General features: G+C 44.1%; 2 protein-coding genes across 4 annotated transcripts; both read left to right on the forward strand.

Annotated features, from left to right (window-relative positions):
• The first annotated feature begins 7560 nt into the window (after positions 1–7560).
• On the forward strand, positions 7561–110303 carry LOC134572981 (keratin, type I cytoskeletal 18-like). Its single transcript, XM_063432332.1, has 9 exons — positions 7561–7646; positions 24654–24987; positions 45550–45632; positions 59297–59453; positions 76188–76352; positions 82067–82192; positions 101702–101919; positions 104305–104339; positions 110031–110303. The coding sequence occupies exons 2-9, from the start codon at positions 24664–24666 to the stop codon at positions 110153–110155; spliced, it is 1233 nt and encodes a 410-aa protein (XP_063288402.1). The 5' UTR covers positions 7561–7646; positions 24654–24663; the 3' UTR covers positions 110156–110303.
• A 1953-nt stretch (positions 110304–112256) lies between these two features.
• Positions 112257–116170, forward strand: ZBTB26 (zinc finger and BTB domain containing 26). Of its 3 annotated transcripts, none has more exons than XM_063432329.1 (2): positions 112257–112476; positions 114711–116170. In XM_063432329.1, the coding sequence occupies exon 2, from the start codon at positions 114777–114779 to the stop codon at positions 116019–116021; it is 1245 nt and encodes a 414-aa protein (XP_063288399.1). In that variant the 5' UTR covers positions 112257–112476; positions 114711–114776; the 3' UTR covers positions 116022–116170. The 3 variants fall into 3 exon arrangements, with proteins under 3 accessions (XP_063288399.1, XP_063288400.1, XP_063288401.1); XM_063432330.1 differs by having other exon boundaries at positions 112257–112449; XM_063432331.1 differs by having other exon boundaries at positions 112264–112343.
• Positions 116171–144179: the final 28009 nt, after the last annotated feature.

The following is a 144179-nucleotide window of genomic DNA, read 5'->3' on the forward strand; positions in this document are numbered from 1 at the left end:
TACAGGTAGATAGATTAAACATAATCCACTAAATTACATAGATACATAGGCTGAAAAGTGTCCATGAAGTTCAGCGTTTCCTACATCTGATTTTAATGTTGATCACAGTTTGAAGTACTTTTGCAACAAATTAGGGGAAAAATCCTTCTTGACCCTAGAATGGCAGTCAGATTCATCCGTGCATCAAGAAACTTAACCCCCAATCCTATTACACATGGGTGTCATTTGGACACTCAATATTTTTTTACTTATTGGATTATTCTACTCATTTAAATTTAGCAGGTCTCTATAATACTGCTAATGTGAAATAAGCAACTTATTCCTTAAACTGTGCACCCAAAAGACTCTGAATATTTTTTTTCGCAAACTGCAAAAGTGATACAAAAGAGATACACAATGTAAAAAACTATTTATTATGGTTTTAAAATCATGCTTAGAAGGTAATAAAAGGACTTAAAATGTCAATAAAAGCCCTCTCCATACCATTGTTAAGAAAAGTGGACACAGTAATCCTTATCCTTCAGGATAACACACTAGCCGCAAACAATCACGTGCAGAACGTGGGTTGTTTTGCGTAAAATTATACTACCTTGAATTTCCCATACAATTAGACCATAACCAGCAACTGCTTTGTTGACAGTTGATTACATTGTTAAACAGATACTTTCTATTGCAGTTTTGTGTTTATCCCTTAAATCCCAGCGCAGCACGGTAGAAAGCTAACATTAAATCACAGTAAAAAGAGCATGGTGTATTGTTGAAGTAGAAAAATAATCTCTGACTGTTGGACGGCGAAGCTAGGAACATGGAGAAAAACTATTGAAAATAACTAAAATAAGACAAATGATTAATTGTAATATACATCTACGCATTGTTCCTAATATAAGTTTTAATCATCTCATTCAGTAGATATAGAGCAAGTATGGCAGTCCATATGTTTGACACCACTGGTATTATAGAGCGTCAGGTGTGTACACAGAAGAGTTTTTGGAAAATATTACCCTTTGAACCTTGCACAGATGGCATATGAAAGCAAAATGTCTACATACATTCCTCTGCTGTGGGAGATCTGGTTACAAAAAAATGGAGAACAAACAAAGGATTTTAGAAGAATGTCATGTTTTGACATATACCTGGGTTTAGACATGTGGCAGGATCTTTAAAAAGGATGGTATTATAAGCGCCGCATATAATGATATAGTGTATACTGTGGATTGTAACTAATTAGTGGATGCAGATACCCCTAAACTTATATGGACAGTGCCCTAGCCTATTAAACCAGCATTTCCCAATTGGTGTTCCAAAATTGGGGTTCCGTAGCGATTTGCCTGTCGGGTGGCCCAAGCATTTAGGGCCACCCAATGGGTATCGCTAAACAGGGGTCCGGTCAGGCGCCACAGTCATCTAAGACCGCGACCGGACTCCTGTAGTATGGGATGCTGGGAGGAAGTGACAGCACTTCCCCTCAGAGAGAGTGTGCCACCTTGAGTGGGAGAGGGAGCAGCGAGGACTGAGCAGCACACCAACTTCAGCCAGCAGCACTGAAGAACCTCCTGCAGAAAAAAAAGTAAGTGAACAGCAAATTTAAACATATGTGTGTGTATGTTACTATGTGTGTGTGTGTGTGTACCTGTGTCAGTGTGTGTATCTGCCAACATGTGTGAATCTGTGTGTGTATGTGCCAGTTTTTGTATCTGTGTGTCAAGGTGTATGTGTCAATATGTGTGTCTGTGTGTGTATGTGCTAGTGTGTATCTGTGTGTCAGTGTAGCTGTCAGTGTGTGTATGTGTGTATGCGTCAGTGTATCTTTCAGTGTGTGTATGTGCCAATGTGTGTATCATTTGTGCCAGTGTGTGTATCTGTCAGTATGTGTATATCTGTGTGCCACTATGTGCCAGTGTGTGTATCTGTATGTCAGATACATACATACATACATACATACAGGGCCGGCACCACCATAAGGCGGCACAGGCGGGCGCACCAGCTCCTCGGGCGCAAGATTTCAGTGGCCGGCAGGAGGGAAGCTCTCCCTCCTGCCAGGCCACCATCCCAACCCCCGGCGTGGCTTTGCTGTGATCAGACGCGGCGAGGGAGCTCTAACCTCACTGCTCTGCTCCCTCGCACGCTGTCTGCTGATGCAGCGGGAGCCGGAATATGACGTCATATTCCAGCTCCCGCGGCATCAGCAGACAGCGCGCGAGGGAGCAGAGCGGTGAGATTAGAGCTCCCTCGCCGCGTCTGATCACAGCACTGCCGCACGCCGCCCAGCAGCCCCACTGGACCCCAGGGAATGACTCCTCATCCACACCAGCTCTCCAGGTAGGGAGGCTGGGTGGAAAATGTTTATTTATTAAAATAATTAGTGAGTGTATGTGATGTGTATGTGTGTGAGTGTCTGTGTGAGTGCATGTGTCTGTGAGTGAGTGAGTAAGTGAGTGTGTGTGTGTGTGAGTGAGTGAGTAAGTGAGTGTGTGTGTGTGTGTGTCTGTGAGTGAGTGAGTGTGTGTGTGAGTGTCTGTGACTGAGTGTGTGTGTGAGTGTCTGTGTGTCTGTGAGTGAGAGTGTGTGTGAGTGTCTGTGTGTCTGTGAGTGAGTGTAAGTGTCTGTGTGTCTGTGAGTGAGTGTGTGTGTGAGTGTCTGTGTGTCTGTGAGTGAGTGTGTGTGTGAGTGTCTGTGTGTCTGTGAGTGAGTGTGTATGTGAGTGTCTGTCTGTGAGTGAGTGTGTGTGTGTGTGAGTGTCTGTGTGTGAGTGAGTGTGTGAGTGTCTGTGAGTGTGTGTGTGAGTGAGTGTCTGTGTGTCTGTGAGTGAGTGTGTGAGTGTCTGTGTGTCTGTGAATGAGTAAGTGTGTGTGAGTGTCTGTGTGTATGTGAGTGAGTGTGTGTGTGTGTGTGTGTGTGTGTGTGTCTGTGTGTCTCTGAGTGACTGAGTGTGTATGTGTGTCTGTGAGTGAGTGAGTGTGTATGTGTGTCTCTGTGTGAGTGAGTGTCTGTGTGTCTGTGAGTGACTGTCTGTGAGTGAATGTGAGTGAGTGTATGTGTGTGAGTGTGTGTCTGTGAGTGATTGTATGAGTGTTGCATGTGAGTGTATGAGTGTGTCAGTGTATGTGTGTGTCTGTCAGTGTGTGTTTGTGAGTGTCTGTTAAATCATTGAGAGTATCTTTGTCATTGAGTCTGTGTGTGACTATCAGTGTGTCTGTCAATGAGTGCCAATCAGTGTATGTGTGTGTCAATGAATGAGTGTGTGTCAGATCAGTGAGTCTGTGTGTTTGTCATTGAGTGTATGTGACTGTCAGAAGAACACTAAGGGATAGGGAAGGGAGGGGACCAATAATGGACGGTGAGAGGGGCTGGTTAAGAGGCACATAGGTGAAGATGTTATTTTGGGGGTGGGGGGGCGGAAAAATACATCTTCGCCTATGTACCCAAAAATCCTTGCACCGGCCCTGCATACATACACACACACACACAAATAGACACAAATTGACACACAGATACAGAGGCGAAACTAGAAACCACTGGGCCACGGTGCAAAAATTTCCCTGAGGCCCCCCATGTGTCTCATTCCCCCCGGTCTCCACGTTTCTCATTCTTCCCCTTAGCCTCTCCATGCGTTTCATTCCCCCCCCCCTTGCCTTTCCCCATGTCTCATTCCTCCCCAGCTTCTCCACGTGTCTCATTCTTCCCAAGTCCCTCCACATGTCTCATTATTCCACCCAGTCTCACCACGTGTCTCACCCCACACATGTCTCATCCCCCCACATGTGTTGCATTCTTCCTTCTTAGCCCCCTTATGAGTATCTCCAACACCCCAGCCCCTCCTTGTGTTTCTCTCCCCCCTCCCTTGATTAATTCTCTCCCCCCTCCCCTCCACGATTCTCTCTCCCATCCTCTGCCCCTCCATGATTCTCTCCCCAGCCCCTTCATCATGCTTTCCCCCCTCCCCAGCCTCTCCATCATGCTCTTCACCCTCCCCTGCCCCTCCATCATGCTCTCCTCCCTACCCAGCCTCTTCATGATGCTCGCCCCTTCATCATGCTTTTACCCCCGCTTCCCCTCCCCCGCCCTCGGCACGCACGGTTCCCAGTCTGCCAGGAAGTGCTCTTTCAGTGAGCACTTCCTGTCAGACTGTGCACCCGGCCACCGGCTGGAGGGGAGCACTGTGCTGTGTGCTCCCCTCCTGCCGGTCTCCAGGTGACCATGGGCCCCGGGCCAGTTGCGCTGTGCACCGGCCCTGAAGTGATGTGGGTGGCCCACGGTTGCAGGGGTCGACAGTGTGGACGGGCCTCCTAAAGTGACAGGCCCGGTCGCAGTTGCAACCCCTGCGACCGTGGTAGTTCCGCCACTGAACACATACACAATGGCACACACAGAGATGTGTGTGACAGTACATGTACAGACATCCCAGCAATCAAACACCAACACAACACACTCCTGCAAACACAAACATGACATAAACACCCTTGAATTCTAACTCCAAAATTATATTGAAACACTCAAACACCAATACTACACACAAATGTACATGCACATTTAAAATCCAACACTACATCCAAATACACACCTGCACGCAAATGCTAACATTCCATACAAACACATCCTTGTATTAAAACAATAAAATTACATACAAACACCAACTCTACATACAAAAACACACCTGCTCCTAAATACTGCAATCTGTTTATTAATGTGTATATACAGTAGAAAATTTAAAAAATAGCAAAATTTGCTAATTGAAAGGTTACGCAACTGTGCGAAATAGGTTTGATACACTATGTCAAAGGGTTCCACGGGAAAAAATAATTGGGAACCACTGCTTTAAACCAAAGTACCTCCTACAGGTGACATAAAATCAAGCTGTAATAATGCTGTGCTCATACGAACATTTTGACATAAGAGTACAATATGAGTTTGGACAATTACCATAAGAAAGCTGCTACTCATTTCCTCATGCAAGATAATTAAATAAACATGGGTACAGATAAAGCCTAAACATGTAATATGGGACAATAATGCCAATGTGCCAGTTATGTATTATATTGTTTACCCAACAAATCTAGTGCCAAAGAGTATCTGTTCTCCGGCTTCAAACTGCTATGGAGAGCAACACACATACACGTATACAGATGATTACAACATCTTTATGAAACACTCATACTGACTGTGTTGGAAATTCACTGAAATTCCAACCCAGTCGAAAGATATACTGAGAAAAGTAGGAACTACTAATATTTTTCCTATGCCTGCCACTTCTAGACACTGGGTGTCATCTAGAAGTGTCAACCTCCCAGTCGTCACCAGGGATGGATGCAGAGATATTGACTCTATCTATGGCGGATCCTGGGGGGGTGTCGCAAGATACTGATGACCTCCTTGCTGTACTCCTGGGGGGGTCTCACAAGATCCTCCATACATCTTAATGCTGTACTCTCTCACATGTGTGAGAAGAGGAACCAGTGGAAGAATATGGCAGTGCCCACGAAGTACAGGTTCACATAAGCAAATCTCACCATTACCTTCCCCCCTGGTCACCAGACCACCAGCAGCAAATTATGCAAAGTTCCCAGGCGCTTTAAATAAATAAATATATTATAACTTTTTTGATCCTGAAAGTCGACTGATTGCTGTTTTGTTGTTGAGGAGAAACAACTCCCTCTTTTAAGCTAAAATATGAAATTGCTTCACAGACCCCTTCTTTGGTATGAGTTCAAATGTAGTTTTAAATGCCAAGTATTTTTTTTTTAATTATCCTACAATGTTTACTTATTCATAATAGCACACTGACATTAAACATGACTTAAAAAGTTAGAGTTAGAGAGGTTAGGCTAAGATTAGGGGTGGCTTAGAGTTAGGGGTGTATGTATGGTTGAGGCCCTAGTGGTGTTTAGGGTTGGGGTACACAGGGTTAAGAGTACCTGCCGTCAAAATGTAGTAATTCCTATAATTCTCAGCAATGACACCCGAAAACTCCCACAGCCATAAACACTTCTTATCCCTGAGTACCAGCAATCCTGTGCACCCTTAACCTGATGCATGGGATACACTTCATTATAGAACCTGGTAAAGCAGGATACCTCACACTGCACTGATGGTTGTCATTCTAGAATGCAAATTAGATATTTTAAACACAGCATTATAGCATATCATAATGGTGCTTGACTTTTAATAAAACATTACTTAATTTTCAACATTTTTAAAATGCATTTTTTTTTCTTCTGCAGCAGAAATTAGTTAATGTTGCCTGGTCGAATTTTGGCAGATAAAAAAAAATGGAAAGGCCATTCTGGCAGTCAAAGCCAGTGGTGTATTCTGGTTTTGTGCTGCCCTAGGCATGACAAAACTCAGGCACCTCCCCATCCAAATTTCTCTTCCTGACAGACACACGCCCTCCCTGATGCATGCACTGACACATTGTTTAACCAACACACTTTCACTGAAACACACACATTCACAGTTACACACAATCACATTCACCGACACACATACACACTAACTAACATATGCACACTCACCAACAAGACACACATGCACACTCACTGACAGATGCACAATCACTGATGAAAATGCATACACACTCACTGACATGGAATGGGGGGCACTAAGAGAAAGGTAAGGGGGGGAGAGAAACACTAATGGACATGGAGGGGAGGAGAGAGGAACACTAAGGGACATGGAGGGGAGAGTGGCACACAGGGAGGCATGACTGAGGAGAACGATACACAGAGGGGCATGAGAAGGGAGAAAGACACATAGATGGGCCTGGGGGTGAGAAAGTTCACAGATAGACTGGGGGTGGAAATACAAAGGAGCTGGAGAAGATGAAAAAGAGACACAGAGGTGCTGGGGGGAGATAGACGCGTCGTGGTAAAAGAGAAATACAAAGAAGCTGGTATGAGTAAAAGACACAAAGGGGCTGGGGGGAGTAAGACACCCAAAGGGGAGAAATAAAATACACTAAAGGGGGTAAGACATTTTAAAAAAGGGGATAAGAAACAAAAGGCGGGTTAAGAGGGGTGTGGATCTTGGGTGAGTTCCCATACTTTTTTCCCCAGGACTTGACCCCTGATTATAAACATAATACGGGACTAAATTCCCACTTTTTACTTGGAGCTAGATGCCTTTAGGTTTTATTTCCTATATACAGTGATTTTTTTCTAAATCGGAAATTGAATTGCAAAGTTTTGGTCAGAAATTTGCATGGGGAAAAAAACAAAATCCCACTTTTTTTCCAATAGCACATTTTAGATTTTCCTTGGGTTTAAATGTATCACTGTTTAGTGAATACTCCTCCTCTATAATGTAAGTTTCACGGGTGGATGAGCAATCAAAGAAACGTCAAACCTTAGCTGTCACTAGAATATATTACAACAGATTAGAACATTCTCAGAAAAATAACAGTCTTCATCTATTCTCATCCCGACACTCACTCACTAAACAGCATAGGTGTGTCTGCATTTCTAGTTATTCTGTTGCCAAGTTCGGATCTCACCACGAAACCCTTTCACACCACCGGTTACTGCAGTTATGTAAATGACTTCAGAAAGTTCTACGTGGGACTGGGACCTCCCTTCTCCAGGTCTCCTGTGAATATAAAGGGCATCCAGAGAAAGTGTTTCCACAGCAGAGAGGTGACAGTCTGTCAGCATCAGGTATGGTAGCTGTATATCATTTATATAGATGCACCTGTTCTCTTACTGGCAAGAAAAAACAGATGCACAATGAATATGATTTAAACCAATTTGAGGAAAGTTGCATTGTTTTAACACTGTAGCATACAATTTAAATATACTCAGACTTGAAAATGTTGGACACCAATATCGATCTACCCAACATCATACATTGGTTATGAAAAGTAATAGGGCCAAGCTCTTAAACAGATCTAAACTATAATTGCAGCAGTTCCCTACACTGGCCATGTTCTGCCAGTGTAATTATTTTAAACATGTTGCTAAACAGTTTGTCTGGCATGGGAATTGTGCATTGTTGGTGGGGACTTTAGCGTTTTAGAGCTATGCTATGGTGAGCAGAAATATGGCCAGTTTTCTCTGCTGCGGTTCGTTTCAGTGTCTAATTTGCACATTATTTTATTTATATTTATTTGTATTTAATTTACCTCGTGCGTCTGATAATTTGGAAGTAGGGAAAGCAGGCAACTTGGCAAGCTTATTTACATACACCATGATATATTTTTATTGCAGTTCTATTTTATTTGTAGAATGTAGTTCTTCTCAAGCCCTTAAAACTGTTGTATGTGCTTGGATAATGGGGGTAAAGAGACGACTGGCAGCCTAGACCCTAAAGGCAAACTCTATTGATAATCTGCATATTCAGACGTAATGTACTCATTTTCACCACCTCTAGAAAGCTAATATGGGTTGAATAATAGGGGTATAATTAAAGTACTAAACTAGAACACGAGGATATCCACATTCTATCATTTTTCCAGATTTGCCCTGATTTATTTAATTCCCAAATATTTAATAGTATGCATTACTACAATGCAATGGGATCATTAATTTGCTTAAAGGTCTTTTTTTAACTATAAGACTACCTACCTCTACATACATTGGTAGAAAGTTAGAAACACAGCTAGTGAATTTAACATTTCATGATAAATTTAGCTGTTAGTGTTTTCACCACGTTTTCTTTAAGGGAATTCAAGTATATTAAAGTGTGCATGTTTTTTTTTTTAAATGATATAGTTTTCTTTTGATGTCTTCTTATAACTCAGCATTTAGTACAAATATCCCTCCCCACCCCAAAAAAACCCCACAAATACTGTTTATTATCTGTATTAACTATTACTAAATTTCTTAATAATTTTATTAAAGGTTTTATATTTTTACAACAGTATATGCAATACTTTTATAATGAATACATATATGACAAATTGTATATGGAGGTACATACATCAAGTAAATAAAAAGAGTTTAAACAATTGTTTACAGTAACAACAATACAATTGCTTCATTATATCGTTATTTCATGTATAGTTAACAATTAATCTTTTTGAAGTGAAAAGAAAACAAGAAACATTTCTTATGACATCCACCAATACTTTGCAATAGTTAAGTCTCAATTGACGTATATTATGATATATGTATCACATTAAGCCAAATCAAATCAATGAGTTTGCAAATAGAGAAAAAAGAAAGGTGAAAAAAGTAAGTAATAACAATATGACATCATTTTTTTTTCTTTACTAGATTTTCCCACTGGTCCCAAAATCTAAGTGACACATGACATCTGGGATGGGTTTAGGGGAAGATGCACAGGGCTGTCATCAGGTGGTAGAGGCAGAACAGGTGTGCTCATGGGGACCTTTATATTTAGGTCCCATATTGAGAATTATAACAAAGGTTACTCCATTTGTTAGATCTTTGTTAGATCAATTTTTTTTCATTAGAACTACTCAGCCTCCCCTCAACAAGTTGTCCAAATTTGGACAAAATGTTACCAATTTTGGTAGATATTCGTTACATCAGGTTTGATCAACTGTTTTTTTCGTTAGAGCTATCACGCAAGAGGCGGTATTCACTGCTCAACTTTGTGACTACGGCTTAACCGGACATCTGCATTCATACATGTGCCTACATTTTAATTTTTTTAAATCTGGCTGTGGTTGTATGCCTGTGTGTTTGTGTCTGTTTCTCTGTGTGTGTGTGCATCTATGTCTGTCTGTGTGTGTGGGTACATATATGACAGTGTGTGTGTGTCTCTGCCTGGGTGTGTTTTTTGTTTTTTTTAATTCTTTATTTTATGCGAGTGATCGCTTAATGGTAACATGGCATATGAAACATTTCAAAATATGACAGTTAAACATGGTACAATTTCGATTCGTTAGGTCTCATTTTTGTAGTCCACTCTTTTTTAAGTATTAGTAATTGGGATTCTCTATTGTGGGCAGGGTGTGCATGGCAAGCTATGATTATAGAGGCGACTGGCCTTAGATCTCGTAGTGCCTCTTAGGTCTGGTCGTGATATGGCTGTGAAAAATCAGCTTCGCTGAGGCCGTCAGTGTGGTATATGTTTTAGCCTGATAGCCTTCCTTTGTTGTGGGTTCGTGCTCGGTATACAGACGCTAGGGTGGAAGGTCTGAGGAGTGGCTCGCACGAGCATGGTGTGCTTAGCTTAAAATGGTAAAAACAGCAGGCCATCGCTCGTTGTGTAGGGGGGGGGAGTGTGTCGTATTACAGGGCTAGACCGTCAACTTACGGAGCCAGTGTAGAACTTGGGGGGGGGGGATAAGGGGATAAATTCTGCAGTATAGGTGATAGGTAGACTAACGGTCCACCAACATTGTGAACAGTCAACATGGGTGTCTGAAAGTCCTCTCTCAGGTGGGAGAAGAATCCCTCTCGCGTCTCCCCTTTCCTGGAACAAAGGGGGTGATTTCAGCTACTGTCCATGTTGGTCGCTCTGCTTGCGGTGCTTTCTCCGCTGGAATGCCCAGGCGTTGGAGGAAAGAGGGTGCTTCTGTGAGGCATGACAGTGCGTGCATCTTGCCTGCTTTATCCGCTATAATGCGGCGTGGGCCCCATCTGTAGGGGATAGAATGTTCCTGAAGGGCCTGGGTGACTTGCTTGAGGGACCTCCTCCAGGTAAGTGTGTGCCTTGAGAAATCTCGGAAGAAAGTTAGTTGTGCCCCCTCAAACGATACTGTGGTGGAGCCTCTTACCGCCCCCATGATCGCTCCGCGGTCTGAGTCTCGGGTGAGCTTCAGCAGGATGTCTCTGGGTGCTTCTGGAGCAGCGTTGTTGGCCTTATTGAGGCGGAAACAGGAGTCCACCACCACCTGCTTTGCCTGTTTGGGCATGAGCAGCGAGGTGAACAGCCTCCGGCAGTAGTGGGGGAGTTCCGCCCCTGCAATCGACTCCGGGGCCCCCCGGATTCTTATGTTGCGGGCTCTGTCCTCCATGGAGGCTATTTGCGCTTGTTGGTCTGCGCATTGTTTTTGGAGCGCGGCTATAGCTGCGTCAGTGGCTGATTGCGCCAGTTTAGTGCCCTCCATTCCCTCCTCCAGTGCTTGTACCTTATCAGTCAGCTTTGTGACGGCTTCTCTGATCGGGGCCATGTCAGCATTAAACATTGCTTTGATTTCCGCCATTAGTGCTCTGATGTCTGCTTTGGTCGATGGTGCAGACTCTGCTAGCATGGTAGCTGTTTGTGGACCTGAGCGTGGTCGGGAGGAAGGTAGAATATCTGCAGCAGCACTGTCATCATCAGACGACGTTGGTGTGTAGGCCTCAGCCGGCGCCATCTTGGCAGTGTCAGTCCTCGAGGGTGTGCGGAGGAAATCACCAATATCGCGGTTGCCCGAGCCCGGGTGTCAGGCTTACCTTGCTGGGAGTCCAACATGCAGAGATAAAAGCTCACCCTTGCAATTAGACACATGCCGAGGTGGTCAAGGTAGAACTCACCTGGCCTGTGAATCTGTGCACGGGGGCTGTGCAGGTGAATGCTTGTAGTCGCAGTACAGACAAGGAAATCCAGGAGAATAGTCGTAGGTAAGCCAATGGTCAGAGGGTGCCGGAAATCAGGGGATACGAGTAACAAGCCAAGGTCAAAGGATGCCAGAATTCAGGAGATACGAGTCACAAGCCAAGGTCAGGAGAATACTTAGAACGCGGAGTAGCAACTCTCTAACCAGAGTCATTGAACTGACACTGCCCTTAGGGAGGAGCAGTGTCTTATACCTTGATGATTAGTATATCAGGTTCAGCTGGAGAGTGATCAACAGGTCTGAGCCAGGTGAAGTCCAGCCCCTTAGTGCTGCAGGCAATACAAGATAAAACAGGAGTTATCCCAAGTCCTGAAATGGCTCAGAGGTTAAAGAGCAGGTTCAGAACTGCCAAGTTTACAGGTTCAAATCCCTCTTCGGGCAATAAAGGGGCGACCCTGTCTGGCAGTCTGGAGGTCTCGGTGTGAATCCTGACAGTACCCTCCCCTTAAGAACGCACTCTGGGCATGAACAGGTTCCTTTTGGGAACTGTATTCCTCGTCTTCGGACTCCGTATCACTGAGGAAGTCCTTGTAATCAAAGTATCCAGAGCGGAGTCCCTCAGTCGGGGACTTTGGGGTATCAGTGTCGGGTACTGGTGGAGAAAGGTCTGGGCCATTCAGAGACCTGGTACAGGCGGAAATAAACTTAGTCCCACAAACCATATTATCTGAACTATTTCCCATAGGTGAGTTTTCTGGAAGTAGTGATTTCTTGTGGTCTTGAGATCAACTGGCATCAGCAGCCATCGTAGTCTGGGTACTCTTCTGCATCACGGAACGTGGAAATATCCGACAGCACCTTTGACATTTTTTAGGCCGTGTTGCCGGAATAACAGGGTGCAGCTGAATTGTACCCACTTGAAGAGGTTCAGGCCGAGTTGGGCGAATAGGGCAGTGAGAGATAAAGTGCCCTTCTTCACCACAATAAAAACAGAGACAACGCGCCCTCCTTCGATCTCTTTCTCTAGATGGCAGTCTTGTTTTAGAGCGGACGAAGCCTATCTCCATGGGTTCCTCCCTGTCCACTGGAGATTCACAGCTAGCTAGAGGAAAACCAGGGTCACAAGGCGGTTCCTCCATGTCCATTGGAGTTTCATAGCTAGCTTGAGGGAATACAGGGGTACAAGGAGGTTTACTGGAGGAGGGTTTGCGTTGTGCCCTTATGGGGACTTGGTAGGAGTCCTTTTCTTTAGGTAACAGCGATTTGCGGTTAGATGGAGCAGGCTTGGGAGTAGCTTTCCTGGAGGTAGAGCTCTGCGAATCCATTGCGGACATAAATGACTCCCAACTGTCCAAGACAGTGCTTTTCTCCTGTAGCTTCCGGTATGCCCACTCCTTGATCCGTCCGACAAGTAAGTTGATGGCCGAACGGACCTTGACAAAGTCACTGTTGTAAGTTTTAGGCTTGAGAGCAAAAAGAAGTTCACAATCCAGTCTGAATGCTGTGAAGGAGGAACGGGAACCATCAAAGCGGTCAGGCATCACAACAAATGGTTCTGGAAAATCAGGTTCTGGAACTGGGCGTACTGGGCCTTTAAGAGATAAAAGTTCTTGCTGCAGTTCCGAAACAGTCTGGGTCAGGCTGGACACTTGCTGAGCAAGGGAGGTGAGCATTATCTCTGTGGACTCCATAAAGGTCAGTTCAATCTGTCAGGCTTACCTTGCTGGGAGTCCAACATGCAGAGATAAAAGCTCACCCTTGCAATTAGACACAGGCCGAGGTGGTCAAGGTAGAACTCACCTGGCCTGTGAATCTGTGCACGGGGGCTGTGCAGGTGAATGCTTGTAGTCGCAGTACAGACAAGGAAATCCAGGAGAATAGTCGTAGGTAAGCCAATGGTCAGAGGGTGCCGGAAATCAGGGGATACGAGTAACAAGCCAAGGTCAAAGGATGCCAGAATTCAGGAGATACGAGTCACAAGCCAAGGTCAGGAGAATACTTAGAACGCGGAGTAGCAACTCTCTAACCAGAGTCATTGAACTGACACTGCCCTTAGGGAGGAGCAGTGTCTTATACCTTGATGATTAGTATATCAGGTTCAGCTGGAGAGTGATCGACAGGTCTGAGCCAGGTGAAGTCCAGCCCCTTAGTGCTGCAGGCAATACAAGATAAAACAGGAGTTATCCCAAGTCCTGAAATGGCTCAGAGGTTAAAGAGCAGGTTCAGAACTGCCAAGTTTACAGGTTCAAATCCCTCTTCGGGCAATAAAGGGGCGACCCCGTCTGGCAGTCTGGAGGTCTCGGTGTGAATCCTGACACCGGGTCCGCTCGCTGTTTTTTAGCTTTCTTCCCCATGGCTTCAGCAGTTGATCCGGTGCCTTTTGGGGTGGTAGTGTATGGTATGGGACCGCAAATTTCGCCGTTTTACGAGCGCGATGCACGGAGCGATTGCAGTGTGCGTCCGGCTCGTACAGGCGCTGGCTCCGCCCCTCGCCTGGGTGTGTTTTTGACAGTGTATATGCATGTGTGCCTGATCTGTGTCAGTGTGTTTCTTTTTTTTTTTTTTGTAAATCTTTTTATTGAGGTATTATCATGGCATAGAAAATGCGTAGTAAGTAAGCAGTGTGAAACACGCAGGTTTCTGATATTCGACGTAACATGTCATAACATGAGAAATGCAAATCACTGCGGGATTAACAATAAGGAGACTCGCAGGTCTCTTAGTGGGTAAACATAATGTTCGTGCTGTATGGGTACAGTAGGCACTTAAATAGGTGAAATGGGGAAATCACTCGGAACACTAAGCAAAAGGTAATTATAAGGTTTCCCAAGACATGGCTATATGCTAAGGACAGGTGTAGCTAGTGTCGGAGGGTGCCGTTCTCAACTAGTTGTGGGGCATGGGAAAGATACGTAATTATGGAACACCATCGTTTTTGGGCAGGGTGCCAGGGCAGAAGTAAGAAAGGTGGCTCATATGCCTCTATCGGGTTCAGGCGCACAAAACTGTAACTGTGTCGTCAGTCATTCACTCGGACCCATGGATGTTGGGGTTACTATGGGAGTCTTTCACAGTTGGCTATAGGGTCCTCAGGAAGTCACCTGTTCACTTCAGTGTGTGGGTTGGGGCCTAACCACCCTCTGAGACACAATGGTTGGAGGTGTTGCCCCTTCTGTGGCCGTGTGTTCCCAGGGGCCCTTCCCTCATTTTCGGTAACGTAAGTGGTTATGACCTGTATATCGTCGTCCCTCTCGGCATGTCAGTGTGTTTCTGTGTGTGTTTGTGTGTGTGTGTCTGACACTTTGAACATTGTGTATGTCTGGCAGTTTGTTTTGGTGTGCATTCTGGAACTTTGTATAGCAATTAATGTGTGTGTGTGGCAGCGTTTTGGATTTCTTTTAAGGGGCCCCAAGATTCCTGTTTGCAGCTCAGGGAAGATATAGTTACTTGAAACTTCCTCTGCTTGCCATTGATATACTGTTATTGTCCTTTAAAACTCCTGGATAATAAAGCGACAGACACATGCACCAGGGGTTTTGCTGGGTGGCAAAAAGACCAGTGGCTTCAGCCCAAGGGTAGATTATATAGCCAATTTGATGGCATGGGTGTATATGTGTGTACTTTTTAATATTGGTCCCAGCTCAACTTAAAGGACCACTATAGTGCCAGGAAAACAAACTAATTTCCCTGGCACTATAGTATTAATAGGTCCCCCTACCCCCCCCCCCCCCCTCACCCTCATAGCCCCTTTCCCGCAGGGCTCTAGGGAGAGCAAGGGGTTAAATCACTTACCTTTCTCCAGCGCCGGGCTCCCTTGGAGCTGGGGACTCTCTTCCTCCTTCGGACGTCATCGGCTGAATGCGCGTGCACGGCAAGTGCCGTGCGCGCATTCAGTCAGTCCATAGGAAAGCATTCTCAATGCTTTCCTATGGACGCTGGCGTCTTCTTACTGTGAAAATCACAGTAAGAAGCGCCTCTAGCGGCTGTGAATGAGACAGCCACTAGAGGCTGGATTAACCCATATGTAAACATAGCAGTTTCTCTGAAACTGCTATGTTTACAGCTGCAGGGTTAACGCTAGATGGACCTGGCACCAAGACCACTTCATTGAGCTGAAGTGGTCTGGGTGCCTATAGCGGTCCTTTTAAGGAGCATACAATAAAGCATGTATCCTACAGACAGAAATGTGTGTCCATGTAAGAGAATGGCTGGATATGTCTGTCTAGTGTCAGTATATGTTTATGTGCAAAGCCCATGCATAGTCCTCTGTCCAAATGCCATATATCCCTTCCAGAATCCCACAGGCCACATAACCCCATTTTACTTGCTTTATGGTTTGTGGTACAGTAATTCTTACATCACATTACTGTGAGTTTTATGCATGTGGAGCTTTGTGATTCGCTCATACACACCTCTCATTACTGATAGTTTTATTGTTGTGTAGCACTGTGACACACTCATACACACTGTACATTACTGTTCTACTCTGTTGTATTCCACAAAAGCTGGTTTGCAAGAGGTGGCCTCCTTTGGTAATTAAAATTACTGAGCATTTGAACTCCCACATACTTCAGCAATACTCTAAATATAATGGAATTTTTAGACTAATAGCCAAAGTCAGTTTCTGACATTCAATATTATGGTACATGAACATATAATGCTGTGTGTCTTGCACTTGTTTTCTGGTGAGAACCTTGCCCTTAGGAAGTGCAAGATTTATGTTTTACAGCCTCCTAAATTATGCAGTTATTGTGTTTGTTTCGTCTTTTGTTAAGAAAGGTTGCTTTACTGCCATCTGGGTCAGCCGGAAAGCCTCCATATGACCTTTTTAGGGGCATCTCCCAGCCAGAAGATTAATGAGTCTGATGTAAGAGAGATACTGCATCACACTGGTGCCACAGTTGGTTGTACCTCTTCTTCTCTTGGCTGTGTGAAAGCCGCAAGGAACAGCCAAGGAGCTCAGAGTGCTAAATTAACTTTAGTATGCTGAAAAAGCTTTATGTGTGAAATGTGTCCTCTTTGTTTAATTTTGCGCAAAGTGCATATTTCAATAGAAATTGACACATTTGTCAATTAACCTGGTTACAGCCCCTTGGCTTTCAAGCGCACAACAGGTAATGTCACTTGCTGGTTTGGTTAGTTCAATGGAGCTAAATTTAAAAGGCAGCAATTGCTCAGAGCACCTACCTTGCAAAGAGTTCTAATTGAGCTGCTTTGGGAAGTCTGTGATTGCACAGTCACAGAAAGTCTGGGCGGAAAGAAGGGGAGGGCTTGCAAAGGTTGCAGACAATAGGAATGGAAGTTTTGCAAGATAGTTTAAGATAGATACCGAAAATTAACAAATACATAATTAAATCACCTATGTATAGATACAACCCACAATCTCACCCTCAGTGTTAGGCGTGGAAGAATCACTTATCTTATAGTCTTATTATATATATATATATATATATATATATATATATATATCTTATTATTATGGTATAATCCAATCACAAGCCAATCCCAGGGAATAAAGCTGTTGATCTCCAAAGAAAATTTGTACATAGTTTAATTCAATTAAAATAAATACACTCACAGGATTTATGTTTTTTTTGTTTGTTTGTTTTTTATCGGCTCAGAGTGCCTCTACTTAGATATCTGGGGGGCTGCTCCAAAGATCTTTTCCTCCTCTTTTTAGTGGACTCCACATTTTGTATTTATTTAGGAGATCTTTGGATCAACATCTCAGATATCTAAGAGGAGGAACCGTGAGGTGATTTAAAAGAATGCACCTATGAGTGCATTTCCAGCTGTACAGTGTCCTTATTTGTTTTAATTGAATTATGGTCACCATAACAACTGCAGCTTATTGTATATGTTCTGGTGAATAGAATCATTCCCTTCAGGCGTTTTGCAGTAAACAGTCTTTTCAGAAAAAATGCAATGTTTACATTACAGCCTAGTGATAACGTCACTGGCCACTCCTCAGTTGGCTACTACAGGTGCTTCCTGGGGCAGTGCTGCACAGTGTGCAGCACTGCCATTCAGTGTCTCCACCCTCTGCATGGAGACATGGAACTTTCCTCATAGAGATGCATTGATCCAATGAGGAGATGCTCATTAGCCAGGGCTGTGTTTGGCTTGTGCTGGCTCTGCACCTGATCTGCCTCCTTCACAGTCTCAGCAATCCTATGCGAAAAAATTGTGATTGGCTCAGAGAATCACTACTGATGATGTAAGCTAAGCAGTCAGATCAGGGGCAGAGGCAGGCAGCTTACATTATTTAGGGAAGGCAAGGTGGCCAAAGGGGCTAGATGATGGTTTTAACACTATATGGTTAGAAATACGTGTTTGTGTTCCTGACCTATAAAGTGTTCCTTTAATTGAATTGCGTTTTGAACTAATTTTCTTTGCAGATCAACAACTGTATTTCCTTTATAATTAAATGCACATTTAAGGTTTAATATGGGATATATCTACTAAGCAGTGTTTTTTATTTATTTTGTATTTGGGCAAGAGGGCAGTGTCCCTTTAAGGCTGCAATCTCAGGGTCTTGCCTCTCCTTCTCAAGTCCTTATATACTGTAGTGGCAGGCCTGCTTTAACTACTTGACATCTGTCGTTTAACTGTGTAGGAGACAGAGAATAACACTAACTGTCCCCTCTAAAGACCCACTCTGCTTGGGAGTTTTTTTTGCAGCCAGGTCCAGCCTCCAAGCCCCCTCTACAATCATCATTGTAGTTCTTGTGCCGCTCTGTGGAGCTTCAGTAATGAATTGCGATGCCAGCCTCGGAACAGGGGACTCTGGGCTAATACATTACATGAACATTTTGACTCGGGGCTTGTCAGCAGCCCAGTCAGGGCTTTAGCCATGGTTGGTCCCCCTAACTAGCCCCTGGCACGCACACACCCCATCATATTGTTCACATAGGAATGCACCAGATGCAGGCACACCCTCCTTGTCATTTGTTTATGTCTATTTGAACAGTTTCAGGAGTTTTGGGGTCGCTTGCATTGTTTTGATGAAATCAAAAACTGTTTTAGCATTCACTCAGCCACTTGTGCAACAACAAAAAACTTTGCATTGCTCAATTTTTTTAAAATTACTATTAAAAATAGTTTAGAATTATGATATTTTTTCCTCACTAATATAACATGCTGCACAAGTTTATGGTTGTGCATGCACAATGCCATGGCAAAGGCTTCCACATCCAACAGCTGATGGGTAATGACAAGGCAAGAGGAAGTTCATTAAAGTTCTATCATTTGCATTTTTGAGGATTACATAGAACACATATTTTTTGATGTGTCTTAAAGGATCACTGTAGGGTCAGGAACACAAACATGTATTCCTGACCCTATAGTGTTAAAACCACCATCTAGCCCCACTGTGCCCCTCATGCCTCCATAACTATAGTAAAAAATCATACTGTATTCAAGTCAGAAGCTGTAGATCTGCATGCTATTTGCCTAAAAAAAAAAAAAAGCAGTCTGCGGACATCATCAGAAGTGGTAGCCTGATCCAATCACAGTGCTTCCCCATATGATTGGCTGAGACTGACAAAGAGGCAGATCAGAGGCAGAGCCAGCATGATTCAAACACAGCCCTGGCCATTCAGCATCTCCTGTCTCTGAAAAGACAGTGTTTACAGCAAAAAGCTGTACTCACCAGAACTAATTTAATAAGCTGTAGTTGTTCTGGTGACTATAGTGTCCCTTTAAGTATATATTTTTCCCTCGTATTAAAAATAATATATGAGTAGTTTTGTACTCAACACTATACTTGGATGTGCATATTTTGGCAATTCTACTTGGTCCAATACAGGCTATTTTGCTGTACTCATTTCAGTTGAGGTTCAATATATTTACTATCAATCAAATCCCATCAGAATTAACATGTATTGAAGGAATAGAACTGAGACAAAGCAGGTTGTGAATCAGCCTTGAATACAAAAATAATTATATTGACCTCCTGGCTGCATATGCAACCAGATACCTTAAAAATAAGTTCCTCTGAACATATTAATAATTAAGGGGATGGGTTTATGTACCAATATTCCCTCACAACTTGAAGGGTGATGTAAGGGTACAAAATGGGAAATGGGTAGGCATATAAGTGTCCCTTACTCCTTCCCTAAAGCAGAACTCCCTCTTAATAGGATGGCAGTTGGCACTGCACATACTAATGACTACATTTCCTATGATACAAAGCCACCCTAAACCTCCTTGACCTTAGGAGGACCTTTGGAACCACACCAGTTGCCTGCAGTGAGCAAGCATTGTATATACCTCTATGCACTCTGGCTACTTTATCATAGAAATAGTATTCAATTTGCCACCTCAAAGATAGAGAAATTAATCGCCCACATCAAATTTGTTTTGATAAATGTTGATACTTTGCTTACCAAATTCCTACCAAATTACTAATGTAAATTCCGTTGAAATAGTCAAATATGCAAAAGTAAATAGCCAAATGCGATTTTTTTTTCTATCCAATGTCTTACGAAAATTGCATATGCATAGTGAATAGACACCCAAAATGAGAGCTCATGTGGTCACTTTAATATGGTGTACTTTATCAGTTAATTGGTTTACATTACCCTTAGAAACCAATGCAATTTTCAAAAGTAAAAACAATAGTTTTTTACCTGCAGTGTTCCTCTTTCATATGAACCTGCATGTGGCTGAAATTGCCCTGTCAATGTTGACATTATTCCTAAGAGACAGTAAGAGGAGAGTTGATATTTGTAGTTATAGAGTCACTCTAAAGCAAAGCACTTCTGTATTTTCAGTCAGTTTCGTCAGTTACAATCTGTATGGCATTGGTTTGTTGAGATAGCGGGGCCAGTCTACACTCAACACTTACAGGTAATCAATGCTGACTTGATTGTATAGAATATTCATTGGCAGCATGTTTTTTTCCCCCACATCTTTATTTGTCAGAGTAAAACCGTCAAAGAGCAACATTTGACAGAGAATTAACAAGACAGATTCATGAGTGGGTGCTATTCCTCTAGGTCTAGGAGAAGCTAAATAATACATAGTGTGCAGTTTACTCAATTAGCTTTCTGAAATTCCTGATATTATTTTTAAACATTTGCCCCTCTAATTTAAGACTATGTCTTCTTGTTGTGGTAGTTTTTCTTCTTTTAAATATAGTTTCCTCCTTTACTGTGTTGATTCCCTTTATGTATTTAAATGTTTCTATCATATACCCCCATCTCATCTTTCCTCCAAGCTATACATGTTAAGATCCTTTCCTGCAATTAGAGGCCTTTTCCTGCAATCTCCTCTTGTATAATGTGTGTACACTTTGCGCTAGCTAATGAAAGTCTAGATTTTATTCTGTAAAAAAATATTGATTGGCATCAGATTTTCATAAATATTTTAAGTGAAAATTATAGAAAAATGTATTTCTGGAATGCAATAGTTTGATATGCAAACTTAGAATGAAAATTCCACCTTATCACTACTGATTACATCACTGTATCATCATTATACTGTATACACTATGTATGCTGCTTCTCTTATCTTTGAGGGTGTACCATTAATTTAGCAGTCTGCTTATGATTCATTCATCTTAAAGGGAAACTTTAGGCACCAAATTCAATTCACCTTAATGTCAGTGTTTACATTTTGCTTACGCCATACCTTTAATGGCTGTCAGACCAACAGCCAATTAATTGCTTCCTCACTGAAGACCTTTGATTTTCAAAGGTTTCCACCACCCCCAGGTTAGCCCTCGTCCATATTGAGAATTTTAACAAAAGATTATTCCCTTTGTTAGATATTTTTTTTTCTGTTAGATCTACTCTAAAAATATGCAATATTAACAATCATTTTCAGGGAGAGGCTAACCCGTAGCCAGCCGCCCCTCAACAAGAATTTGTACAAAATCTTGTTGATTATGATAGCTCTTCATTAGATCAGATTTGATCAGACAACCTTTTCGTTAGATCTAGTCTCATTACTGAGCTAATGCATATATAATAAGGGGCTGGCCCCCCTCAACTAAAATTTGGACAAAATGTTACCGATGTTGGTAGATATTCGTTACATCAGGTTTGATCAACAGTTTTTTTTCGTTAGGTCTTTCACACAAGAGGCGGAATTCACTGCTGTACTTTGTGGGCGTGACTTCGGCTTAGCTCCCCTCAACTTAAATTTTACATTTTTTTGATTGATTTTGGTAGATATTCGTTACATCAGGTTTGATCAACGTTTTTTTTCATTAGATCTATCACGTAAGAGCCTGTATTTACTGCACGACTTGTGGGCGTGACTACTGGTTAGCCCCTCTCAACTAAAATTTTACATTATTTAAAATTGATTTTGGTAGATATTCATTACATCAGGTTTGATCAACTGTTTTTTTCATTAAGGCTATCACGCAAGAGGCGGTATTCACTGCTTAACTTTGTGGGCGTGACTACGGCTTAGCCGGACATCTGCATTCATACATGTGCCTACATTTTTAATCTGAATCTAACGAATATCTACCAATATCAATAATAAAAAATTCCAATTTCATTTGAGGGTGACTAAACCGTAGTCACACGTACAAAGTTAAGTAGTGAATACCGCCTCTTGCGTGATAGATCTAATGAAAAAAAACTGTTGATCAAACCTGATCCAACGAATATCTACCAAAATCAGTAACATTTTGTCCAAATTTCAGTTGGGAGGGGGCAACGGGTTAGCCCCCTTAACCCCTTAAGGACCAAACTTCTGGAATAAAAGGGAATCATGACGTGTCACACATGTCATGTGTCCTTAAGGGGTTAAAAATTATTGTTAATATTGCATGTTTTAGTATAGATTTAAAAAAAAAATGTTGCTCTAATAAAGATCTAACAAATGGAATAATCTTTTTTAAAAATTCTCAATATTGGGGGGGGGGGGGGGGCTAGCCCGGGGGTGGTTAGGTTTCCACATCACACATAGCATGCTGAATATTTCTAAAGCTTTTCGTAGCATAGATTGATGTATGGTGCACATGCACCCTATGCCCTACAATGCTTCTTCATGAGAACTTCTGATAACTTCTCTGGAGGTTGAGTGGCTGCGCCGTGGAGTCTGTCCTGGCCATGTCATAAAGGTAAGTTTTATACCTTTTTTTCAAATTAGTTTTTTTTAAACAAAGGAGGGGCAGTAACCTATACACAATAAGAAACATTCCAACGTTAAAAATAAAGGTATTTGATAGATACAGTTGCAAGAAAAAGAATATGAACCCTTTGGAATGATATGGATTTCGGCACAAATTGGTCATAAAATGTGATCTGATCATCATGTAAGTCACAACAATAGACAATCACAGTCTGCTTAAACTAATAACACACAAAGAATGAAATGTTGCCATGTTTTTATTGAACACACCATGTAAACATTCACAGTGCAGGTGGAAAAAGTATGTGAACCCCTAGACTAATGACATCTCCAAGAGCTAATTGGAGTGAAATGTCAGCCAACCGGAGTCCAATCAATGAGATGAGATTGGAGGTGTTGGTTACAGCTGCCCTGCCCTATTAAAAACACACACCAGTTCTGGGTTTGCTTGTCACAAGAAGCATTGCCTGATGTGAATGATGCATCACAAAAAAGAGCTCTCAGAAGACCTATGATTAAGAATTGTTGACTTGCATAAACCTGGAAAGGGTTATAAAAGTATCTCCAAAAGCCTTGCTGTTCATCAGTCCACGGTAAGACAAATTGTCTATAAATGGAGAAAGTTCAGCACTGCTGCTACTCTCCCTAGGAGCGGCCGTCCTGTAAAGATGACTGCAAGAGCACAGCGCAGACTGCTCAATGAGGTGAAGAAGAATCCTAGAGTGACAGCTAAAGACTTACAAAAGTCACTGGCAAATGCTAACATCCCTGTTAGCGAATCTACAATACGTAAAACACTAAACAAGAATGGATTTCATGGGAGGATACCACAGAGGAAGCCACTGCTGTCCAAACAAAACATTGCTGCATGTTTACAGTTTACACAAGAGCACCTGGATGTTCCACAGCAGTACTGGCAAAATATTCTGTGGACAGATGAAACCAAAGTTGAGTTGTTTGGAAGAAACACACAACACTATGTGTTGCGAAAAAGAGGCACAGCACACCAACATCAAAACCTCATCCCAACTGTGAAGTATGGTGATGGGGGCATCATGGTTTGGGGCTGCTTTGCTGCGTCAGCGCCTGGACGGATTGCTATCATCGAAGGAAAAATTAATTCCCAAGTTTATCAAGACATTTTGCAGGAGAACTTATGGCCATCTGTCTACCAGCTGAAGCTCAACAGAAGATGGGTGTGGCAACAGGACAATGACCCAAGTAAATCAACAACAGAATGGCTTAAACAGAAGAAAATACGCCTTCTGAAGTGGCCCGTCAGAGTCCTGACCTCAACCCGATTGAGATGCTGTGGTATGACCTCAAGAAAGCGATTCACACCAGACATCCCAAGAATATTGCTGAACTGAAACAGTTCTGTAAAGAGGAATGGTCAAGAATTACTCCTGACCGTTGTGCACATCTGATCTGCAACTACAGGAAACGTTTGGTTGAAGTTATTGCTGCCAAAGGAGGTTCAACCAGTTATTAAATCCAAGGGTTCACTTACTTTTGCCACCAGCACTGTGAATGTTTACATGGTGCGGTCAATAAAAACATGGCAACATTTCATTCTTTGTGTGTTATTAGTTTAAGCAGACTGTGATTGTCTATTGTTGTGACTTAGATGATGATCAGATCACATTTTATGACCAATTTGTGCAGAAATCCATATCATTCCAAAGGATTCACATACTTTTTCTTGCAACTGTAGCTATATATATTTTAAGAAAGAACCACTCCTTTTGTTTTTCTTCTGACACTTTGATTTTCGCCAGTCAAGATTGGTTTGGGAGTAATATTCCATTAATGCCTCTTTTATATTTACCTGGTTTTAAAAAAATGAAAAATAAGATTCACTGTATAATGTATTGCTATTTAGTGCAGACGTTATATCATTTTATGTTACATTTCACTGATTTCAGGTTCCATACTTTACCAATGTTTTATGTTTTCTTACTTCATCTTTGCAATGTTTAATTTTCTTTCTAACTTTTTTACCACTTTATTTCTTAGTTTCTCCTATTATTTTGGTATTTTTTATATGAGAAAGTAAATGAACCATATAGAATTATCTAGGTCATATCCATTTTGGTTTAAACATATTCTTTCTATATTACAGCATTTTCCTTATGGCGTCATTGTATTCTACTCGGGGAGGGCCTTCAAACCTCAGATTCTCTTCATCAAGCCTCTCATATGATGGAAGACCTAGAATTGCAGTTGCAGTTCAAAAATCCAGTGTATTGTCCACAGGTTTAAATGGATCTAGTAATGATAAAGAGTTGATGCAGAATCTAAACTTTCGACTTGCCAACTACTTGGAGAAAGTTTGTGCTCTTGAAAAATCCAATAAGCTTCTAGAGAATAAGATTCGAGAGAAGTTATCAGAGCAGCATGCAGTGAAGAGAGATTACAGCGAGCAGTTCAATGTTATAAGCAGTCTCATGAAACAGGTAAGAAAGGATTATGTGTATATAATGTGTCATAATATTTCCCTACTTAAAAGGATCACTATAGTGTCAGGAAAACAAAGCAGACCTCTCCTCCCCCGCCGACATCAGCGTAGCCGAATGTGCATGTGCATTCAAAGTGTCCATAGGAAAGCATTGCATAGGCACATATGCGCCTCTAGTGGCTGTCCGAAAGACAGCCACTAGAGGCTGGATTAACCCCAAATGTAAACATAGCAGTTTCTCTGAAACTGCTATGTTTGCATCTGAAGGGTTAAAACCTGAGGGACATGGCACCCAGACCCCTTCATTGAGCTGAAGTGGTCTGGGTGACTATAATGTCCCTTTAAGTCACAATTGACTCAACAGTGATCAGTTAACCAGATGAAACAAGAGTTATGATTTAATTGATATGAAAATCCTTTACAGTTCTATTTAAAACAAATTGTCAACTGTTGTTTTTTGTAAAAATATTTTTTTTCATTCAGAATGTTGTTGTGCAATCAGGACCAAACTCAGGAAGTCCCTCTAGTGACTGTCCAAATGATAGCCAATAGAGGTGGCATTATGACGCAGTGTAAACACTGAATTTTCTCACCCTGCAGGAACAGGCTTTATGCCACAGCACAGTGGTTCTGGTAATTTTAGTGTCCATTTAACTTAACTATAAAAAAAAATTCACAGTGGGGAAAAAAAAGGTTAACACACATTATAGCTGATTTATAATGTTTTATGCAACGGTGTACTGACACTGACATCCTTTAAACCCTTAAGGACCAAGTTTCTGGAATAAAAGGGATTCATGACATGTCACACATGTCATGTGTCCTTAAGGGGTTAAGTGGAGTTTCATAAGATATATCTCTGAAAATTTTAAAATACATTAACCCCTTAAGGACCGCGTACTAAGTACGTCCGACAAAAATGGTCCTTAAGGTACGTCCGTGGCAAATATGAGCACTGGAAGCGATCGTGATCGCTTCCAGCCGCTCTAAGGGTATTGCAGCGATGCCTCGTTTTTAAGGCTTCCTACAATACCTTTTCCTGACTGCCGGGCCACTGATCCCCAGAGCGATCACTTCCGGGTTGCCCGGTGTGGCGCCAGGCAGTGTAGCAGAGCATCGGAAGCCATCGGGCAGGCTTCTGATGCTCTGCCTGTGTGCTGAGTGCCTCGAAGGGTAGAGGCACTCTGTGAAGACTTAAACTATTGTTTATTTTGCCTTAAAGGACTAGAACTTTTTTCTCCATTTGATTCCTTGTGCGTTTTCCAGTTTGAAATTATATGAAAACTGTTACAAGTTTTGTGAAGATGCTCTGCAGCAGCTGTAACTTTTAAAAACATGTGCACTGCACGGAACAAAATGAAATAGGTTTATGCTGTGCAGCCAAGAATGCCATAGATGTAATGTGTTTAATAAAAAATAGAGTTGATATATGACCTATTCACAACGGAATGATTTTTGTAAAAAATTATTAAATGTGATACTTATTTGAAACATGGAAAAAGAGCTAACACATAAACCTAGGACAAAATGGTGGTTTCATAAATAGATTGTCGGGACAGAAAAAATATGTATATATTTTCACGCAATTTTTATTTGCCATTTCTTCAGAAATTGAGAGGGCAGAATTAACACACAAAAAAAACCAAAAAAAACTATTAGAGCATATATACATTGTCCGTTAACAAAAAAAAATTTTTTGTCACATACAAAATGTGGGATAAAAAAGAACAAATACACCTCTACTAGGACATCAGTCGGATCCCACACATCATATGGCGTCATTTCATCCCCCCCCCCCATGACCCCCCTAGGTTATGGGCCACACACACACCCACCCGCATCAGCACACACTAAGTCACCCCACAATCCGAACGGACACTCGACCTGCACGGTACACCCACCGAGACCCAAACCGAGATGCGGTTGAACGATGTAATCAAGCCTGACTCAACACGTCCGTTCAGGTCAATGACAGTTAGCATCACTCCAATCATAGTGATACACCCTCATTGACTCACGACCTCTACACACCACAGAGCCACTGACTTAAGGCCAGATGCCCATTGGCTTCAACGGCACTCTAAGCCCCTGACACCATGGCTGACCTGTGGGTCTAATAAACTTGCTGAACAAACCTGACAATATAATAAAAATAGTGTTAATGGCAAGCACTGCATAGAGGAATCTAGCCATGCACAGCATGGAAGGCATGTCACCAATATTCAACTGCTCTCACCTTGTACTTGTATGATGTGCATTGCCTCACTTGTTCACAAAAATTTAATGCAATGCTTGAAACGTGGTTTGCACCTGCCGTTGTAGCAGAGCAAACCTGCATGTTAAACTTAAACACTGACAAAATAAAGAATTTAAAAAAAAAAAAGAACAAATAACCTGCTTATTGTAATTTGTAAGGTACCTGAAAAAAAGTATTGTTAATAAAATCTTCGGCAAGTGACCTGCAATCTGTCATTGCATTGGACCAAATAAATGACTTGTCCCTGGGCACCTCATTACTTCTCTATGCCTAGGATGTGCACTAAACATGCCATATAGTCTTTGGTGTCCATATATTTGTTTCCTTAGAATTTATTTAAAATTTTATTTAAAATCCACAAACTTTAACCCCTAAGGACATACCTAGTACCTCCAAGGCAAACATGAGCGCTGGAAGCTCTAAGGGTATTGCAGCGATGCCTCGATGTCGAGACATCCTACAATACCTCTCCTGACTGCTGGGCCGCCGAGTGGAGTGATCACTTCCGGGTTGCCCCTTTGTGGCGCCCGGCAGTGTAGCAGAGCATCAGAAGCCTTCGGGCAGGCTCCTGATGCTCTGCCTGTGTGCTGAGGGGTCGAGCCACTCAGTGAAGACCTAAATAAAACCAAATATGAAATAAATAAAAAATATAATAAATAAATAAAATAAAATAAATAAAATAAAAGATGCAGAGTCTGTTTCAAGAGGGGGCAGAGAAAGGACACCGTCTTTTACTGTCCTGATTGCCCTGGACAGCCTGGACTCTGAATTGGGGACTGCTTAAAGCGATATCACACACTGGTCTGTTTTAAAAAAATGTTTTACATTTGCCGTTCAAATTGTTTTTTTTTTTTTGGTTACATTTACTGTTCCTGAGTTTGTTTGTTTTTTACTTTTACTGCGCCAGACTATTTTTATGATCAAGTTCAACCTATGCATGGGGGCATGAGTGTACTCATGAGGCCTTGCAGAAAACAACCTGGAGTGTTTTCTTGTAACCAACAACAGGCTCCCCTAAATCACACACAAGTGTGTGTAAAAATTAAAAATTACCACCACACATTTTCTAAAAATGTTTTGGCTAAAACAGTTGCATCAAAGGCATCAAAACACTCCATATACAAACAATACCTTGGGGTGTCAACATTTCAAATACATGCACGTTCATGGCAAGAAAATAAATTGGGATATGTAAAAAGGCCACCAAAAAGAAGATACGCAAAAAAGATATGTCAAATTTGAAAAACACATGTCAGAAGTTTGCACCCCCTAAACAACCCAACAAACCTATGCATAGGTGGTATCACTGTACTCACTGTAGATGTTGTAGATATTGCTGAACACACATTGGGGTGTTCTTTGTCGGTGACACATAACATGAACTGAGAATCCATGCCTAAAGTACTATGTGAGAGAAAAATAGAAAAATTACTACTCAAAAGTTTAAGACTAGGGGTAGAATTAGTGCATGGAAAGTGTTAAAATACCACCATTTGAAATACCCTAGGGCAGTGATGGCGAAACCTTTTGAGCCTAAGTGCCCAAACCGCAACCGCCAAATTTTTTTTTCCTCAAAGTGCCAACATGGCAATTAAACCTGAATACTGAGGTTTAAGTTTAGAAAAAACTACTCGTATAGTTGTCCAAACTAATTAACCTCTTCTGTTTTAAAAGAAGAACACAACAGAGAGTTCAATTATACAAATTTTAAATAATGATATAAATAGATAAAATTAAGCTTATATTTATTAGTACCTCCAACAAATGCAATACACACAGGGCCAGATTAAGAGCACACTGGGCCTGGTGCCGACAATTATGAGGGGCCTAATTACAGAATCTTATCGACCAAAATCACTAAAACAGTCATACCTCTCAAGCGTCATGTATCTGATGGAGATGGTGTTGAAGGGAAACTCAAAGCATGTAGCTATAAGAAAACACATACTCTATGCTAATCTCTTTATCTAATTTATGCTTTCATCTTTCAAGTAAATCCATACCCCCTAACAGCAGTGTCCAGTGAAGCAGGAAGTCAATGGGCGGGGTAAAAGGGTGGGTCACTGACGCAAATCACGTGACCAGAACTGCCAAAAGGGGCGCACATGCCCAAAAAGGGGGCATGTCCAAAGAATTGGAAGGCCAGCCTGGCATCAGTGTCCCTATGTATCACAGTGTCAGTATCCCCATGTTGCTCAGTCCCCTTGTGTCTGTGTCCCTATTTCTCCCAGTGTCCCCATGTCTCAGTGTGTACTAGGGGACACAGAGACATGGACATGGAGACACAGTGAGACATGGGGACACTGGGAGACATAGGGGCACTTGTGGATACAGACATGGGAATATTGGGAGACATGGAGACATGGGGACACAGACACTGGGAGACATGGGGACACAGACATTTGGGGAAACTAAGACACTAGGGACACGGAGAGACATGGGAACACAGACACTGGGAGACTAGGGGACAATGTCATAGGGAAAGACATTGGGACACTTAGACACTAGGGACACTGGCTGGGAGGCATGGGGTCACAGACACTTGGGTACGCAGGGAGACATGGGGGCACTTGTGGACATAGACATTTGGGGACACTGGGAGACATGGGGACACAGACACTGGGAGACATGGGGACACAGACACTAGGGACACTGGCTGGGAGACATAGGGACACTGAGACACTGACTGGGAGACATGGGGACACTAAGAGACATGGGGTCATAGACACTGGGAGACTAGGGGACACTGGGAGCCATGGGGACACTGAGACACTAGGGACACTGGCAGACATGGAGACACTGTGTACCTAGTGTCCCAATGTGTCTCCCTATGACTCACAGCGTCCCCATGTGTCTCAGCATTCCCACGTCTCCCAGTGTCCCCACGTCTCCCAGTGTCCCCATGTCTCCCAGTGTCCCCTAGTGTCCCCTAGTGTTTCAGTGTCCCCATGTCTCCCTGCTGCCTTTCCCCCCATCCTTCACTTACCTGAGCTGTAGTCTGTCTCTGCAGGCTTGGAGCTGCTGTCTGGACTCTCTGTGCTGTATAGCTGCTCTCCCGCGGGTCAGTGAGTAGTGAGAGGCAGGGAGATGCTGTAACTTCCTATCCCTGCCTCTCTCCACACACAGTGACTCCTACTGGCCGGCGCTGGTATTGCAGAGTAATCTCCGTTTATACTGAGGAAAATATTTGCATTTGTATTGCCAGTATTACTGCAATACATATCATGGCCAGGCGGCCTCAAATACCGGCTGTGGCTTAAAATACCAGTCAGATGGCAAACCTAAGAGGTTTTTTTTTTTTTTTTTTAAATGGGCCTATTCCATTGGCCTGGGCCTGGAGCTGCAGCTCCATCAGCCCCTATGTTAATCCGGCCCTGAATACACACACAGAGACTGCTGAACACATTCACACACACAGACTGCTAAATACACACAGACAGACTGCTAAATACACACACACAGACTGCTAAATACACACACAGTCCGCTGAATACACACACACACACACACACACACAGTCCGCTGAATACACACACACACACACAGTCAGCTTAATACACACAGACAGACTGCTGAATACACACACACACAGACTGATGAGTACACACAGACTGCTGAATACATATGTGTTTGTGTGTAAGGGTGTGAAGTGCTGTGTGTGTCAGGGTGTGTGTGATGGGTGCTGTGTGTGTGTGTGTCCGAAGGGTGCTGTGTGTGTGTGTGAGGAGGGGGTAGGGGTGCTGCATGTGTGTGTGGGAGGGGTGGTGTGTGGAGGGAGGTGGAGTGCTGTGTGTGAGGGGGGAGGATGAGTGCTGTGTGTGGGGGGTAGGGGTGCTGTGTGGGGGGTAGGGCTGCTGTGTGTAGGGGGTAGGGCTGCTGTGTGTGGGGGGGGGGGGTAGGGCTGCTGTGTGGGGGGGGTAGGGCTGCTGTGTGGGGGGGTAGTGTTGGGGGGTAGGGCTGCTGTGTGTGGGGGAGAAGGGGTGCTGTGTATGTGGGAGAAGGGGTGCTGTGTATGTGGGAGAGTAGGGGTGCTGTGTATGTGGGGGGTAGAGGTGCTGTGTGTGGCGGGAATGGGTGCAGTGAGGGGTTGGGGGGTAAGGGTGCTTTGTGGGGGTGGTAAAGATACATTAAAAAAAAAAAAGTATATTAAATCTTTATCCTTTAGCCAGCCCTGGTGGTCCGGTAATGGTAAGTATGTGTCTGGGAAGCAGCTCTCCTGTCCAACCGCGCAATGCTGTGTGGAGCGTTGCCATGGGAATGCGCAGCAACGCTCCACACAGATTGCTCGCAGGAGGACAGGGGAGCTGCTTCCTAGATCCCTCCCCCTGCTTCCGGATCCTCCAGACACGGAAGCAGAGTAGGCACCTGCCATTTTGGGCAGGCAGGTGCCTACTCTGCATTGCTGCTGGCAGCCAGTGGCCCCTTCCCCCGGCGACCTATGGCCGCGTGCCCTAGGGTGTCTACTCTTCAAAAATATATGGTTTGATGGGGGTAAATTACATTGTCCGGCTTCGAAAATGTCCCAAAAAGGGCATGGGTGCATGATGACCAGCTGTGAAAATTCCAAGTTGGTCTTTTAGCTCCCAGAGAACCCGATACACCTATACATTGTGGTATCACTGTATTCAGGAGACGTTGCAGATGAAAATAATGGTATCTTTAGAAAGACCATTTCATGGCGAGAAAAACTGTATATAATATGTGTGGGTACAGTAAATGAGTAAGAGGAAAATTACAGCTAAACACAAACACCGCAAAATGTAAAAGCAGCCCTGGTCCTTAACGGTAAGAAAATTGAAAAACGGTCTGGTGAGTAAGGGGTTAAATTACTCTATGTTAAACGTTCTATTTTGAAGGGCACTTTTCCCAAATAATGTTATCAGACAAAAATGTAAATTATATAACTGACTGACTATGAAGGGAGTCACTGTTAAATATTGGTGACATTTCCTGTAAAAATAATAATAGAACAAAGCCCAAGGTCTGGCTGCAAATATTTAACAAAAGTCCTTTCTTTCCAAATTGAAAAGAAATATCAAACCTTGAGTTTCTCAGGTGAGAAAATAAACATGAAATGATATATAGACTTTTTTTTATCTATATTTGCAAAAACATAGGTATATTATTAGAACTTAAATGACATGCTTCTAAAATATCTAAACTGATTGATAGAGCATGCCACATTGAACCAAAGAAGCATTCCATTGTATTTCTACAGCTCGTGTGTGTTTGTGAGTTGTCAAGGAGAAATAAATAGAATTTACTGACCCATTGAATTTCCACTTGGAAAGTAAATGATAAGCCCATTTAATATCTACCCCAATTTTTCATGCTCTGCATGGAGGTAGTGTTAGGGGTTTGTATTAAGGTATGGTAGTGTAGAGGTAAGGTTTAGACATAGTGTAACTGCTAGGGTATTTTAATGATGTGAATGTTAGGTTAGTGTACATCAGGGGTGCCCAAAAGGTATATCCTACAGAAATACAACTCCCGTGATGCTTTGCATGCCTTTAGAATGCTTTTAGAATGACAAAGCATCATGGAAGTTTTTGTTTGAAAACATCTGGGGATATACCTTTTGGGCACCCTTGGTGTATAGGTTATGGTTCATAGATCAGATAAGCTAAAATTGTTTTGGTGACTGTAGTGTTCCTTTAAATGTTAGTGCAGTATGGAGTGTTAGTCTTAGGGTAGTGTAAGGATTAGTGTTAGTGAAGTGTAGCACATGGGTTAAAAGAAGGTCTATACTGTTAGGACAAGGCACACAATAATCTTAGTATTGCCTAAGATTAGTAGAAATGACAGTCCTGAATGGTACCTGTAACTCTGTCTAATTCCAAGCAGAATTTATAAATATATATATATATATATATATATATATATATATATATATATATATATATATATATATATATATATATATATATATATATACACATCTTCCTTTGTCCTTGCACACACACTATAAGTCCTTTAAATGCCAGGTGCAATTATAGCCATTGCCACAAATTATATTGTAAATAGTGAAAGGCTTGCACTCATGGTCTTTTCCTTGTAAAAAGTTTCTTTATTTCATATCCAAGTTAAAAAGCGATCAACGTTTCAGCCAGCAACCGTGGCTTTCATCAGCATCACCTGTATTGATCCTGATGAAAGCCACGGATGCTGGCTGAAACGTTGATCGCTTTTTAACTTGGATATGAAATAAAGAAACTTTTTACAAGGAAAAGACCATGAGTGCAAGCCTTTCACTATTTACAATATATATATATATATATATATATTTGGGAGTCTAGCCAACTCCTTGGTTTTGCACCCCTACCAGTCACAGGTGCCTGATCAGGGCCCTATTTAGCCTTGTACTGCAGAGAGCCGCAGATGGAATTCCCCTCTCCCCCCCCCCCCCCTCTACATTGACGTTGTGGCAGGCTTATGCAATGTATGATCATATAATGTAACTAAACCCCAATTATTTTTGCCTAGATTAGGTGTTTTAAAAAAACAAAAAAACTATTAAAATATGTAAACACTGAAGTTGCTTTTTAGTTGATGAGTGAGTGCGCTGGATCTTGAGTATATTATATATATATATATATATATACAGGACATAGGAAGAGCACTCCAGAGGTCTTATTCAAAGGTGTTTATCTAATGAAAAAATCAATCGACGTTTCGACCATACGGTCTTTATCAAGATATCAAAACAAGTGAAACAGTGACAATATATAGCCAAACCAATAAAAAGCATGATCACTAACCTGAACAAGCTGTGTATCCCCAGGCCATGTGTGAACGCCAGTGTGTGATTATGAGTGAAACCGGAGTGATCCTGTCAGTGACTGATGACGTCACAGGAGTGCGACCGGAAATCATCGTGTGAGTGTATCTAGGTAACCTAGGTTACCAGTCCGTGAATACCCAACTAAACAGATATGTGAAGTGATAATTATAGAAATATGGATCAAGAATTAGATTGCTAATGATGCAGGATATTTCCAACTAGATATATAATGTGTATATATAAATAATCTAATAGCGGAAAGTCAGTAGACGAGGACAGAGGGGCAAGATTTACAGGCACTCGCCCAAGAACCGTGAACAGGAAGATATAACTCCTATCTTCAACCTATCCTCCAAGACCCTCAGTTCCGAACACATCAAGGTCTTATCCAAAGGCCTTACATTTGTTCCAACTCCTAAGTTGGATATGTTTAAGACAGACATTGACCTGTACAAGATGGAACGCACGTTGAATCTACAAACATTTATACAACATCCTTATCCGCAATCTAAGAATCAGCTTCGACTGAAAAGTACATGGGAACCAAAAACGTCCCATCCCTCTATCAAATGCTTTTCTAGTTTGGTCAAGAAAGATACACACCAGATTGTCTCTGAGTCCAAGTCAGGTCCACACAACCTTACTATGAAAGAACATAAGGCACTTGAGGATCTTGCCAATGACATAAATATCACCATCAGACCGGCCGACAAAGGCGGAGCAATCGTGATACAGAACTACGAGTCATACCGTACAGAAATACTGAGACAACTATCGGATACAACCACATACAAGAAAGTTACTTTTGACCCTACTAAAACCATTATACAGAAACTACAAGCACTGGTCAATAGAGGTGTCACGGCTGGCTGGCTCGAAGATCAAACTGCCAATTATCTGATTGATTCACATCCAAAAATTCCTTTATTGTATACTTTACCAAAGGTCCATAAAGATGCGCACAACCCCCCTGGACGTCCTATCGTCTCTGCCAAACGAGGTGTACTGGAACCGTTGGCTAAATTCATCGATCAACATTGTAAAACACCCACACTATCGATACCTACGTGCCTTAAAGACACACAAGATCTCCTTTCACAACTTAAATTGATCACTCTCCCGGAAGGTCCCATTACTCTGGCCACTGTAGATGTGAAAAATCTTTACACGATTATACCTCACCCTGAGGGGGTGGATGCCATGAGACAGATACTCAGTCGATCTGATCTATATAACGGACCCCCCATTGAGTTTCTCTTGGAATGCCTTGAATTTACGTTAAACAACAATTATTTTCGGTTTGAGAAGTTCTTTTATATCCAACAAACGGGGACTGCAATGGGATCAGCCATAGCTCCAAATTACGCTAACAGCTATATGTACTCATATGAACAGAAGCACATTCTGTCGAAATATCAATCCAACCTCATTTTATACCGGAGATATGTGGATGATATCCTTATGCTTTGGGCAGGTCCACCTTCATCTTTTGAAAGAATGATCCAAGAGCTCAATATGATCGACTCTCCGGTGCGCCTCAGCCATTGCTGCAGCAGTGAGAGGATTCAATTCCTAGACGTGGAAATTTATCGTTCCCAACAATCTATCGGCTATACTCTATTTAAGAAAAGCTCAGATCGTAACACGTTCCTACATGCCACAAGTTTCCACCCTGGAGCACTAAAAAGATCACTGCCGATCTCACAGTTCCTTAGAGTCCTCAGGAACAATTCGGATCCTAACAACACTAGAATGCAGATCTCGGCCATGCAACTAGCATTTCTGAAGAGGGGATATTCACACCCAATACTGAAACGCTCCCTGGACAGAGCGATGGAAATCCACAACAAGTCAGATGTACAACCCATGACACCATGCAATAAATCAAGGATAGTTACACTACCTTTGCTATACCACACGGCCAGTGATCAGATGGCCAAATCTATCCGTAAGAGATGGGACTTACTATCTTCTGATCCCACACTACATTCTGCCTTTTCTCATCCACCCCGTATTGCGTTCAAACGTAACCGGACGCTTAGAGATATTCTAGTCCTAAGTGATCGTCCTGAGCAGTATGAAACATTAAAAATCCATAACAAGACAGGATGCTTCAAATGCGCCAATTGCGTGACATGTGGCCACATGCTCACAGGCTCCTCATTTGCCCATCCCCATTCAGGAAAGCGTTACTCCATCAAACATCATATCACTTGCCTTACTACCCACGTAGTCTATCTAATATCTTGTCCATGCGGATTATACTACGTGGGGAAAACTGATCTCACAGTACGGGATAGAATGCGAGGACACCGCTCAGGCATTATGACTGCGTTCAGGGACAGTAAGACAGACAAACCGGTGGCCAAGCACTTTTTAGAGATGAACCATCGGCTACCCACTCTCAAATTCATGGCCATTGATCATATCCCCCCCCTGTCTAGGGGGGGTGATCGTTCTAGGATCCTGTTACAACGGGAGACATACTGGATCAAAACACTGGACACTCTACATCCTAAAGGCCTTAATGAATATGTTTCCTTTAATGCGTTTTTGGACACTCGCTGAGTATGTCTCATGGACCTTTCTGAAGATTTTTGAAAAAGTTTTTTTGAAAAAATTTTTCTTTGGGGATAAATTGCTGAAAGAATTCCTTGAGAAAGAAAATTTCTCCGGCAGTCTGTATATAGTTGTATAGTTCTACAATATTTTTTGTAGTGATCTATTATGATGCTCTGTTCTGTCACTTATGATCCAAATATATCTCCCCATCCTTACCGATATGGAGACAGATCAATTAATTTTTTCGTATACTTATGGCCTAGCATAGTCATTGGACTATGTCTATTGACTCTTTTGTTCTACTCTATTTCGCCAGTTGCCTAGGCTCTATAGCCGAATTTGTTTTATTATCAGGGATATATACCATGCATACATTATGGGATATTATTCCTCACTAGATATAGCTATTTACATTGAGGTCATGATATATTTTATTCATCAGAGCTCTCCACACACTCATTCCTTTCACTTTCACATCATTTCTGGCGTTATGTCCGCTCCCTCACATTCCCCTTTTATTTACACATATACCCTTGTATATATTTCGCTCACTTTGTGGCGTCCTATCAGATTACCTCACCCATTTATTCTCTCTCTGTCATTCATTTATGGCTTGTCACGTTTTTTGTCTTCTTGAGATTCCGATGTCACTTTTTTGTCTTTGGTTACGTCATTTTCTCTTACACACACTACACTCCTCAGCTCTCACTCACCTGTCCATCTACTACCTTCTAGTTGTATCACGCACATCTCAACTCCCAGGCTATACATATTTCTGATCTCTTTTTCTATCCCCCGTTTATTATTTTTATATTATCGTTCTCGCTCTGGAACCTCTTCCGCTATTAGATTATTTATATATACACATTATATATCTAGTTGGAAATATCCTGCATCATTAGCAATCTAATTCTTGATCCATATTTCTATAATTATCACTTCACATATCTGTTTAGTTGGGTATTCACGGACTGGTAACCTAGGTTACCTAGATACACTCACACGATGATTTCCGGTCGCACTCCTGTGACGTCATCAGTCACTGACAGGATCACTCCGGTTTCACTCATAATCACACACTGGCGTTCACACATGGCCTGGGGATACACAGCTTGTTCAGGTTAGTGATCATGCTTTTTATTGGTTTGGCTATATATTGTCACTGTTTCACTTGTTTTGATATCTTGATAAAGACCGTATGGTCGAAACGTCGATTGATTTTTTCATTAGATAAACACCTTTGAATAAGACCTCTGGAGTGCTCTTCCTATGTCCTGTATATATACCTACGCTTTGCAGCACCGAGGCTTTTTTGCAAGTGAATCAACTTTAAGGTAGAGTGCCAGATTTTGAATATTTTTATATATATATATATATATATATATATATATACACACACACACACAGTTTAGATGATGCAATGCTAAGCACTTTTTAACCAACATGAGTTAGAATATTAGAATTTCTCTTAGGAAAGCTATGCTCTAATGAGTTAAGGAAGCTATGGACGTTATGCGTTATCTTTCAGTGTATATAATAAAGGGTGGAGTAGTAAACGTCCTCCCTGGGATGCTTCTGTTTGCTAGAATAGCCAGCTGTCATGTTGTATATTCAGTAGAAATGCTTGCTAACATATGCCTTCTGTCCTATAAAGGAAATCCTATATTTGAACTTAATTGCCATAAATTTAGAGGTATTGTCATATTTTTCAGTCCAGTTTTAAAGGGAAAGTGTCTCTATAATCTAGTGATATTAATAGATAATTGAAGAATGTTTGTTTCAGCAATACTAACAGTAATAACCCATTGATCTGTTCTGCCTGACTAGATTATTGCCACCTAAATGTCAATACTAAAATCCAGTACATTCACCCTTTTCCAGTGCTGAGGTAGTCTTCAATCTAGTCTAGAGCACCGACTGCCTATGGTGAAATCATCATGCTTAGTGATCCCTGTCCAATCCAATGCTTCTCATAGAGAAACGCTGGGAGCACAAGGCACATCAATCACTGTAATTGTCAATTTTCAATTTCTTCTCACAGAGAAAAGTTACATAGTAATCTAGACTACATAAAGTCTATCAAGCTGAACCTTTGTATGCTGTTGGTCGGAAAAAAAAACCCCAACACACCCATTTTGAAGTGAATGCTAATTATGCCACAAAAGGGGAAAAAAGTCATATTGACTCCATCTTGAACTAACAACCTTTTAATAATTATAACCTGTAATATTATAGTTTTCTGTAAAAAAAAAAAAAAAAAAATCACCCAGGCCTTTTTTTATTGTAACTATTTTTTTTAAGTTTTTATTCAGACATATGTCGGGTCATTAGTGGGATACAGAAAAAGAAGGGGTGTGGGGTGGTAATTGGTGGTTCAACATCATTTGTACAGTCAGCCATAAAGTACATCCTTATTGACTTTTACATTTTATCTGTTGTTCGGCTTTATTTAGCACTCTGTGATCTGCTCTTCTCTGTGTTCTGTAAAGTCTGCATTTATCAGGGAGTGTCGTCTGTTACTGTGGGATGTAGAATGTGGAGTGGAGGGGGGGGGGGGGGGTGAGGAATCCAGGATTTAAAAAAAAAAAATCTACAGAATTTGATAAGACAACCTCATTTGGTAGAAAACTCCATCCATGTTTTTATGGTTCCTGTAAAAAAAAACCAAAAAAAAACTTTACTGTGAAAATGCCTTTCTAGCAATCTCGTTGGATAACCACTTGTATGCTGTATATTCCTGCTAACGTACTGACGAGCATCTAGCACTTTGTACTGACACTTTATATATTTGTAATGTGCTATCATATCCCCTCGGAGATGTTTTTTTTTTTCTAACGACAACACATTAAGTTTTTCTAGCCTTTATTCATAGTGTTTTCAGTCTTCCTTATTAATATTGTAGCTCACTGCTGCACTTTTTCTTGTTCTACAATATCTTTATTTAAAACTGGTGCCCAAACTTACACCTTCTTTTGAAGGTGGTGTCTTACCATTGATTTATAAAGAGGCAACATAAAATTTTGATCATGTGAATCAATACCCTTTTTTTATACATGACTGCATCTCACTAGCCTTTGCAATGGCAGATCAGCATTGCACCCTGTTGCCTTGTTTATTTATAATGGTTCCCAAGTTCTTTTCATTTAAAGATATCCCTAACACTACCACATTTAATGTATACATTGCTTATGTGTTCCTTATTCCAAAACGCATGACTTTGCATTGATCTGTATTGAATGTCATCTGCTACTTGCCTGCTCAGTCCCGCAATTTATCCAGATCCCTCTACAGTGTAGTTATGTAATGTTCAGACTGTGATATCTTGCCTAGTTTTGTGTTATCCGCAAACATTGACACATAACTTTCAATGCTCACTTCAAGATCATTTCCGAACAAATTAAAGAGAAGTGAACAGGGCCGGACTGGGGATACACAGCAGCCCTGGAAAAAATCTATGCCAGCCCCATGTCATTGAGCCTTGTGTGTGAGTGTATATATCTATATATATATATATATATATATATATATATATATATATATATATATATATATATATATATATATTAATATATATTATATGTGTATAAATTTGCAACTTTAGCAGGATAGTGGAGTGGAGGGGAATGTTGGTGTGTGAATGCAGATTAGAAGGGGTTGAGTTGCCAGCCAGATGTGAAACGTTATGAGCCACCTCAAATGCTTGTGCACAGTATTTTTTTTTTAAATTACATTTTATTTATTCAAGTATGTACACAACTTCAATTTGTGTGTATGCAGAGGCATATTTGTATTGATAGTTTTATGTGTGTGTGTAAATGCAGGGCCATATTTGTATGTAGTTTGTGTGGATACAGGTGCATATATATGGAGCAGGTCAATGTTTAAATGTAGGGACATGTGTGTGTGTGTGTGTGGAGAGTCTGTGTGTGTGTGAATGCAGGGATGTGTCTGGAGGTTTGATGAGCGTAAAGGTGCAGAAGTGTGTAGTGGGTCAAACTGTTCTTGTGTATGGTGGGCACTGACTGTCTGCGTGAATGAAGTGGTCAATTTGTATCCCTCATTGTCTGTAGTCCATTTCCATCTCCAATAGCTAGTAGCCCATTATTGCCCCATAGTCTGTTTTTTCCCTCCTATTTCCCATAGGTAGAATAAGCCTAATCTTTGCCCTCTGTAGTTAGTAGCCCATTCCCTTCCCCCCATAGTTAATAGCCTATGTTCCTCCTCTTCCCCCATAGATAGTACCCAATCTCTCCCATAGAAGTAACCTACTCACCTCTTCTCCCCAGTATATAGTACTATATTCTCCTCATAGTACTCAATTTTCCTCCTAACCCCATAGATAGTATACATTCTACCCCCCAGTCCACCTCCCCATAGATAGTACCCCAATCCCTCCCCCATAGATATTGCCCCAATCACTCAACTTATAGACAGTGCCCCAATCCCCCTCCTCATAGATAGTGCCCCATTCCCCTCCTCATATATAGTACCCCAAACCATCTCCTCATAGATAGTGCCCGAAACCCTCTCCTCATAGATAGTGCCCGAAACCCTCTCCTCATAGATAGTGTCCCAATCCCACTCCTTATAAGTATTGCCCCAATCCCTCCCCCATAGATAGTGCCCCAGTCCCCCTCCTCATATATAGTACCCCAATCCCTCCCCCATAGATAGTGCCCCAATCACTCAACTTATAGACAGTGCCCCAATCACTCCCCCATAGACAGTGCCCCCAGGGGCGTACCTAGAGTATTTGGCACCCGGGGCGGGTCCTATTTTTGGCACCCCCCCTCAACTTTAAATATAAAAACAACCAAAAAATGTTTTTATGTATTTAGCACTTAGCAGTGTTTGTGTATGCATGTTTTTTTATGGAGTATATGTGAGTGAATGTAGCGGTGTGTTTGTATGCAGTGGCGTACATACCAGGGTCGCAGGGGTCGCGGCTGCGACCGGGCCCGGCCCACCAGGGGGCCCGGCCGCCCCTGCGACCCGGTATGTACGCTCTGGGCCAGCCTCTTCTCCTGGGGGCCCCAGGAGCCGGCCACCTCCGGGCCCCCCGAGGCTGGCCCTGCTTACACCCGCGGCCGGATGGTGCGCGAGGGAGCACTCTCCCCTGAGTGCTTCCTCTTCAGCTCCCTCGCGCACCGCACTGATACCGGAGCCGGAAGATGACGTCATCTTCCGGCGCCGGTATCAGTACGCGGCGCGCGAGGGAGCTGACGAGGAAGCACTCAGGGGAGAGTGCTCCCTCGCGCGCCCGCAGGACCAGCCAGCCCGCCGGGTGACCGGCCCCCCCAGGAGCCCAGCAGCACCACTGGACCCCAGGGAATCCCCTCAGCACTCCAAAAGGTAAGGAGGCTGGGGGGATTAAATAAAAAAAAAACATGTGTAAGTGTAAGTGTGTGTGAGTGTTAGTGTGTGAGTGTGTGTTAGTGTTAGTGTGTGTGAGTGTTAGTGTGTGTGTGTGTTAGTGTGTGTGTGAGTGAGTGTTAGTGTGTGTGTGTGTGTGTGAGTGAGTGTTAGTGTGTGTGTGTGTTAGTGTGTGTGTGAGCGTTAGTGTGTGTGTGTGTGTGTGTGTGTGTGTTAGTGTGAGTGTTTGTGTTAGAGTGTGTGCTAGTGAGTGTCAGTGAGTGTGTTACTGTGTGTGTCTGTTACTGAGTGTGTTTGTGTGTGTGTGTGTGTGTTAGTGAGTCTGTTTGATGTCTGTTAGTGAGTGTGTGTTTGTCAGTGAGAGTGTATGTTTTGTAAGTGAGTGTGTATGTATGTCTGCCGCTGAGTGTGTCTTTGTCAGTAAATGTGTGTGTCTGTTAGCTAGTGTGTATGCATTTGTTCGTGAGAGTGTGTGTGTGTCTTCAGCACTTACCTTTCTCCAGCGCCGGACTCCCATGGCGCTGGGGATCCCTCCGCCTCTCAGCTCCGAATGCGCATGCACGGCAAGAGCCGCGCACGCATTCAAACCGCCCATAGGAAAGCATTACTCAATGCTTTCCTATGGACGTTCAGTGTCTTAAAATGGCGGAAGCGCCTCTAGCGGCTGTCAGTGAGACAGCCACTAGAGGCTGGATTAACCCTCAGTGAAACATAACAGTTTCTCTGAAACTGCTATGCTTTCAGCTGCAGGGTTAAAACTAGAGGGACCTGACACCCAGACCACTTCATTGAGCTGATGTGATCTGGGTGTCTGTAGTGGTCCTTTAAGTGTGTGTGCATCTGCATGCAGTGGCGTACATACCGCGGTCGCAACCCCTGCGACCAGGTGCCCGCCGCCATGTGTTGCTGCCCCGGCCTGCGCAGAGTAAGCGCGAGGGGGGGGGGGGCCCACGGATCAATTTTCGCACCGGGGCCCCATGGGTCATGTGTACGCCACTGTTTGTATGTAGTGTTGGCGTTTGAATGCAAGCATGCATTTGTGTGTTGTGTGGTATTTGAATGCAGTGGTATGGTTATATATAATGGTGGGGTTTGTATGTAGTGTTAACGTTGAAATGCATGAGGGTATTTGTGTGCAGTGTTGGAGAGATTTTTAGATGTCTGCACAAATACACATACAGACATATACACATGCAGATACATATACACACAAACACGGTCACACACAGACACACATGCAGACATCGTGGCGACTCTAGGAACAATATATGTGGGGGGCACATAAGATACCACAGTCAAAGCAGGAGGGGGAGCAGTAAAATTTCTCACTAGGGGATGGGGTAATATGCTGTCATTGGCTGTCTGATGCCACACACACAAACATCATATACATACACACATTTAATAATTACGACCAGTCTTACCTTGCTCTAGAAGGGCTGGAGTAGATCCTCAGTCCCTGGTGGTCAGTGGTTGCTGCTGGGCTCTCTGTGCTCTTTCTGCACAGGTCCATCGCACGCCCTGTAATGATGCCGAGGCTGCGATTACATCATATCCTGGCTGCCGGCTCACTGCAGGGCGAAGACTGTCAGACACAGTCAGATGCACACAGTCCCACACACAGTCACTCACACACAGTTACAGGCAGACAGTCAAACACGCAGGCAATCACAAAGGCACACAGTCACACATACACACACAGATTCACAGACAGTCACACACACAATCACAGGCAGACAGTCACACAAACACACAACACAGTCACAGACAGTCACTCACACACACCCACAATCACAGGCAGACAGTCACACACACACACAGTCACACACAGAGTCACAGGCAGGCAGTCACACAGGCAGACAGTCACACATACACACAACACAATCACAGACAGTCACACACACACACACACACAATCAGAGGCAGACAGTCACACACATACACACACACACAATCATACAGTCACACACACACACAAAGTCAGAGACAGTCACTCACATACACACACACACACCCACAATCACAGGCAGACAGTCACACACACACAGACACACACAGGCAGACAGTCACACACACACAGTCACACAGACAATCACAGGCAGACAATCACAGGCAGTCACACACACACAATCAGAGGCAGACAGTCACACACACACACACACAATCACAGGCAGACAGTCACACACACAGTAACAGGCAGTCACTCAAACCCTCAATCACAGGCAGACAATCACACAGACAAACACAGGCAGACAATCACACACACAGTCACACAGACAATCACAGGCAGACATTCACATGCACAGTCACACAGACAATCGCAGGCAGGCAATCACAGGCAGTCACACACACACAGGCAGACAATCACTCACACAGTCAAAGACAGTCACAATCACAGTTACACACACACACACACACAGTCAAAGACAGTCACAATCACAGTTACACACAGCACACACTCTCTCACTTACAGTAAGCTTGGGCTGGAGGAGGAGTGGATCCAGTCCCTCCTGTGCTGTAGTTGGGGAAGCAGGGACTCCTTCCTGCTTCCCCTCTGTGTGCAGCAGTATGAGGCTGCATTTAGCTCCACCTCCACATCCTGCTTGGCTCCGCCCCCACGGCTGTTCTGGCTCTGCCCCCAAATCTCCGTGCAGATCTCCTGCTCCTGCTGCCAGCCCCTGCGTGTGAGCTGTGTCGGCTGCCCGGCGCCCCTGCTGCTATGGCAACCGTGCAGCCACACAGCTCACTGAACTACAAGCCTGGCCAGCCCTGGTGGCACCCCCCTGCATGATGGCACTAGGGGCGGACCGCCCCCCCCTTAGTACGCCACTGAGTGCCCCAATCCCTCCCCCATAGATAGTGCCCCAATCCCCCCCCATAGATAGTGCCCCAATCCCCCCCATAGATAGTGCCCCAATCCCCCCCATAGATAGTGCCCCAATCCCCCCCTTAGATAGTGCCCCAATCCCCCCCTTAGATAGTGCCCCAATCCCCCCCATAGTGCCCCAATCCCCCCCATAGTGCCCCAATCCCCCCCTTAGATAGTGCCCCAATCTCCCCCCCTTAGTGCCCCAATCCCCCCCTTAGTGCCCCAATCCCCCCCTTAGATAGTGCCCCAATCCCCCCCTTAGATAGTGCCCCAATCCCCCCCCTTAGATAGTGCCCCAATCCCCCCCCCTTAGATAGTGCCCCAATCCCCCCCCCCTTAGATAGTGCCCCAATTCCCCTCCTCATTTCCCTGAGGGGGGGCAGCAGTGTATTAAATAGGCTCCCCCCTAATGCACTCCCCAAATGTAATACACAATAGGTCCCCCAGGCCCCTTTACTCCTACCTGTACTTCAAGTCAGGATGCCGACAGGGCAGCTTAGCTCAATAGTGATGGATGGTCTGCACAGGCATGGGTTTCTTAAACAATAAAAAACAATAAAATACTTTCCAAAAATACAATAAAATACTTGCTAATATGAAAGTTAGTAGTTATGCCACCTATGATTTGTGTAATGTATTTTATAAGAGTGTTCCTCATCAAATTACAGTTATCACAATACATATAGATCTGACTCTTTCACCCCTTTACCTCTTTCAGATTGCAGATAATATCACTGCAAATACCCGACTGCTGCTTGAGATTGATAATGCCAAACTGGCTGCTGATGACTTTCAGGTGAAGTAAGTATCAGCTCGGTAGAGCATGTGTAAGTTATAGCAAATTGTAAATGGAGATCTACAAAGAATCTAAACTTCTGGGGAATTAATAAAACAACTGTAGTAGAAGGCATTGTAAAATGTATTCATTAAGTGTATGTTAGACTTGGAAATTTGTTTCAGGTTGAACTGCAGTTTGGACAGATTTGGTGATCTGTTGAAATTCCGATTTCTGAGCCTCCACACAGAATCTTTAGGGAACTGACTTAAACAAGCCCAGACATGGTCGGTTCTTGATTTAGAATGCCGTCCCTGGCACCAGAAAAAAACGTGAGTGAAATGGAGAAGAGGCAATTTTGGGGGGAATTTGGGTAAAAAAGCAGCTCCGTTTCCCATGATGGACAAGAGTTCTGGTCTGGTCTGTGTCTCCTGTCCAATCAAGAGGTAGCAAAAAAATAAAAAGATGACAGATGGTAAGGTGACAGCCACAGATTGTTTATTATATTTACAGATCAAGTGACTTAGTGTCTCCTCCCCTGCCCCCCCCCCCCCCTCCCCCCACCTAATAACCCCCAAGTAGTGATGTACCGAACTGTTTGCTGGCAAATAGTTCCCGGCAAACATAGCGTGTTCGAGTTCGCCACGGCGGGCGAACACATGCGCGGTTCGATCCGCCCCCTATTCGTCATCATTGAGTAAACTTTGACCCTGTGCCTCACGGTCAGCAGACACATTACAGCAAATTAGCAGCAGACCCTTCCTTCCAGACCCTCCCACCTCCTGTACAGCATTCATTTTAGATTCATTCTGAAGCTGCATTCTTAGATAGAGGAGGGAAAGTGTAGCTGCTGCTCATTTGATAGGGAAATGGATAGCTAGGCTAGGGTATTCAGTGTCCACTACAGTCCTGAAGGACTCATCTGATCTCTTCTCTCTTTTTAGGGCTAGAACATCAGTCTGCTTTTTTTTTTTTATGTGTAATGTAATTGCAGTTGCCTGCCTGCCAGCTTCTGTGTCAGGCTCACAGTGGATACTGTGCCCACTTGCCCAGTGCCACCACTCATATCTGGTGTCACAATAGCTTGCATTTAAAAACATTTTGTTTTTCACTGTAATAGATTGAATAGCAGTTAGTTGTCTGCAAGCGTCTGGGTGTCAGGCCTTCAGCGTGTACTCTGCCAACTTCTGCCAGTCCACTTTGCCACTCATATCTGGTGTCACAATAGCGTGCCTTTAAAAAGAAAAAAAGTTTTTCACTGTAAGCTAATAGCAGTCAGTGTCCTTCAAGCGGGTGTCAGGCCTTCAGCGTGTACTCTGCCAACCTCTGCCAGTGTACTTTGCCACTCATATCTGGTATCACAATAGCGTGCCTTTAAAAAGAAAAAATGTTTTTCACTATAAGCTAATAGCAGTCAGTGTCCTTCAAGCGGGTGTCAGGCCTTCAGCGTGTACTCTGCCAACCTCTGCCAGTCCACTTTGCCACTCATATCTGATGTCACAATAGCGTGCCTTTAAAAAGAAAAAAAGTTTTCACTGTAAGCTAATAGCAGTCAGTGTCCTTCAAGCGGGTGTCAGGCCTTCAGCGTGTACTCTGCTAACCTCTGCCAGTCCACTTTGCCACTCATATCTGGTGTCACAATAGCGTGCCTTTAAAAAGAAAAAAAGTTTTTCACTGTAAGCTAATAGCAGTCAGTGTCCTTCAAGCGGGTGTCAGGCCTTCAGCGTGTACTCTGCCAACCTCTGCCAGTCCACTTTGCCACTCATATCTGGTGTCACAATAGCGTGCCTTTAAAAAGAAAAAAAGTTTTTCACTGTAAGCTAATAGCAGTCAGTGTCCTTCAAGCGGGTGTGTCAGGCTTTCAGCGTGTACTCTGCCAACCTCTGCAAGTGCACATTGCCACTCATATCTGGTGTCACTAAAGCGTGCATTTAAAACTAAAACACTTTTTTCACTGTTATAGATTGAATAGCAGTTACTTGTCTTCAAGCGGGTGTCAGGCCTACAGCGTGTACTCTGCAACCTCTGCCAGTGCACATTGCCACTCATATCTGGTCTCACAGTAGCTTGCACGCATAGTACCACTAATCCCCCAAAAAATTACAGGCACAGGCAGGCCACCCCGCAGGGGTAATGCCCAATTTTCAGAGGCCACGTACCCTGAACTTGAAAAGTTCTGAGGACATAGTTGACTGGCTAACACAGGACACTCAATCTTCTACAGCTTCCGCTCGGAACCTTGACGCACCATCCTCCTCCAGCTTAGCTTCGGGCACCTCTCAAGATACCACCAACACTAGCACCACAGCCGCTTCACTTTATCTGTCAGAGGAGTTATTTACACATCCGTTTGAAGAAATGAGTGATGCGCAACCATTATTGCCAGAGGATGTAGATAACAGGGATATGTCTCAGTCAGGCAGCATTACACACATGGACGTACGGTGTGATGATGATGATGTTGTACCCGCTGCTTCTTTCTTTGCTGAGTTGTCAGATACAAGTGAAGCGGTTGATGATGACGATGCGTCCATGGATGTCACGTGGGTGCCCGCTCGGCAAGAAGAAGAACAGGGCGAAAGTTCAGATGGGGAGACAGAGAGGAGGAGGAGACGAGTTGGAAGCAGGGGGAGGTCGTCGCAAGGAACTAGTGGCACAGTCAGACAGCATGCATCGGCACCCGGGGTCAGCCCGACAGCACGCTAATCAACGCATGCTGTGTCCACCACCAGAATGCCGTCATTGCAGAGCTCAGCAGTGTGGCATTTTTTTTGTGTGTCTGCCTCTGACAACAGCGATGCCATTTGCAACCTGTGCCAAAAGAAACTGAGTCGTGGGAAGTCCAACACCCACCTAGGTACAACTGCTTTGCGTAGGCACATGATCGCACATCACAAACGCCTATGGGATCAACACATGAGTACAAGCAGCACACAAACTCAAAGCCGCCATCCTCCTCCTGGTCCAGCATCTTCAGCCACGTCAACCACTGCTGTCCTCCTTGCCCCCTCTCAACCATCCGCCACTCCGTCTCTCGCCTTGAGCAGTTCCCGCTCATCTGCCCACAGTCAGGTGTCTGTCAAGGACATGTTTGAGCGTAAGAAGCCAATGTCAGAAAGTCACCCCCTTGCCCAGCGTCTGACAGCTGACTTGTCTGAACTATTAGCCCGCCAGCTTTTACCATACAAGCTGGTGGAGTCTGAGGTGTTAAAAACATTTGTGGCTATTGGGATACCGCAGTGGAAGGTACTCGGACGAAATTTCTTTGCACAAAAGGCAATCCCCAACCTGTACTCGATTGTGCAAAAGGAAGTAATGGCATGGAATGGCATGTCACCTACACTGCGCATTGGGTAAACCTGCTGACGGCTGCCAAGCATGGAATACGTGGCTCTGCAGAGGAGTTGGTGACACTGCCTCGACTTGCAGGCAGGCCTGCTGCCACCTCCTCTACTCCTCCTACTCCATCCTCTTCCATAACCTCTTTGGCTGAGTCCTCTTCTGCTGCTGCATCTTGCTCCACATCAATGGCACCCCCCAGCTCCCCAGGTACTATTCCATATCCCGGATACGGCAGTGTCACGCCGTCTTGGGTTTGACTTGCTTGAAAGCAGAGAGTCACACCGGACAAGCACTCCTATCCGCCCTGAACGCACAGGTGGAAAAGTGGCTGACTCCACAGCAACTGGATATTGGCAAAGTGGTTTGTGACAATGGAACAAATTTGTTGGCGGCATTGAAGTTGGGCAAGTTGACACATGTGCCGTGCATGGCACATGTGTGTAATCTGATCGTACAACGCTTTGTGCATAAGTACATAGGCTTACAGGACGTCCTGAAGCAGGCCAGGAAGGTGTGTGGCCATTTCAGGCGTTCCTACACGTCCATGGCGCACTTTGCAGATATCCAGCGGCGAAACAACATGCCAGTGAGGCGCTTGATTTGCGACAGCCCGACATGTTGGAATTCAACACTCCTAATGTTCGACCGCCTGCTCCAACAAGAAAAAGCCGTTAATGAATATTTGTATGACCGGGGTGCTAGGACAGCCTCTGGGGAGCTGGGAATTTTTTTTGACACGTTACTGGACGCTCATGCGCAATGCCTGTAGGCTCATGCGTCCTTTTGAGGAGGTGACAAACCTAGTCAGTCGCACCGAAGGCACCATCAGCGACATCATACCATTTGTTTTCTTCCTGGAGCGTGCCCTGCGAAGAGTGCTGGATCAGGCCGTAGATGAGCGTGAAGAGGAAGAGGAAGAGTTGTGGTCACCATCACCACCAGAAACAGCCTTATCAGCATCGCTTGCTGGACCTGCGGCAACGCTGCAAGAGGATTGTGAGGAAGAGGAGTCAGAGGAGGAATGTGGCTTTGAGGAGGAGGAGGAAGACCAACCACAACAGGCATCCCAGGGTGCTCGTTGTCACCTATCTGGTACCCGTGGTGTTGTACGTGGCTGGGGGGACAACATACCTTTATTGAGTTCACTGAGGAGGAGGAACGGGAAATGAGTAGCTCGGCATCCAACCTTGTGCAAATGGGGTCTTTCATGCTGTTGTGCCTGTTGAGAGACCCTTGTATAAAAAGGCTGAAGGAGAACGACCTGTACTGGGTGTCCACGCTACTAGACCCCCGGTATAAGCAGAAAGTGGCTGAAATGTTACCAAATTACAACAAGTCGGAAAGGATGCAGCATTTGCAAAATAAATTAAAAAGTATGCTTTACAAATCATATAAGGGTGATGTCACAGCACAACGGGAATCTAACAGGGGAAGAGGTGAAAGTCATCCTCCTCCTCCTCCCACGACCACGCCGGCAAGGACAGGACGCTTTAAAGACGTGTTGTTGATGGAGGACATGCGGTGCTTTTTAAGTCCTACGCATCGCCACAGCCCTTCGGGATCCACCCTCAGAGAACGACTCGACCGACAGGTAGCAGACTACCTCGCCTTAACTGCAGATATCGACACTCTGAGGAGTGATGAACCCGCTGACTACTGGGTGTGCAGGCTTGACCTGTGGCCTGAGCTATCCCAATTTGTGATAGAACTTCTGGCCTGCCCCGCTTCAAGTGTCCTGTCAGAAAGGACCTTCAGTGCAGCAGGAGGTATTGTCACCGAGAAGAGAAGTTGCCTAGGTCAAACAAGTCTAGATTACCTCACCTTTATTAAGATGAATGAGGGATGGATCCCGAAGGGACTGACTAAAAAAGGCCTGATGAGATGAGCTGCCTTGGGCTAAATATGGTGACCCTATGTAGGAAGAACAGTCCCTATTCTGCTCTGTATCAGTGTGTATCAGGGTCCCTGAGGACAGGTGTCAATCCATATCTGCCAAGTGACCCTATGTAGGGGGAACAGTCCCTATTCTGCTCTGTGTCAGTGTGTATCAGGGTCCCTGAGGACAGGTGTCAATCCATATCTGCCAAGTGACCCTATGTAGGAGGAACAGTCCCTATTCTGCTCTGTGTCAGTGTGTATCAGGGTCCCTGAGGACAGGTGTCAATCCATATCTGCCAAGTGACCCTATGTAGGGGGAACAGTCCCTATTCTGCTCTGTGTCAGTGTGTATCAGGGATCATTAGGATAGGTGTCAATCCATATCTGCCAAGTGACCCTATGTAAGGGGAACAGTCCCTATTCTGCTCTGTGTCAGTGTGTATCAGGGTCTCTGAGGACAGGTGTCAATCCATATCTGCCAAGTGACCCTATGTAGGAGGAACAGTCCCTATTCTGCTCTGTGTCAGTGTGTATCAGGGTCCCTGAGGACATGTGTCAATCCATATCTGCCAAGTGACCCTATGTAGGGGGAACAGTCCCTATTCTGCTCTGTGTCAGTGTGTATCAGGGTCCCTGAGGACATGTGTCAATCCATATCTGCCAAGTGACCCTATGTAGGGGGAACAGTCCCTATTCTGCTCTGTGTCAGTGTGTATCAGGGATCCTTAGGATAGGTGTGAATCCATATCTGCCAAGTGACCCTATGTAGGAGGAACAGTCCCTATTCTGCTCTGTGTCAGTGTGTATCAGGGTCCCTGAGGACAGGTGTCAATCCATATCTGCCAAGTGACCCTATGTAGGGGGAACAGTCCCTATTCTGCTCTGTGTCAGTGTGTATCAGGGTCCCTGAGGACAGGTGTCAATCCATATCTGCCAAGTGACCCTATGTAGGGGGAACAGTCCCTATTCTGCCCTGTGTCAGTGTGTATCAGGGTCCCTGAGGATAGGTGTCAATCCATATCTGCCAAGTGACCCTATGTAGTGGGAACAGTCCCTATTCTGCTCTGTCAGTGTGTATCAGGGATCCTTAGGATAGGTGTCAATCCATATCTGCCAAGTGACCCTATGTAGGGGGGAACAGTCCCTATTGTGCTCTGTGTCAGTGTGTATCAGGGTCTCTGAGGACAGGTGTCAATCCATATGTCAAGGTGTCAATATGTCATATGTCAGGTATCAATCCATATCCATTGTGATTTAGGAATGTTAGGTGATTTATGCCCTTTATGGATTAAAACCAGACTCTGCATCAACTGTGTAATTTTCCATGGGAGTTTTGCCATGGATCCCCCTCCGGCATGCCACAGTCCAGGTGTTAGTCCCCATGAAACAACTTTTCCATCACTATTGTGGCCAGAAAGAGTCCCTGTGGGTTTTAAAATTCGCCTGCCCATTGAAGTCTATGGCGGTTCGCCCGGTTCGCGAACGTTTGCAGAAGTTCTCGTTTGCCGTTCGCGAACCGAAAATTTTGTGTTCGCGACATCACTACCCCCAAGTGGTTAAAGAAATCTCCAAATGCCTAGCCTACACCCCTTTACCATAAATAATCCCTACCTACCCCCCTCTCCCTAATAATAGTAAGGGGGACCTGTAAAATAAGTCTTCTTTTTTTAAATCTTTATTTTTTCAGCCCCCAAAATCCATAATACGTGACGCAACTCAACCAAAAAAAAAAACCACAAAACAAGAATTAACTGATTCTCAAAACAAAATGAAAAATCAAAAGCATGACCAAATAAAAGTAACTCCATCTTCGCCCCACAAGAGTTCCATGCAGTAAGACAAGCAAAATATGTATAAAGACTTTCCCACGTTTTAAATGTTCATTAGGTCCTGCATTTTTTTCTTAAATCGGTGCTCTATAAATATTGCAAATCAAATATTTTGCATAAGGTTCAGATTGGTAAAGAACTGATTATACAGGTGATACTCGAAAAATTAGAATATCGTGCAAAAGTTCTTATATTTCAGTAATGCAACGTAAAAGGGAAACTAATATATGAGATGCATTACATGCAAAGCAAGATAGTTCAAGCTGTGATTTGTCATAAGTGCGATGATTATGGCTTACAGCTCATGAAAACCCCAAATCCACAATCTCAGGAAATTAGAATATTGTGAAAAGGTGCAATATTGTAGGCTCAGTGTCCCACTCTAATCAGCTAAGTCACACCAGCAAAGGGTTTCTAAACCTTTAAATGGTCTCTCAGTCTGGTTCAGTAGGAATCACAATCATGGGGAAGACTGCTGACCTGACAGTTGTGCAGAAAACCTTCATTGACCCCCTCCATAAGGAGGGAAAGCCTCAAAAGGTAATTGCTAAGGAAGTTGGATGTTCCCAAAGTGTTATATTAAAGCACATTAATAGAAAGTTATGTGGAAGGGAAAAGTGTGGAAGAAAAAGGTGCACAAGCAGCAGGGATGACCGCAGCCTGGAGAGGATTGTCAGGAAAAGGCCATTCAAATGTGTTGGGGACTTTCACAAGGAGTGGACTGAGGCTGGAGTCAGTGCATCAAGAGCCACCACACACAGACTGATCCTGGACATGGGCTTCAGATGTCGTATTCTTCTTGTCAAGCAGCTCCTGAACAACAAACAACATCAGAAGCGTCTTACCTGGGCTAAAGAAAAACAGACCTGGTCTGTTGCTCAGTGGTCCAAACTCTTTTCTGATGAGAGCAACTTTTGCATCTTATCTGGAAACCAAGAACCCAGAGTCTGGAGGAAGAATGGAGAGGCTCACACGGTAAAATGCTTGAAGTCCAGTGTGAAGTTTCCACAGTCTGTGTTGATTTGGGGAGCCATGTCATCTGCTCGTATCGGTCCACTGTGCTTCATTAAGTCCAGGGTCAACGCAGCCATCTACCAGGAGATTTTGGAGAACTTCATGCGTCCTTCCGCAGACAAGCTTTATGGGGATGCTGACTTCATTTTCCAGCAGGACTTGATGTGACGAGACCAATCTCGCCACATTGCATTGGAGGAGCCTGGTCGCCCGCCTGCTGCCTTTGGATTATGGACCGGCAGCTAAAGGGTTAATTTTACTGTGCAGAAGGATTTATTTCTCCCTTTCTGCACAGCCGTTTGGTAGATTCTATCTACCGAACATACAGCTTCTTTTCAGCATCCCCAGAGCCGTGGGAAGCCGGCCGGCGCAGTTAACTGTCCACCCAGAAGCTGGCGTGTGCCCTCCATCTACCTCCCTGAAGCCGCGGTTAACCGCGGCTTAACAAGCGTGTGCCGGCAATTGACCACCCAGTAGCTGTGGTTAACCGCAGCTTAATTGATTGTTACTGGGTGGTCGCGGTTACACCTAGCCGCCACACAATGGCAGTGTTCTGGAGCTCCCCGGGCAGCCAGCGCTTTTCTGCCCGGCTTTCATGCACTGTAAGCGGACAATTTTGCGTGCAGGCACCGCTGAGCCTCCAGCCCCCTGGTTCCTATTCGGGACAGTTCAGCGGACACCTGGAACTTCGGTAGTTTATTTTATGGGAATGTTTTAACCCAGATAGCTATGCCATGGAGCCTGTTCGTTTAATTAAAGACTTTGGCTCCATGGCAATTAAACTGTATTCGTGTGGTCTGAGTGCCATTCACCTAATAATGTGCACTCAGACCTGAGCTATCCGGGGATATGTTAAATGCCTGTGTGTTATATGTAAAATGTAACTTTATGTATTTTATGGTGTTTCACTGTCTTTGTGTCCCCACGTGCATAATGGCGATTTGCCTTTGTCCTGGGAGATAATTGAATTACTTCTCAATTATCTCCAGGGCAGAAGGGAGGAAGCCAGGATGCATTGTGGGGATGTTTTACTGCTGTGTGTCTGTAATTGGTACTTGTCTGTCCGTTGTTACAGTCTTCCATCTGGTCCCCTAGGGGAGTGTCCACCAGGTGGGAGACCTGCATAAATACAGGGGCAGGTAGCCCTCATTAAACAGACCACTGCTTGACCCTCAACACGGAGCCTCATCTCGTTCTTGGGGGGATTCACTGTATGCTGATAGGGACTGATTGCCAGGAGTGTAAGCCGCTTGGGAGCTTTTTCTGTTCGTCTGCTAGCAGCTATTCGTGAGGTTCCAGTTTGGGAGTTTGGAGTGCTACCTTATTCCCTGGTATGCAGTTCGGGAGTTTGGTGCATTCACTTATATCCAATTCGTGAGTTTTGGTGATTCTACAGTAGCTGTGCCTGTCTTTGAAAAAGGGGACCGTGGGATTACTATGCTTGATTGGCCAGCAAATTCGCCTGACCTGAACCCCATAGAGAATCTATGGGGTATTGCCAAGAGAAAGATGAGAGACATGAGACCAAACAATGCAGAAGAGCTGAAGGCCACTATTGAAGCATCCTGGTCTTCCATAACACCTCAGCAGCGCCACAGGCTGATAGCTTCCATGCCACGCCGCATTGAACCATAATCATCGCACTTATGACAAATCACGGCTTGAACTCTCTTGCTTTGCATGTAATGCGTCTATCTCATATATTAGTTTCCCCTTTTATGTTGCATTACTGAAATAAATGTACTTTGCACAATATTCTAATTTTTGTTTACTTGTGCCCTTGAGAAAGGCGATTATTATCGCCGAAACGCGCGTTGGGCTGTTGGTGTGTTTTTTTCATGTTTTGCAGACTATTTCCATGTAGCCTGTTATTACTTAACACGCTACATTTAGGCAGGGATTCTTTTTTTTGCAGGCTGAATCTCTGCTCTCTGTTACATATATTCTATATGGAGCATTACTTCTTACTTTAATTTCATTTACCTATTTCTCTCTGTCCTTTCGATTTACTCATCTTTTGTGATACTTATAGGGCCATTTTAGTTTGAGTGAGTTTATTAGGTAATAGGACTTTGATTTATCTTATAGAAATTGGTTATATAGGAGATCTATGGGTTCTTGTATGTCTATGATTCTATTTATCTGAATTAATCTGGATGTATTTCAGCTATTCTTTTACATATGATAAGTTGATACTTTTGCCACCTATGTTGCTATTTTTTTAGCCACTCTGCTACTTTGAGTGATTTACTTGCATAGTATCAATTTATATCACAACTCAGTGTGTGTTCAATTAAGCTGGAGTATATTCCTCAGTATTCTTCCACATTGATTGGTTAAACAGTCTGGTGTATTTTAGACACTTGGTGTTTATTTTTTAATATTTTACTACCATTAAAACGTATTATTATTTTGTTGTACCTTGTCTGAGATACAGTCTTTTTACAAGGTTTATACATAGTGCTCTATTGGGGGGTACTGGTCTTGATGGGATTTGCTTTCTGTTTAGGAATGCTTCTCCCTCATTTCCTTATTTTTTGTATCTTTTTTAAAGGGCAGTCACTGATGCTACAAACTGGATCTGTGGGAAAGATTTGTTCTTGTCAGGGTGTAAGGGATTATTGGTTGGTCAATTGCCCACTGTCTTTTTCCTTTCATGTGAGGATAAATCCCAAATTTACTCATAATCCCCATTTTTGGTTGATACAAAATGGCAAAAGGACAAATATTACAATCAATCATTATGAAAGTAAATTATCTCATTTACATAATATTCTAATTTTGGCAACTCAGAATTGCATCTGTAAAAATGGCTGATTTTCCATTACACAGGCAATATTATAGCAATTTTACTTGTCAGCACAGTCATAGGCACCATATTTGCTGCTGTATTGCCTTCCCAAACAGCAACAACTTAATTCTGCTCCCCTGAAAAAAAACCTGTTAATATAAAAAAAGAAAACTATAACAAATGACAAAATGGCTATAAGTGCCAGGAATAACTATAGTTCCCTTGCTCCCTTTTTTTTTTTTTTTTTATATTGTCCTTATTGCACATAAAAATAGGTCATGGATACAGAAGAAAAGAAGGGGGAAAGAAAGGAAGTACAAACATATCTACACACTATACTGCAAACAAAAGTATAATCAGATGTGAAATTCTGAACATGTCCCCAGTGTATTTATAGAGTAATTGGAGAGCCCAATTCTGTTACAGATCACTATCTCCATGTGTCTCACAAATTCATTGGTGAAAACAGCATTAAGATAATAAAATGATGTAAATTTACATTAAAAAATACTCTCTCTGCCTTTCTAGCTCGCAAGGAACGTATTGCATTCAGGGCAGGATGGAAGATTTCCAAAGCTCTTGCAAAATGTTGTTGCACTGTTAGTATAATATGCATAATAAAAAAATGTTAACGCTCAAGGCAGCTTTGAAGGGAGATCAAGCAAAATGTAAACTAAGGAAGTGAAGAGAATATAAAATGTTGCCACTTCCCCTATATCCTATAATATTGCAAATATTGCCTCAACACTGGCAAATGTTAACGCAGGTCTACCATATGTAAAGCAGGTTACCCTTCGCACCAAAACAGCTGGGAAGGTGTTGGGAAAAAATGTATATAAGCTGGCTGGGACCATATACTGTTTTTACAAAATATTCCTATGTTGTTCAAAGTGAGCAAAGTTAGCCCTTTCTAGATATTGATTATTTGGGACCATTGTACAGGAGAAAATCTGACATTATGAAATTTGGAGTAAGGTACTAGCATGGAATAGAATTGGTAACATCTGGAGATCGGTTTACAGCCAGGCAACAATTTACCGTTAAGTGCAGGAGTATTACCAATATTACCCTGTTTTTTTAAGTTGCTGAACTAAAGAACAGATTTGAGTAAAGAGAGCTATCCAAAACTCTAAGAATGAGTCATGTTTCATAAAATGGCATAAATGAGAAAGGGGGTATTCAAGCAGGGTTTGGCAACAAAAGTTGGTATGCGGTAAGTAAGAGCAGTTGACAACACTAAGTGCTCCCAAGAAAATATGCATTGCTTATATTTTTCCTATGTTTGAAAAAGTAGTATGGTCTGTGTGGAGGCAAAAAGGAACATTGGCCAGAATTTCTTGGGAATTTCTAAATAAGCCATCTTATGGGGTTTGATCATATTATTCTCTAACTAAAGTCACCCATTGAAGAGAGGAAGAAATATACGTCCATAGCTAAAATAGCAGCATGATAATAGAGGAGTTTGTTAAGGTCCCCCGAAGTGTAGCTATTCGGTCAGACCATGATAAGAACTCTGGTATATACGATGTTCGGTCCGCCCCCTATTCGTCATCATTGAGTAAACTTTGACCCTGTACCTCACAGTCAGCAGACACATTCCAGCCAATCAGCAGCAGACCCTCCTTCCCACCTCCATGACGAATAGGGGGCTGACCGAACATCGCATATGTTCGCCGGCGAACAGTTCCCGGCGAACTGTTCAGGACATAACTACTCTACTGGCATCTTTTGACTGCTTTACAATTTGAATGAAATTCTAACACAGTCAATGGGAGTATTTCATAAAGATTCTATCTTAATTAGCTACTCACATTTTTAGTGAGGTGACAGAGTCTCTCTAAGATAGAGACATACTCTCCTTATTCTGCCTTCCTCCTGCTTTTCCAATTCCTCCCTTTTTATTCAATTCTCCATGTTTTAAACTTCCCTTATTTCCATTTGCATATTTCATCTTCTGTTCCTGTCCAGTCACTTTAGTGACGAGCTCCCTATGTAGTTGTAGTGCAAGTCTATGTCAGGAGGTTTTCTACCTGATATTCCTACCTCCATGACTGTGTGTATCTATGTTGAAAGGGGTGACAGGTCTGTACCACCTCTGCCTGTCACTGAGGTTTGCAGATATAGAAGTAAAAGGAGCACAATGCAGGCATGTCACTTACATAGTTACATAATTACATAGCTGAAAAGAGACTTGCGTCCATCAAGTTCAGCCTTAATCACATATGTTTTTGCTGTTGATTTTGTTGTTGTTTTTGCTGTTGATCCAAAAGAAGGCAAAAAAACCTAGTCTGAAGCGCTACCAATTTTGCAACAAACTAGTAAAAAATTCCTTCTTGACCCCAAAATAGCAGTTAGATGTTTTCTTGGATCAAGCAACTATTACCCCACTAATTAGAAATTATATCCCTGTATGTTATGCTTTTGCAAGTATTTATCCAATTGCAGTTTAAACATCTGTAATGACTCTGACAAAATCACCTCTTCAGGCAGAGAATTCCATATCCTTATTGCTCTTACTGTAAAAAAACCTTTTCTTTGCCTTAGATGAAATCTCCTTTCTTCCAGCCTAAATGTGTGACCTCGTGTCCTATGTATGACCCTGTTTATGAACAAAAGGTTCAACAAAAACAAGAACAGTGGCAGGGAGAATAATAACCAACAAACAAAAATTGATTTTTTACATCAATATAATTTGTTTTAAAATATAATAATTGCCACGGTTTGTAAATAGCATTCTAGCAGGTCATATGTGGCTACTGAGCCATGCACTGAATGAAAATATTAAGAGTTTGACTATTATTTGTACCTTTTGATGGAAATTATTGTTTGGTTTTAGATGGAGTAATGAATGTGCATTACGACAATTTGTGGAGAAAGATATGAATTCACTACAGAAAACAAAAGAAGCTCATGAATCTGCTGTTCTCAGCTTGATACCAGAAGTAGAGAGTCTGCAGAGTGAGCTGAAAGCCTTAAAGAGTGATCACAAGCAGGTACCATTCATATATGACCTTAGTACTGTACTCTTACCAAATAAATGTAAAGCTTCTACTGGGAGAAGACATATTATCTTAAACAATATGAGATATAATAAAAGAAATGCTAGCATACTAACACCTTCCTCTCCAACCCAATCAAGGTTATTCAAGGTTATTTACTATAGTGTGAATTGTTAAGTATTAACCAACCTGAAACAATTCTTCAATTCGGCTGTGTTTTTAGTACACTTATTTTGGCCTCAAATGTTAAATATACTTTCGTAAAAGTGTAATTTTAGTTAAACAACCTTGCTTATATGCACGGCTTAGAACACTAAACTCAATAAAGCTTCTCTCTCACCTCACTAAAATGTGAGTATTGGGTTCCTTTATAAATAATCAAGGTTCTTAAAGGAACACTCTGTGTACTAGAACCACTACAGTGTGATTTAGTAGTTATGGTGCCAGGAGTGATCTGATGCCCTTTCCCAATTTAAGAAATCTGCTCAGTTCTTACCTGGAATCTACTGGGTGCCCCTTCTCTCTGCCGGAAGGTCTCTTCATTGAGCTAAGCCTGGCAGTCAATACTGCCAGGCTTTGCACTCAGGAAAGCAAATAAAAATGTGCCTGCTTAGTGGCTTTCAGCTCTTCTTCTGGCAGATCAGGTGTACAGCTACACCGTACAGGCCCCAGGTAAGAAATCAAACCATTACTAAACAGTATGACTCTTACTAAACTAGTGGGGGTGCCAGTGCACTTCTGGCATCATAAATAATACAGTGCGCTGTAGTGGTCATGGTGGTTGGAGTTATCCTTTAATCAGTTTAAATTTTCTATTGAAGCAACATGTCATACATACCCTAAACAATGTGTAGTGGGATAATATGCATTTTGTTTTTCTAGATGAGAAAACTCTTTGTGAGAAGACTTTTTGTTAAAATTCAAAGTCCAGTGATATTTAGGTATTATGATTTGTAAAACTGTGAATAACCTTGTCTAAATCATGATTCATTAGTATATTATATTATGTGGCCTTCTAGGATAAAGAATGTGGGAATGGTTCTTAATAAAAATTCAGGGTACAAAAGCTTCTTTCACAGGGAACTTACGTGCAAGACAGTGTCAGTACAAATTTATTGGTCAAATCGATCACTTGTAGGCATCTGTTAACAAATTATACTGCTGTAGAATTTCACACTAGCATATAGCACAGTGCTTACATTCTGAGCTATGCATCACTTATTCACCAGCTCTATTCCTATTTGAATTATTGGGTTTCAATTAATGTTTTACTCATATAATCATTTATTCTTCTAGTGATAATGTTTTCAGTCTGTCCTACTGCAATGCAAATCCATCTTGTTGGAAATGCAAATTTTCCACATTTGCTTCCTTGTCAAAATGTAATGTTAACTCAGTTGATTCATTGCTGGCATGTGAAATCCAGCTTTTGAAGTAATAAACCAAATAAATTATCAATGGTCTATGGAGAAGGGATTTTATGTGAAGAACAACCAATTGAACCTATTTATGGAAAATATGGGATACATGGCAAGTCTCTCCCTTTTCTAGTAATGCCGGGGTTTCCTAAATGACTAATATCTGGGAAGATAGAATCTAAAATAACGTGGGATATTATGTAACTGTACGAACAAACCCCTCCTTAACATTCCCCCCGTGTAGGAATGAATGTAGTGAGAAGTATGAATGATGGATTGTATGTATTTAGGTAGATAATGATTTTAAAAATGTTATAAATTGCATTACTGTTATTTATTAACAAGGGAAATGTAACTATGTTTAAAATTAATTTTGTAATGTTCAATAAAGAGTAAAAATAAAACGAAAAATCCAGATTTTGGAATTTTTTAAAAGCTGGCAAGCGAAATTAGCTTAGAATGATTTACATATCAGATAATGGTAATAATGCATGCTCTCGTTTATTATCCCAAAGAGTGCATTGTGAATTTGTATCCTGTAGAGTGATGTAGCATCTGAAAATATGTCTTGATCAGACTTGCCTGCCATTTGTTTCTCTTCTTTGCTATTCATTTATTTGTTTCTATTTCCCTTCTTTTACTTTTTTATTGAGGTTAAAGGAACACTGTAGCATCACGAATACAAACATATATTCCTAATAATATAGTGCTGAAGTGGCTGTTTAAGTGTCCGACCCCTTTCTATGAAGATTAACCCCTTAAGGACACAACTTCAGAAATAAAAGGGAATCATGACGGAATATTTCCGTCATGTGTCCTTAACCCCTTAAGGACACATGACATGTGTGACATGTCATGATTCCCTTTTATTCCAGATGTTTGGTCCTTAAGGGGTTAAGGCAGTGGTTCTCAAACCAGTCCTCAAGATCCACCAACAGTCCAGGTTTTGTTAGTATCTCAATTGGAATATAACAGGGAAATACATAAATCCTGGACTGTTGGTGGGCCATGAGGACTGGTTTGAGAACCACTGCCTTTAGGGGTTAAAGTTGATTTTACCTACATTTTCTCCCACGCTGTTGTGAGACATGGAATTGTTTTCATGGCTGAGATCATCGATCAATCCAGCGCTTTCCCATATAAAAGCATTGGGAGGCTATTGAGCATGCGCTGCAAAATGCTGCGCCAAACAACATCTCCTCATAGAGATGCATTGAATCGATGCATATCCATTGGGAACGTTCAGCGCTGAATGCCAATGCTGCACATAATGCAGCACTGGACTAAGAATCACCTCTAGTGGACTAAAAATTGAGGTTATTGTATGTCTTGATAATTGTAATATAAAATTTTTTGAAGAAATAAAAATATATTAAAAAAAAAAAAGAATCACCTCTAGTGGCCGTCTGAGTGACTTTCAGTAGAAGTGTTACTAGCCAGCAATGTAAACACTACCTTGTCTACAAAAATTCAGTGTTTACAGTTTACAGTGCTAAAACTTCAGAAAAAATTTATAGACACAAGAACCGCTTCATTAAGCTGCAGTGGTTCTGGTGATCATTGTGTCCCTTTATGCTTTTTAAATTTGAAGTTGGCCATAGTTCATATCTTCAAAGTTAACACATCTATCTATAGATTTCTGTACAGAATCTGAATCCTACATTTTCAGTTTCGTATAAATTTCCTGTACCATTTCATGTGCCTTTGAGATATCCATTGACTTGTTTAAGATATTTTGACAAGCTGATGTCGATCTAAATATTTGCAGAAAGATTAAAGCTGTGAGACCATATCACATTCTGGCTTCTGTTTTGCATGTACTTTGAGTTTTTAATGTTCTGGTCAACATACAATCCATACTAAGACACGAAGCAGAAGCAGAATTTTAAAATACAAGACAATTTATTTTGAATTTAGACCACCAGTTAGATGCTCAAGCACTAAATTCCTTCAAAGGCATGGATCTTAAGTTAACTGTTCCAGCTCTTTGCTTGCTAGTATCACAAAGCAATGCGACAATAGCATTTAACAAACTAAAAAAAAAATGTGCTTGAAATGACTATTTTATGGTATAAGTTAGTACAAAATGTAAGTGCAAAACACTAAATCATTTGATCCTGTCATTCTTTTTACAACCACAAAGAGGAATCATTGTTTTTGGACTTGTATTTTCTGCTGCCCCGTCTTTTGAATTAATACTGCATCTTATGGCATTATGCGAACACAATTTTATAACTTCAGTTAGTGAAATAGGTTTTGTCCCATTGATAATTTACAATATTTATTCATATGCAAAAAGCTTTTCATTAATGGAATGGAGACAACACTGACCTTTTGAGATGATTTCCTGGGTTACATGAGTTTGAATTGAAAACATCCCAGCCTTTTTATTGGAGATAATTTCCTCTAAACACTGTCAACTGTGCCTTTTGTTTTAACAGTTCTTTTTAAAAGCATAATAGAAGAACCACTATCTTTTTCCAGTGGATGACAAAGGCAAATTTGGTAAGAAGCAGAATTAGCTCCAAAACATTGTCATACATTTACTATAGTGGGATCTCAAAGTGAAGAAAATTTTTAGGCCAAAGTAGCTAAACTATAAATGACTTAGAAAAAAAATTCCAATTCTACAATTTTGGCCTTAAGTTTGAAATTAATTTAAAGCTATAAAAAACAAAAAACAAAAAGACAACATACATCCACTAAATATCTAAAAAAAAAAAAATAGCATTGTTAGCAACATCCACACTTTCTAAGCTACATTTTGTTACTTGCTACTACAGTGGGACTTGACAAACTTGAGCTGTTGTGAAAGCTCTGGACTTTTTAGTCCGGTTTTTAGTTTTGCTTTGCTTTTTTATCACATTTTTAAATCTTCATTGTGATTAAGCTGTTATGGTGCCTGGAGTAATCCTTTATGCATGTAGCATTTCCCCAATCACTTCAATTGTGATGAACATGCTGCTTCTCTCTCATTTCTATAGTAAAGCAATTTGTTCCATGTGCTAGGCAACCGGGCAATAAAACAGTTTTCAATTAGTTACACTTGTGGCTTGTTTTAAGCTACTTGTGGCTTGTTTTTTTTTTTTTTTATGTGTTATGGCCTTCTTTAGAACTAGAAATGTGATGTTGTGTTCTGGATGTTATATGAAAAAGATAGCTGGCTGATTTTTATTTTTGGACAGAAACAAAACAATTGAATCATGGAGGTATCTCTGCATTCTGTACTCAGGAATATTCATAACTGCTTACTCTTCTTGTAACTCACTTTGTAACAAGTCTGTTCCTTAATATTTAATCAATACATACACTTAGTCTTCTTCATTTAGGTAAAACCAGAATTGAACATTGAGAACTGGCAAATAGCTAAAGTGACTCTATAGTCATCAAAACAACCTTAGCTTAATGAAGCAATTTTGGTGTATAGATCATGCCCAGGGCTGGCGCTACCTGTTAGGCAGACTAGGCAGCCACCTAGGGCGCCCCTTGGGACGGGGCGCCGCCAAGAGCGCCGGCCCCCCTCATGCTACAGCCGCCCGAGCGCTCTGTAGAGAGCCTCAAGCGGCTGCAGCTTTGCACAGGCTGGTGCGTCCATGAGGGCAGCATGAGGAGAGGGGCTGACAGGAGGGAAGCGCTCAGCGCTCAGCGCTCCCTCCTGTCACTCCCTCACTGTAGCGTGGCCGAGCCCTGTATGGTCCGCGGGTACAGGGAGCATCTGTCTCCTGTACCTGGCCGGACTAAAAGGAAGTGCACACAGGGCTCGGCCACGCTACAACAGGGGGAGGGGGATAAATTGAAAGGGAGGGTGGGGGGAATAAATTGACAGGGAGGGGGGGAAATAAATTAACGGGGGGGAATAAATTGACAGGGAGGGGGGGAATAAATTGAAAGGGAGGGGTGGGGGATAAATTGAAAGGGAGGGGGGGATAAATTGACAGGAAGGGGGGGAATAAATTCAAATGGAGGGGGGAAGAAAATGACAGGGGGGAGAAATTGACAGGGTGGGGGAGAAGGGGAGAAGAGAGTGACAACGGGGGAGAAGAGAGTAACCAGGGAGGGGGGAGAAGAGATGGACAAGCAGGGGAGAATAGAGTGACAAGGGAGGGGGGAGAAGAGAGGGACAAGCAGGGGAGAAGAGAGTGACAAGCAGTGGTGTATCCTGGTTTTGTGCTGCCCTAGGCAGGACAAAACTCAGGTGCCCCCCCCAACCTTCCCCCCGCCCCGCATTCTAAATACACACACACACATTCACTGACAGATACGCATACACTAGCTAACAGAAACACACACTCGCTAACAGAAACACACACTCACTAACAGACACACACTAACAGACACACACTCACTCACTAGCAGACACAAACTAGCAGACACACACACTCACTAACATACACACACACTCACAGGCAAACACACACACAGTCAGACACACACACTAACAGACACACACAGTCAGACACACACACACACTCACAGGCAAACACACTAACAGAAACACACTAACAGAAACACACTAACAGACACACACTAACACACACACACACTAACAGACACACACTAACACACACACTAACAGACACACACACTAACACACAGTAACACACACTCACCCACCCACATTAACACATTTTTTTTAAATTTAAACACCCCCCCCAGCCTCCTTACCTTTGGGAATGCTTGGGGGGGGGTCTCTTCCTCCCTGGTGGTCCAGTGGCTGCTGGGCGAGCAGCACTGCCTGGCGGGCAGCTGGCGAGGGAGCACTTCCTCTGAGCTGTCTGCTCAGCTTACTCGCGCACCGCAGAGTGAGGCTGGGAGCTGGAATATGACGTCATATTCCGGCTCAGCCTCCCAGCCTCACTCTGCGCGCACGAGGGAGCTGAGCAGACAGCTCAGGGGAAGTGCTCCCTCGCCGGCCGCACACCAGCGCCGCCCGACCGCCCAGCAGCCCGCCGGCAGCCCAGCATGTCTGTTAGCCGCAAGGCTAAGAAGACATTTGCCTTGGGCATTTGGGGGTGGCTTTTTTTTGCCGCCCCCTTGAAAATGCCGCCCAAGGCAAATGCCTTGTTTGCCTCGCGGCTAATACGCCCCTGGTGACAAGGGAGGGGGGAGAAGAGAGTGACAAGGGAGGGAGAGGGGGGAGAAGAGAGTGACAAGGGAGGGGGGAGAGACTGACATCCATCACACACACGATGCACCCCTTACACACAAAGACAATGCACCTCTTGCACACAGAAAAACACACAATGCATTACACACACACACACAAGCAATGCAACCCTTACACACAATGCATCCCTTACACACACAGAAACACACAATGCATTCCTTACACTTACTCAATGCACCCCTTACACACACTCAATGCACCCCTTATAGACGCACACACTGCATCCCGTACATACACAGAAACACACCTTGCAGACCTTACACATACAAACACAGATTCACACAATGCATTCCTTACACACATATCAGGACATCCCCTACTCCACCCCCTGTGAACAAACTCATTGGTGGAACATGAAGGTGGACCCTGGGACCCAGACCTTGAGCTGTGTAAAGGGCCTAAAGAAATGGAGCTGCTCCCAGAACATTGATTTTTGTGACCACAGACTCCAGAGAGCCTGTTCTACACCAGACCAGTGGAGCCAGACTGCAGCTAGAGCCCATCCTCATCTGGTTGTAAGTAGGCAATCTAGTATATTATTCGTGGCATTATTACCTGATATTAAAGAAATACTATAGTCCCCAGAACCACTTCAGCTTAACCCCTTCAGGACGGAGTCAATAGTGCACATTCTGATCAAAACAAAACGTAAACAAAAACTGGAATTTGCGCTATATGTCTGTTTACCCGTAGTTCCCCTCTTTCAAATTATATGCACCCACACTTATTATATATCATTTTGTTCAGGAGAAACAGGGCTTTAATCTATCATTAACTATTCATATATGGAACATAATTTATTATGAATAAAATTTAAAAAAATGTGAGAAAATTAGATTTTTTTTAAAATGTGCATTTCCGTCTGACATTTTAACTGTGAATGTCATAACACTGTTAGGTTTTACTGCAAAAAAATGCACAGATTTGTAATCAGCAATGTCTCACGAGTACAACAGTACCCCCCATTAACAGGTTTTATGTTGTTTTGGAAAGTTACAGTGTCAAATATAGAACATTCCATTTTCAAATTGAAATTTTCCAGATTAGTAATGTTACCTTTGAGACGGTGTGGTAGCCAGGAATGAGCATTACCCCCATAATGGCATAGCATTTGAAAAAGTAGACAAGCCAAGGTATTGAAAGTGGGGTATGTTTAGTCTTTTTAGTAGCCACTTAGTCACAAACACTGGCCAAAGTTAGCGTTCATATTTGTTTTTGTGTGAAAAAAGCAAAAAAACGAATATTTGGCCAGTGTTTGTGACTAAGTGGCTACTAAGAAAGACTGGACATACCCCACTTGCAATACCTCGGGTTGTCTACTTTTGCAAATGGTATGCCATCATGGGGGTAATTCTCATTCCTGGGCTACCATACGCTCTCAAAGGCAACATAACCAATCTGGCAAATTTCAATGTGAAAAAAATGAAATGCAAGCCTTATATGTGACTCTCTAGCTTTCCAAAACACCATAAAACCTGTACATGGGGGGTACTGTTATTCTCGGGAGACTTCACTAAACACAAATATTAGTGTTTTAAAACAGTAAAACATATTACAACAATAATATAGACCATAAAAGTGCCGTTCGCTTGTAAAAAATGCAAAAAACGTCACTTTTACTTAAAATATCATCGTTGTAATACAATTTACCAGTTTGAAACACTAATATTTGAGTTCAGCGAAGTCTCCCGAGTAAAACAGTACCCCCTATGTACAGGTTTTATGGTGTCTTGGAGAGTTACAGGGTCAAATATAGTGCTTGCGAATTAAATTCTCTGCACTTTCTCCCTGTGTTGTCAGGCATGTCAATCAAATTTTAATTAATCAAATCACATAATTACGTTAAAAGATTATTTAAATATACACGTAGAATTTTAATATATATGCATTTATAGGTATTTAAATTCTACGCGTATACTAATGTAATCTTTTATGTAATTATATGTATTTATCTATATATATATATTTGCGGTTTTTTGTATTTTATATATAAATAGATATATATAGAATGTCATTCTAAGTGTATTTTGTTACCGATATATATATATATATTAATAACAAAATACAGTTAGAATGAAATTACATATGCATATATAATTTATATTACATTTTGTTTCAATATTTTATTTATTTATTTATTTATTATTTTAATTATACGTATTTATATATAATATATATATGTACATCTATTATATATATAATATATATACATATATAATATATATATATATATATGTAACGTCATTCTAAGTGTATTTTAATATTAATATATATACTAATATTAATATTAAAATACACTTTGTATGACGTTACATATATATAATATGTATATATATTATATATATATATAATATATATACATATTATATATATATATATAAATATATTTATTTTATTTTTACACATGTCTAATTTTTTTTTTTACACCTCCTACCAGCAGGGGGACTGTCTGATATTTCAGACAGTCCCCCTGCTGGCAGATCCACAGCCAGCTATAGGAGGCCATGTGATCGCTCTTTGAGAGCGATCACATGGCCCCCGGGGGCCTCATTTGCCGGAAGGGGACTGCCTGGGCTCTCAGGCAGCCCCCCAGAAGAGGATCGCGGCGGAGGTAAGTACACCTCTCTTCTTGGGGGCTTAAGCCGTTACGGCGTACCATGCCGCCGCAACGGCTTTAAAGCCCATTTAATGCGTGACGGCATGGTACGCCATAACGGCGTTAAGGGGCTAATGTAGTGGTTCTGGTGTCTATAGCCTGTCCCTGCAGGCCTTTTAATGTAAAAACGGCGGCACTGCAGCACTGGCGTAAGTTAACATGGCAGATCATATGGGTGGGGCAATGTGATGTCACATGGTGAGGGGGGGGTCGGCAAACTTTACTTTTGCCTAGGGCAGCAAAAATCCTTGCACTGGCTCTGTTCATGCCCCTGCCGTCTCACAGCTCAATTCACTGCCACTTAATTTATTTTCGTCGTGCTTTAACAAGTGGTTTAACAGGCAGAGTTATCGGTACGTCATTATGCATTATAGAGTACAAGTGTTTCACATGAGATAGAAAAATAAAACTGCACTTTTTTTTTTTTGAAAAGGTAGCATACAAGTAGGAACATATTATGTCAGACATTGAGAGGGAAACATGTACATTAGATATCAAGCATATAGGCTGACAATAATTACAACGTGGGAAAACTGTTCGTCACATGCTAAGGGGTTATATTAATGCTGCTTCTGAAGGTTAGTAGCCGCTGGGTACCTTTCAGCTTCTTGAAGCCGGGATTAGAGTGACGTGGGGTATAGCCATTGTGTGTGTGCTAATCCGAAGTGGTGACTATCTATATATGCTTGACAGAAAAGGTTACCAATGCGGGCTTGTTCAATGCCCCTAACCTAGGGGGCTACGGGGGGAAGGTGCTGACGTTCTTTAAGGACTGGGCCCTCGGTCAGACCCTTGTAAGGGTGGTTGTGTAGTCGTTAGGCCTTGGGTTTTTGTGTGTTCCTCCTGTTCCCCTTCCATGTTCATGTAGGGTAAGTGCCTCTGTGTGTGGGTTGAGGGGGGGGGGGAGGGTGTCCTCATAGCAGGAGGGGTATGTAGGCCTAACAAGTGTGAAAACATGAGAAAAACATGTGAAAAGAAAACCTGAAACGTTTACAGCTCGGTCTATGTGAGCCAGTCCAGAGAGTGATCGTCCAAAGTTCTAACCGTGTTTATACGGTGTGGGTAGCTGGGTCCCGCCAATATGGCCCAGTAACAGCTCTCAGTACGGCATCTCACCGGTCTGGTGTCGGTGCGGCTCTGGAGCGCTGCACGACGGGTGTCGCTGTGATCGGGTCCCGGGTGTCTGTAGGTAGTCCAGGGATTATGGGCTTATCAGGCAGTCCCAGGTTCCGGAGGAACGATGTGGCTTCTCCCATGGCTTGCAGGATATGCGTGGTCCCTGCTCGTGTGACTTGAATGCAGTTGTCTGCTCCCCACCGGTATGAAATGCCTGCGGTTCGTAGTTGAGCGGTGACGGGGCTGCAGGATTTTCTCCACAGCAGCGTCGCCTTGGATAGATCCTGGAAGAACAGTAGTGCTGCATTTTCAAAGGTAAGTGGCGTCTTGTCCCTCACAGCTTGCATGATCTGAATCTTTTCCTGGACGTTGCGGCATCTCAGGATGACATCCCGGGTCAGGTTAGGTTTCGTGTGGGTCGTCGAGGGGAGACGGTATACCCCCTCAGGGGTCATTTTGCGGGCTGCTGCTGGAGGCAATATGGTTGCGAGGAGGCGTCTTGTATAGTGGGGCAGTTCTTCTGCGGACACTGTGGTCGGGACTCCCCTGATTTTTATGTTTAGCCGGCGGTGTCGATCCTCCATAATTGCGAGCCTGCCCATCAGGATTCTTTGGGACTGTTGTAGCTGGAGGACCGTGTCTTGCACCGCGTGGATCTTGTTGTGTGCCTCCGTTACCCCCTCCTCCATCTCTCCCACCTTCTCTCTGACCTCTTTGAGTTCGGTTTTTAGTTTTGCTGAGTCCGCCTCTAGTAGCTTATGTATGTTTGCAAGGAGAATTTCCAGGTCGCCCTTAGTGGACGGAGCTGAGTCGTCTGAGGCGTCTGCGTTTGGTATCATTGGTGCCCGTGTGGCTGGCAGCGCTTCTGACTCTCGGCCGCATGGTTCGGTTTCGGCCTCGTTTTGTGGTTCCTCCGAGGGTGCATGGGCCTGGTGTTGTGCCGGTCGTTGGAACAAGGACCCAATATCCCTGGTGTCGGGACCTGCAGTCGGTTTCTGTGACCGTCGGCCCATAGCCGTATCGTGTGCCGGCTCTGCCTCCTCCGGTTGGCCTGCGTAGCTGCTCCTCAGGACTGCCTCAAGGTCCGAGGTGGTCAGCGGGCGGTAGGCCTCAATTCGGCGGCGCCGCTTCTGTAGCTTCTGCGGCTGGAAAAAAGGCATCAGCCGGTTCAGCCCCGCTTGCTTGCTCAGGATCTTTGGGTTACAAGGTCGGATCGGTATTAATTTGGCCGATATCGGGCAGATTAAGGATCACTTAGGGAGAGCTCTGGAATATGGCATCCGTTCAGGTTCGAGTTCAAGCTCCGCCCCAATTCACTGCCACTTAAATCACTTTGTTTATGCAGTCCTAGTCACACCTCCCTGCATGTGACTTACACAGCATTCTTAAACACCTCCTTTAAAGAGAGGTAGAATGTGTACACTTCCTTTATTACACATTCTGTTTAACTTACAATTGTTATCAAGCTCTGCTAATAGCTTGCCAGACCTTACAGAACAGGAGATACAACTTTTAAAGCAAGTAACATCTGATTAAGAATGAAACCATTTTGTTGTCATGCGGGCTGTGTCAGTCACAACCAAAGGAGGTGTAACTAAGGATGCATAAACAGAAATAAAAGTGATTCAAATGACAGTGAATTGAGAAGTGAAACTTCAGAGGCATTATCTATACACAAAAACTGCTTAATTAAGCTGAAGTTGTTTTGGAGACTATGATATCCCTTTAATAACTTTAGTGACCTTTAGGTTAGTTACCTCTAAGGTTTGAAACACATTTAACTCTCATGATCCACTGCAGAGAGAACCTACAGTATTTGCATATCAGACTGATACCAAAAGTTTAGATCCAAAATGCAGTAATTTACTCTGCAAGAAATATACAGATAGACAATCATTTCGAACTTCATTGGGCCTCTTCAGAGAGATATCCCTCTAATCAGAGGAACAAAGGGGTCCACATCTGGATTGTCATTTTAGCTTGTGAAGACGTTAAATAAATGTATACATGTAAAAAAAAAAAAAAAAAGTAACTCAACAGGATTGTCCCTACATGTGAGATGGCAATTTCCTGGAAACCGCCTGCTGTGGTGAAGGATTTTTTCCCATCTCAGCATCTTGGCACCATTCAGTGGCGTACATATAGCCGCCATGTTTTGCGGCCCCGGCCCGTGCAGCAAACCACCGGGGGCCTCACATGAAGGGACCCATCAGATGGCCCATGTTGTTAGGGCCACCTAACAGGACCTACTGTCCCCCCCGGCCCCCACCCCTGAGCGGCGGGTGGGGGCCCTAAATGAAAATCCCCCCCCCATCAAAGGTGACTAGGGGTCCCCAAGCCCCTAGTCACCCACCCCCCCCCCCCACCCAAATAAAAAAGCCCCTACCTACCCCCCTCACCCTAAAAAATAGTGAGGGGGGAATAAAATTACTACCCTGTAAAGTAAAATTCAACTTACTATTCGATGTCTTCTTTTTTCTAAAATCTTCATTTTTCAGCCCCAAAAAAGGCAAAATAAAAAGCCATCATACCCGTCAAACATAAAAATAAAATAAAAAACCCGAGCGCAAAAAAAAAATTAATCCATCTTCACCCATAGAGGGCTCCGCGCAGACTAGGGTATTAAAATATACCCTATTGTTACAATTGTTACTTGAAAGGCATGAGGAATGCCGTTGGGGTACCACATGCTCATTTGTTATACCTGCATGCACTACAAAAATAAATAATAAAAAAAAAAAAAAAAAATGTATGCAGCTTCCAAATGAATCTAAAATGGATGCTGTCCAGGAGGTGGGAGGGTCTGGGAGGGAGGGTCTGCTGCTGATTGGCCTGTGTCTGCTGACTGTGAGGTACAGGGTCAAAGTTTACTCAATGATGACGAATAGGGGGCGGACCGAACATTGCATATGTTCGCTGTCCGCGGCGGACGCGAACACACGATGTTCGCCGGGAACTATTCACCAGCGAACCGTTCAGTACATCTCTATTCATAAAGCATCAACAGATTCTGCAGCACCATGCAATAGCAAAAGTAAAGATAATTATGAGAGCAGGCGTAGTAATTTAATAATTTTCTAAAGTATGTAAAGCCCAAAGGTAATGGTTAGTGTAGCAGACGTCATTAGGGCTGTCCTGAAAGACTGTGGTGAAACTGTGATTCATTTGTTCTTTTTCCCATTGCTATGGTTAACTTATATGTATTATTCGTATGTTAATCGGTATTTTCCATCCGTACTCTATACGAATAGAAACTACCGAACTAATGGACCACCCCAGAGAGAAGTGTGTCACCTATTAAGCGCTCCCATTTCTCTAACCGCAAGTTAATAGGTACTGTGTGGAGGTATCTGGGTGGCCGCCGTTCGGGATATACGAACACGTGGCGGCGGCCATCTTACGCACCAAAATCTCAGCGGTGTTTGGTCGTCGAGTGTCTAGAACTCAAATCGGACACTCGATTACCCGAACACCGCTGAGACCTCCAGAGCTCCATAACTCCCGAACGGGAAGGTTAATCAAACCCCCGTTCGGTAGTTTTAACGTACCGAACGAGGGGATTCGTATTAAGGGAAAGTTAATCGTGGATGGCAGTAATTTCTATGTATTTTATCTCCCGAACGAAGACCGACCGCAGGGCCAAAATGCATGGAACCCTTTTCGGATACCATCTCGTGTGCGGACGGTCAAATTACACCATCCACCTAACTCCCGAACCCCTGGTCCGATCTGGGTGAATTTTGGATATGTTAGTCACCCAGATCAGGGCTACCAGGGGGTACCATTTAGATAACTGTACCAGGCTGTTTTGGGGTACATCCAGAATCGAGGTAAAAGTGTATAAGTTATAAGTGGATTATGTGTCACACTGAGGGGAGGAGATGTATGGGAGATAACTACTGTACTATTGGCTAATGTACCAATTACTGTAAATCCCTCCCTTGCAAGGGAGAACCCTTTTGTGACGGGACCAACCTCGCCACATTGCATTGGAGGAGCCTGGTTGCCCGCCTGCTGCCTTTGGATTATGGACCGGCAGCTAAAGGGTTAATTTTACTGTGCAGAAGGATTTATTTCTCCCTTTCTGCACAGCCGTTCGGTAGATGCTATCTACCGAACAAACAACCTGTTTGCAACCTCCCCAGGGCCGTGGGAAGCCGTTCGGCGCTGTTAATTGGCCACCCAGGAGCTGCTTGTTACTGGGTGGCTGCTGTTACACTTAGCGGCCGCTAGGTGGCGGTGTTCTGGAGCTCCCCGGGCAGCCAGCGCTTTTCTGCCCGGCTTTCATGCACCAAAATCGGACACTTTTACGTGCAGGCACCGCTGAACCTCCAGCCGCTGGTTCTAATTCGTATGGATTTGGTGAATGCATGGAAATTCGGTATTTTGTGTTGGAGGAATGTTTTAACCCAGATAGCAATGCCATGGAGCATATTAGTGCAATTAAAGACTTTGGCTCCATGGCAATTAAACTGTATTTGTGTGGCCTGAGTGCCATTCACCTAATAATGTGCACTCAGACCTGAGCTATCTGGGGAGTTACATGTCTGTGTTTTATGTATAAAATGTGTCTTTATGTATTTTAAAGTGATAGTCTTTGGGCCTCTATAATATGTGATAGTGATAGATTTGGGCCTCTATAATATGCTGTTTTTATTTTTGCATGTTCAAGTCTTTATAATTTTTCCACAAAAACAACAACAAATGTTTTGCAGAATACTGCACCATATACATGTCTCTTAGACATGCCCCCTCATGTCAGAAAGACTTCCTTATCAAATGTATGCACACAGCCTCAGTCCCATCAGCACTGATTGATCGGCTTTTAATTGACAACCTGGTTGCAGACAATCAGAGTAACTATGAGCTCAACAACAGTTCAATGTAGTGGTTATGATGCAAAGAATCTGTAAGACACATTTCTCAGGCTTGTGCTTTCATAGACTCTTTGCACCATAATATCTACAGTGGTCTTTAGTGATTAAGGTGCAAACATCATAAGCAGTATATTACTATCCCTGAAATGCTCCATTTTCCTAGCAGAAGATGATTCAAGGAGTGCATTTCAGAATGGAAAGAGGTATATATGTACGAAAGGTGAGCTAAAACTTAGGAAAAATAAAAATGTATAGGGACAAATGGTTGATCTAAAATATATGCCGTGTCACAAATGTTCTAATTAAAAAGGTTAAACTACAGAATCAGTATGAATGACTCAGTTGCGATAACAAAGGAAAGGTTAAGAAAGCCAAACGTTGAGCAATGTACAAAAAGAAAGTCACTTTGGCCGAATTATGTGTATGTATATCTATATATTTATATATATAAAAGAAGATGAGTGCACTCTGGAGCACAAATAAACATCAACGTTTCAGTCCTCCTGGACTTTTCTCAAGACCTCAGTCCAAGAGCACTGAAACGTTGAAGTTTATTTGTGCTAAATAAAAGCATTTCTACTTTACTACTACTACAGTCTCCAGAGTGCACTCATCTTCTTTCCTATACTGTGGCTGGAGTTGTCTTCATCAAGACCGGGAAGTAGAGTGCTGGGATCGTGGATATATATATATATATATGTATATGTATATATATATATATGTTGTAACGGATCGCCTGGCACCCCGACTGGGTACCTCCGTTAAAGGATGCTCCTAGCGTTTCCTGAGGACTCCAAGCACTCTGGCAGACACCACAATCACCGTATCGGAGAAGCATATGAATCCTCTCAAGCCTCTGAATGCTGTAGACAGTTAAATAGGAACCATACGAATAGGTTTGCACTCCTAGCAGTCAAACTGAAACAGCATGCAATAAATCCTCCCCCAAGAATGAGACGACACTCCAGATTTAATCTCAATCTCCCAGGGCCATAGTCCAAAAGCAGCAGGCGGGCAACCAGGCTTCTCCAGTTCATAGTGGCGAGGTTGGTTTCGCCACATATGTTATTTCCAGATTCAGTCTAAAACTCAATCCTATATTGCATGCCTTATTGTAATCATTCACATACTGTAATGCTTTAGATACACTGTGTGGAACTATATACATGGTCAATTTATGTCAGTGTTTCAAATGCTTATCCTCCATCTAAAAGCCCTCTTATTGTACTGTTCTATGTCTACAATGTTAAAAAAGCAAAGTCACTGTTCTGTTCAGTTGCATTTGTCAAATACAGTAATGCAAAACCTGTAATCATAATCATTAATGTTTCTGTATTTTCTTTCTGCCATCATGAAGTTCTTCTCTTTCCTCCATCAGAATCGATATTTATTATATTGTTACTGACCACAAATGTAAGGAATGATAATTTTTGTACGTTTTAAGATAAGTTTTTCTTCTCCTGCAGAATATGACAGGTATTGTTTGTATCTTAGGAAATTGACGCACTCAAGGAATCACTTGCTAGAGGGAAGGTGGATGTGGAAGTCAATGCTCCCCAGGGACCAGACCTTAACTCAGTCTTGGCTGACATTCGCACACAGTATGAAGACATAATAAGGAAGAATAAGGAGGAAGCAGATGCCCTCTTTCAATCCCAGGTATTATTCATTCTTAAATTTGACTCTAAAGATAAATTATATGGACAGCCCTAGATGCTCACAAATTACATATTGGTTTTAAGAATACAAAGTCTCATTTTATTATGATATATTCTGTGATTATGCTAGGATGTTAATTATTATTTTATTATCTATATAGCGCCATCAGATTCCATATCGCTGTACAATGGGTAATTATTTAGATGGAAACTGTAGCTAAAGCTGAATGTAAAGGGGAGTGGAGACAGCACCCAATCAGGTGTAGTATCCAAAAGAGTGGATATAATTTCAGTTAAGAAATCAAATGGTAATAACTGAGAATAAAGTAGATGCAAAAAAAAAAAAAAAAGTCAGATTAACATTGTAAGGGACCGTTTCACTTACAAGAGGATAAAAATCGTTTAGGCGATAATCCCCTTTTTCATAGACCAGCAGCTACAGCAATCACCAATCTCCCGAATTCCAAACTGTACGAATTCACCAACTCCCGAACTGCAAACACACGAACCCTGGAATCAGCCGAACAGGAAAAGCATACAATCCGCTTACACTCCTGGCAGTCAGCATACAATCCAATTCCCCCAAAGAACGAGACGACACATCGCTTTGAGGGTTAAGCAGGAACTCATTTACTGAGGGCTACCTGCCCAGTATTTATGCAGGTCTCCCACCTGGTGGACACTCCCCTAAGGGACCAAATGGGATAATGAAACAGCAGACAGACATGTATCAGATTAGTACATACAGCCACAATACTTTCCCACAATGCATCCTGGCTTCCTCCTCTCTGTCCTGGAGATAATTAGAGAAGTAATTCAATTATCTCCCAGTACAAAGGCAAAACTCCATTACACACGAGGGGACACAAAGACAGACTATCACTTTAAAATACATAAAGACACATTTTCTACATAAAACACAGACATGTAACATATCCCCAGATAGCTCAGGTCTGAGTGCACATTATTAGGTGAATGGCACTCAGACCACACAAATACAGTTTAATTGCCATGGAGCTAAAGTCTTTACTTATACGAACCGGCTCCATGGCATAGCTATCTGGGTTAAAGCATTCACATAAAACAAACTACCGAATTTACATGCATGCGTTTAATCCATACGAAGTAAAAGTCTCCGGGTTTGGTGCATGAAAGCCGGGCAGAAAAGCGCTGGCTGCCCGGGGAGCTCCAGAACACCGCCACCTAGCGGCCGCTAAGTGTAACAGCGGCCACCCAGTAACAATCAATTAAGCTGCGGTTAACCGCAGCTTCAGGGAGATAAATTGGCAGCACACTCCAGCTTCTGGGTGGCCAATTAACGGCGCCGGCCGGCTTCCCACGGCTCTGGGGAGGTTGCAAACAGGCTGTTTGTTCGGTAGATAGAATCTACCGAACGGCTGTGCAGAAAGGCAGAAATAAATCCTCTGCACAGTGAAATTAACTCTTTAGCTGCCGGTCCATAATCTAAAGGCAGCAGGCGAGCAACCAGGCTTCTCCAGTTCACAGTGGCGAAGTTGGTTTCGCCACAATTCTCCCCTTTACCAATTAGACTAACAGGGTACCTGACCTCCTGCCGGTCAGTGCCCTTGTTAGTCCAGCAGCCCACCCACAAGACAGAAACAGCAGTACAGCCCACCCACAATAAACGGTTACTACACCTGGGTAAGGGAGAATCTTGTCCATGTCCAGGTGCCTCACCACGGCTGTGTGGGGGACTGGTAGGCTGCCTTGGTGGGTTGCTGAGGGGGCAGAGACCAGCGGTACTCTGTCCTGGTGCCAGCACTACAACGGGAGTAGTCTGGTTGGAGCCTGGTTGCTGGAGACTGACTGTCTCCCCTTTAGGTGCATAGCTCGGCTGCCGGAGGGGGAGACCGACTGTCTCCCCTTTGGACACACCGCTCTGTGGCTGGAGGACAGGCCCGACTGTCCCTACCCCTTGTGCTGTAAGTGCAGAGACTACGGTCCCATCTGCACAGTTGTGGGGCTTAACATCTCCCCTTGGTGGGTTAGGCTGCTGCTGGAGAGAGGGTGTAACAAGCTCCTTTCTCTGGATGGTAAACTGCCGCTGGGAAAAGGGGTTAGCAGGCTCCTCTCCCTGGCACTCTCTCTGCTGGTGGAAAGGGGGACCAGCTGTCTCCCCTTTCATTCTCTTGTTCTGCTGCTGGGGGGCGAGACTGACGGTCTCTGTTCCCTGCAGGACACTCAGTCGCTGGGGAGGAAGGACGGTACCTTCAGCTCCCTGGGGTGCACACTGCCGCTGGGGAGGAAGGACGGCACCTTCAGCTCCCTGGGGTGCACCCTGCCGCTGGGGAGGAAGGACGGCACCTTCTGCTCCCTGGGGTACACACTGCCGCTGGGGAGGAAGGACGGCACCTTCTGCTCCCTGGGGTACACACTGCCGCTGGGGAGGAAGGACGGCACCTTCTGCTCCCTGGGGTACACACTGCCGCTGGGGAGGAAGGACGGCACCTTCTGCTCCCTGAGGTACACACTGCCGCTGAGGAGGAAGGACGGCACCTTCTGCTCCCTGGGGTACACACTGCCGCTGGGGAGGACGGACGACACCGTCAGCTCCCTGGGGTACACACTGCCGCTGTGGAGGAAGGACGATACCTTCTGCTCCCTGGGACACACACTGCCGCTGGGGAGGAAGGACGGCACCTTCTGCTCCCTGGGACACACACTGCCGCTGGGGAGGAAGGATGACACCTTCCGCTGGGGGAGGATGGACGACACCATCAGCTCCCTGGGGTACACACTGTCGCTGGGGAGGAAGGACGGCACCTTCTGCTCCCTGGGACTCACACTGCCGCTGGGGAGGAAAGACGGCACCTTCTGCTCCCTGGGGTACACACTGTCGCTGGGGAGGAAGGACGGCAACCCCCCTTGCCCGCTCTGATTCCCACGGCAAGTACTCTCGCACTGCTTTCTTCACAAGCTGCACTATACTCTCCGAGGGGTTGGGTCCGCATAAAGCCAGCACCACGGTGACCTCTCTGTCATACGCCTCTTGAGTGTAGCTGGGTGCCATGCTTGCTCTGCTGAAGTTGGTTCCTTAGTAGATAGGGTCGCTATACGGGTACTAACGTTGCCCTCAGTTTGTAAATCCAGGGGATGGTGTTACCTGTCCTTCTGGTTGTAGGAACGATCCCGCCGCTTGCCACCAATTGTAACGGACCGTTTCACTTACAACAGGATAAAAATCGTTTAGGCGATAATCCCCTTTTTCATAGACCAGCAGCTACAGCAATCACCAATCTCCCGAATTCCAAACTGTACGAATTCACCAACTCCCGAACTGCAAACACACGAACCCTGGAATCAGCCGAACAGGAAAAGCATACAATCCGCTTACACTCCTGGCAGTCAGCATACAATCCAATTCCCCCAAAGAACGAGACGACACATCGCTTTGAGGGTTAAGCAGGAACTCATTTACTGAGGGCTACCTGCCCAGTATTTATGCAGGTCTCCCACCTGGTGGACACTCCCCTAAGGGACCAAATGGGAGACTGAAACAGCAGACAGACATGTATCAGATTAGTACATACAGCCACAATATTTTCGCACAATGCATCCTGGCTTCCTCCTCTCTGTCCTGGAGATAATTAGAGAAGTAATTCAATTATCTCCCAGTACAAAGGCAAAACTCCATTACACACGAGGGGACACAAAGACAGACTATCACTTTAAAATACATAAAGACACATTTTCTGCATAAAACACAGACATGTAACATATCCCCAGATAGCTCAGGTCTGAGTGCACATTATTAGGTGAATGGCACTCAGACCACACGAATACAGTTTAATTGCCATGGAGCTAAAGTCTTTAATTATACGAACAGGCTCCATGGCATAGCTATCTGGGTTAAAGCATTCACATAAAACAAACTACCGAATTTACATGCATTCGTTTAATCCATACGAATTAGAACCAGGGGGTGGAGGTTCAGCGGTGCCTGCACGTAAATGTGTCCGGGTTTGGTGCATGAAAGCTGGGCAGAAAAGCGCTGGCTGCCCGGGGAGCTCCAGAACACCGCCACCTAGCGGCCGCTAAGTGTAACAGCGGCCACCCAGTAACAATCAATTAAGCTGCGGTTAACCGCAGCTTCAGGGAGGTAAATTGGCAGCACACTCCAGCTTCTGGGTGGCCAATTAATGGCGCCGGCCGGCTTCCCACGGCTCTGGGGAGGTTGCAAACAGGCTGTTTGTTCGGTAGATAAAATCTACCGAACGGCTGTGCAGAAAGGCAGAAATAAATCCTCTGCACAGTGAAATTAACTCTTTAGCTGCAGGTCCATAATCTAAAGGCAGCAGGCGAGCAACCAGGCTTCTCCAGTTCACAGTGGCGAAGTTGGTTTCGCCACAAACATGAAATAATTAAGAGTTCTAAGATGAAACCTGGGATCAGTAACCAGAGGAGAAAAAGAGCAAAGAGCAATGAGTATGAGAGAAGAAGCAAAACCGCAGGTGCATGTCAGCAGTGAATGAGATGCTAGCAGATTATTTTTGTTGTTGTGTAGGATAAACTTGTCTACTACAAAGTCCTACAAGTTGTTACCTGTAATACAAAAATTCTGTATGTTGTATCTCATCTGCATCTTGTATGCCTAGTTTGTCCAACTTCACCGAAAAACATGTGTTTAGATCATAGAAGTCAGCATATAAATCTTCTGTTCTGTATGTCAACCCTGAATCCCCCCCCCCCCCACCTTTCCCATTTTAAGGTAATGTTCTCTTGTTCTAACTCTCACTCTCTTGTATTTTGTTGGGCCTGTCTTGATATATTCTTTTGCAGATCTTCCATAATTCTAGTAGCTCTTTTGAGATTTCTCTGGTATAGTTAGGTATTGCATACAGTGGAGACAGCGAGTTATGGCCCCAGTTCCACCTGGATTCCTTGTTTGCCAGCCATGGCAGAGACAGCTTATCTGCAGTGAAATAACAGTTTGTATTTATCGCATTTAAATCTAAAAAAAAAATGTCTTTGCTTGGGAAGATAACTACCTTCATCATCTCTTTCTCTTGCATTCTGAGATAAAAGGTGGTCTTCCATTAGTTTGTCTACTTTTTTCTTCAATTGTTTAACAGCCTCAGTACAGTCCTGTTGTCTTTTCATAACATCTATGTAAACTTGTAGATACATCCACATTGTTTCTCTGTTTTGATACTTTTAACATGATTGTATCAGAATGCTGTGATTGAGCGCATGCACATGGTTATAACCTCGTGAGATGTGGCCTTTCTAGTAAATGTGTAGCAATGGCCCAGTCGCTAGTATTATATTTTGCCTGAAACAAAATAATCTCAATTTGAAGAAATGGCATGACATTGAGTTCTCCGACATTACAGCACAAAGCTAGCAATTTGAACATCACCAAAGTACCCATAAGCTAATGGGAAAACAGAAGCTGTAGAGGGAAACAGTGAAGTGAATTATTTAAAAGGCATAAGTAGTAGGAATTGATATACATATTTGGCTTTATTGGACTTGTATAATACTGCAACCCAGGACAAAGTAGCACATAAACAGGCAAACAAAGACTTTGTTGCTATGAGATGGAAATCTAATTCAATAATAATCACAAATATAAAACTTCTGTTGCCAGAATTCTTATTGTATACATTATAAAGGATTTATTTACAGAAATGGTACTCTTCATTTTGTTGATTAGAGTATTAATGTTTTTTTTTTGTTTGATTTTTTATATAGTATGAGACTGTGAATCTTAAATTGCAAAAGGAAGACCAAGAATCCCAGAAAGCACAAGATGAGTTGCGAGAGAAACGAAGCTTCCTGCAATCTCTACAGTTGGAGTTAGAGACTGCAAACAACCAGGTCAGAAAACATTTGATATCTTTACCTGCACTTAAAGCGGCACTGTCATGGCCGAATCCAGTTTTTTTTTACCCCCCCCCCTGCAGACTCCACTACATCTAATTGTACCCCTAGTCACCCCCAAATGCCCCTAAGCCCCCTCATATTAGCTACTTTTCAATCTTTATTTTGTGCTCGGACCTAGGTCCTGGGCGTCGCCATCTTTGTGTGGGCAGATGAAGTCCCTGTGGGACACGTCATCCCCCCACCCTAGATAGCGCTGTGAAATTCCAGCGCATGCCCAGTTAAACACTTGGGCATTCGCTACGGGAATTTCGTCTATTCATTCATTCGTCAAAAGACGAAGGAATGAATAGAAATTTCAGACGAACAAACTAACACAGAATATCAGTAATCGTTTGTTCGTTCAGTTTATTACAAGGAGGGAGCTACCGGCGTGCAGCTCCTTCCTTGTAAAATGTAAAAATAGAAGCGGCAGGGAGCAGTGCTTTCTGCCACTTCCTAAGTCCCCCCCCATGTCCTTCCTCACCCTATGGTGGTCATTATGACCCCAATATTAACAAAAGGGAGATTGAAATCCCCCGAATGGCCCTACTCACTATGCTGTGAGTAGGGGCATGTCTACTAAATAGTGAGCAGTCTGTGGCTGCTCACTGTTGGAAAAAAAACAAAAACCCTACCTTCCAACAAGTGGCCCCATGGTGGGGCATCGATTAACTAGCGGGGGGACATAGTGTCCCCCCAACTCCCCACCTGTGCCCCGCGAGTGGGGCTATGCAAATAAATGGGGGACATAGGGTCCCCCTTAGCCCCCACCCATAAGCGGCGGGTGGTGGCCCTAAAAGACAATTGGGGGGGAGCCTATTGTCCACCCCAATATGGATATGGGTAGATGCCCAATTATGGGCCAATAACGACAATGCAGCTTTTATAATATGAAAGATTAAGTGTCTTACTTGTGTTCAATCAGGAGAGTTTGGTACAGTTATTCCTATGCAAGTTTTTATGAGTGAAATTACCTCTAACCAGTATGCGGAGAGGTTCAAACAGCCCCATCAAATATGTGACATTGTGAGCAGACCTTGTGGACATCTCCAGCATTGTAATGTACATGCTGGGCACATATGAGCTAATCATTGGATACCATATACCACCTATACAAGATCTTTTCTTAAATGTTCAACATGAGTGGTAGAACATTTATAGTGTTCTCTTTATAGTGTGTTCCTTTCATGGCTCCCAACCAATTTTTGTCTGATATGGGAGTCCCTTTCCCATGCTTGTACACATGTTAGGGCATGAATATCGGTGGGACCTTATAGTAAATTTTAAATTAATGAGAAAGATTTTGAGGCTGGCCTTAGATATACACTTTTTTTTTTCAAAATCATACAGCTGTTGCCCACTCACATCTAAAGATGTTGGTTGGAGGTGAATAGATGCTTATAAGTTGGAAATACAAAAATGTTGCAGTAGCCGGGACAGTTTCCAAAGTAGATAAAGGTACTAAAGTATTATTATGATAAAACTGATATAGATGATGGATGTTTGCCCTTCCCCAGATTTTGAAGTTGATGTCTGGGATTAGTATGGATATAACCTTCAAGGGAGTTCCTAGTGAAACACACATTGACACAATAAATGTCAGGATCTGTCCCATAGAAGTAATGTGGTGGAGGTGGCAGGTAATATGTCTTTAAGGATGGGGCATTGTAACTTTTCCAACCAGGCTAACAATGACTGTTGGATTCCTTCTATCCAGTATTTTGATACTCTAACCCACTACAGTATTTTTGGTTTTATGTGTGCTGAAAGTACGCAGCTCAGATTGGCGGCTTTGTAATATAGTGAAATGTACCTCCATTCTGCATCGGATTGCATAATGTGCAAATGTTTACTCTCAGTCATCTGCCTTGCCAAATAAACCTATTGAGGGAAATTTGCAGGGACTGGAAAAAGAATAAAGGTAACGTGAGGAAGAGATATTGCAGTTTTGGGAGAAGGGTTGCTATATGGCCTGACCACGTTATGAATTTACTTTCCCAGCTTGTGAGGGTTTTTTGGATAGATTTTCCAATTTTGATGTACCGTATTTATCGGCGTATAACACGCACTTTTTTCCCCTGAAAATAGGGGAAAAATCGTGGGTGCGTGTTATACGCCGATATCCCATAATTACTTACCTGTCCTGAAGCGTGGGCCGGCTTCACAGCGCGCACCGCGGTACAGGAACTTTAATTTAAGGTTCCGGTTTCCGGCGGGACTGAAAGGAAGTGTGCACAATAGTGTGCACACTTCCTTTCAGTCCCGCCGGAAACCGGAACCTTAAATTAAAGTTCCTGTTCCGCGGTGCACGGTGTGAAGCCGGCCCACGCTTCAGGACAGGTAAGTAATTATGGGAGGGGAGGAAAGTACACTATGGGATGGGAGGGGAGGGGAGGGGGAGGAAAGTACACTATGGGAGGGGAGGGGGAGGAAAGTACACTATGGGAGGGGAGGGGGAGGAAAGTACACTATGGGAGGGGAGGAGGGGAAGTACACTATGGGAGGGGAGGAGGAGGAAAGTACACTATGGGAGGGGAGGGGGAGGAAAGTACACTATGGGAGGGGAGGGGGAGGAAAGTACACTATGGGAGGGGAGGGGGGAGAATACTATGGGAGGGGAGAGGGGAGAATACTATGGGAGGGGAGGGGGGGAGAATACTATGGGAGGGGAGGGGGGGAGAATACTATGGGAGGGGAGGGGGGGGAGAATACGAGGGGAGGGGGGGGAGAATACTATGGGAGGGGAGGGGGGAGAATACTATATACTATGGGAGGGGAGGGGGGGAGAATACTATGGGAGGGGAGGGGGGAGAATACTATGGGAGGAGGGGGGGAATACTATGGGAGGAGGGGGGAATACTATGGGAGGGGGGAGAATACTATGGAAAGGGGGGAGAATACTATGGAAAGGGGGGACACTATGGGATGAGGGGGGGGAATACTATGGGATGAGGGGGGAAATTTCCTGGAATTTCTTTCTAAAAATGAGGTGCGTGTTATACGCCTGTGCGTGTTATACGCCGATAAATACGGTAATTTAGGTGATAGAGGTTGGAAATTGAGAATGGGTGAGAGACTTCTAGAAAGGCTAGTGAGTCTGATCTTCAGTCATATGCATAGTTGGAGTTTAATAATTATAGTGTATCGTCCTCTATCCTTACCCCCATGGCTTGGGTTTTAGTAAGCTGCAATTTATAATAAAAGCACTTGCTGTACTCATGCAATATATTTTTTTTTAAATTGGCAGAGAATGTTTGGTTGGGTTAGTGTTAATAAGATTTCAATTACAAACAGGTAAAGCTTAAATTTGTGTTTACCCAGGGGTATACCTTTGTTGTGGGAGTACAGCCTAATCATTTCTGTCAAAGGTTCCAGGGATAGGATGTATAATAGCAGTGAAAGGGGGCACCCTTGTCATCCATTTGTGATAGGAAAGGGGTCTGAAAGAAATCCTGCATTGAAAACCCTAGCGCTCGGATTACTATACAATGCTTTAAAAACAGACAGGAAGGTCACTGGGAAATTGAATTTGGTAATGAATGCTTGGAGAAAAGACAATGAAGGCGGTCAAATGCCTTTTTTGAACAATAACAATATACTACTATCTTTTTGTCTTTGCAATGTCTTGACCTAGAGCGCTTCTCCACTAACCTCCAAACTCTCCTTTTACCTATCTCAAACCTCACCTGCCCTAGCTCTGCAATCTCCTTCTACAATTCCACACTCTCCTCTCAACCAGACATCATGGCACCTCCTATAATTAAACGCAGCAAGCGCCCCCAACTGGATACCTCCAAAAATGCTCCAGAACTGCTGAACGCTGCTGGAGAAAGTCTCCACATCTGACTTTCTCCACTATAAATTTATGCTGCGCTCTTACAGCTTGGCTCTTTCCTCTGCAAAAGTAAATTAATTCAATACCCTCAAAACCACACTCTCCCGTGAACCCAAAAGACTATTCCACACTTTTAACTCTCTTCTTCGCCCTGTTGTTCCTCCTCCTCCTCCTCAACCACCACAAACTTTGCAACTCACTTCACTGACAAGATCTCTACAATCAGGGAAGAGATCTCTCATCTCTCTGCTTCCCCTTACAATACTTCCCCCAACCTCCCTCCCTCCACTGTTCTATGTTAATTCGCACCCACTACAGCGCAAGAGGTTTCTGGTCTACTCCGGTTCTCCCGCCCCACCACATGCTCCCTCGATCCTATTCCCTCTTATCTCATCCATACTCTGTCTCAGGGGTCAAGTCCTGGGGAATAAAGTGTGGGAACTCACGCAAGTCCCCCCTCCCCTCCACTCCCCCTCAAAAAATTAACTTGTATGCATATAAAAACGCGTGCACACACACTGACAGGTTCACACATACACACACACTCAGACACACACATACACTCACAGACACACACATACACTCACAGACACACACACACACTCACAGACACACACATACACTCACAGACACACACTCACAGACACACACCCAGATACACACACACACACACACACACACATACAGACAGACATACACTCACAGTCACACACTCACAGACACACACTCACAGATACACACACACAGACACACACACACAGACACACACTCACACAGACACACACACACTCACAGACACACACACACATACACTCACAGACACACACACTCACAGACACACATACAAATTATTCATATTTTTTTACATTTTTTAAAAATGTCCACCCAGACTCCCTACCTGGAGAGCTGGCATGGACCTGTCCCTGGGGTCCAGTGGAGCTTCAGTGCGGCCGGCGCCTGTCTCGCTGTTAGAAGCGGCAAGGGAGCTATGTGTTCTCTGCTCCCTCTTGCTGCGCGTGCTGTCTATTGATGCAGGGAGCTGGAATATGACGTCATGTTCCAGCTCCTGGCATCAGCAAACAGCGCGTGAGGGAACAGAACAGAGAGAACACAGCTCCCTTGCCACGTCTGACAGGGAGACAGGCGCCCGCCAGGGGGGTCCATCAGGTGGCCATAAGGCCACCTCTTGGGCACCCCCATGACAGAGGGAGTACAGGGGGCATTTGGGGCTGCATTTTTTGCTGCCCCCTGAGTGCCTGCTAGACCACAAACGGGAACGGCGTTCCTGCTCTAAATAAAGTGCAGGAACGCCGTTCCCACAGGACTCGAGCCCTGCTCTGTCTCCTTCTCTTGCTTTGCCTATCACGAAAATTCTTAATCTCTCCCTCTGATCTGGCATATTTCCATTACCCTTCAAACATGCAACTGTAACCCCGATTCTAAAAAAGTCCAACCTTGACCCTAACTCCCCGTCCAACTACTGCCCTATCTCGCTACTGCCTTTTGTATCCAAGATCCTTGAAAGACTTGTGTATGTGAAATTAAAAGACTTCCTCGAGTCCAATTCTCTGGTCGACCCACTTCAGCCTGTTTTCCACACTTTTAACTCTGTGGAAACAACTCTGAGCAAAGTATTAAACAATCTACTTGTTGCAAAAAATCTGTCCTCTCTTGATCTCTCCCGTCCTTTTTGACTAGTGTCTCTGACTGCCTCTCTACTATTTCTAACTGGATGGCTGCCCACTTCCTTAAACTCAACTTGTCCAAAACAGAACTTCTGGTCTTTCCTCCTCAAGTGTTGCTACTCCTGTCTCTGTCTCCCTCCATGTTAATGGTGCTACCATCAGCTCCACCACGCAGGCTCGCTGCCTCGGTGTTCTCTTTGACTCCGACCTCTCCTTTACCTCTCATGTCCAGTTGATCACCAAATCATGCCGCTTACATCTCAAAAGCATTGTGCACATCCGCCCCTACTTAACGCCAGATGCGCTTAAGGTGCTGGTCCATGCCACTGTCTTTTCTCGCCTTGAGTACTGAAATCCGCTTCTCAGTGGTCTTACGTGCTCCCAACTTGTCCCATTGTCTATAATGAATGCGGCAGGAAGGCTCATCTTCTTGTTTGCCCGCACCTCCCATTCCTCACCCCTCTGTCAGTCCTTGCATTGGCTTCCCGTAAGATATAGGGCTCAATATAAAATTCTGGTTCTTGCTTTATATAATGATACTCCCATCTATCTATCCTCCCTAATAAACAAGTATGTCCTCCCTAGACCCCTATGCTCTGCCGAAGACCTGTGTCTATCCTCTGATGTACTCCCACTTCTGATGCTCGCATTCAAGATTTCTCTTGGGCTGCACCGTTCCTGTGGAACTCCTTTCTCCGTTAGATGCTCACCCAATCATTAAAATCTCACTTTTTGCATATCAATTAAACTGTAAATGGCTGCAAAAAAAACACACTAAGTCTTCATTGAGTACTATTCTACCAATCCCACATTAATAAACTCAACACATTATTTAACTCGTTCTGCCGATTTGTGCTACAATGTAATTACAGGACCCACCATTGTGACATGCTAAAAGAACTAAACTGGCTGTCGCTGGAATCCAGACGCACCCTTCATCTTTCCAGCCTTGTGTTTAAGAGCTTTTCTGGGAAACTCCCACCCTACCTGAACACAATGCTTTCCCCAGCTGTTCCCACTTCCTATAACCTCCGATCCAGTACCAACATTTTACTTAGTCTACCTCAATACAAAAAGAAAGCAGCCCGATCCTGCTTCTCCTACAGAGCACTGCAATTGTGGAACGACCTCCCGCACAATTTAAAATCTTCCCTAAGCCTAAAGTCCTTTAAGAGATCCCTCTCTACATACCTCAAAATAGAATGCACCTGTCATGGTTGATTATATATTTCCTACCTGTTCTATGTTAAATTTTTTATTTATTGTGTTTTAATATTGTTTTTGTATTTTATTGTACTCTAATTGTAACAATGCAATGATTTGTTGACCCAAGACATACTTGAAAACGAGAAAAATCTCAATGTATCTTTCCTGGTAAAATATTTTATAAATAAATAAATAAATCTACTTCCCTAATACTTCCCTTTCCTTTTGTGTCACGTAACCCCACTCCCTCTAGCATGTAAGCTCATTTAGCAGGGTCCTCAACCCCTCTGTTTCTGTGCGTCAAACTTGTCTGGTTACAATTACTTGTTTGCTAGTCCACCCTGTGTAAAGCGCTACGGAATTTGTTGGCGCTATATAAATATAATAATATATAGTGATCTCACTGCTTTCCTTGTGCTATCGTTACTTTGTCCACCCTTTACAGAGTCTACCTGGTCAGTATGTATGATAGTTGGCAGGGTGCAGATGAACCTATTCACAAAAAGTTAAGCAAAAAGTTCTGTATTTATGAGGGATATTTGTGTAGTTTTGCCTTTTTTTTGTATAGGTCAAATGATGCTGGAATTATGGGTACTGATATACTGAACAGAGCTATATAATATTTAAGTTGAGTTTTTTTGCAAAGTAAATGTGAAATAGTAAATGTCTGCATATATCATGTACATGAGTAGAAATAGTGTATGTGCAGCTAAAAACTTTATTAATAAATGTATTGTTATTATCTGTGTATTTTGATCTACCTATCCAAATAAACTTACAAAAATGTCAAAAAAGATGGAGCCTATGCTACATAAATATGATATCCTACATACAAGCAGTGGCAGTTCAAGGCTTTCTGAGGTCTTAAGTAAATCTTAAATTAGAGGCCTTATAATGTGAATTGTGACATCGTGTGATATGTGTTTTGACATTTTATGGGACATTTTTTGGGCTGTTAGTGATATAGTTGTAATCAAAATTATTTAATCCCCACTAAAAATCAAGTTTATTGCAAAAATTTACAGACGTCCAGCTGTTTGCAAATCAAACAAAAGCAGTGGTTTCCCTGAATTCAACTAAATATGCAACTTATAATTATTTTTCCAGTCTTGAAATTATTCAACACCTTCATGGCAAGCACCTTTAGTATCTAGTAGGGTATCCTTTTGCTGTTATGATATGCTGCAAATAAGATGCATAGCCAGATACCAGCTTCTGGCAGCGTTCCTAAGAAATCTTAGCCCATTCTTCATGAGCAATGACCCCCAGTTCAGTAATATTCTTCAAATCCCTCCAGAGATTTTCTATGGGGTTCAAGTCAGGTGAGTGAGATGGCCACTGTAGAATGTTCCAAGCCTTGGTGGAATTTGAGGTATGCTTGGAATCATTGTCGTGTATGATAGAAAACAGACTACCCAAAGAACCCCCAGGAAAGGGATCAGAAACTACAACCACCACACGATGAAAGAAAAAGAGAAATACATTACACAGAATTTCTCACAAGAAGGGGCTATCCCCAAAGAGAAAGAAAAGGAGATACAGTATAATAATTCTGAATCTCTAAACCAGAATACACCACCTTTTTTAGGGAGATGCCCAAAGACACACTAGGGACTGGATCCAGAACAGGGGATCCAAAGGACCATGGAGACAATATGGAATTGCGACAATTACCAACTATCAACTATAAAAAGAAACCTACCAAGAGAGGAAACAGAGCAGGAAACAGAGTCCAGCAGAAAAAATGCAGGGCTCAACAAATAAACTCTATCTTCAATATTTCTAATTACATCCTATCTCCACAAGAAGAAAAAGTACTGAAATACGGTCTGAAATTTGCACCTACACAACCGTCCAACCCTTTTTTTTTTTTTATTGATGTACAGAAATATGTTCGCAAGCTAACACGCCATAGGTTTTTTAATAAACGCAATCGTACCAAGCCACCAGATAGGAATACACCGTGGGGATACTCCAATGACTTATCCACTAGAGACATAGAAGGTATATGCTTACTAGAGTCCCTACAATCGGAGGAAGAAACATCAGGAGCACCGCACAAAGTCATCCACTCCCAATTTAGACCAACATCTGCATTTTATCCCAGCAATGAACAAGGGGAATATATTAGATTATACACAGATTTGGTACTAAACGATATCAAGGCTCTGTGTGCCAAAAGAAAATATTGTAAGTCTAATTTGACAAGAAAAGAGAAAGAAGCACTAACCAATTTACAGAAGAATGATACCATACAAATAAGGGAGGCGGATAAAGGAGGAGGCATCGTTATACAAAATATAGAAGACTATAAGAAAGAGTCATTTAGACTGCTTGATGACTCCACTACCTACCAGAAACTTAATAAAGATCTGACTCCAGAATTTTAGAGAAGAAACTCCTTACACTTCTCTCAGGAGCAAGAGATAAAGAAATGATCACTCAGGAAGAGTTTAGCTTCCTGTATCAGGAAAACACGGTAACAGCTATTTTTTTTATAAATCTCTTTTTATTGAAGAATAAAGAGTTTTCACATGTTGTACAACACTTAAAATAAGGAGGCAATCAATAACTCGTAGGTTGTAACAATTGGTCTCATGAGATGCGCAGATCTCCAAGATAACAATATAGGATGTAGGTGAGACGCGCAGGTCTCTATGTAACCTGGATAGTAAACAGATAACATGGAAACATGTAAACTTTGTGTATAGATCTAAAGGTCGCGTGGGTCTCTCTTTTGACCAGGCCTATCCAGTTGTATTCTGTGCGGCGTCATCTGTCTGATGCCACGGTCAGAATTTGTTATTCGAGTAGTGTGGGCATGTACTTGTGAGCCTAGCGCTCTGCCCTGCATCGATGTACTTGTCTGTGTTGTGAGGTCGATATGATGTCAGCTACACCTTCGTCTGTGTGCTTTGTATGGTTGTACTTTATATTTTGTTGTTGGTATGGTTTGTCGGTCGATTAGTGTCAATGTAGGTCGCAATTTAGGCGGTATTTGCCTATTAGTCCTGCACATATATCTATGTTTCTGGGGTCGAGCCGTCAGGACGCCCGGAAGGGGGAGGGGGGGGAGTATGCTTTCTCTGTTGATCGCTTATCTGTGGTTATAGTATATGTGTCCGGCGGGATGTGGGGCCTCCGAGGCGGCCACGGTCTAGTGGTGCGCAAGTTTTGCCCTGTCCTGGGGTTAGTTGCCAGTTCTGGAGTGACTCTATGCCCTATTGGGTTCATTTTGATGTGTGTATCTCCTTTGTGAGTGTGCCCCCTCGGCCTCCCCCATCCACCGTTGTGTCTCAGAGGCATTATGCTGTGGTTCCTTCGTCGTCAGTATCCCCCCGTCTCCCCGTGCGTCCGATCTTGGGACAGTTAGCCGTTCTCGATCAATTCCTGTGACCTGAGTATTGGCCTGTGTATTGGGCTTTACTCTCTGTCCCCTGTCCGCTAAGTGTCTGACTGCATTTTGGAAGTTACGTCTGTGTCAGTTGTGTGCGCCTCACGTCTCTCCCCCTCCATTTGCCGGACCGGGGCGCCCCCGCCCCCCTCCCCCGGCAACGTACCCCAAACACGGCCCCCACCGTTCGACATGCTTCTCGCTCTGTCCCATGAGGAGTGCCCTCATGCTCTCCGCCGAGCGGATCTCTTCCACTCCGTCATACCACTGGGTCATCGTGGGGGGTTGTGTCTGCTTCCACATTGCGGGTATAAGTGCCTTGGCCGCATCCAGTAGATGTCTTAATATGGATTTTTTATATCTTGAGATTGGGCACGGTGTTGAATGTAGCAAGTATTGCTCTATGTCCAAGGGGATCGTTTCCCGGAGTATCTCCGTGATTTTTTCACTGACTTGGTTCCAGAATGGCTGTATGTGTGGACAGTCCCACCAGATATGTTTCAGGTTGATTTATTATTAAGTTGACAGTCTTTATAGAATTACAGTCACTTTACTTCTGTCGCTATTTTTTAATGACTCCTTTCATGACATTTCATTTTGTTTCATTTTTATTTATTTTTTGAATTCTTTATTTTTGGTGTGCAGAAATTATTATACATGCATATAATGACATGTCAGCAAGATCATATAAGGCAAGAAAAAGTATGTAATGCAATAAGACATGTTGGAAATGCTGCACATTTATTTATGTATTAATTTTAAAAGAGACAAGAAAAATACAGTGCATCTATAATACAACAGTAAATGAATAAATGAGTAAGCTGAATGCACATTTATGAACTAATATTGAGAGAACCTCCAGGAGGCCCTGCAGGCAAGCCAGTTGTGAGTCCCACATATAAGAAATATGTGTGATGAATTTGAGTGTGATGCTGGAACAATATGCCAGGGATGTAGAGTTTTATAGGTCAGCAATTAATTCAGCCTATGCCCTGCCAGGGCCGCACAGGGCTTCGCCGTGGTTGCTCTGGTGTTGAACCTTGGAGTTCACTTGTGGGTAGGTAAATGGTATAGGAGTCGAGCTGACTTATTCTGCTGTACTGTTTCAAGACCAAGTATGGTGTAGGGTTCGGATTGATCACCCTGTGAAGTCCTGAAGAGTCACAATCTGCCAGTCCTAAGAGAGGTTTCCCACTGTGTCATTGCATCCCTTGGGCCTGCACTTGTGGGGTCTCATCCATCGTCTGCAAGGCCCCAATCTGCAGGCTCTGAGCATCAATTGATTTGTGTGGTGTCTCGGGTCTCAAGCGTGCTTCTTAGCTTGATCTAGAGGCTTCAAAGATTTGGTACAGGTGTTTCAGGACATCACTATGTCCTTTATCGAGATCTGGGGAGCATGCCTCCAGGACACCTCTGTCACTGAAGTTTGCCGTGCGCCCTCAGCACAGGTCAGAAGCCTCCAAGAGGTGGACCAGGATTACCCCCGCCAGTCCAAACACACAGCCCCTGTTAGCTTAGCCGTCTGAAGACTGCAAAAGGACTCTCAGGAGTAACCTCACTTGATGGAGAAGTACCGCAGGGGTAAGTAGCATTGTCGGTGGGGTTTGGTTGCTGGATTATTGCTCGGTTTAGGAGGCCATGAGTCAGAGCCCCCACAAGACACGTCCGACCGGCATGACAGTCAGCCCCCACCACCCTATTTTATTTTCATAACATTGTATCTGTATTCCTCAGTTTGTGAGGTTTGGTTTTAGGTTCCTAAATATTAGTTTTTTTTGAGGGGGGTTACATGTGTTATCTGTTGGCAGTTAAGTGACTTACTGCACCTGTGACCATAATATATTCATTTTGATTCACATTTTATACCTTGATATAAGCTATTTGCCTTTTTTTTAAAAAGGTGATTAGGAAAGGGCAACCCTTGTCAGATGCAGTAGATTATTAAATCCTCCTTGTGAGAAAGTTCTTTGATTAAGACACGTAGAATTGTGCCATATTGGATTATCCTTTTTTATCGCTCTACATCACAGTGGTGCTTTACATTACATTGTGTTGTGAATTTACTTTAATGATTTTATGTAAACCTATGGGATTGAATAAAGAAATGTGAATTTTATTGTACACTTCGTGGACGCCAGTATTTTCAATTATTTGCATATTGAAAGTGACCTGCCTCGCAGACACAGGGGTTGTGAATACTTCATTATTACTGTGATCCTATAAGTTTCCTGCATTCGTACTTTGTTATCTACGTTTAACCATCTGTCATGACCTTGCTCAGGTGCGATAGGAGGCTTTGGCCAGAGTTAACAAAAGAGGCTTTATTTGCAGGTTTTGACATATCAGCAGGTTAACTTATAGAATGAAATAGGGAGAAGGGAAGTGAGAGAAATAAACGTTAAGGCAATATGCCCCATAAAGATAATAAACAGGTTTGCAAATAATAAGAAAGCTAGAGATAACAGTATAGGAAGAATAATAAGACAGGTATAAACAATAAAGGTTTCAGGGTAGAAAAATAACACCTTGTAAATAAGAGTAAGCAGTGATGTCCAGATTGGGGTTATACAGGTTTGTATGGATCAGAAAGGCAGGATAAAGCAGAGTTGTAAGCAATCCAGGTTGGTATGAAGCAGGGTTGGTATAGAGCAGGGTTGGAAATAATCCAGGTTGGCAGGATAAAGCAAAGTTGCAGGCAATCAAGGTTGGTATGAAGCCGGGTTAGAAGTGAATCAGGTTGGAAGCAATAAAGGCTAGTCACAGGTTGCTTCTCAGGAGCCAGGATCTGAAGTCTTTTCAGTATGAACATCAACTTTAATGTAAAGGCCACTTGGTTTGTCAGGTGTGGCCTTTCATAGCATACTTGAATCCTGCTATGTAGGTGTGAGACTGAGGTGGCTAGTGAGGCCACTAGAGGCGAGAAACAGCTACTGGATTTAAAGGAAGAAATAAACTAACATAAAACTTAGTTGTCAGAATAAGATCCTGACACCATCAGAAAGAAGTGTACCGTTTAGGTATCTTATTCTGCTACCTGAGCATGATTAGCTGGCCAGTGCTGAAATACAAGTCACTTTAAATTTGCATTGTTTTGTTATGTTCTGTGTTTGGCTTGTTAGTCACTTCCTAATTCTAAAGAGCAATCAATACATGCACCATAGTACAGTGGGCCCCTTTCTTATTTTGTCTGGTTTCAACTTCACCACACACAAGGCATAAGAAGGCCAATATCATCATCAAGGACAGGGGTAGGCAACCTATGGCACATGTGCCATGCACGGCACTCAAGGTGTCTTTGCATGGCACTCAAGGCTGCTAGAGCCAAATAGGCTCTGGCCTATCAGGAGTCCCAGTGACACTTCAGATATCTGCTAATAAGAAAAGGAGGCGAAGGACAATCCTCAATTTATGCATTGCAGCACATAGGGGAAGTGATCTCAGCTCCTGTCCTTGATCTGTACCTGGTCAACCTGGTCCCCACTGGAACCCAGGGAAGCCACCCACACTGCTAGATATACACAGAAATGCAGAATAACCCTCCCCTCATACAAATAATACGAACAGCCTACACACAAACATACACACAACCCACACAAACTGAACACCACTAACAATCCACATACATGCACACAACCCCACATGCAGTGTCTTACATGCAATACCCTAAACAGCCCCACACATACACACACTACCAAACACACAATGTGACATATCCATCCACACTCACAATTCCACAAGCAGCCCCTAAACACAGCCAACATTCATAGGTATCATACACGATACCACAAACTACTCATGAACATATCCAATATAATAGCTCATAGACGCACAAATACAACGACACAAAGCAACTGCAGTATAAATAAAACAAGCAGAATACGGCAACATACACACCTCAATTAAAAAAAATAGGACCGGCACGCTACGGGACATCACCAGAGGCGGCTCTCTAATTAGGCGGTTTAGGCGGCCGCCTAAGGCCTCGCGCTGGCGGGGGCCTCGCGGCCGCCTAAACCGCCTGTTGGCAGAGTGTGTCAGGTCCTCGGTCAGTGACCGAAGACCTGACACCAGGAGGGGGCCCGGCGGCTTGCCCGGTATGCCGCCGGGTGCGAGGCCCCTCCTGGCTGCCGGCCACCATCGCAGACACTGGTCTGCAGCTCCGCAGTGTGCAGAGCTGCAGACCATGTGACTCGCGAGAATTGGCCAATCAGAGCGTTGCCGCGGGTTACCACGGCAACGCTCTGAAATCTCGCGAGATTACACGGTCTGCAGCTCTGAGGAGCTGCAGTCCGTGAGCAGTGGCCACCGGACCACCAGGGAGCCCACTGGACCACCAGGGAAAGGTAGGCTCTCCCACCCCCAGCTTCACCCCCCACCACCATCACCCCCACCACCCTCAGCCTCACCCCCACTACCACCATCACCCCGACCACCCTCAGCCTCACCCCCACTACCACCATCACCCCCCACCACCATCACCCCCACCACCCTCAGCCTCACCCCCACTACCACCATCACCACCCCCACCACCATAACCCCCACCACCCTCAGCCTCACCCCCCACCACCATCACCCCCCACCACCCTCAGCCTCACTCCCCACCACCATCACCCTCAGCTTCACCCCCCACCACCATCACCCCCACCACCCTCAGCCTCACCCCCACCACCATCACCCCTCCTCAGCCTCACCCCCACCACCATCACCCCTCCTCACCATCACCCCCCACCACCCTCAGCCTCACCCCCCACCACCCTCAGCCTCACCACCACCATCACCCACCATCACCACCCTCAGCCTCACCACCATCACCCCCCCACCACCCTCACCATCACCCCTCCCCACCATCACCCCTCCCCACCATCACCCCTCCCCACCCTCACCCCCACCACCCTCAGCTTCCCCCCACCACCCTCACCACCATCAGCCTCACCCCCCACCACCCTCAGCTTCACCCCCACCACCATCACCCCTCACCATCACCCCTCCCCACCATCACCCCCCACCACCCTCAGCCTCACCCCCACCACCCTCAGCTACACCCACCACCACAGTCACCATCACCCCCCACCACCCTCAGCTTCACCCCCACCACCATCACCCCTCCCCACCCTCAGCCTCACCCCCACCACCCTCAGCCTCACCATCCCCCATAACCCCTCCCCACCCTCAGCCTCACCCCCACCACCCTCAGCCTCACCATCCCCCATAACCCCTCCCCACCTTCAGCCTCACCCCCACCACCCTCACCATTATCCCTTCACCCTCAGCCTCACCCCCACCACCCTCAGCCTCACCATCCCCCATAACCCCCCACCACCCTCAGCATCACCCCTCACCCCCCTCAGCTTCACCCCTTTCAGCATCACCCCTCTCAGCATCACCCCCCTCAGCATCACCCCCTCAGCATCACCCCCCTCAGCATCACCACCCACCACCCTCAGCATCACCACCCTCAGCCTCACCCCCACCACCCTCAGCTACACCCACCACCACAGTCACCATCACCCCCCACCACCCTCAGCTTCACCCCCACCACCATCACCCCTCCCCACCCTCAGCCTCACCCCCACCACCCTCAGCCTCACCATCCCCCATAACCCCTCCCCACCCTCAGCCTCACCCCCACCACCCTCACCATCCCCCATAACCCCTCCCCACCTTCAGCCTCACCCCCACCACCCTCACCATTATCCCTTCACCCTCAGCCTCACCCCCACCACCCTCAGCCTCACCATCCCCCATAACCCCCCACCACCCTCAGCATCACCCCTCACCCCCCTCAGCTTCACCCCTTTCAGCATCACCCCCCTCAGCATCACCCCCTCAGCATCACCCCCCTCAGCATCACCCCTCACCACCCTCAGCATCGCCCCTCACCACCCTCAGCATTAATCCCCACCACCCTCAGCATCACCACCATCAGCATAACCCTCTGTCACCACCCTCAGCCTCCCCCCAATCACCATCACCATCACCCCCTTCTTCTCACATCACCCCCCTCTCACTCTCACATTACCCACTCTCACATCACCCCCCTCTCACTCTCACATTACCCACTCTCACATTACCCTCTCACTCTCACATTACCCCCCCACTCTCACATTACCTCACTCTCACATTACCCCCTCTCACTCTCACATTACCCCCCTCTCACTCTCACATTACCCCCTCTCACTCTCACATTACCCCCTCTCACTCTCACATTACTCCCTCTCACTCTCACATTACCCCCTCTCACTCTCACATTACTCCCTCTCACTCTCACATTACTATCACCCCCCGCTCCCTCTCACATTACCATCACCCCCCGCTCCCTCTCACATTACCATCACCCCCCGCTCCCTCTCACATTACCATCACCCCCCGCTCCCTCTCACATTACCATCAACCCCCTGCTCCCTTTCACCATCACACCCCCCGCTCCCTCTCACCATCACACCCCCCGCTCCCTCTCACCATCACACCCCCCCGCTCCCTCTCACCATCACACCCCCCCGCTCCCTCTCACCATCACACCCCCCGCTCCCTCTCACCATCAGCTACCCCATACACATAGGGTCTCAGACAAAAACGCAAACATGCTCACAGAGACATACATTCGCACACACAAGGATACTCTCTGTCAGACACACTCTCAGGCACATACACAGGTAGACAGTGCATCAATGTGTATATGTGACACTTTTTTGTTAGTGGGGCCCAGGACCGGTGCTAGGATTTTTAGTTACACAGGCGAAGATGCATTTTGGTGCCCCCCACCCTCGTTCAAAATAAGGTTCATACAAACACAGAAATAATCATACAGACATACAGACACAGACAGAGACATACATGCAGGCATATAGACATCATGGCGGCGGGCACCTGGTCGCAGGGATGTGACCCCTGCGACCGCGGTATGTACGCCAGTGCATGCAGATGCACACACAATTAAAGGACCACTACAGACACCCAGATCACATCAGCTCAATGAAGTGGTCTGGGTGTCAGGTCCCTCTAGTTTTAACCCTGCAGCTGAAAACATAGCAGTTTCAGAGAAACTGCTATGTTTCACCGAGGGTTAATCCAGCCTCTAGTGGATGTCTCACTGACAGCCGCTAGAGGAGCTTCCGCTATTCTAAAACACTGAACGTCCATAGGAAAGCATTGAGTAATGCTTTCCTATGGGCGGTTTGAATGCATGCGCGGCAAGAGCATTCGGAGCTGAGAGGCGGAGGGATCCCCAGCGCCAAGGGAGTCCGGCGCTAGAGAAAGGTAAGTGCTGAAGACACACACACACTCTCACGAACAGATGCATACACACCAGCTAACAGACACACACATTTACTGACAGACACACTCAGCGACAGACATACATACACTCTCACTGACAAACACACACTCACTAACAGACATCAAACAGACTCACTAATACACACACAAACACACTCAGTAAGAGACACACAGTAACACACTTACTGACACTCACTAGCAGACACACTCACTGACACTCACTAGCAGACACACTCACTGACACTCACTAGCAGACACACTCACTAGCAGACACACTAGCAGACACACACTGACACTCACTAGCAGACACACTAGCAGACACACACTGACACTCACTAGCAGACACACACTGACACCCACTAGCAGACACACACTGACACTCACTAGCAGACACACACTGACACTCACTAGCAGACACACTCACTGACACTAGCAGACACACTCACTGACACTAGCAGACACACACACTGACACTCACTAGCAGACACACTCACTGACACTCACTAGCAGACACACACACTGACACTCACTAGCAGACACACACACTGACACTCACTAGCAGACACACACACACACTAACACATGTTTTTTTTTTTTTTATTTAATCCCCCAGCCTCCTTACCTTTTTGGAGTGCTGAAGGGATTCCCTGGGGTCCAGTGGTGCTGCTGGGCTCCTGGGCTCCTTGGCTGGCTGGCTCCCTTGGTGGCTGTCTCCCTTGGTCGCTGTCTCCCTTGGTGGCTGGCTGGCTGTCTCCCGGGCTGGCTGTCTCCCGGGCTGGCGGGCTGGCGGGCGGGCGGGCGCGAGGGAGCACTCTCCCATGTGTGCTTCCTCTTCAGCTCCCTCGCGCACCGCGTAGGGATGCCGGCGCCGGAAGATGACGTCATCTTCCGGCTCCGGTATCAGTATGCGGCGCGCGAGGGAGCTGAAGAGGAAGCACACATAGGAGAGTGCTCCCTCGCGCGCCTGCAGAACCGGGCGCTCGGCCACGCTACAAAAGGTCGTCGGTTGGAGGGGAGCGCAGTGCGCTTCCCTCCTTCCGGTCAGCCTGATTTTGCGCCCCCAGGGCTGGTGCGCCCTAAGGCGGCCGCCTGGGCCGCCTTATGGTAGCGCCGGCCCTGGTGGGGCCTCATGTTTGCGTTTCGCCTAAGGCCTCATAAAGTCTAGAGCCGCCTCTGGACATCACAATCCTATTTCAGCACAGTGCTGCTAAAAGGTTGTCTACCCCGATCTAGGATTACGCTATCATTCATAAAAAGAGAGTGCACCTGACAATTAGTTTTGTATTAACCTTCTGAGCTAGACCAGTGTATTATGTAGAATATATGCATTCCATTAGTAATGGAATGCAATATAGTGGGGTAAAACATGTTTGAGGAATATGAGGTTACTAACCAAAGAGCAAGGTAAGCGAACGTATTCACTTTTTTTTTTTTTATTCTTTTTTTTTTGAGTGCATAAGTAGACAAAACAGCTCACTCTGCCATAATAGCATGTGCAAGCATCAACATAGCACATTGATATTACAATGATGGCGTTTGAGCAATGCACATTTTTGTAAATAAATGTAGAAACAGAACAGGAGTTAACATCGGTTGCCTTTTACAGTTAAAGTGACTATCTTAATCTGCGCTAAATCAGCAGCTTTGCTAAATCAGAAGAACCGTGATATAGAGTGTTGAGATTTACTAGTCACAATTTTTTATAGCCACAACCTACCAATCGTTTAGCATTCTTAACCAGCATTATCACAATGACATTAGAACATATTTACGCTTTAGATATTATAGGTAGGATAGTTAGTGCTGGGTAAAGCCTCAGCTCTGCGACTACTGTTGATTGCTTGGAGTATTAAGTAAAACAAGTGGTGTAGTTAACGCTTATATAAGATACTTTCAGGAGCTGGGATATTAGCCAGGGTCCCCTATCTGGGTTGAAGTCATGTAGAAGCTTTCTACCGGGTGTACGTTATATTAGTCAAGTATGTGATAGCAGGTTCAAGGATTGTTAGGCAGTGGTGGTTATGGAACGTATTCACTTTTATGTATGTTATGTCATGTCTTGTTTTCAGATAAATGCTTTAAAAGGAGATCTTGAAAACACGGAGCTCAGATACAGGAACGAGTTGGACAGGCTTCAAGGCAACATTACTCAAGTAGAACAGGAGCTGAAGGAGATATTGAGGACAGTACAGAACAACAAGTTAGAATATGAAGCTCTCCTGAAAATTAAGGAGACTCTGGAAGCTGAAATTGCAGAGTATCGACGTCTCCTAGAAGGGGACTATGAGTAAGTATTCAGTACATATTTCTGTTCTAGTAAATGGCTTGAGAAAACCACAACCTGGCTCTCAGAGTTATTTCACATAAAAATAAAGATACTCATTAATTAGAACACTTTCAAACTGAGAATGTCACAGGTTTCTGTAATATGTAACTCCATCTATCTGTGCACACATACATCACATTCCTGTGCTCTCCTTGGTGTGTGGGATTCTCAAGCAAGGATAATGATGAGTAAAATGTTCTTCACAAACACATCACAGTCTTTGTGTACTGACATAACAGTTTATGGCCAAACTATTCATTTTGAGCGGGTGGACAGTTTCAGGTCATGTTATGACAGTGAATATGGTGGGTGATTAAAATAGATGATATTCTACTAGCATCCATAGTTTAAAGGATTACTCTTTTCTTCTTTTTTTTTTTTTTTTTGTGGAGACAAAGACAACAGAATCAGCAGTTGTATGGATATGTTAGGAACATACATTCCAATTAAGAAAATGTAGATATCAGTGAGACATGCTGAGATGTTTGATGAAAAATAACAATAAAATTGTACAAGGCATGTTTATGATATGTAGTTATTAGACATTAGGGTTCACACAATCTGCAATACTAACTTAGTGACAAAAAACTCATAACTTTTTAGAAATTAAAGAATGTAATAAATAATAAATGGAACAAGTGATTATAATACCACTGCAGCAGATGGTAAGTCAGCATGTAGAGGCAGTACACATATAAAGAAAGCTGGTTTTTAAACAAAACTGGTTATACGACTGTGATAGCCATCTACCCAGACATTAAAGATGCAGTCCATTTCCATATTGGCTGTCAGACAATTCCACGCTAAGGGCTTAGGTGGCCAGTCCACCACCAAAGCCACTCAGGCCTGCCGAGGATCAAAGGGGTACTTGAAAACACTGTGTGCCGTCTCCAAAACATATCTTAATCGATATGCAGGCCAAGGGGTGCCCACGCCCTGCGTGACATTTTGGTAAAGCCTTATATTATAATCTGGCAATGAATGGAAAAAGCTCCATGCAGTCTGCCATTAATTCAGATGTAGGTGATCACGTTGGCCATTGGCTTAGGTAATTGAGTCAATCCTAGATACCTGATTACAGACCCCAAGGTTGGTGGGTTTTTTGGGTGGCTGTAAAGCCTATAATCTTTCACATAGGAAGTTAAAGTTGCTGAGTGAATCTGTGATTTCTAAGGACATGTAGGTTATTGATGCAGACTAAACAGTCATCCTAGGTGACACCTTACAGGTAGAAAAGGGAAATTTGGGGAACACCTGGAACATAAATTTTTAAGTAGTGGTGCTACCATAAAGACCAAAATATATATAAAATTAAGGAACAGTGCACACATTTTCTTTTTTGACATTTTTCAAAGCTACTTAAAATCATCTATCATGGCAAACAAATATGGGGATTCAGTTACATCATATTGTGTTACATCCACAACTACGTCACAGTACTCCAGTATCGATGGGTCCCACACCAACTGCAATGCTTACTGCTTAAACTGCGTCTAGAGATTCGCCAAATTATGATTTCCTGCGGTCACTTCCAAATGGACACCATAGTGGATGGGTGGGGTGTTCAGACCAATAGGAATCTGGTCTGGATTCCAAATCTACACAGAAAAAGGTATAAGCCAATGATTATGCTCCAGAGACAGGGATGACCACCATAGTCAGCAGTAAGTAGGATTGAAGAGCTGGTGTTTTACAGGTGGGCCTGAATAGGCCACAGTCACAGAAGCTTCGGATCTCCCACAGAGGCCCCAAACTTCCAGTTTTTGGGCTCAGTCTCGGCAGCAGCATGCATTTCCACAATTAGCCTCAGTTTCTTGGCACTAGGTGAATATTATATACGCCATTAACAGCGAAAAAGGCAGTAAGATTCAGGAGCTGCTCTTCAATGCGACCAGTCAGCATGGCAGTCAGGCCCTGCCCCAAAGGATTACTCTTTTAAATTCAAAACTATATAAAATACTATACAGAAAAAAATATGCTAATCCAAAGCTTATGATATCTTCCACCCATTGTGACTTATTATTCCTGGTGCCAGTCTAGGGCTCCCACTCGCCCTTAGATCAGTGTTCCCCTATCACTCAGCACACCCCGGGACAGCTCACCTTTCTAGACATTATCAGTCTTTATAGACTACTAAGAAAAAAAAATAGTAACCTGCAATAAAACTAAATTAAAAGACCAAAATTTTAGCTTACTGTCAGTGAAATACGAGTCAGCAGATGATAAACATTTGTCCCAAAATAAGTACAATAAAACACATACTAGTAAGTAATATTATTGTGTAGGAATGTATTAATATATTTATTTGAAAAGTTGTAAATTGATATGAAACCTTTTATCTTACAGAGAGAAAATTATTAAGACTGAACCTGAACCAAAACGTGAGTGACTGTAATTACCTACCTAAAGCTTTTATGCAATAACAGTTCTTTTTAATCCATCTGGCAGGTGAAAAACATTAATAGACTTGAACCAATAGTTTACTTTTCCAAAGGCATCTATGCCTGGATCAGTACTGATCTAACTACAGGTATGTTGATGAGACTAAAACAATTGTGACACATAGATAGCATTTTAAAAGCACAATTTCCACTTTCCCACTCATCTTTGGTGATTGGAAGGTGAGCTCTGGCAAGGTGGCCAAGAAGGTATTTCAATTATAACCAGATTGGCATTTTGTACGTGGCTACCAGATGGGAGGGAATTTAGAAGACACTTTCATATTCTTGGAAACACATGCCAGAACTAATATGTGCATACACACACACACACAGGGCCGGATTAACATAGGGGCTGATGGAGCTGCAGCTCCAGGCCCAGGCCCAGGCCCATGGAATAGGCCCATTGATTTAAAAAAAAAAAAAGAAATTTTTTTTTTACATTTTTTTTTTCCCCCACACACTACTCTTAGGGATTCCACCTGGATTTTATTCTATTGGCACAGCCAGTATTTGAAGCTGCCTGGCTGGTGCCAATAGTGCAGTGATACTGGCAATACAAATGCTGGTATTTTCCTCAGTATACACAAGAGACTGCTATGCAATACCAGCATTGGCCAGTAGGGGTCGCTGTGTGTGGAGACAGGCAGGGATAGGAAGTTCCAGCATATCCCTCCCTGCCTATCTATACTCACTGATCTGCAGGGGTGCAGCTACAGAGAGTCCAGATAGCAACTTCCACCCTGCAGAGACAGCCTACAGCTCAGCGAACTAAGGAATGGGGGGAAAGGCTGCAAGGAGACATACACTGAGGCACTAAGGGACATTGGGAGACATTATGATACAGACACATGGGGACACAGGAATCCATCTATACAGCAGAATCAAACTAAGTAGTTTTTTGGTGATTTTACAGCATTTTCTCTTATGTCACTCCTTGTGATTTACATCATGTGATGTCACCCATACATATTTAATTATGCAAATTAGCAAGGCTGGTATGTGTTTCCAAGAAAGGTGGCAACCCTAACTACTTTTCACATACTCTTACTTAAGTATGGAAACTTAAGAGGGATGTATGGGAACAAAACTTGTGTGAACTGGCTGACAATGAATATGGTTAAAGGGACCCTATAGTCACCAGAACAACTGCAGCTTATGGAATTTGTTCTGGTGAGTAGAATCATTCCCTTCAGGCTTTTTGCTGTAAACACTGTCTTTTCAGAGAAAATGCAGTGTTTACATTACGGCCTAGTGATACCTTCACTGCCCACTCCTCGGATGGCTGTTAGAGATCCTTCCTGGGTCATAGCTGCCTAAAATGCATCCAAACATTCAGTATCTCCTCCCTCTGCATGCAGACACTGAACTTTCCTCATAGAGATTCATTGATTCAATTAATCTCTATGAGGAGATGCTGATTGGCCAGGGCTGCATTTGAATCATGCTGGCTCTGCCCCTGACTTGCCTCTTTGTCAGTCTAAGCCAATCCTATGGGGAAGCACTGTGATTGGATCAGGCCACCAATTCTAATGATGTCAGCAGACTGCTTGTTTTTCTGAGTCTAACAGCATGCAGAGTTACAGCTTCAGGCTTGAATACAGTAAGATTTTGCTATATTTATGGAGGCATGAGGGGCCCAGGGGGGCTAGATGGTGGTGTTAACACTATAGGGTCATGGATTTATGTTTGTGTTCCTGACCCTATAGTGATCCTTTAAGGTAATGCTGACTTTGGTCTCTCTAACACTGTGGCATGTTCCCTTTCTTCTACACTTACTACATACAGCTTTTCTCTGTCCCAGACTATATACCAGGAGCTTCTGCCTGCTAGTAAGAAGGTAAGGAGACAAGTGGACCAGCGAGTGCTAGGGGACAGTCCTTAGAAAGCTTTGAGCGAGCGCATCATTAGATGCATTTATGCCAAGCTCAGGGTGCTGTCTGCATAGTATGCCCTTAGTTGGCCAACTGCATGATAGGCAGGCAGCCTGACATGCATTCATGCCAGGCTGGCCTTCTAATTCTTTGGGCAGACATGTCCTCTTTTCAGAGGCGGCTCTAGACTTTTTGAGGCCTTAGGCGAAAATCAAATATGAGGCCCCCCCCCCCCACGCCACGCGCGCTAAAAAGAAAAAATAAGCAGCCGATATTAAAATTAACTGTATAAATTATATATTTTAAGGCAAACATTAATAAACCTCATAATCTCACTATTCACAAACTTATTTTTGTTATTAAATTATTCTACAAAATACCTATACACAAACATTGGGTTTGTGGCGGACTACTTAGTTATTCTTGTTGATGTCTCCTAAAACTGAAATAAAGTTGAAATAAAGTTCAACAGTGTATTAAAAGAACACTACAGTATCAGGAGCACAAATGTGTATTCCTGACCCTATCGTGTTTAGCTATTTAGCCCCCCCCCCCCCCCCCCCAATGTAGTAAAAACGTACCTAATTTCTAGAGCTGCACAAGTCCGCCAGCGCCGGATCCGCCCAATTGGCTAACATAATCTAAACTGATGATCTCAGTCAATCACAATGCTTTCCCATAGGAAAGCATCGGATTGGCTGAGATCTTCAATTTTGATGTCAGTCAAGGAGTCAATACTATACTATAATACTATACTGTGATTAGAACATATTACATATTATCATAATATTATTGTTAATATTAACATATTAACAATTAATATAGGGACACTCCAGGCACCCAGACCACTTCTGCTCATTGGAGTGGTCTGGGTGCCAACTCCCACTACTCTTAACCCTGCAAGTGTAATTATTATTTTTATAAACTGCAATAATTACCTTGCAGGGTTAGCTCCACCTCTAGTGGCTGTCTACTAGACAGCCACTAGAGGTCACTTCCTCCTTCATAGCACAGATTATCTGTGCTAGAGCGTCGCTGGACATCCTCACGCTGTGTGAGGACCTCCAGCGTCGCTCATTTCCTCATAGGAAAGCATTGAAAATCTTTTTCAATGCTTTCCTATGGGGAGCGCTAATGCCGCGCATGCGCATTAGGTCTCCTCGGCCGGTGGGCGGGATTAGTCTCGCCCACCGGCCGACGGAGACAGTAGGAGGAGCGGCGCGGAGGAGGAGACAGCGACGAGGGACATAGTCACTGCCTCAGGTAAGTGACTGAAGGGGTTTTCACCCCTTCAGTAACCGGGTATTGGGGGGTGGGAGGGAGAGGGTACCTCCAGTGCCAGGAAAACCGATTGTTTTCCTGGCACTGGATTTTTCCTTTAATGATAGTAATTAATATAATAATTAGGATAATATATAATTATAGTAAATAATATAATTATTATATTATTAATAATATTTAATATTGTTAAGTAATATTGTCATGATATACCACCATTATTCTGTGGAAAGATGGGGGGTACAGCTCTCCTGCTTTTTTTCTCTCTTCTGCTCTGCTCTCCTTCCCTTTTCTTTATTTTCCTTTGCTCTCCTTCCCTTCCCCTTTAATTTATTTTCCATTTGTTCTCTTTCCCTTTCCCTTCAATTTATTTTCCATGTGCTCTCCTTCCCCTCCCCTTTCATTTATTTTCTTTTGCTCTCCTTCCCTTCCCCTTTAATTTATTTCCTTTGTCTCTCCTTCCCTTCCCTTCCCCTCCCCTTTAATTTATTTTATTTTGCTCTCCTTTAATTGATTTTACTTAGCTCTCCTTCCCCTCCCCTGTAATTTATTTTCTTTGTCTCTCCTTCCCCTCCCCTTTAATTTATTTTGCTCTCCTTCCCCTCCCCTTTAATTTATTTTATTTTGCTCTCCTTCCCTTCCCCTCCCCTCCCCTTTAATTTATTTTGCTCTCCTTCCCTTCCCCTTTAATTTATTTTCTTTGTCTCTCCTTCCCCTCCCCTTTAATTTATTTCCTTTGTCTCTCCTTCCCCTCCCCTTTAATTTATTTTATTTTGCTCTCCTTTAATTTATTTTACTTTGCTCTCCTTCCCCTCCCCTGTAATTTATTTTCATTGTCTCTCCTTCCCCTCCCCTCCCCTTTAATTTATTTTATTTTGCTCTCCTTCCCTTCCCCTCCCCTTTAATTTATTTTATTTTGCTCTCCTTTAATTGATTTTACTTTGCTCTCCTTCCCCTCCCCTGTAATTTATTTTCTTTGTCTCTCCTTCCCCTCCCCTCCCCTTTAGTTTATTTTCTTTGTCTCTCCTTCCCTTCCCCTTTCATTTATTTTCCTTTGCACTCCTTCCCTTCTCTTTAATGTATTTTCCTTTGCTCTCCTTACCTTTTTCTCTCTTCTCCTCTGCTCTCCTGAGTCCTTCCGTTTTCTCCGTTTTCTCTCTTCTCCTCTGCTCTCTTTTCTTCAGTAGCAGCTACTCTTCTCTCTTCTTCTTGGTACCGCAGGCGGGGGAATGCAGGGAGGGGTTACGTCGTGACGTCGCCGCGTCGTGACATCATCGACATCGCGGATTGGCCGATTACCAGGAAGTGTGCAGGAGGAGGGGAGGGGACTCACTCCTGCACGGGGAAACCCATTTGAGAGGGTTTCATCTTTTAATAGCGCCGGCGCCGCGGCAATCTTAAAGTATTTAATTTTTTTTTTTTTTTTTTACTGGGAAAGAAAGCCCTGAAGCGGCTCTCTAATTACACGGTTTAGGCGGCCGCGAGGCCCCTTCTAGCGCGAGGCCTTAGGCGGCCGCCTAAACCGCCTAATTAGAGAGCCGCCTCTGCCTCTTTTTGGGCATGTTCGCCCCTTTTGGCAGGTTACATGACTTGTGTCAGTGGCACACCCTTTTACCGTGCCCATTGACTTCCTGCTTGACTGGACACTGCTGTTAGGGGTTATGGATTTACTTGAAAGATGAAAACATAAATTAGTGAGAGATTAGCATAGGGTATGTGTTTTCTTATAGCTGCTGTTTTCTTTCTCTCCAGCACCATCTCCATCAGATACATGACGCTTGGGAGTGTTTTACTGTTTTTGGTCAATATGATTCTGTAATTAGGCCCGTCATAATTGTCAGCACCAGGCCCACTGGGCTCTTAATCTGGCCCTGCACACACACACAGCTGTTTTTTTAAGATTGTAATGAACTCGGCTTCATTTCAGCTTGTGCTCTAACAATAAGTGATTTCACATCTCAGGCGCTCCTGTTGGCCTAATGTAGCCCCCAAAAAGGTAGAAACTTCAAGTATTACCAAAAAATAAATGGAAATAATAGACTATTGACAAAGGTGGACGGATTGACATTGGAAGAATTAGGGTCTTTTAACATAGGGAAGGAAAGGATATGTCTGACATAAAGACGTCTATCACTTAGATTTGGTATTAGATAAAGACTTGGGAAAAAAACTGCTAGTGATATGGGTGGATATAGAGAGTTCGTTAAATAGGGAGGAAAAGTTACAGTGAGAAAATTTGATCTGTGAAAATTTCATAATCACACACACTGACTCTCTTCTCAAATATAAACTTACTGTTATTCACACACATACTCACACACACTGACCCTTTACACTCTTGCATTCACATACACACAAATCTACAACATAAATACACCCCTTCATGTACATATACACACTCTCTCTCGCTCTGATCCTCTGCATCTATGAGATTGTTTTAAAATAAATTTTATATATTAAGTATATTTTTTATTTTCCACAGATCCAGATATCCGAACCAAGAAAATTATAAAAATCGTCACACAAACTTTAGTTGATGGGAAGCTTGTGGGTGAATCAAGTGAGGTGGAGGAATTTGAGAATCAAGAGACCATTCCGTCTTTGTAAGAATTATGATGCAAACAACAGGCTCAGCTGATTTCCCATGGGTTTAAATGCCCAGAGGATATGCTACAGCAGTTCATCTGACCTTCTGTTATCTGTAATGAATCAAAACAAAGCTAATGTCTGCATTTAATAAAAACATTCACTCTTAGATTAACTGCATTTTAGAGCTCATAGCTTATTCAACTGTAAAACTGCATACAAGCATGAATTATATTTATAATTTGTCAGAAATATTACTTCCAAATACAAGAAAATAAATAAAAATAAAATAACCAAGACTAAGCAACACAGTGTTTAGTGTCTGTTAATGTGTGAGTTCAGTTATTATTTATTGACTAGGCCTGCTTGGTGAAACTAGTAGCCATGGCAGTTTTTATTCACAATATAAAAGGATTGTAAATGCTTAAACCTACAGAATTAATGGGATGTGAGTTACTAGAGTCTAACCTGTTTGAAACATGATATACAGCCATAACATGGAATAATGAAAGATGCTAAGATTAAATAGGAGAATTCTAATGGTCTCTCCTGTGTCATAAAACACGCATACTCCTTTAACAACTTACCATATTTTTCTGTGTATGAGGCCCCATGTATAAGACAACCCCTATTTTTTGAGCCCAAAATTAAGAAATCCATATTTTAAACATCAAATAGAACAACTTTGATATTTTAGAGATGACTTCTATAGAAAACAACACACTTCTGATTCTCATGCCTCCCCTTGTGCGAAGGTACTCTTTGACGTTAACGGCTCTATAGTGCATGCTGGGAGACTACAGCTCCCACAATGCAGAAGGTGGTGTAAAGGCATGCTGGGACATCACAGTAGTATTCCCTCTGCTCCCTGATCCCCTTAAATATAAATCAGAAAGCAAGACCTGCCAGAGGTGGAGCAAACCTTAATATGGCTGCTCCTTTTATGGTGTGGCATGTCGCTGGAGCTCCGTTGGTGGTAGGTGCTGATGTCTGCTGGAGCTCCCACACATATAGGGACCTCTACCTCCTTGCCACATCATTCAGAAGTGGATCGGCGGAAGGGAGTTCTGTGTCGGCCATGGCACAGTAAAATGCAGCAGGCACCATCTTAACTTGGGCCTGTGCACAAGTGTTTATTTTTAACCCCTGCAGTGACATTCTGTGTATAAGTCGATCCACATTTTAGACTAAAATAAAAAAAAGTCTTATACATGGAAAAATACAGTAAATCCTCTCCACAATAGGACAGACTTAAGTCAGCTGCTGTACTTGAATTTCTTTAAATATTATTGATACTGCAATAACATTCATATATGGAGATATTTATGTACAGTTTCCTGACAATGCCTATTATGCCATACCAAAAGTAAACAAATTTACTTCACCAAAACATTAGCTTATACTTGTAGAGAAATCAAATATATTTAGTGATTTATTTTTAAGTTTCTGACAATACATCTCAGATTTTGTGATTTATTTTCCACAGAACTGTGACTTATTACAAAGAAAATAATGAAATGCAAGCGTTATGCCAAAGTATTTGTTGGTAAATTGATCATTGTTTGCCAGTAACACAGTCACTGTACGTTTGCAAGCCAAATTTGCAAAACATAATAAAATAGCAGAACAGACGCATGTAATTAGAAAATGAGGGCAAAGTATTTAAGCATACACTTAGCTACACATACAAAAAAAAAATGCATAAAATGGTTCCATTACATCATTTGCCCTCAAGCAAGAACACACTAATTCCAAATATATCTAGATTTGAATAACATTAACATTTTAACAAGAGGGTATAAACATTATTGGTTTAAGTTTTATGTCATCATGTCAAATGCACAAACATGATTTACAGGAATTAAAACCTTTTTTAAAAATGGATTGGACTGAACAGGTTAAAGATTTATTTAATGGACTCGCCATGGCTGAAGCTGTGTGGATTGAACTTGTTGTCTACAAATGTCATTATAAACTTCCTGCTTATAAAGGAATACATTAAAATGCTTAATTTATTATAAACATTGCAAAGACACAACAGCTCTCTTTCAACCCAATACTTGATCAGAAAGCTCTTGTGTTTAACACTGTGAAAGTCACTGAGCTTGTGTGTGACGTAATTTCCGGGGCGACGGCGATTTGTGTAAGGAAAACTTAGAGCTGAGCCGCGTGGGAAATGAGCCACCGGAGGAGAAAAGAAGGGACACCGGTACAGGATGGAGGGAGAGCTGGGACAATGAAACAGATCCCACTGGTTTTTGTTGACGCTTGCTTGCTATGGCCGTTCTTCGATAGGCGAACCGGAAGAGAGGGAGGTGTTTATCTCTGGAGATGTGATCTGGGTAATAGGAGGGCAGTGTATCAGCCAGGATAGTATAATAATAATAATAATAATAATAATAATAATAATACTAGTGGTGTGGAGTGTCCTAATAGCTATTCTATGACATTTCACTTGCTCAGAATATAACGTATAGGATGACTGATACAGTAACTATGGCAACAATTAGCAGCTTGCCGTTCTGTTATTGTTTACTTAGAATGGATAGCAGTCTAATAACAGAAGTAATGTTTCTGTGCAGGATAATGAAGATCTGGGTGATAAATGAGTACGAAAGAAACAGAAACTATAATAATGAAGTTTTTTTTTTTTTTTTTTTAAAGCTAGACAGGAATTGTATTCTACTAAGTGAAAAACAGTATAACCCATTCCATCCCACTCTATAGTACACATAGGTTACTATTAGTTGTTGGTGTTTTTCTAAAAAGCAATGCCACTGCTTTCTGTTTAATTCTCAACATGATGCACTGGTGATGTTTAAAAAAAAGACACACTAAGTACCAAACTTAGTAAATCTCAATGTTTAAATGCAGTCCCTTTTCTTTGGCACTGTAAAACATTGCAGTTTCTGAGAAACAGGAATGTTTAAATTTGCCGGAGAACAACATTTTTGTTGTTGTCAGACTGACCAGGCACTTCCTCACGAAGACCTTTAAAAAAAATTAAATTCTTTGCATTCACCATCATCACATGAAGGCCAATTATTGCTACTAACAGAAGGAAAAAAATTCTTTTGACGCAATAAAGGCAATATAATTTCTCCTTGGATCAACAACCTGTTCACATGCATATTCATTATACCCTTCTGTATTTCCACAAAATATCCAGGCCCTTCTTTAAAAAAATAAAACAAATAGATCTACAGATTCTGATAAGACCGCTTCTTCGGCCAGCGAATATACATATTTATTCTTTCCGCCAGAGAGTTTCCATATTTATTGTTCTTTCTGAAAAGCACCATTTCCTCTGCTGTTAGCAAAACCTGCTTTCTTACAGTCCCACTCGTTGACCGATTACCTGTTTTATTTTCCTGTCAATGGACAGGTTATCAGATAATGATTTGTACTAACCCTGTATATATTTGTATAGTGCTATCATTCTTTAAATCTGGTGAACAAAATTGCACTACATATTCTAGGTGGAGTTTTACCATTGATTTATGAAGTACAACAATTATATTTTGATCATATGAATCAATATGCCTTTTTATGCATGGCAGCACCATAGTAGCTTTTTAAATGGGAGAGCAATACTGCACACTATTGCTGGTTCATTTATCATTGTCATTTCATTTAATATTATCCCTAACTCAACCCCATTTAATGTGTTAGTTGCTTGTTGGTTCCTTCTAACCCACTTCTAACCTGCTTGTCTTAGCATTTATCTGTATTGAATGTTCTCTGCCTTATGTCTGTCCAGTCCCCCAATGTATCCAAATCCTCTGTAGAGAAACAATGCAATCAGCACAAATCGTATAATCACACACCATGAAGCAACTTTTAATGCTTCTCATTGGGAAGGGGGAAATACTTGCTCAAAGCTGTGTATGTAATCACTGACACCATTTTACACTCTGCATCCTTAGCATGCCTCTTTCCAACCATGTCACATGGGTCCATCCCCATTATGTGACCTACTTCCTTTTCTTATGCCATGCTCATGCTAGCTGCATCCCACTGATGCCACATTCATCCTTCCCAGACTATTACACAAAACACCTTCTTGATATGCAGCATATATATTTGATCTCCATACATCCTGGAGGCTGCTGGATGCAGTGCAGACTGGCAGACAACAAATATTTCATAGTAGGGTTAGTGTCAAAATGTGAAGGGTAGTGCTGATGTGGAGGAAGATGGACCTTGAAAGGAAATGGGATCTTCAAGCCCTTCCTTTTGCTGGTGCATAGCAATATATAGATGCACCTCCACTGCAGAACTGAAGAATAGCAGTTAACATGCAACAAGTTAATTAAAGAAGGGTGTCTGTGATCCCTGGTCTCTGGGTACCATGCCCCTGTGTGAAGGTTCTGTCAGCAGTTGGCACACTTAAGTATATGGAACTATGGCAGCCTCAAACATATATTGACTTATTGGTTCCTGAAAGTGAACTCTGGCTCTACCATTCTTATAAATTTGGCTTCTGTATTGGTAGAAGAATGCATTTATATCACCAGTAGTGTGCATTTATTGTGTACACTGCTATTAAAAATAAATACTGTTTCATATTTTTTAGGTCTCCTTAACATCTTGCCTTCTGCACACTTCGTATCCAGTTTTGGTGTAAGGAAACTAAGAACCAATGATGTGTGAGAGGTCTGGAATATTTCACTTCAGACTAGACAACTTTGGAGACTCTATGTTAGATAGAATGAATACATTACGACAGCAAAATAAATTCTGTGATGTAACAGTGCACATAGATAACGTGGATGTTTCTGGACACAAAGTAGTATTTGCTGCTGGTTCCCCATATTTGAGGGACCAGTTCTTGCTTAGCGATTCACAAGAGGTGCACATCTCCATTCTGCAGAATTCTCAAGCTGGCAAACAACTCCTCCTTTCATGCTATACTGGTGTTTTGGAATTTCCTGAAATGGAACTTGTCAATTACTTAACTGCAGCTAGTTTCCTGCAGATGAGTCACGTGGTGGAAAGATGCACACAGGAGCTGTGGAAATTCATCAAACCCAGACAAACTTCAGAGACCAAGGATGAGAAAAAGGAGAGCAATGGATCACAGGATGTCATACAGCAAGAGGAGCATATCAATGATGCCCTACAACCAGATTCTCCAGTTGTTGATCATTCTGAAGACAGCATGGACACTGATGAAATTCAGATTGTCAAAATAGAGTCTGTCGGAGAGGTATCCAGTGAGAAAACCAAAGTTCGCCAAAGTCAGTTTACACCATCTGAACAGACAGTCTTACACTCGCTGGAGCCCCAACACTCTTTGATCAATTCCACTGTAGAAAGCAGAGCTGGAGAGACAGACGGCAATCCTTTGCACACCTATTATGTGTCTGATAATAGTAGTGATAACATGGGGCCTTCTGCAAAAGACCTTTTTGGACCCAGTAACCGGATCATGGACAAAACTCTGCAATGGCATCACCAGTGCCCAAAGTGCACCAGAGTATTCAGGCATTTGGAAAATTATGCCAATCATTTAAAAATGCATAAGCTGTTTATGTGTTTGCTTTGTGGTAAAACATTTACTCAGAAGGGTAACTTACACAGGCACATGCGTGTGCATGCAGGCATTAAACCATTTCAGTGCAAGATATGTGGGAAAACCTTCTCACAGAAGTGCTCCTTGCAGGACCATCTTAACCTTCACAGTGGTGATAAACCTCATAAATGTAACTACTGTGACATGGTCTTTGCACATAAGCCTGTATTGAGGAAACACTTAAAACAACTACATGGTAAAAACAGTTTTGACAATGCCCATGAAAGAAACAGCCAAGACATCAGTCTGGACTTTGATGCATTCTCCAGCCCGCATGAAGCTAATGACATATCACAGAGTTTACACAAATGAAATTCATTTTTTGTAGGTTCCAATTTTTTTCACGTTTAAATGTGAATTTCTGCAAACACTGAAATATTACTTTCAATGCTGTCTTCAAGATCATTTTATAAACATGTTAAATAGAAGGGGTCCCAGAACAGACCCCTGTGGGACACCACTTGCCACCTCTGTCCAGCTTGAAAATGTACCATTAATGACAACTCTTTGTACTCTGTTTTTAAGCCAATGTTCTACCCAAGAACAAGCATTTTCATCTAGACCGATTTCCTTGAGTTTGAACACTAATCTATTGTGTGTAACTGTATCAAATGCCTTGGCAAAATCCAAATAGATCACATCCACTGCAACACCCTGATCTATACTTCTACTTACTTCTTCGTAGAACGCAATCAAGTTAGTTTGACATGACCTGTGCTTCATAAAACCGTGCTGATTTTTGATAATAACCATGTTCTTCTCAAGGAATTCTTGAATATTATCCCTTAATAACCTTTCAAATATTTTCCCAGCCACAGAAGTTAAGCTCACAGGTCTATCATTTCCAGGCAAGGATTTTGAACCCTTTTTGAACATAGGAACCACATCTGCCTTCCTCCAATTCTCCGGAACACTTCCTGAAAGAAAAGAATCTTGAAAGATTAAAAACAGAGGTTCACTTATTTCTACACTTAGTTCCTTAAGTACTCGTGGATGGATACCATCAGGCCCTGGAGCTTTGTTTATATTAACTTTAGTTGCTGCAGCACCTTGTCTTGAGTTAGCCAATTACAATTATTCTGCAAGTTTTTAGTAGCAATCATTTGCACATCTATTGCCATGGGTTCTTCCTTAATATATACGGAGGAGAAATAGTTATTTAAAATTCCTGCCTCTTCCTAGTCTTCATTAACTAACACACCCGTTTCAGTTTTTAGTGTACATTTTGTTTTGTTTTTTAGAATTTATGTACTTAAAAAATGCTTTGGGGTTGGTTTTGCTCTCTTTAGCTATCATTTTTTCCTTTTGAAGTTTAGCAAATCTAATTTCCTTTTTGCACACATTATTTGCTTCCTTATATCTTTTATAAGATGCACCTGATTTGTCCGATTTAAATGCTTTAAATGCCCTTTTCTTATTTTTAATCGCTTGTTTTACTTCTCTACTAAGCCACATTGGTTTTAATTTTTTATTTTTTTTATATTTATTTCCCAATGGTACATATTGAGAAATGTACCTTTCTAATATTTGTTGGAAGATGATCCATTTATCCTCAAGTGTTTTTTTCACTAAAGAGTTTATGCCAGTCAATATATTGTAAAGCTGCCCTTAACTTATTGAAACTGGCCTTTTTAAAATTTTATGTTTTAGTATACCCCATGTGCTTTTGTTTTTTTGAGTTTATTTCGAAGGACACTATATTGTGATCACTATTTCCCAAGTGCTCACCTACTTGAATGTTGGTCAAAATATCAACGTTGTTTGTTAAAACCAGGTCCAGACAAGCGTCCATTCTAGTTTCTGCTTGTACAAGTTGGGACATGAAGGTGTCATTTAAAAAGTTTAAAAACCTAATTCCCTTTGCTGAGCTACTAGCCCCTCTGTCCCAATTTATGTCCGTGTAATTAAAATCTCCAATAATTAAAGTGTTACCCAGATTTGCATCTTTCTCAATTTGCTCAAACAGCTGTTGTTCCTCGTCAATATTAGGTGGTTTATAACATATCCCAACCAATAGTTGGTTTCCCTTCTTTTCCCCCAAGCAGATATTTACCCATAAAGCTTTCACATTTTCCTCATCGCATTCCACTTGCTTAAGATTTGGCTTCAAATCATGGTTGACATACAAACATACCCCACCACCCTTCTTGTTTTTCCTATCCTTCCTAAATAACATGTACCCCTTTAAGTTAACTGCCCAGTCATGTGTCTCATCCCACCATGTTTCAGTTATGCCTATTATATCACATTGTTTAGTGTATGCTACTGCCTCTAGTAACCCCATTTTGTTATTTAGGCTCCTTGCATTAGTAAGCATACATTTAATATCATGAGTCAATTGTACTTTTTGTGAATTATCAACATTACATAGCTTCTCTGTTCTGAGCTTGTCCCTCCCCCCGTCTCTACCCCCCTTATATTGGTGCTAACGCCCATCTACTTTCTGTCCTATCTCCATTTTGTAGATTTCTATGACCCTCCCCCCCTCTACTACTAGTTTAAAATCTCCTCCAACCTTCTAGCCATCCTATCCCCCAGCACTGCAGAACCTCTCCTGTTTAGGTGTAATCCATCACTACTATAAAGGTTGTACCCAATCGCAAAGTCGGCCCAGTGCTCTAAAAACCCCAAACCCTCCTTCCTGCACCAAGACTTAAGCCACGCATTGACCTCTCTAATCTCCCGCTGCCTTTCCACTGTAGCGCGTGGCACAGGTAATATCTCAGAGAATACCACCTTGGAGGTCCTTTTCTTAAGTTTGCTACCTAATTCCCTGAAATCATTCTTTAGGACCTTCCATCTTCCTCTTACTTTGTCATTGGTACCAATATGGACCATGACCATCCCCAGCCCCTCCCAATAATCCATCCACTCTGTCAGCAACATGCCGGACCCGAGCACCCGGGAGACAGCAAATCGTCCGGTTGAGCCGATCAGAGCAGCAGATTGCCCTATCTGCTCTCCTAATGATAGAGTCCCCTACCACCACAACCTGTCTTGCCTTCCTTACATTTTGAACCCCACCCGTACTAGAGGGGCTGTTCCCACGGCTGTTAGAAGTACAGCTACTCCTGAGCTGATGCTCCCAACATCTTCACTCAAACGGGCAAATCGGCTAGGTTGCACCAAATCAGGACTAGCTAGCCCTTTCCTCTTCCTTTCCTCTTCCCTCCCCCCCTGCTTCCTCGCCCCACTGTCACCCAGCTACATGCCTGTTCCCCATCTGTCTTATCTCCTCCCTATCCACTACCTGTCCCCACTAAACTCTGCTCACTGAGCAGCAGACTCCTCTCAGGATTGTCAATCTCCCTCAAAGTTGCGATTTGCTTCTCGAGATTTCCAATCTGAGCTTCCAGAGAAGCCACTCGCACACAACCGTCACAGAGGTATGGACCCTGGACGGGTACAGCCAGGCATCCTTACATGCAACAAGATGTGCATTGAGGCAAACCACCAATCTTGCTAACACTCATTTCCCCAGATACAGAACAGTAAAACAATTACCTTGTTTGTTTTAACTCCTGGTTTTCTAACTCCTACTTGAAAGAGTCTACCTAATAGAGTCTGCTTTCAAGTAATGTGAGCAAGCTCAGTGAGTTAGGGGTGTGCCTTTATGGGGATACAATCCCACACAGGTGGCAATTAATTTACACTCCCCCAATCAATCAAGCAGCAGCACAAGAGGGGCAAAAAACAGAACACAGAAAAAAAAATTACAAAACAAAACTTATTTTTTTAAACTTTACCAATTGAACAGATTAAACAAAAATAAAATACAAACCACTCCAAGCTACTCCTGGTTTTCTAACTCCTACTTGAAAGAGTCGAATTAACCACTTAAGGACACGTGACATGTCACGATTCCCTTTTATTCCAGAAGTTTGGTCCTTAAGGGGTTAATAGAGTCTGCTTTCAAGTAATGGTTGCCTTCCCCTGATGTAAAGCCACTCAGTGAGACTGACTTTAAACTAAATCAGCATTGTCACTTTGCAAGGTTTTTTTGTTTAATCCCTTTTTAATCCCTCTTTCCCCTTGACATTTTGAAATTCACCTTCGTTTTTTTTAGTTGTACAAATTAAAAAGTATAGGTTGGGGGGGCGGAGCCTAACCGCTGACGAAGATGGGCGCACACTATAGAGTCTTCGAGGCGGCAGCCAAATTAAAAGCTAATAACAGCGGCGAAACAGCTCACCACAACACTACAGACCTCGCACCATATCCCTGAACCCTGCTACAGTTAAGCAGAATGGGGGGAGGCAGAAAATCCAAGTCCGGTGCGGCTGTGGCCCCGATCTTTAAAGTCAGGGCGGACAGAGAAACAACAATGGCTGCAGATGAGCAACAGGCCTCTGACTCCGAATCAGACGCCAGCACAACCAGCCACAGAAAAGGCACTGCACCCCTAACTAAAAAAGACCTAAAAGATCTCCTGCTGGAGATGAAATCCTTAGTGGCATCGGAGCTTACCAAACATCTAGCCCCGCTCAAAGAAGGTCTGACGGACCTCAGCTGCATGCGCGAGCTGGAAGACAAAATGGACGACATGACCGCCGCTACCTCAACTCATGAAACGGAACTAAAAGAAATTAAAGAACAGTTGACAGCTCTGGAAGAGGCGCAAGAAGACCTAAATAACAGATCCAGACGGAACAATATCCGCATTAGAGGCCTGCCAGAATCCTCCAACCCGGAGGCACTCACCACCATCCTCCATGAAGCGCTCAGCAGCCTGCTCCCAGACGCTCCACCATCCGACCTCCTTTTGGATAGGGCCCATAGAGCCCTCCGCCCTCCATCCGCAAATCCCACGCAGCCCCAAGACATCATTATACGCTGCCACTACTTCCACGTCAAGGAAGCAATTATGCGAGCGACAAGGGAGACGCCATTACAAATAGAAGGCCACGTGGTCCAATTGTACCACGACCTCGCACCGACAACTCTCCGCAAACGGCGCGAACTGAGACCCCTGACTCAGGCTCTACAAGCCAGACGGATCCGATATTCATGGGGCCATCCTTTCAAGTTAATGGTGCGGCATGACAATCGCACCTACCTACTGCGCAAACCTTCAGAAGCCCAAGACCTCGTGGAACAGCTGGGCATCCGAGACATCAATATGGACAAAACCGCAGCAGACCAGCGCCCTGCCCCATCATGGAGACCCGAGCACCAACTACCCCAAAGAAATTGCGAAGACAATGTCCGTCCCAATCCCCACATGTCTAGGCAGACAAGAAGTTCGGGCCTGGGAGTCACTTGGCCCCAACCCCCAAAGGTACTTTTACTGCACAATCCCTAAAGACTTGGTGACCGGGCTGCCCGGGTTCCGGACTGACCCATTCCCCTGCTCGCCTCATGCTCACGACATCGGGCCCGCGCTGTGAGCCCACAGAACTAACCCAAACAACCGGCCCGGCCCACCGAATGGACACACACACCGGGAGCACACCTAAGACCCGGCACTCCAGCACCCACGACGGCCCGAAACAAACGCCACGCCATCTATCTACCACCACGCAGGGCCGCACCGCAAGAGCCAACCAGACTATCGAGAGCAACGAAGAGACATCCCAATGCTGGAACGCAGACATTTGCACCCCTAACGGACAAAACTACCAACAACCCAGCAGAGACGTCCGGCCCCAAAATGAGACTCCACATTCACCGGGGACCAGTCGTAAGACTTTTGGGAACTACCCCATTTTTGTAATAGATACTCTGTTGGCACTGTCGTGGGCCCTTGGGTGGAGGGGGGCGACCTGGGGCCCTTGCGGCCTTCCCCCCCCAGTGGGGCTGGTGGGGCGGGGGGCCGCGACGGCCCTGGAGGGGGATTAGGGGTGAGCGTAGTGGCCTGGGCGGCGGTGGCCCGCTGGGGGAGCACCCGGCAAAGACGGGGGTGGCTCCCCCCCCCCGGCGGGCGGGACCGCGTTAATCATAAAGGGATCACGGCGTGGGCTGACAGCCAGATGGTAACGAAATTTGTGCGACTGTTGGCAAAGGAAAGACTTGGGGCCCTGGCGGCCTCCCCCCCCCCCCATAAACGGGGCTGGGGGGGTGGTGGGCCGCGATGGCCATGCAAGAGAACACTAGAGCCAAACATCGCCCCTGGCCCGAGACACGACTCAGCACAACCCTCTGCCACGCACAGGACTGTACAAATGTAAGACAAAGTGAATAGAGTGTAGCCAAAACAAATGTATGACTACGGGAAAGCCATTGTTGGGAGGGAGAGGGACGGGTACAGGGCCCTCGTGCTCCCCCCCATCCCCTCAACGGCGCTGGGGGGCGGTGGGTCGCGACAGGCCAGAGGACGGGAGGGAGAAATGGGAATATTGTGCTGACCTGTAAAGCAATGTTACGTATCACACACAAAAACTACACAACAGGGGACACTGAGCACGACACCCCCTCTGGCCCTAAATGACACAATCTCCACATGCGGCAGACCGCAGGGTCCCCCTCAGGGGATGTGTGCCGCTCCCGCCCAGGGATGGCGAACCCCAGCCCCCCACAGGGTACACCCGTGACAGATACCCCGCACGAACCCATAGCCAAAAGGTAACCACATCAGAAAGGTATAACCCACTGAAGTTGCCCGGAGCACGGCGCGGCCCGACACGCCAATACATGTACATAAGTTAACAGCCCTAACTGTTCCACTATAGACACCCCCCCAGAGCCCGAACCGAGACTGCCTTCTCCCCCACCCCGATAGACGAGCGAAAAACCAAGAGCACGAAAACCAGTCCCATTTAACTCACACACCCCTTCTCACCCTAGGTCTGTTCATAAATGACCTCGCCAAAACATATCACATGCCTGCCACCCTCTCTCTGGAAATTGGCCACTTCTCCCCACACACTGACACTTGCCACCCTCTCCTGGCAACCCAGGCTAGAGAGGCCGCCGGCAACTTAGAACACCACTGCTGGCACTAGATATAAGCCCAGCACCCACCTCCCTTACCCACACCAACACTACCCCCTGCTGCCCTCCAGGATCCACCCGGGGCCCCGACCTCGATCCCAAAACCTAAAACACTACTCACACACAATAAGCATCCTCCAGGAAACCCACGGTTACCGATGCCTCTCAAACTACACTGCGTCTCCATTAATGCAAAAGGCCTTAACAATCCCAAAAAACGGCACTCCCTACTACGATGGGCCCACTCACAGCACGCAGACGTCCTCTTAATCCAAAAAACTCACTTCACCCCCCACAAACACTTTCCCCTCAAAAGCAAACACTACAACCGAACTTTCCTGGCCAACTCACCAGATGCAAAAACCAAAGGAATAGCAATAGTACTCAAAGCTTCCTGCCCCCTCTCGGATATACAAGCCTTCCCCGACAAGCAAGGCAGGTACCTAACGATCACGGGCAAAATCGGCCCTACAACCTACGCCATCTCCTCCTTATATGCCCCCACATCTCCAGACCCATCGTTCTGGCCCTCGTTCTCAGCACATATAGCAATGCACAACGCCACCTTCACCATCATAGGAAGAGACTGCAATGCAGCCCACACACCAATCTTAGACCGGACTACCAAACACCCAAATGGGCCGCGACCCTCACCCAACGACACACTCTTCTCACGCTTCCTGAACAAGAACAACCTCCTCGACATATGGAGAGCCCAACACCCCTCGGACCATGACTACATTCTACTCCCACCCACAACACTACCCGTATAGACTATTTCCTAATTTCCCCAGGACTCGCACCACGAATCACGCAAACCTCCATAGGTAATATCACATGGTCACATCATGCGGACATCTCGCTAACACTCACAATCCCTAACATGACCAGACCTTGGACATGGAAACTAAACCCACAACTCCTCAACGATAAACAAATAGCCGCAACCCTAGCCAAAGAAATCACAGAGTACTTCACCCTTAACAAGCAATCGGTCTCATCCCCGATCACGTTATGGGCAGCACATAAACCCGTCATAAGCGGCAAACTAATAGCCATAGCAACAGCACGCAAAAAACAACATAACCGACAACTAATGGACACCCTGACCGAAATAGGCCGCTTAGAAACACAGCACAAACAAGACCCAAACCCCTCTTGCCTCGAGCAACTCACAGCAGCTAGAGCCCTACTCAAGAGTCTCTCCCTAACAGCCACCACCAAAGCACTCGCCTGGACGAAACAAAAATATTACGAGAAAGGAAACAAGGCAGACTCCATGCTAGCCAAAAGACTCAGGACCCTAACAGAGACAAAACGAATCGCTAAAATACGCACCCCCGACGGAACACTCACTGACATCCCACACAAGATAGGCGAAACCTTCCAGAAATACTGTGCAACCCTTTACAACCACTCCCCGGACCCCCCATCCAACCTCATCCTCTCCCAGACAGACACCTTCCTTCAAAAACTCTCCCTACCATCCCTCACCGATGAAGCCAGAACCTCCATAGCAGCGGACATCACGCCGGAAAAACTACTAGCAGCAATAAAAACCCTAAAACCTAATAAAAGCCCAGGCCCAGACTACAAAACCTTCGGAGACATCCTCACCCCCAAGCTCTGCAAGGTTTTTAACGCAATGCTCACGGGAGACCCTCTACCCCAAGATTTGACACGAGCAAACATAACCCTGATACCTAAACCAGGCAAGCCACACGACGACCCGGGCCACTTTCACCCCATCTCCCTTCTGAACCAAGACCTAAAACTGCTAACTAAAGTAATGACAAACAGGTTAAACCCCCACCTAAACAAACTGATCAACCCAGACCAGGTCGGCTTCATCCCGCTGAGACAAGCACAAGATAATACAAGACAAATCATAGACCTGATCTGGTTAGCCAACCACAGACATATCCCAACAGCAATACTTTCCCTGGATGCGGAGAAAGCATTCGACCGCCTCTTATGGCCCTACCTATACAAGGTGCTGAATAAGTACGGATTCACACCCGAGCTAGCCTGTTTCCTACAAGCCATGTACCACAACCCAACGGCACAATTATTAATCCCAAATATCTCCCCCCCCTTCCTTCTCCATCCTAAACGGCACCCGTCAAGGCTGCCCACTCTCCCAACTCCTGTTCGCCCTATCCCTTGAACCTCTTCTAGAAACCATCAGAAACAACCAGCAAATAGAAGGAATACACGTGAGAGACGAAACATTCACTACTGCAGCATACGCAGACGACATCCTTCTGACATTGACCAACCCCCGCTCATCCCTAACCGCACTACTATCGACACTACAAACATACTCCAAAATCTCGGGATATCAACTTAATGCCACCAAATCGGAGCTCCTGCCACTCAACCTTACGGAAGACACACTCCAAACCCTAAAAAGCGAATTTCCCTTCCGCATCCGCCCAACGGCAATCACCTACTTAGGGATACAACTTACCAACGACACCACCACTCTATACACCACTAACTACTCCCCACTCTTCCGCAAAGCGCACGCGGACCTCCAACGCTGGAAACCCATGAACATTTCATGGCTGGGAAGAATAACCTCTATAAAGATGAACCTCTTACCCAAATTCCTCTACGCGTTCCAGGCACTACCCATCCCATGTAAAAAGACAGACCTCAAACATCTACAAACAGCAATAGACCACTTTATATGGAACGGACGGAAACCCAGAATCCGCCGATCCACCTTATATGTCCCCACACCATCGGGCGGACTAGGCCTTCCCAACCTCACACACGACCTACATGCAGCGCACCTGACACAAATACAGCACTGGCATCTCCCACCAACCCACAAACGATGGGTAGACCTCGAACACCTCATCTTTGGACGCGACCACCCCTCCCAATATATGTGGCTCCCAAGACAATATAGACCGATGCCACCCCCCACTTCTCCCACAATCACCCACTCGCTAGACCTCTTGGACCGCCTCAGTGACAAATGTGACCTATCCACTGGCATATCACCCCTCACCCCAATTTTACGCAACAAAATGTTCCCACCAGGCCTGACACCACAACACTACGCCCACTTTGAGGGTAGGGATATCAGCAGACTGGGACACCTCTATCCCGACGGCAAACTCTTACAATTCACAGACATACCCAGCTCCGACTCCTTGACAACATTCGATCACTTTCGTTTCCTACAACTCCGCAGCTTTGCGTCTACAGACAAAATCAGACTAGCCGCCACCTCATCCCTCACCGAATTTGAAAAGCCTCCACTCACCATCCCGAAAAATCCAAATATCCGACTTGTAGCCAAATATCCGACCCACTAACAACCCACCACTTTCAGGTAACCCACCACTCTCAGGCAACACTACCATACATCTCTGCATGGGAAAAGTACCTAGGCCCCCCAGAGGACCCCACAGATTGGGCCGACATTTGGGCGGCCACCAAATCAATCACGATCTGCGTTACCCACAAAGAGCAGGCCTATAAAATGCTCTTCAGGTGGTATCTCACGCCCCAACGCTTAATGGCCATGAAACGATCCCCCTCAAACCTCTGCTGGAAACTGTGCGGAGGCACTGGAATTTTCCTCCACTGCTGGTGGACCTGCCCCAAGCTCATCCCCTATGGAAATCCATCACGAACCTTCTAACGAAAATCCTCAGCAGACCAGTACCCCTGGATCCTTGGGCACTTTTACTCTGCAAGCCCATAGAACCCTTCACCCGCAACAAAAACAAGCCAGAATAGCCTTAGCCACCCGTAGAGCAATAGCAGAAACTTGGCTAACCCCACACATACCTACCCACAATCGAATCCACCACAAAATAACGGACAGCATAGACATGGACAAACTAACGGCACTAACACATGACACCCCGAAATCCTTTCATAAAATTTGGGACCCGTGGCTCGAGAACCCTATCACCATACCATGGTGAATCCTTCAACAACACACCCACATCGCCAAACTCCAGCACTTGCAACAACAACGACCACCACACATCCCACCACCCACTCAACACACCCAAACGGGGTTCAGGGGAGACACCAGGAGGGCAGCAATGATACCCCCACACCCCACAAATCAAGAGCACAACCTTAAGGACCATCTTCATCTACAAATGTGCCAAAACCACACCTAACCGAACCGTTGTAATACCATATTGTTGTAACCCTACTACTAACCTTACTTCTTCTTCTTCTGTAAAACTGTTTTTTTTTTTCACTTTGAAAAATGAAAAATAAAGAATCTTTAAAAAAAAAAAAAGTATAGGTTGGATTTTCTTGGGGAGAGTAATGTTTGTCAATCTTTGGTAATGAATGTAGCTTAAGCTAGTTCCATTTAAGTTGTAAAGATAATTTACCAACAATCCAAATAATCCGATAAAAGGGCAATCTCAATTTGTCATGGACAGAGGAGAGCAAAATGGCAGAACCCAGATATTGAGAGGGAAGGCATAAGGAAGAAAAGATAATATTAATTACACCAAGTGATGAACATAATCATTAACATACAAGAGACATAATGGACAACCTAAAAGACAAAAATATGACTGTGCTGCATTAAGGTGTCCTCCAGGCTGAAGTTGATCCCTCATTTTGTAATGTATAATTTACTAAATGCATAATAAGTGCACAGAAAAATATTAAATACAGTAAGATACCTGACCATCCTGCATTTGCTACAGGCAACATTTGCTGCTTTTCTCATACAACAAAGTTACATAGGCTGAAAAGAGACATGGTTTGTGGAGGCCACCCGGATAAGGACACAGGTCTTGCCGCCAAGGAAGTCCTTTTTCCCTTCTCTGGAACTTTGCTGCACCGGAGTCAGTGATATAGCTGCCATGTGATTATAGCTTGCCAAGTGTTTAAAGCTCTGGAGTGATTATAGCTTTCCCCAGACATTAGCCGAGACTTAATGCTGGGAATGAACTGGTTTAATGGGTCATGCTACAGGCAATTTATACACAAACCCCCAGCAAGGGGTCTCAATACAGTTACATACAAACTCCTCCCAGGCGTCTCTGTCTGGGAAATAGAGTGTACTTTTGCTTAAACTAATTATCTCCCAGGCACGGAGGTACAATAATTACAAGGGACCCCCTCAAATCTTATATCCCCGGATAGCCCGGATCTGAGAGCCAAACTTTTTCAAAAAAGCACTCAGACCCCACAAACACAGCCGAATAGCCACCGGGGTAAAGTGTTCACTGACCGCACGCGTGGCACCTGCCCAAAATAGTTCCAGGAGAATGGTGGTGGCGGTCGAACTCTTTCGGGAGTCCAAAAACGAATAAAACCCTGAACAAATTCTCTGGCTCCTAGATAGCGACTGTTCACCTAGTTAATGCTAACAATCCTACCGAACAGTGCTCTTCTGAGGTGTACGGAAACGAAAGCAGGAGAGGATGGAAGTTCAGCGGTGTTTGCGAGTTAGTCTGACCAATAGTAGTTCCATGCACTCGACAACCGAACACAGCTGCCTGCGTCCGTGCGACAAGATGGCAGCCAACTGATTTTCCACGTGCTCATCCATGCAAACAGCGGCCACCCAGCAGAACACTTGAAATAACGAAGTGTGAAACGATGATGGAGGTGTCAGGACAGGTCAACGGGGGTAATGAGCCCAGAGGTGGCCAAAGTACAGGGGGTATAAATTGGCAATTCGTGTGTTTGTTCGGTTCCCGAACCATAAGTAGTAATTGAACTGCCAGCAATGGTTCGGTGACTAGTTGTTCTGTCACATGGTTCATCAAGTTCATCCTTTCTCACATGTTTTTGCTGTTGATCCAAAAGAAGGCAAAAACCCAGTTTGAAGCGCTTTCTAATTTTGCCACAAACGGGGGAAAAATCCTTCTTCAGATCTCTCCTTGGATCAAATTAAAAATAATTTCTCTGAATATTATGCTTTGCAAGTATTCATCCAGCTGCTGTTGAAACATCTGTACAGACTGGTGTTTAGGCAGAGAATTCCACATCCTTTTTATTGTTACTGCAAAAAAAATCCCTTTCCTTTGCCTTAGACTAAATCTCCTTTCTTACAATCTAAATGCGTTACCTAGTGTCAGATGTATAGTAAAATAAATGTACAGACAATGGTTTGTATTGTCCCCCGAATATATTTGTATAATTCCAAACAAGATATAGGTGGCGCTCAGGAAAAAATTACGGTGCTGCTATTTCACCCAAGTATATTGTCACTATATATACTTAGAAATGGGAAACACAGTGAAACCAAAGAAGGTGGTAAGCGCACACAATAAGAAGAATAAATTACCTTATACTCAAAATTTCTCTCACATTAGAGTAACATTTATATGTACTATACAGCGATAGAAATAAAACACAACATAATCTGTATAAATAATTAGTGAGTAAGGTTTGAATGTCAGAAAACTCACAATTTTTAGAGCCTATTAAAGTTGGCTCTGGACTTACAGAGCATATCTAACTCCTTATAGACACAAAGTGATTTCCTCCACTGGTTAGGATCCCAAGAAGTGCAAAATTGGAATCAGGAACAATTGTCAACATGAAATCAAACCTTGTTAAATCTAAAACCTTTTCCTAAATGACTCTTACCTCAATATGTCAATGTCTCCCCACCCAGACACCGTAAGATCTTTCTCCGTTGTGTTTTCCTATATATATATATTTTGGACGGCAAGAACAACAGACTAGAACTACATATAGCCATAGACTGGGATTGTACCGTCCTGGCGAATAACAGCAGAGCTCTTAGTAGCTCAACCAAGTTTGAGTTAGCACTTTATACACCTACCTCAAATAGCCCAAATTACTGATACATATTGCACTATTTTTTTTGTCTATTTCTGCTTCCTTTTAAGGTTACAGAAGCTACCCTTTTCTACGTACATAGACTGAATATATATTCATGTAAATATATCACCTTTTTTTTATATACACTAATTTCTGTATCATTACATTTTCTTGGGGCGCAGTTTAACACCCTGTTTGCCACCATTTGTACTGCTAGTGAGATTTGGGAATTCACAGATTTACTGCTGCCCACCAATCCTGTCTTCTAGTAGCGAGCGCTTATTTTGATCTATTTTATTACATTGTTCTATGACCTTATAGGGTCCTTGCCAGGCAGCCTGCAGCTGGTCATGTCGGACCGGCTTGAGGACCACAACCTTTTGCCCGACCTTGAAGCTGCTGTGCTTGCCCCCCCGATCATACCATAACCGCTGGTGCTTCTGGGCCGCCTGGAGGTTTTCGTGCAACCGTCTGAGCCAATAGCTCCATGCGGTCCCTTAGCTCCAATACATAGGGTCCTCTTTATCTCAATCTACCCCTCCCAGTGTCCTTGGATGAGATCCAGGGGCCCCTCATCTGCCTGCCGTATAACAGCTCAAAAGAGGAGAACCTTGTAGATTCCAACGGCACCTCCCAATATGCAAATAGGAGGTGAGGTAGGAATCGTTCTCAGTCTCTGCAAGCGATAGTAAATGTTTGGAGCATCTGCTTTAAGGTCCCGTTGAACCGCTTGCAGAGATTCTTCGTATAGGGATGGTAGGGGGAACTCATAAGGGGTTTTATCCCGCAGACCTTACAGAGTTGGTGGGTAACCTCAGCAGTAAACTGGGTACCCAGGTTTGAAAGGGTCTCTCAGGGAAATCCGACTCGGGAGAATATTCGTACATTGGCATCATCCACTATCTCTGCTCAGATGTTGGATAGAGCCACCACTTCTGAATATCTGGTTGCATAGTCCAGATAGGGTGACTAGAGTGGGCTAGGGGTCCTCAGAAATAACTCAGTTGTGAGTTTAGTGTGAAGGATGGCACTTCAAAACAATGTAATAAATAGCCGCTCTAAAACACCCGTGAGGAGATACCTTCCTTCCCTCACCACAAACGTATAGTAGAAAAAAAGATTATCAAGAAGAAACTTGTTCATCGGTGGGTGGAGCACTAATTAGCGTATAAGCAGATATTTGCTTACCCCTTACTGAGAAGTTGTATAAAATCCTCGATGTGGGGTGATATGTAAAAAAAAAAAAAAAAAAAAAAAAAAAAGGGAAACAGAAAATCTAGTGCAGATAGTACTTAAACAATATTAAACACAAAGTAGATATAAGTGTGCTCACAATTTTCAGAGCCTATGACTAAGGTTCTATATCAATGCATATGTGCTTTTTGTAGGCAGCACCCCACCTTCTTGAAAGGATGTAGAATCTCAAAGTAAACCAGATAAGGGGTTATGATGCAGCATATATGGAAGTATAAAATTTAAAACCACTTTCTTTTTAAGGGGACTCTCACCTTACTGAGAGCCCATAGGTGCCTTTGCTCTCAGGTGTAAATGCCTGGTGTCAAATTGTGGGGTGACACTCCCCTATCTCGAACAGGACTGGCGACCAAATATTGGTTGGAATCCACTATTTATTGGTTACAATAAAACAGAAAGTTGACATATATATAAATTCAACTAAAATAAAATCATCAGTAAGTAGTGCAGTCCTTAAGTGCCAATACGCGTTTCGCTGGCTAAGCTTCTTCAGTTGGCTGTAATATCTTCCAGGTCCAGAGATTTGTTTAAATATCCATGTTTAATTGATTCCTTCCGGTCACATGGTACCTGTCCTCCAATCCTTGAGCTTCATGGGCAGAATGCCATTACTGTGTTGTGATGATTATCCTTCGTTCCGCCGGAAGTGAGGTCATATTCCTCACATTCCAATGTCAATCAGCAGTGGCCAATGCCAGTAAAGTATTGTCATGCATAAAAAATTGTCATGCATAAAAAATTATCCAACAGGGTGCGGGCCTAGGTGCAACTGATGGTGGCCCTGCAAGCACCTCTTCAAACACCATCACTGTACATTACACTATAATGCCAGTAAATGCTGCAGCGCTGTACAGATATACAGGAAAAATATTGAAATATTAAGGGCACCTTGAACCTAAAAAGTTTGGGAACCACTGCTGTAATCCATGAAATAGTTTAGTAGCCCTTCTCTGAACCCTCTCCAAAATATCAATTGTAGCAGGCTGGCCGAGTCTTGGGTCACAAACAACAGAAACAGTTCTTTCCAATATGAGGAAAGCTTTTTTGTTTTTAGCAAGCAGGCCCCTATTTAGCCACAGCAAAACATTAAGCCAAAAATAAACTCCTACTCCACACTGGAGACTAACAAACATAGAGTATCCTTTCTATGCTACTGAGCACCCAAACTGACCCCAGTAGTTTAACAAATAAAAATAGGCTTGCAAAATACCTTTACTTTCCACACAGTTTCAGCAGTCTCTCTGTTTCTGCCCCAGCTCTTCACAGGAGAGACTGATTTCCCTCTGCATAGGGTTTATTTAGTTCCCGAATTGATGTACTAGACTAGAACAACCTGATTTTTAACCCTCTCTAGTCAGGGAACACTGAAAGTGCCATTCTGGGGCAAATATAGTAGTGTTCCCTCACACTGCCACACAATATACTTCTGGAAATAAGGTCTCCAGTACTGTGTATAATACTATAAGTGTTCTGTACAATGGCATGAGAACATCCCTCCTTCTACTGCTAATACCTCTCCCTATACAACCAAGCATTCTGCTAGCATTTCCAGCTGCTCTATTACATTGTCTGCCTACCTTTCAGTCTTCTGAAATAATTACCCCTAAATTAGTGATGCCCCGAAAGGTTCGCTGGCGAATAGTTCCTGGCGAACATCGCTTGTTCACGTTCGCCACGGATGGCGAACATATGCGCTGTTCGGTCCGCCCCCTCTTCGTCATCATTGAGTAAACTTGGACCCTGTACCTCACAGTCAGCAGACATATTCCAGCCAATCAGCAGCAGACCCTCCCTCCCAGACCCTCCCACCTCCTGGACAGCATCCATTTTACATTCATTGTGAAGCTGCATTCTTTGTGAGAGGAGGGACAGTGTAACTGCTGCTGATTTGATAGGGAAATTGGTAGATAGGTAGTATTCAGTGTCCACTACAGTCCTGAAGGACTCATCTGATCTCTGCTGTAAGGACAGCACCCCAAAAAGCCCTTTTTAGGGCTAGAACATCAGTTTGCTTTTTTTTTTCTTCTGTGTAATGTAATTGCAGCTGCCTGCCTTCCTGCCAGCCTGTGTGTCAGGCTCACAGCATATACTGTGCCCACTTGCCCAGTGCCACCACTCACTCACTGGTGTCAGCTTGCATTTAAAAAGTAATATAATAGCAGTCAGTTTCCTTCACGAGTGTGCGTTTCAGGGCCTGCCAAGTGCCACCACTCACTCACTGGTGTCACAATAGCTTGCATTTAAAAAGAACACAACTTTTTCGACTGTAATATAATAGCAGTCATTTTCCTTCACGAGTGTGCGTTTCAGGGCCTGCCCAGTGCCATCACTCACTCACTGGTGTCCCAATAGCTTGCATTTAAAAAGAACAAAACCTTTTTGACTGTAATATAATAGCAGTCAGTTTCCTTCACGAGTGTGCGTTTCAGGGCCTGCCCAGTGCCACCACTCACTCACTGGTGTCACAATAGCTTGCATTTAAAAAAACAAACAAAACCTTTTTTGACTGTAATATAATAGCAGTCAGTTTACTTCACGAGTGTTCGTTTCAGGGCCTGCCCAGTGCCACCACTTACTCACTGGTGTCCCAATAGCTTGCATTTAAAACAAAAACAAAAACTTTTTTGACTGTAATATAATAGCAGTCAGTTTCCTTCACGCGTGTGCGTTTCAGGGCCTGCCCAGTGCCATCACTCACTCACTGGTGTCCCAATAGCTTGCATTTAAAAAGAACAAAACCTTTTTGACTGTAATATAATAGCAGTCAGTTTCCTTCACGAGTGTGCGTTTCAGGGCCTGCCCAGTGCCACCACTCACTCACTGGTGTCACAATAGCTTGCATTTAAAAAAACAAACAAAACCTTTTTTGACTGTAATATAATAGCAGTCAGTTTACTTCACGAGTGTTCGTTTCAGGGCCTGCCCAGTGCCACCACTTACTCACTGGTGTCCCAATAGCTTGCATTTAAAAAAAAATAAAATTTTTTTTGACTGTAATATAATAGCAGTCAGTTTCCTTCACGCGTGTGCGTTTCAGAGCCTGCCAGGGCACAGTGTCACACCAGTGCAACTCATATCTGGTGTAACAGTAGTGTACATTTAAAAAAAAAAAAAAATACAATTTTGACTGTAATAGATTGAATAGCAGTTAGTTGTCTGCCAGCGTGTGTGTCAGGCTCACAGCGTATACTCTGCCCACTTGCCCAGTGCCACCACTTATATCTGGTGTCACAATAGCTTGCATTTAACAAAAAAAACCTTTTTGGACTGTAATATAATAGCAGTCAGTTTCCTTCACACGTGTGCGTTTCAGGGCCTGCCAGGGCACAGTGTCACACCAGTGCAACATATCTGGTGTAACAGTGGTGTACATTTTAATAAAAATATATAATTTTGACTGTAATAGATTGAATAGCAGTTAGTTGTCTGCAAGCGTGTGTTTCAGGCCTACAGCGTCTACTCTGCCAACTTCTGCCACTGCACAGTGCCACTCATATCTGTTGTCATAGTAGCTTGCACGCATAGTATGACTAATCGAAAAAAAAATGACAGGCAGAGGCAGGCCACACCGCAGGGTCCGCCGTGGTGCTGTGATTCCCTTTGGCCCTACAATAATGCCCAGTGTTCAGAGGCCACGTACCCTGAACTGGAAAAGTTCTGAGGACATAGTTGACTGGCTAACACAGGACACCCAATCTTCTACAGCTTCTGCTCGGAACCTTGACGCACCATCCTCCTCCAGCTTAGCTTCGGGCACCTCTCAAGTTACCACTCGCCCGCCTGCCGCCACCACCAACACTAGCACTACAGCCGCTTCACTTGGTATGTCAGAGGAGTTATTTACACATCCGTTGGTAGAAATGAGTGATGCGCAAGCATTATTGCCAGAGGATGTAGATAACAGGGATATGTCTCAGTCAGGCAGCATTACACACATGGACGTACGGTGTGATGATGATGATGCTGTACCCGCTGCTGCTTCCTTTGCTGAGTTGTCAGATACAAGTGAAGCGGTTGATGATGACGATGCGTCCGTGGATGTCACGTGGGTGCCCGCTAGAAGAGAAGAAGAACAGGGGGAAAGTTCAGATGGGGAGACAGAGAGGAGGAGACGAGTTGGAAGCAGGGGGAGGTCGTCGCAAGGAGCTAGTGGCATAGTCAGAAAGCATGCATCGGCACCTGGGGTCAGCCAGACAGCACGCCAATCAATGCATGCTGTTGCCACCACCAGAATGCCGTCATTGCAGAGCTCAGCAGTGTGGCAATTTTTTTGTGTGTCTGCCTCTGACAACAGCGATGCCATTTGCAACCTGTGCCAAAAGAAACTGAGTCGTGGGAAGTCCAACACCCACCTAAGTACAACTGCTTTGCGAAGGCACATGATTGCACATCACAAACGCCTATGGGATCAACACAGGAGTACAAGCAGCACACAAACTCAAAGCCGCCATCCTCCTCCTGGTCCAGCATCTTCAGCCACGTCAACCACTGCTGTCCTCCTTGCCCCCTCTCAACCATCCGCCACTCCGTCTCTCGCCTTGAGCAGTTCCAGCTCATCTGCCCACAGTCTGGTGTCTGTCAAGGACATGTTTGAGCGTATGAAGCCAATGTCACAAAGTCACCCCCTTGCCCGGCGTCTGACAGCTGGCTTGACTGAACTCTTAGCCCGCCAGCTTTTACCATACAAGCTGGTGGAGTCTGAGGCGTTCCAAAAATTTGTAGCTATTGGGACACCGCAGTGGAAGGTACCCGGCCGAAATTTCTTTGCACAAAAGGCAATCCCCAACCTGTACTCGATTGTGCAAAAGGAAGTAATGGCATGTCTGGCACACAGTGTTGGGGCAAGGGTCCATCTGACCACTGATACCTGGTCTGCAAAGCATGGTCAGGGCAGGTATATCACCTACACTGCGCATTGGGTAAACCTGCTGACGACTGCCAAGCATGGAATGCGTGGCTCTGCAGAGGAGTTGGTGACACCGCCACGACTTGCAGGCAGGCCTGCTGCCACCTCCTCTACTCCTCCTACTCCATCCTCTTCCATAACCTACTCGGCTGAGTCCTCTTCTGCTGCTGCGTCTTGCTCCACATCAACGGCACCCCCCCAGCTCCCCAGGTACTATTCCACATCCCGGATATGGCAGTGTCACGCCGTCTTGGGGTTGACTTGCCTGAAAGCAGAGAGTCACACCGGACCAGCACTCCTGTCCGCCCTGAACGCACAGGTGGATCAGTGGCTGGCTCCACACCAACTGGAGATCGGCAAAGTGGTTTGTGACAACGGAAGAAATTTGTTGGCGGCATTGCATTTGGGCAAGTTGACACATATGCCGTGCATGGCACATGTGTGTAATCTGATCATACAACGCTTTGTGCATAAGTACCCAGGCTTACAGGACGTCCTGTTTCAGGCATTCCTACACGGCCATGGCGCACTTTTCAGATATCCAGCGGCGAAAAAACATGCCAGTGAGGCGCTTGATTTGCGACAGCCCAACACATTGGAATTCAACACTCCTAATGTTTGACCGCCTGCTCCAACAAGAAAAAGCCGTTAACGAGTATTTGTATGACCGGGGTGCTAGGACAGCCTCTGCGGAAATTTTTTGCCACATTACTGGACGCTCATGCGCAATGCCTGTAGGCTCATGCGTCCTTTTGAGGAGGTGACAAACCTAGTCAGTCGCACCGAAGGCACCATCAGCGACATCATACCATTTGTTTTCTTCATGGAGCGTGCCCTGCGAAGAGTGCTGGATCAGGCCGTAGATGAGCACCAGAAACAGCATCGCTTGCTGGACCTGCGGCAACGCTGGAAGAGGATCGTGAGGAAGAGGAGTCAGAGGAGGAATGTGGCTTTGAGGAGGAGGAGGAAGACCAACCACAACAGGCATCCCAGGGTGCTCGTTGTCACCTATCTGGTACCCGTGGTGTTGTAATGGCTGGGGGGAAGAACATACCTTCAGTGAGATCACTGAGGACGAGGAACAAGACATGAGTAGCTCGGCATCCAACCTTGTGCAAATGGGGTCTTTCATGCTGTCGTGCCTGTTGAGGGACCCTCATATAAAAAGGCTGAAGGAGAACTACCTGTACTGGGTGTCCACGCTACTAGACCCCCGGTATAAGCAGAAAGTGCCTTAAATGTAACCGAATTACGGCAAGTCGGAAAGGATGCAGCAGTTCCAAAATTTAAATTAAAAAGTATGCTTTACACAGCATATAAGGGTGATGTCACAGCACAACGGGAATCTAACAGGTGAAGAGGTGAAAGTAATTCTCCTCCTCCCACGACCACGCCGGCAAGGACAGGACACTTTACAGACGTGTTGTTGATGGAGGACATGCGGAGCTTTTTAAGTCCTACGCATCGCCACAGCCCTTCGGGGTCCACCCTCAGAGAACGACTCGACCGACAGGTAGCAGACTACCTCGCCTTAACTGCAGATAGACACTCTGAGGAGCGATGAACCCCTTGACTACTGGGTGTAGCTTGACCTGTGGCCTGAGCTATCCCAATTTGCGATAGAACTTCTGGCCTGCCCCGCTTCAAGTGTCCTGTCAGAAAGGACCTTCAGTGCAGCAGGAGGTATTGTCACTGAGAAGAGAAGTCGCCTAGGTCAAAAAAGTCTAGATTACCTCACCTTTATTAAGATGAATGAGGGATGGATCCCGAAGGGACTGACAGTGGGCGATACATTCGACTAAAAAAGGCCTGATGAGGGGGACGTAACAGGGTGTCGCGGCTGCCGGCCCGCCGCGTGATATTTAAATCCCTAGCTCACCCCAGTACCTTGCCCTGTCGTGGTTTCCTGTTCCTGGTTTCCTGAGAGTGCTTTATCATTGTGAATCTGATTTCCTGGTATCCTGATCTTGGCTTTTCCCTGGTTATTCTGAATTCTGGTTTCCCTGACTTGGCTTGTGTAAACGGTATTGTGTATTTTCTGGCTTCCTTGACCTCGGCTTTCCCTTTGACCATTCTCTGTCTCTAGCGTAATTAGTCCGGCCATTCTAAGGTCCAGTTTACGCTCTATCCTTTTTTTTTCCTTTTCTTGCCTATGTGTGTCTTTACTTTTGACCATTGAAATACAGCCTCATCCACTTTGAACTCACATGTAACAAATTACTAATTTGTCCTTTTTCCTAACTGAGGTCCCTTTCCTTCATTTTCATCTGTAAATACTGAACACAAATAGTCAATGAGGGAGTCAGCTAGAACTTTATACTCTTCTACAAACCTACCTTCTTTTATTCCTAATATAACTAATCATCAATCGTTTTACTTTCCTTTTCACAACTATGTATCTAAAAAATGTTTTGTCCCCATTTTTTACTGACTGGGCTATTTTCTCTTCTGTGTGTGATTTGGTAGAGATGACTCTTACCTGTAACAGTAAAAAGAAAAATATTAGAAAATATCTAAAGAATCAGTTGAAGAATCAGTAAAACTCTAAACAATATCTCCAAGCACACACTTGGAAGCAGCACTTAGAAGCAGCATCCAAGCTAAATTAGCAAAGCTAATTTCCACAACTCTTATATAACTCCTAAAAGCACCACCCGATAGGAGTGTTTAACACCTGGGTGGGCTTATGCTTATTAACATATAATTCTGCTGGGGTGGGCTGTGGGTAGTCAGGCTCCGGAAAAATGGGCCAGCTGCGCATTGTCCTGATGCCAGCTCTTCGCTGGGAGGGCGTCAGTGGATACCGACGTCCCATTCACTACCCCCAGGGCTCGGTTGAGCATCCGCTGATGGGAAGAGGCATCGACCACCTCCTCCCCCTGGTATTTCCGCTGTGGCTGGGGAAGGACGACCCCCCTCTTCTCCCAGGTTCTCACCATGTCGTTGCGGGGAAGGACCGCCTGTATCTTCCTCCTGGGCTGCTTCCAGCTGTTGGGGATCCAGGCAGGCTGCCCAGCATCCCTGTAGGTCTGGTGCAGAGACTTCTGTCCCATCTGCACCATCCACTCTAGGTGTCCTGTCTCTGGATAACAGGCACCACTGCTGGGAAGTGGGACCGTTGTCCCCACTCCCGTGAGCTCCCACTGTAGTTGGGGAAAGGGACCTGCTGTCTCCTCTCCCGGTATCTCTGGCTGACGCTGGGGAGAGAGACCGGTTGTCCCCTCTCCCTGTAAGGTGTGCTGCCGCTGGGGAGTATGACCGACTGTTCCAACTCCCAGTACTTCCAGCTGTGGTTGGGAAGAGGGACCAACCGGTTATCCCCCCTTCCAGCTGCTGTTGGGGATCTGGAAAGGCTGCCCAGCATCCCTGTGGGGCTGGTGCAGAGACTTCGGTCCCATCTGCACTGGCCAACTGGATGTCTTCCCAGGACCAGTCTATAAGGTCTACTATTTCTGGAACTGATTGTGAAGTAGGAGTTACAGCAGCCAATTCTTCCCACCTGGAATGTGGCAAGTCTGGGTCAGCCACCCAGCTTCCCTGCTCTCCCGGTACAGAGACCACGGTCCCATCTGCACCCTCCACTCCAGGTCCTGTCTTCCTACTGTGGCCGAACCGAGCTGAGCAGGCGTTGGTAATCCTGCTCCAGCTCCCATTCCATGCTGGCCAGATGGATCAGGTCTGGCCCTAGGTTGTCAGCTCTAGGAAGTTCCATCAGGGCTTCTCTGGTACTGCGGATTTCCTAGAGCCGAAACTCTGCTGAGCTGCCAAATTTAATGTCTTTCTCAAATGCCTCCCACAACAACCCTGGGCCATTATAGTTCTCACCCTCTGGCACGCTGTCCTCAGCCATCCAGTGGTCGCACCGGGCTGCATACCACTCTAGTGTCCGGTAAGCCTAGTCCAGCCACAGCTCCAATACATACAATGGTGGATCACACTTCTTATGGCTTCCTAAAATAAAAACATAAAAACATATAGTGTAATACAGTCAATATGCAATTGGAAGGAAGATAGTAAAGGTCATGTACTCACAAGCCGGGAGCCAAATAGAATCATATGGCTCCCATGAGTTTTGCAGTGGGACACTTAATAGGACGTCCTGTGGTGGAATCTCGGTAAAAATAAATTTAGTAGGCCGAGATTACCACGTGGCATGTGTACGTGCATATGCTGACGTATCGATCAGTTGGTTGCACGAGGCAAGATACGATCAGTAGTGTACGGAGCATGTGCAAGAATACAGGATGTAGTATTCCCCTCCTCCATTGTGCTGGACAGGCCATGCGGTCAAGCAGGAAGTTAATTCTTATTTGTATTGATTGGTCAAGAGAATGTGCGGGTGGAGCTTAATATGGGAGGAGTTATGTGCCTATATAAGGAGCCTGCACTATTGTCCGGGGCTCAGAACTTGCTGTATTTTGGTGACGTTAGTCCCTCTGAGTCCTGATCGGTGATCCAATAAAGAATCTCTTCCTTCCTGAAGAAACCTGTGTCCATCTCTCTGTGCTTGGCTTCCGTCAGTTTCTCCGGTATCATTTGGTGCATTGGCCGGGAAGCTCATCGTTCAACGGTAGCTGAGAGGCAGAGGCGTGAGACGGTCTATCTTTGCCCACGTTCTCTACGGCTGCACCCCTGAACTTCTGCGTGGACCTCCCTTCGTCTCGGCGCCACTGGTCTGTTGTCCAGGAGATCATCGGCCTCTACGTAAGAAGTGCTGGGGTGTCCCCGTCGATGAGTGTGAACTCAGGTTCAGGAACGAGGAGGTAAGTCAACTGCTGTTTTAGACGGCAGACCCACTAGGGGTATACCGATTGTGCGGTAGGCCCATAAGGGGTTATTTGTGTATGGAATCTGCCCCCTCTGTCGGAGGGAAGGAGCGAAGGCGCACCGCTCGATCGAACGCTCTTTAGTCAGACCGTTTGATTTTGTTAGTCAGGCGGGGTTCTGGTGTAAATAGCCCTAGCCAGACACCGGTGTCTTGTCTAGACTAGCGTTCTAGGGTGTATATTTTGTTCGCTAGGTCGGAGGGACCGGGAGACTAAGCGGCGTCTGTGTAAATTCGGTTCGCTAGCTCTCAACCTATCTTGGCTAAGTGGGAAGGCGTGTAAATTTGGAACCCACTAGATTTTTGATAGTAATCGACTAAGAGGCGTCTGTGTAAATTCGGTCCTCTAGCTCGCTATATGTGGTGCTTGGGCAGTGTGGCTAACCAAAACGGATGTAGATAGTTTTAGGTAGTCCATTCAAGGTACTGGCCAATAGTTTAGTTGGGAATTGTAAATGTGTTAAAGATTGTTTAGTAAAGTGTATATCTTGTTAGATAGCGCGAGCTCAGCCGTCTGGCGAGAGTGTTAATAGTGTGTTGCTGTATCATAGTGCACGGTACCATAACCCTGTATATTTACTGACACTGTATATAAGTACTAATCATTGTCGTCTATTGCATGTTTAACACCATAACCACTAATAATTGTATTGTGACCTTAAATTGTGCTTTGACCTATGCTAACCGTACTGTAACCGCTATTTGTAAAAGACGATGTTACTGGGGTGTGTTATAGACGGGTAATTCGTATATAGAGAATTATAGCGTGGGTGACTGTATAGTTTCGCCAAAGGGCATAATATTGATTATCTAGTGACTGGTGTAACAGCTGTGTGTGTACGGGAATTCCCTGAGTGTTTATTGTGTTATTGTGTACGTTTCACTTGGTAACTGTACCACGTGGTGCTGTTGCCAGAGGAAACGGGTGTGACTGTTGAATAGTACGCGTGCATAGTATTCGTTGTCAACGACGTTCCATTGATAAGTATGGGCGCGTCGGAGTCAACGATTCCGGATCCCTTAGGTTGTATGGTGAAGAATTTGAAAAAGGGATTCAAAACATGTGATTTTGGGGTTAAAATGTCTCCTGTACGTTTGGTCACTTTGTGTACTAGGGAGTGGCCTACTTTGGTTGCGGCATGGCCGCCACGTGGCAGTTTGGATCCAACTCTGGTACAGCACTTACACGTGGCTGTATCGGGTAGGCCTGAACTTTACGGGCAGTTTCCTTATATTGATTGTTGGAGACAGGCCGTAAATGACTCGCCAAAATGGATTCAGACATGCCACGAGGAGCAATGTCACCTCATGGTGGCTAGGACTTGTTTGTCCACTAGGACTGGTGTTAGGCCCATTTTGGACACGCCCCCTGAGTCCGAGATCCCTTTGCCGCCCCCTTACTTTCCTTTAAGAGGAAGTGACGCGAATGCAGGAAGTCCTGCACCCCTTCCCCCATTGCCCCATCCACTTCCGCTTCCTCCTCCAGTACAGAATCCACCCCCTCTCGTACTAAATCTCCCCTTCCGGAACCAGAACCAACCCCCATTAGATCTGAATATCCTGATTTGGCGCCACTTCAGACTTCCGGTCAAGCTTCTTCTAGCTCGGCTCGAAGTGTTTTATTTACTAATTTTTCCCAAAACCAAGCTCCCACATCCTCATGCTTTATTACCCCCCGACCGGAACCTCTAACTGACGCCCCTCTACGTAGCCCCATACTAACCCGACAACTGACCGGTACCCAACAATTAAAACATTATCAGATGCCTCTTTGTCTGAATCCCGGGTCAGCCTATATCGATGCCGCAGGTCAAATGGCACATGCTGACCCAGTCTTCGTATATGTCCCGTTCACGACTACCGATCTCTTGAATTGGAAGACCCACAATTCCTCGTATACTGAGAAACCACAAGCTATGACCGATCTGTTCACCTCGATAGTTCAGACACATAACCCGACATGGGCTGATTGCCAGCAGTTATTAATGACTTTGTTTAACAATGAGGAAAGGACAAGGATTAACCAAGCGGCCATTAAAGCGCTAGAGGATAAAGCCCGTGCTTTGAATCAAGCCAATCCATCAGCATGGGCCGCAACACATTATCCTAACACCGATCCCGACTGGAATGTAAATGGTGCTGATATGGTTCAACTCAGAGCCTATAGAGACGCTATAATTGCTGGCATGAAAGCCGGAGGAAAGAAAGCTATTAACATGTCGAAGACAGTTGAGGTGATTCAGAAAAGTGATGAAGCGCCCAGTGTCTTTTATGACCGATTATTGGAGGCATACCGTTTGTATACCCCCTTTAATCCGGAAGACGCAGATAATTCCCGAATGGTGAACTCCGCCTTTGTCAGCCAAGCTTACGGAGATATTAAGCGCAAGCTACAGAAGTTAGAAGGGTTTGCAGGTATGTCTATCACCCAACTAATGGAGGTAGCGAATAAAGTATACATGAACAGGGAAACAGAGACTAAGAAAGAGGAAGAGCGTAAGATGCGTAGAAAGGCAGATATGTTAGCGGTAGCGATCGCAGGCGTAGATAGACGGGGCCCAGATAGAGGCGATAGTAAGTGGAATGAGGAACCTCTAAGTAGAAATCAGTGCGCATACTGTAGGGAAGAAGGGCATTGGAGAAATGAGTGTCCGCGAAGAGAACAGTATGAGAGAGACAGACCTAGGACAGGTTATGGAAACTTTAGAGGTAGAGGAGGCCCCGGAGGGAGTAATGGTAATAGAGGGAGCAATGGGAACAGAGGAAGTGTTAGGGAAGATAGGTATTTTCCAGCAGCGCAAAGGTCCCGCGATAGAGAAGGTAGGGACTTTGTAGGATTGGCTGACACGGTCATGGAGGACTATTGATACCGACCGGGCTCCATCCCCCTTGGTCGAGCGGAGCCTATGGTCGATGTATCAATAGGGGGAAAAAGGAGTGCGTTCATGATCGACACTGGTGCTGAACATTCAGTGGTGACTAATCTAGTTGCTCCTCCATCTGGAAGGACTATTACTGTAATAGGAGCAACTGGAAGAAGTGCTGAAAAACCGGTTCTTAAAAGTCGACTCTGTACATTGGGAGGCCACGTAGTAAAACATCAATTCCTTTATATGCCTGAATGTCCAGTCCAATTGCTGGGACGTGATATGCTATCTAAATTACAAGCGCAGATTACGTTCCTACCAAATGGAACAACATCCTTAAAGTTTAATGGACCTTCAGGTATTATGACATTATCCGTACCAAAGGAAGAAGAGTGGCGACTTTATACAGCGTTGACTAGTCAAAACCCTAGGAGTGATGAGTCCTTATTCAACATACCAGGAGTTTGGGCAGAGAACAACCCACCAGGACTGGCCCGCAATATTCCACCTATTAAAATCGAACTAAAACTTGGGGTTTATCCAGTGAGCCTAAGACAATATCACATCCCGCAGAAGGCTAAGAAGACCATCCAATCTTATCTCGATAAGTTCATACGGTATGGTATCCTAAAATTCTGTACTTCCCCCTGGAACACCCCATTGCTGCCTGTTCAAAAGCCCGGTACAGATGAGTATCGACCTGTACAGGACTTGAGAGCAGTCAATGATGCGGTTGTTAGTATACATCCAGTTGTACCCAATCCATATAACCTGCTTGCTTTAATTCCGGGCGGGGCTACTTACTTTACAGTCTTAGACCTCAAAGATGCCTTCTTTTGCCTCCGAATTGCCGCAGAAAGTCAATGTATCTTCGCTTTCCAATGGGAAAACGCTGT

Source organism: Pelobates fuscus, chromosome 9, assembly GCF_036172605.1.
Source record: "Pelobates fuscus isolate aPelFus1 chromosome 9, aPelFus1.pri, whole genome shotgun sequence".
Lineage (NCBI taxonomy): Eukaryota > Metazoa > Chordata > Amphibia > Anura > Pelobatidae > Pelobates > Pelobates fuscus.

Bases quoted from the DNA above. Each gene is read 5' to 3' on its own strand.
- LOC134572981 (XM_063432332.1), top strand. From the start codon at position 24,664: ATGGCGTCATTGTATTCTACTCGGGGAGGGCCTTCAAACCTCAGATTC. The intron at 45,633-59,296 runs GTAAGTATCAGC...GTTTGGTTTTAG, and splicing joins GCTGATGACTTTCAGGTGAA to ATGGAGTAATGAATGTGCAT. The intron at 82,193-101,701 runs GTCAGAAAACAT...TCTTGTTTTCAG, and splicing joins TAGAGACTGCAAACAACCAG to ATAAATGCTTTAAAAGGAGA.
- ZBTB26 (XM_063432329.1), top strand. From the start codon at position 114,777: ATGATGTGTGAGAGGTCTGGAATATTTCACTTCAGACTAGACAACTTT.